The sequence below is a fragment of the Pituophis catenifer genome, unplaced genomic scaffold, assembly GCF_029215685.1.
Source record: "Pituophis catenifer annectens isolate HBS135680 unplaced genomic scaffold, rPitCat1.0.hap2 SCAF_18, whole genome shotgun sequence".
Lineage (NCBI taxonomy): Eukaryota > Metazoa > Chordata > Lepidosauria > Squamata > Colubridae > Pituophis > Pituophis catenifer.
Window position 1 is genome coordinate 3,997,376 of NW_027256898.1, and position 143,299 is coordinate 4,140,674.

The window sequence follows — 143,299 nt, forward strand, 5'->3', positions numbered from 1 at the left end:
TGCCCGTTTTCCTTTCCCAGCATGCTTCAGGATGACGCTTGAAGCCATGCCCTCACTCCAATTTTGTGCCAATGATAGAGCCAACTCAGAATCAGGGTCACTCTCTCTCCATTCACGGAAGCTTTCTGGGAAGCAATTGGTACCGCCGGTCTAAAAGGGGACATAATTACAACCACAGGAAACACACATTGAGAAAAATCTCTCCACATCTCCTGAAATCACATTTTTAAATAAAAGACACGGTAAAAAGCACCTCCAATTGCACTCTCAAACGAAGAATGGCAGAGGAATTGACTTACCGCAAGCCAAAACCAGCACGGAGATGACAAGAGGCATCATTTCTGCGATGGAGCGATGTAAAACGAACCTGGTTCGGCTGCAGGAGGGCTGGTTTTGTGCAATTTTTCTGGAACCACCTAATCGCCCTTTTATAAGCATCCAAGCAATCAAATCCTTGGACGAAATGACCTGTCCCTCCAGCCACGGTTTGTAATAATTATACCCAAAGACCAAAACAAAACAAAGCTATGGACCATAATTACCAAGCAGGTCTGAAAACACTGGGATAATTTTGTTGGATGGAACCCAAAGGATGAGGGCAGAGTCTTTGTCCAAACATTATTATTATTATTGGCCACTGCTTTTTATTTATTTAAAACCTCAAGGAAAACAACAACTTGAGACAAGGGCTATCTTGGTTTAGTGCAGGGGTCGGCAACCTTAAAGACTCAAAGAGCCACAAAGGTCCTAATCGGAAGCCCCCCGTCAATTCTGGAACTGACTGGAAGTCCGGTTCTCCCACCATAGAATCTCCTCCTAGCGCAGCGTCCTTTTTCCTCTACTTGTTCTAACCGAAAGCCCTGTCAATTGTGGAGCTGACTGGCGACAGGGAGCCGCAGCAGAGGGATGAAAGAGCCACACATAGCTCCAGAGCCACGGGTTGCCTACCCCTGGTTTAGTGAGAGGCAAATCAATATATATTTTTGGTCAATATCATTGGTCAAGCACAGTGATAGTTTGGTATAACTACAAGCCTTTTTTTTTTTTATTTTTAGCTTACGCACATCCTCCATTTATACATCCGTGACCCATATGGAGAACCAATAAGACAGTCTTTCCTTCTCTGGAGTTGAGATCTGCTTTACTAGGCCTTTTGTGAATACCACCTGCCATCTGCCACCATGAAGGGGTTGAGATAATGAATGATTGGGAAAAAATCATTCCCATAAGGTAGAGTGGCCTGGATGAAAAAGACACATCAGGACCCTTTGAGTACGGATTTTGTGTGTGTGTGTGCACTGAGCTATGATTTATCTCTATCTCTATCTATTACTAACATTTTTCATTCATTTCATTTCATTTTCATTTATTGGATTTGTATACCGCCCTACTCCCGAAGGACTCAGGGCAGTGAACAGCCACAGAATAAAACACATAAATACAAAATTTAAAAACAGAATAAAACCGAATTAAACAATTTGGCCGAGACAAATTTAAAACACCCAATAATTTTAAAAACAAATTAAAATTTACATTTTAAAGGGGAAAGATTTAGGCCAGGCCGGCTTGATGGAATAAAAAAGTCTTGAGAGCACGACGGAAGGTGCGCAGATCCGGGATCCTCCGTATCTCTGGGGGGAGCTCATTCCAGGTAGTAGGTGCCCCCACAGAGAAGGCTCTCCCCCTGGGGGCCACCAGTCGACATTGTTTGGCCAATGGCACCCGGAGGAGCCCCTCTCTGTGGGAGCGTACTGGTCGGTGGGAGGCTATTGGTGGTAGCAGGCGGTCCCGTAAATAACCAGGCCCTAAGCCATGGAGCGCTCTAAAGGTGATAACCAAAACCTTGAAGCGCACTCAGAAGACCACCGGGAGCCAGTGCAGCTCGCGCAGGAGAGGTGTTACATGGGAACGCCACGTCGCTCCCATAACCACCCGCGCGGCCGCACTCTGCGCCAGTTGGAGCCTCCGAGTGCTCCTCAAGGGGAGCCCCATGTAGAGAGCGTTGCAATAGTCCAATTTTCCTTGAGTTCTTGCTCCACTTTTAACTGATTTCTGGCTGTTCCATATTATTGAAAGGCCTTCGATAATGGAGGGAACGACTTGCCACCAGAAGTTGCGGGTGCTCTAACACTGAAGCTTCTAAGAAGAGATTGGACAACCATTGGTCTGAAATGGTATAGGGTTTTCTTGGGCAGGGGTTGGACTAAAAGACCTCCAAGGTCCCTTCCTACTCTATTATTCTATTCTAACATGGTTTTCTCCAGTGAAGGTCTACAAGTTAATTCCGGAGTTCAAAAGCAAAGAGGCAACGACATAGAGGGAAGAAAAATAAAGAACAAAATATTATTATCTAGAATAAACGGATGGTTCTTTTATTTATCTATACTTGATGACATGTTCATTACATCGGAAGGATGAACCGGGGAGGTTCATCATGACAGTTTCTTTGTTTTCTCTTCTTGTCCGCTGATTGTCCCCTGGCTCAAGCGTAAACACTGATGGAGAATGAGGTGATCTTAGGGCGTTTATCAGCTGAGATCATGGGCCATTTCTAGTCTCGAGGAACAGAAAACCACCCGCAAAGGCGGCAATTTGGCAATCAGAAGGAAGAGTTTAGTCAGAGGGGAGAAACTGTGGAGGGGACCCAGATGTGAAACAGGCACTTAACATTTTGTCAGGCTAGTTAAGCCACAATGACATGAGAAAGAGTCAGCTTGCCTACTGACATGGGCTGATGTCCCGGAGATGAGGAAATAGTTCTCAAGAACTTCTGTTGGAGAACTGGTTTGATCAAAAGTGGACTTCTTTACAGTACAGACTCCTGTAATCAAAAGCTGTTGGGTTTGACGACATCTTCCATATGAAAGGGGGGGAAATCTGAAATTATTCGTCGTCTTCAGGTGGCAATTTTTAGTAGCCCGGGCAAGTAGGTCATGATCAAGTCATTCCATTAGCAAACCAGGAAAAGAAAAATATGATAGCTTGACCCCAGGTCAAATGCTCAAGGAGGCTGAGCCTTCCAGAGCAGCCAATGGAGTGACTCACCCCGTGGAGTGTTATTGCCCCATTTTTCTTTCGCAGAATGCGCACACGGAAAATTAAAGAAGGTGGGGGAAAAAAGTATAGATATATATATAAAAAAGCATGCCCAGATTTTTCAATGACCTTAGGAGATGACCCCCTTCTCTTCCCATGCAAGTTAAATGATTTGTTTCAGAAGGAACAACGCCTTTTGGAATAAGATGTCCTGGATCAGGAAGTGGGACCAAGTAAATACAATATCTGTGCTCCAGCTAGGAGTTTCAGCCAGGTGGCCTTCTCTGGGACACAGCGTTCCCACTCGTTTTCATGTTCCTTTTCTGCTTTTCTTTTCTTATAGGGACGATGCTGGGATGATGTTTCTCAACCTTAATTTATTGGGAATTCAGTCACTTCCAGGCATGCCTGCTTGCGTTTTAAGTCATCCAGAACGAACCAGTTAAGAGGCTTAAAGCTAAACCCGTTTTCCTATTTCTGTTCTGTCTTTTGGGGAATTCACCGAAGACAGAATGAAGGGCAGAAACCGTGATGTTCAGATGTGCCATCCCCACCCCACCTCGGCAAGCTCTCGAGCGAGATTGGCGAGATTGGCAACATGCGCTGAGTAAGATTCCCATTGACACAAAGGATGAACATGACGATGGAGAAAGGATCATATTCCAGAAATGGGTAGCCATGTTTGATAGCTGGCAGTTCTTGAATGAGTGAGGATGGCGGTGTGGAATTTAAACCTGGCCACCTCTTAATCATTTCACACTGTTTTTTGGGTGATGGCACCTCAAAATCGGAGACTTCGCTCTCCTGTAATCTCCAGGTCTTGTGGTGACTGTTCGCGATAGATGCTTGCTTACATTCTCTGCATTACACTTCTTCCATTCCATCCAGTTAGGAATAAACTCCTCCTCCTCCTCCTCCTCCTCCTCCTCCTTCTCCTCCTCCTCCTCCTCCTCCTCCTCCTCCTCCTCCTCCTCCTCCTCTTCTTCTTCTTCTTCTTCTTCTTCTTCTTCTTCTTCTTCTTCTTCTTCTTCTTCTTCTTCTTCTTCTTCCATATCCGTCATTGGACATTGGCGATCCTGTTGGCGATCCCATTTTTATCAACAGCCGCACAAAAAACTGCTGTTGAGTTTTATCCAAACTGGTCCCTTAGATTTTGGTTGCTAAAATAGAATAGAATAACAGAGTTGGAAGGGACCTTGGAGATCTTCAACCCCCTGCTTAGGCAGGAAACCCTATACCCATTTCAGACAAAGGGTTATCCAACCTCTTCTTAAAAACTTCCAGTGTTGGAGCATTCACAACTTCTGGAGGCAAGTTGTTCCATGGATTAATTGTTCTCACTGTCAGGAAATTTCTCCTTAGTTCTAAGTTGCTTCTCTCCTCGATTAGTTTCCACCCGTTGCTTCTTGTCCTGCCCTCAGGTGCTGTGGAGAATAGCTTGACTCCCTCTTCTTTGGGGCAGCCCCTGAGATATTGGAAGACTGCTATCATGTCTCCCCTAGTCCTTCTCTTCATTAAATTAGACATACCCAGTTCCCGCAACCGTTCTTCATATGTTTTAGCCTCCAGTCCCCTCATCCTCTTTGTTGCTCTTCTCTGCACTCTTTCTAGAGTCTCCACATTTTTTTTTTACAGTTAGTTTGTTAGCAGGCAGGAATATTCCAGTTGTTACTAATACTCCAGTTGCATGAGACTGACAAAAATCTGGTACTATTAATTTTCTTCTATTTTTCCTTCCGTCCTTTTGCCTGCTTTACAAGGCACGTTAGACTGAAAGTGAGTGTTATGGGATCGGGTGGGATTCTAGGGCCAGAACGATCATCGATGGCTCTCAAAAGAGGGGGGATTTAGATTCGCTCTTTCTGAAGTGACAACCATTCCTGGAAGTTAAGGTGTAATAGGTTAAATAACAGGTGAAGCCAAGGGGCATTTGAGCAAAACAGCAGATATGTCACTTTAAACATTTCTCATTGCTTCACCTTTTCCTTGTCTTGGCCAACTCGTCGTTTTACCCATGCACCACGTTCCTCTTTCAACCCCGTTGACCTGAAACTGAAACTCCCCTCACAAACCCAGTTTCAGTTCTGTAACCCCATCCCAAATGCAGCCAAGACTACACCATGCGTACCCTTCTGCTGAAACCGAGAAGTTCTGTAACATTGGGAAGCTTCCGTATTGCTTTGCTGACTTTGATTGAAACTGACTTGTCTCTCTGGCCAGTTTTAGTCCTGGAACAGGGAGCAGTAAATTACAACCTTGGGTAATAAGCGGCTACGTAAGGCTTTCATAAGCATACGCAGACCAACAACAAAACAAAAGTATGTGTTATTTATAACAAAAATAAATAAATAAATAGATTAAGACCTCACCGAAGATGCTTGCAAGGACAAATCTCTCGATTGTGGCATGTGAAGGACCTTCGTATTATTCTATCCAGACCATAATGATTTAGTCTTGGTTTGCCTCCAGATAAAGCTGGATGGATTTTGATACTGCTGGAATCAATAAAATAAATTGGTCACAGAGAGTTTAGCTGAATTAAGCACAACTGAGTTTACTGGGGAGCTAACTTATTGGATGGGTTCTTGGATGAAGAGGTGAAGCTCAAACAAATGAAGCATATTATGGGTTATTGTCACGGTTCATACAATGGCATACAATCCACAATACATTCGATTGAATCTACCCCACCCAAACAAGTTAGGAAAACTCAACCTATAGGTTTCTGGCAAACTTACAGTGGTTGTAAGGGGCTGAGCTGGGGAGATCTTATTTCAGTCATGGGAACTGCTACCCCATGCTGTCTTTAGCTTCTTAAAGAGATGGAGAAAATGAATTGAAAACAGTGGCCATCCAGATAATTTTCTGGCAATGCCTTCCCCCTCGACATTTTTTCATTCTAACTTTTTGATGCCATTTGTGTAAATTGGTCAATGATATGTGAACCTCTCCATGAATTTTCATAGGGTTTAGGGGCTGAACAAGAATTTAGTTTAGTCGTTTTAATTTTTATTTGTTTCTATAATAATTATTTATATATATGAATATATATATATATATATATATATATATATATATATATATATGTAGGTCTTTGGTTATTCGGGTCTTCTCCCACGTAAAATTGGAAGTGTCTTGGCGACGTTTCGACGAAGTCTCATTCGTCATCTTCAGGCTGGTGTTCTCGGCTTCGTGCTTCCAGGAGCAATATGTGGAATATATATGCAATATGCTCCTGGAAGCACGAAGCCGAGAACACCAGCCTGAAGATGACGAATGAGACTTTGTCGAAACATCGCCAAGACACTTCCAATTTTACGTGGGAGAAGACCCGAATAACCGAAGACCTATATATATATATATATATATATATATATATATATATATATATATATATATATATATATATAATGCAGTGGCTCAGTGGCTAAGACACTGAGTTTATCAATTGAAAGGTTGGCAATTCAGTAATATTCACCAACAAAACCATAAAATCCACGCACACCCATGCCCTTGAGGGATGGATACTTTAGCGCAACCATAAAAAGTCCCTGCAAAATCTACGTACAAAATAACTTAATCTCTCTCCCCAATCTGATATCGGCTTACTTTGTAGAGTAGAAGTAAGGGCTGTCGTGGTGTGATAAAGTTCTTCTTTCTTCGGTTGAAGCCCCACGCTAGAAGAACAGAAAAGGAAAAAGAAAGTTGTTGTATTTGATGAAACTCTCCGTTCAAGATCCTGTAGGCTCAACATTTTACCCGCATCCTATGCATCAGTATGGGGACGCTGTGGCTCAGTGGCTAAGACGCTGAGCTTCTCGATCGACAGCTCAGCCGTTCGAATCCCTAGTGCCGCGTAACGGGGTGAGCTCCGGTTACTTGTCCCAGTTTCTGCCAACCTAGCAGTTCGAAAGCATGTAAAAAATGCAAGTAGGGACCACCTTTAGTGGGAAGGGAACAGCGTTCCGTGAGCCTTTGGCATTGAGTCATGCCGGCCACATGACCACGGAGACGTCTTCGGACAGCGCTGGCTCTTTGGCTTTGAAACGGAGATGAGCACTGCCCCCTAGAGTCGGGAACGACTAGCACATATATGTTACCTGATTCCCAGTGACTCTGGGCTTGTCGAGATCAAAGAATGATTTCATTTTGCCTGGGCAAGCCCGATCAGAGATTTTTAAAAATGACACACACCTATATACACCTTTCTAAGATGTTTGCAATTTCCAGAGAGTCCCAGGCCAGCCCACACTTTGAAGCCCTGAGGGTTATGGTATTACAGAGGGATCATAGATCATTTATGGGATGCGCCAAAGCTGAGCGCAGGGATGAAGTCAGCATTTGACTCAAGGGCTCATGGTAAGCGGATAGGGTGGGGGGGGGTGAGTCAGAATTTTCCCTGCGGAGTTTAGAGGCCTGTCTTTGAATCCAAAGAGAAAAACTGGATGATCTGAGTTCAGAGGTTTGGATCTTCTGTTTATTGTTCATGCTTGATGTTTTTATGTTGGGGATCCATTGCTTACATTTTTTCCACTCGTCCATTAAGTTGGTTCTCTGTGGGGTCCCTTGATGCTCTCTGAGCTCGGCTGAACGTAATTCACACCTGTTGCAATAAAGGAGGTTTCGGGGACTACTCCTGTGTTTTAATGACTCTGGAAGTCTAGGTCAGAACAACATGGTCTGGAGAAAACCTGCCTTTCTACCGTTGTCCTTTCCTTTCCATGCCAGTTGGTCTTGGAGAATACTCCTTCCCTTCTTCTTTGTCTTCAGTCAGACCGATTCTTTCTGGTGGGGTTGAATGGGCTGCCAGTCGATTGTTACGACTGGCGCCGCTTTCTGGAACTTAAAGCATTAGCCACTGCAACAACAGCCAAACCAAAAGCTCAACCAAGATAAAGAGGCTTAAGCTGCCGTCTGCCGTCCTAATTTGGAAAGCCGGTAGCAGACGGTTGCTTTGCCGCTGTGAAAAAGTTGTCCAAGGTTGCCCAAGAAACGAAGTGCGCTAACGCCCACGCTAGCTTAGCTAACCTCGTGGTCCATCGGAGGGGGGGGGGGCAAGGAAGCCAGCGGAATTGGGAGAGAGATGTGGGTGAGCCCTTCTTCAGGACAGAAATGCATCCCTGACTTTATTTATTATATTTATCTGCTGCCCATCTCACAGAAATGGGATTTTAATAATAACGTGCTTAATAAAAACCATTTTAAAAGCCAGTAAAAGCAGGGACGCGGTGGCTCAGTGGCTAAGACGCTGAGCTAGTCAATCAAAAGGTCGGCAGTTCGGCGGTTCGAATCCCTAGTGCTGCATAACGGGGTGAGCTCCCGTGACTTGTCCCAGCTTCTGCCAACCTAGCAGTTCGAAAGCCCGTAAAAAAAATGCAAGTAGAAAAATAGGGACCACCTTTGGTGGGAAGGGAACAGCGATCCGTGCGCCTTTGGCATTGAGTCATGCCAGCCACATGACCACGGAGGCGTCTTCGGACAGCGCTGGATCTTCGGCTTTGAAACGGAGATGAGCAACCGCCCCCTAGAGTCAGGAACGACTAGCGCGTATCTGCGAGGGGAACCTTTAGCTTTACCTAATTACAAAAGCACTTTAGAATTAAAACATGAAATCTATTTATCCTGTCTGCCTGTCTGTCTGATCAATCATCTATCTATCATCTATCCAGAGGCGGGCTTCACATTAATTTAACAACTGGTTCGCCTAGTGCAGAACCGGAAATGTGAACGCGCGAGCACGCGGCTTCAAACACACAGCAATTTCCTGCACGCGGCTTCCAGCACACCTTCTCGGGCAGCTGCAGCGAGTAAAGCGGGCAAAGTGCGGAAATCAGCAGGGCTGCGTGGCCGGGGAGAGCGAGCCAGAGAGTCAGATATATAGGACGGGATAGCGCCAAGGCGGGCCCAGCCGGTGATCGGAACTACCGGTTCGCCTGAAGCGGTCTGAACCGGCAGCAGCCCACCTCTGCATCTATCTCTACTTTATCTCTCTCTGTGTTTCTATCTAATCTATCTATCGTCTATCATTTATCTATATCTATCCATCATCTATCTCTTATGATCTATCTCAGTCTCTCTATCATCTATCTATCCACCTACCTATTTACCTACCTCCTAAAGGGCTGGGGAGAGTACTAATAAAGGAGAATATCGGTAGCTCAGGGTTGAAATGAGGGGGCCCTTGGTGCTTCCTGAGCTTGTTTGTTTTCTTGCAGACGTTTCATTACCCAACTAGGTAATGTCATCAGTGCTCTTTTCCCAGTTCCCAGTTACCTAGTTTGGGTAATGAAACATCTGCAAGAAAACAAATAAGCTCAGAGGTCCAGATAGAGTGTTATATGTCACACACAATGTAGGCAATTCATTTAAAACCCCGTGTCCTTGAGATGACCCGTTCCCCCCAAGCCTACTGACACTACCAGGTTTTAAGGAACTTCTGGAAGGACATCAAAGACGGGACCAGTCACATGTTAGGGGGTGATGCTCCATAAGATGGGACCCATGGCAGAAAAGGTCTGTCTCCTGAGTCCAGATGTACTGTATTTTTCGGAGTATAAGTGCATCTTATACACCAAATGTAGCCCCGCCCACCCACGGGCCCCCACCCTTTGGCCTCTGCCTCCCAGCAGTTTATCTCCTTGCAGCAAGCAGCAAGAAGAAACAGCTCGTTTCAGCTTCAGCACAGCCTAATTAGCACAAATTGATTGTCGGTTGGCTCGGCCTCCCGACTCTCGGCTGTTTTGCGCGGGCCTCTGCGGCTTGCTGCAAGGAGGTAAATTTCTGGGAGCAGATTTTTTTCTTTTTCTTGTGCTAATCAAGCTATGCTGAAAATGAAAATGAAAGTAAAGCAGGCTGTTTGCTGCAACGAGGCAGAGGCAGATTTCTTTTTCTTGTTTTCCTCACCAAAAAAGGTAGGTGCATCTTATACTCTGAAAAATACAGTCATTCCTTAGTAGATGGGATTTGAAGCGTACCCCTTCTGCTGGACTTGATGGGATGGGCAGAGGTAATCAGAAAGTGACGGTCCTGCAAATCACCTGGCCCCATACCATAAATAGCTTTCGAGGCCAAAACCCCGACTCAAGTGATTAGTGTTCATGTGTATATGTATGTGAGTGGATGGTTGGATAGATGGATGATCTGATGATACTGAAGGACAATGAAGTAATCTGAACAAATTCCTTAGCTGCCGTTTCAACTTTCCAAAATCAAAAGAACGAGCGAACAACATACAAGGAAAAGCAGCTAGGTTATTGATTGGTCAATATTGGAAAAGGGATGTTATGCCTACAATTCAAGAATGGACTTTAAAGGTGGCCAGTTTTGCAGAAATGGCGAAGATGTCAGCATATTTAAAAGACCGGACTCAAGAGACTTATGCATGGGAGTGGAAGAAATGGATAGATTATGTGCAGAATAAATATCAAACTAGGAAGTACCAGATAGCTTTTAGCTGAATGTTGTGAAGAAATGTATAGTATATAGGGGGTAAGATAGTTTAATGTTATGTGGAAATGTATAGTACACAGGGGGGAGAATGGAAGGGTGGTAAAGTATGATATTATTATTTATTTATTATTATATTTCTATACCGCCCTTCTTCTAAAGTGGATGGATTTCACCTTGGGGAAGTCATGGGAGCAGGGGAGGGTTAGGGAGGGTTAGGGAGGGAAGCGGGGGGAATGGGAAAATTTGTATTTGTAAAACTTTTTCAATTAAAAAAAAACCATACAAGGAAAATCAGTTATTAAACCACACACAGGTAAGCAAAAAAAAAAAAAGTTTCAGTTTTGTTTTTTTTTAATCTTCCCACTCATACGTACACACATCCCAAATAATTTACAGCCAGGTATTCATGTTTACAATTACATCCAGGTCTCAATAGCAGCACAACCGTTAAGAGAAACAAAATCAAAATGAAAGGGGAGAGAGGGAAAAGGGAACAGCGACCGCGACAGGTGTCTGATGACATAATTCTACCTAGGCTGATTCAGAGAAGTCTGTTCAGTCCCCTGATGGCAAACAGAGTTTTCATACCTGAGGTTAACACACCTTTGTCTGCCAGAGATCTAATTTTTTTTTTTTTAATTTGAATTATATGCCGCCCTTCTCCGGAGACTCAGGGCGGCTTACAATGTGCTAAGCAATAGCCTTCATACTTTTGTATATTTATACAAAGTCAGCTTATTGCCCCCACAAACTGGGTCCTCAATTTACCCACCTTAGAAAGGATGGAAGGCTGAGTCGACCTTGAGCCTGGTAAGATTCGAACCTGCAGAAATTGCAGGCAGCTGTGTTAATAACAGGGTGCATTAAACCACTGTACTACCAAGGCTCTTGGTGGGGGGGGGAGTTGAAAATATTGGCTTTCTAGAACCGCTGAGTTATTTGCAGTTGGAAGAGGAGATTGGCTTGATCTAGAACAGGAGTCAGCAACCTCCGGCTCTGGAGCCGCATGTGGCTCTTTTAGCCCTCTGTTGCGGCTCCCTGTCGCTGGTTGGCTCCACAATTGATAGGGCTTTCGGTAAGGGCAGGTAGAGGAAAAAGGACGCCCCGCTAGGAGGAGACTCTATGGTGGGGGAACTGGGCTTCCAGTCAGCAGAGGAAAAAGGATGCCACACTAGGAGGAGACTCTATGGTGGGGGAACTGGACTTCCGATTGGGTCCAGAATTGAATGGAGGGCTTCCAGGCAGGACCTTTTGAGTGTTTAAGGTTGCCGACCCCTGATCTAGAACAAGGTGTCTCCATGTTCCTTGATACCTTTCTAGAAGGAGTGTTGGTTTCAATTGCCATTAGTCCCTGCAAATGAGACCAAGGCTGGGTGTTTCTGTTCAGGCTATCAGCTATGCTACCTTTCAAACTGTCCCTTTGCATTCTTCTTCTACTCCATTTTCTGTCTCCCTTTTCCCATCATTAGTCATTCCTTGTCCTTTGGCTCCTTGGTAGTGTCCCTTCCTCAACTGTTTTAATTCTTTTTTCTTTCTTTTTTTTTCTTGAACTCTTTTTCTTAAGAGATTCCCCCAGCCTCCTGGAGATTCCCTCTTGTCCATGAATGGTGCCATTTTGGCTCTGTTCAGAATCAGAAGTTAAGAGAATATGAATTTCACAGAACGCCTCCACATACGTGTCAGTTGGGTATTTGACATGGGTCGTTGAGCTAACGTATGTACTTGCTTTGTCTGGCACAGAGGTCAGCAACCTGCGACTCTGGAGCCGCATGTGGCTCTTTCGCCCCTCTGCTGTGGCTCCCTGTCACTCAAAATATGCGTCACAACCACCAATGTGCGACACCCACCGTCATGCAATTTATTGAGCTTTTCAACCTCCAGTAGGCCAACCATGGATAAATCCAAGAAAAGAAAAGTTTCAGAAGAAAACAGAACATTTAATTCAACTACATAGGCTAGCTCAAGAAATAGTCAGGCACGGGAAGGGTTTTGTGGCTCCTGGTTTTTTCTTTTCTGTGGGAAATGGGTCCAAATGGCTCTTTGAGTGTTTAAGGTTGCAGACACCTGGTCTAGCAATATGTGAACAGGACTGACAAAACGGATCCACCCAATATAATTTGCTTTTTAGCCTCCAGCAGTGGAGTTGATTCTTAAAAAAATGTAATGGCATATCCCCAATTCTCTGTTTTATGTCTACGGCAAAAGCTTCCTTAGTTCCCGATGCCAAAGCTATCTCTGCTGAGAACTGGCAAACATTCTACCACTGAGGTTTTGCTTGCGGAAATTCTTATTTTCTTTCTAGTCTGATCTAAAAATTATCATGCTGATGTTTGGCGTAATTGACAAAAGCGGTGACTGAAACGTGTTCCAGGCAGGGGGGATCACATTCGACCAATCCAAAGGCTTGTTATTGCCAGCGAATCACAGAAATGTAGTTGCACACAGCTATTTTTCTTTCTCGCCTGAAGGTTCGACTATATTCAGTTTCAGAAAAAAGGCTAGACTTAATTTTCAGACACCGGCCGACTTGCATTGTGATAACTATTGCTTTGTGCCTCTGCCTGTTTGTCTTAGGGAAAAACAGGACTTGACATTTTCAAAGAGGAACAGAACATCAGAAACGCCCAACATAGATTTTTATAGGTCAACTCAAGCACAAAAAGTCCTTTTGCTCAAATGAAGAGCGCAGATGACTGTTATCCGCATCCTCCCAAGATTCCCGGCGGTCCCGTTAATGCAGACGATACAAAACATTTCCTCGTAAATGTCCACTTAAGAGGTATTTTTAGAAAAAAAAATATATATATATGAGTGGTTTAACATTTAACCTGAGTAAATCTGTGAAATGTCGAGGATCCAATTTATCCTAGTCGAGGGTGCCCAGCTGAATCTAATAACAGAAGGAAGAAGAAACAATTTTCAAGTCAATCCAGGAATTCATTAGCACGCAGTGTGTCAACTGCCTAGTCCGGGGGAAAAAAAGGGGTGGGAGGGTTGCTGACTGCGTGACCTCCATGAGCTCATTGAGGAAGTCCTGTCTTCCCCTTACAGGCATAGTCATTGATCTGCCTTAGGAAAACCTAAAAGAGAACAATCACCCATTCCACCATCTGTCGAATGCCCAATCCCGTGGGTCCTATCCTTTGGGCTTTGACATTTCCAAGGGTGGGGAAATCACCACTCCCTTCGCAGGGCTCCACTTCCCCCGGAGAGAAACTGTCCTTTGAAAATGGCCTTGTGGCCGTTAACTCTTGGGATCTTGGTGCGTCCCTTGGTCTTCTTGGTGCTTAAACCGGTGAAGAACCACCGGTGGATATAATTCCGGCATCTGATACTTGTTATATTTGGAATACGGAGGGAGTCCCTCGTCGTGAACAAAGGATGGATTCTCGTAGCTGGCCTGAGACTTCTCTGCATCTTGGTCCGTGGCCAAGCCTTCTTCGATGTAGCGGTATTTCTCCAAAGTCAAACTCACGCTTGGCATCTTGGGGGGGCTCGACACCTTGTGCCTTCTCTTGGCTGTAAGCCGCCGATAGAAGAAGATGAGAGATAAGATGATGACGTCCACGAGGAACTCAAACATCTCGACCACCGAGAGGACAGAGGAGCCAAACCAAAGACTCCATTGGCTTCCCATGTTGGACATCACCAGGGTCACCTAAACCCCAAATAAAAACATGAACCGTACGGTTAGTGGCTTCCAACGTTGTTGTCTTCCTGGCATAAAGTGCAGGCATGAAAGAGGAATTCCTCCCCAACTTACGTTATATTCCGGAGACTCATCCCAAGAGTAGTAATCTAATTGCTCATAGAAAATATTCACCTTGGCAATATCCTTGCTGAAATGGAGGGAAAGAAAAGGTGAGCGAACTACAGAATTTTTCTACAGTAGAAAGTTTGTCCTTGAATCTGAGAGCCCTGATTTCAAACAGAAAAATTTTCGTTAAGTCCCCCGAAGGAAACTATCGTTGTTCCTATCAGGGAAGCAAGCCAAGTCACACACCGCCTGCAAATCACGGGTAGGATTTCTCCAGCCAAAGAACAAGAAAATCCTCTAACTAACCTCTTCATTGTGGTGATGTTGTACCTGTGGTCTGTCTGCAGCGCTCTATGAATCCATTTCTGAAATAGAAACGTGGGAACCGAAATTAAAATCTGAAAGGGAAGACATAAGAAGACCAAAAAAAGGCTGCACGCTAGACGGGGAGAACTGGTAGGAATACGGAGTTCAGCCAAGAATTCTGACTGGTCTCAGAGCGATGATGTAGGAAAGGATGTAGGAAAAATTATTATTTTTAAAAAATTGTGCTCAAAGGAAGGAGCATGTGGTACTTCCTCCCGTTTTCCCCAAAAGAAAGTTGGATGAAGTGTGACTGGCTCAAATTTTTGAAGCCCATCCCTGTGTATACCCATGTGTCTCTGTGAATTGTTATCTCTGAAAGATATCCCATGAAATATGACATTTATCCTATCGGGAGCTATTTAGCTCAAGGTCTGCCCTGTCTGTTCTCAGCCTTCCAAGATCAAGAGAAGCAGGGACAGCTTCCAAATCCTTTCAAGAACGGTGGGATGGAAGCAACTCTATGGGAGGTACTTTTAATTGTTATGCTGTCCACTATAAATCGTTACTACGTTCTTTCCCGTTCCCAGTCTGTGCAAAAAGAAAAAAGAAAAAGAAAAGAAAAATTATTGCTTTACCTCGGATTTAGTTGACGGCCAGTTAGCGTATCCAGCGGAGAGCTTATACCAAGTTTCCCTGCCAATGACATCAGAGTCTGCTGTTAATTCCATACTGATCCAGCAAGTTTGCATTCATATTTACCTCAAATATTTTTGCAATATTGTCAAGCCCTCCCCAAAGATTTGGGAATCGCTGTAGTTCTATAAGATGATGAAAAATGAACTGGCGATCGCGCGCGAAACACGTGCGCGAAGAGAACTGGTAGTAAAACCGGTTAGAACCCACCACTGGTGTAGGGTCTCCTGCTTGGAAGAGGGGGTGGTGTTGGAGTAGATGACCTACAAATTCCCTTCCAACTCTGTTCATCTGTAATGTCCCTGAGGTGTGGAAACCTGGCCCAGAGAAGATTCAAGCCTGCAACAGCTTACGTGTCTGCGTGTACGCTTGGAGGATTTGAAGCAAGGGAGGAGATGAGATTTCACGGGACAAGACAGGGAACAGCAGAAAACGAGGGGAGGTAAACCTGCTATCCTTCCATCCTGGTCTGATGGGGGGTTTTAAGGGTTAAATTTTAAATTTTTTAGATTTTATTTTGTATTGTGGCTTGTGTTTTTATTATTGTGAGCCGCCTTGAGTCCATTGGGAGATAGGGTGGCATATAAGCCGAATAAAATAAAAATAAATAAATCCACATGAACATTCCTCGGCTACTCACTTGCACAGCTTGGGGCACTGGCTAAAGCAGATTAACTGGTGGTCGGTGAGCTCTTTGTACAGCAGATAGAAGCAATGACCTGGGGAAGAGAGGAATGAGGTCAATAGAGAGAAGGCAATCACCACAGGTAAAATAGTCACTGAAGATTCAGAGCTGGAGGATCCCAAAGGAGAAGCTGAGCTTGGGCTTCGAGAAAACCCACGTTTCCTGTTTCCAGGGGAATACAGCTGGACTGTCATTTCCTATTTACAGCTGTGCAATATCTGGCTTTCCCTTCCTGTTTCCAACTGAATAGCCTTGGGTCAGGCTGCTGTCCAAAAGCTAAACACGAGAGTGGGCGTTTAGGCTGCCTTATCCTCACCGAGACTTTGAAAGGACGAATTACGAAACTGTCCCGTAGCGGCTCTAAGAACAAAGCAAAGATTAGCTCCCCCCTCTTTTTTTTTTCCCTCAAGTATTAAGCCCACGTCAATTTCACAGTAAATGCATCAGCCCTTTGAGAAAGTCCAGATGAGGAACCAAAACTACGAGGGCTAAACGCTACTATTGTTGTAAGGTTACAACAATAGGATCTTGCAGGAGGCCTTCCCTTTACGGTTCATAGAACTAGGGAACTAGTTCCTTCTGAGATGTTTCCTCCACCCCATTCTGTCTGTGGGCTGAGATATCTCTTGTCAGACAGTTGCTGCTGCTTTTCCTCCTGTCTCCCCCAAGGTTATTCTCACAGCCCATTACAGAACGGGACCACCATGGCAAAATAAACAGGAATTGAAAAATGAAGAATGGAAAAAAAAAGGAACTGTTCTCCCTTGTCAAATTGTACTGGATACCCTTGCAAAACAAAGGATGGTATTGAAGCTCTTAAAAGGTATAAATTGAGAGGGCACAAAGAAAAAGGCAGTTCCAAAACGGCGGCAGAGGCAATAACGTACTGTAGCAGAGGTGGGTTTCAGCAGGTTCTGACCAGTTCCGGTAGCGGAAATTTTGAGTAGTTCGGAGAACCGGTAGTAAAAATTCTGACTGGCCCCGCCCCCATCTATTCTCTGCCTCCCGAGTCCCATCTGATCGGGAGGAAATGTGGATTTTGCAGTATCCTTCCCCTGGATTGGGGAGGGAATGGAGATTTTACAGTATCCTTTCCCTGCCACGCCCACCAAGCCATGCCACGCCCACCAAGCCACACCCACAGAACCGGTAGTAAAAAAATTTGAAACCCACCACCGTACTGTAGCCTAGAGTAGGAGGTTTGGCCCGTCTGCCCACCCCGAAATCTGACTAAAAGACAGTGAAGCAAGACATCCAACAAGCTTAGGGAGATAGATGTGGAGGACACCAACCAGATCAATGCCCTTGTCCGTCTTGATTCCTTACCCCAGGCAGGATGTTTATTGTAGTTGCAATACTCGGCCCCAGGAGGTAATGGGTAAAAATAATACCCACAGCCACACTTCTGGACCATATGATGCTGGAAGCAGGAATGCAAACAGGCCTGCAAGAAGATGTGAAATGGCAACGTTGGTTGGGAGAGCAGAGCAAAACAGGGGGTGGTTTCCCCTTATTGCGCTGAACCTGGAACCTCAGATTCACTAGATTGCACGAGGAACATGGGTTAAGAGGAGCAGGGAGGGCTCTACCCAACCGAGGAACACGAAAATGGTACTGCTCTGGGAGTGAGCAGGGAAAAAGATCTGTTGACAAGAGGATAAAATGCTGAATTTTAGACTGGGATTGCAATTAGGTTCATAGCCAGGCTGTTGTGGCCCGCCAGCGGCCAGTGGATCTGGCAGCAGATTCAGACAATGAGGAGGTTGGGGAGGAACATGGGCCAGTCCTGCAGTCTGGGGAAGGCTCTGATGAGGGCTCTGCGTCGGAGGCGGAGAGGGGGTCAGGGCCGTCTGACAGTTGTCAGCTGCCTTCGGAGTCGGACATTGGTGAGGCAGACGAACAGCTGGAGCCTGTTCCCAGTGTGAGCTGCCAGGAGAAGGGAACAGCTAAGGAACAAGGGTCAACTCAGGAGTAAAGCCACAGGTGGACGGTGAATGGCCCCTCCCAGAGGGACTAAAAGAGGAGTGAAAGGGGAGGGGAGTTTGCAGGAGACAATTAGTTCATTTGGGTGAAGATATGTTCCTGCATTCTTGCCAAGTATTGTTACAGTGTGGAGTCTGAAAGATATCGGCCTGGCCACTCTCCAAACCTTATAAAGGTCGGTCATTGTGAACTACCTTGAAAGACTGTGGGAGAGGAAAGACTTTGCCGGAGAGGAATTAGCTGTAAATTAAATAAAAGGAGTTTATCGGGATGAGGACTCAGCTTCGTGCTGCTGGGGAAGCCTAAGTCAGAACACAGTAATTGGGAGGGGTTGGGCCAGGATATTGTTTGAATGGGGCACATGTTAAATATATGCTGTATATTTATACAGTGTAGTGATGGCTGCCAACTGGGAAGGCTTGAAAAAGAGGGACTAGACAAATGAATGGACAAGATCGTAACGACTGTATATTGTCTCCAGCATTGGAAACTGTAAGCTGATCAATATCGTTTCCTAAGGAGTTCAGTGACTAAAAGGATGCAGCCATCTCTGGACTTTCCAAGAGAAAGTCTAGGAATCTTGAACTTCTTTTCTCGGTCGTAACCTTGGCCCCAGGATCAACGGAAATGGGCCGGGATTCAAAGATGAGACATGAACAAATAAATGGGAACCGCGCCCTCTTCGCTTTCTCCATACCTGCAGTGTATACGTGCCGTTGTAGAGTAATTTGATGTTGACATCTTCCCCATTATTGGTACATTGGCTGTATTTCCCACCCAAGCGTGACACCTCGTCCTAGTCCGTTGGGAGAGAAAAACAGCATTTTATGGCAAAATTCAGTGTCTCCAAACCCAGCTGCTGATGCTTGGTACTCTCTGGATTAAGTCGAAATGCTTTCCCTATACCTGTCTTTTTGGGAATATGCTTTGTTCGCTTGCCTTGGCTGGTTGTTTGGGAGAGTATATACATATAGAGGACAGTCTACTGCTCTTGTGGCTAATGGGAGTTCCTCATTTGTCAACACTGAACTGTAGAGGTAGTCCTCGATTTACAGCCATTTATTTAGTGACCATTCGAAGTTACAACAGCATTTTTCACTCTTACAACAGTTGCAGAATCTCCATGCTCGTAGGATCAAAATTCGGACGTTTGACAATTGGCAGGTCATTATGACGTTTGCAGTATCCCCGGGTTATAGGGTCACATGTTGAGACCTTCTGACAAGCAAAGTCAATGGGGAAGCCAGATTCCCTTAACGACCATGTTACTCACTTAACAACTGGAGTGATTCACTTAAACAACTGTGGCCAGAAAGGTCATAAAATGGGGCAAAACTCACTTAACAGCTGTTTTGTTTAGCAACGAAAGCTTGGGGCTCCATTGCAGCCCTAGGTAGAGGACTACCTGTCAATCACCTGCTGGGTATCTTATAGACCAGGGGTCGGCAACCTTAAAACACTCAAAGAGCCACAAAAGTCCTAACTGGAAGCCCCCCGTTCAATTTTGGAGCCAACCGGAAGTCCGGTTCCCCCCACCATGGAGTCTCCTCCTAGCACGGCATCCTTTTTCCTCTGCCGACTGGAATTCCGGTTCCGCCCACCATAGAGTCTCCTCCTAGCACGGAGTCGTTTTTCCTCTACCTGTCCTAACCGAAAGCCCTATCAATTGTGGAGCTGACCGGCGACAGGGAGCCGCAGCAGAGGGATGAAAGAGCCACATGCGGCTCCAGAGCCGCAGGTTGCCGACCTCTCCTATAGACCTAACAATCTCCCCGCCAGCATTTCCAGTTCTTGAAAGTCGCCTTCGAGAGACCAGCAATCCCACCTGTTTGATGCCGATGATACTTTTGGTCCCGGGTCTGATGTCAAAACCTTCGTGCTCCAAAAAGGGGGTTTGGTTGTGCCGGTGAATCATGACTCTCACGCCCGCCGTGGTGGACAGCAGAGGGATGTGGTCTTTTTGCTCCACTTTGAGAATGAGGGATAGGCCTGTATCGGGAAGCAGGAGGTAGGGGAAGGAGAACCGGGAGGACATTTTAAAATCAGGATTCAGCAGAAGAGGGCAGGGTTCGTTTCTATTGTGCTCGGATTGTACTGCAGGTGAGGAGGTTGATAGAAACCGAATCTGCCATGCACATGGCTTGCCTCGGATGTTGTGATTAGCAAGTATGGGAGCAACACTGACTGTGTGGGTTGTGTTTCACTTGTGAATTATTCACTGTGACTCTGCAGCCTCCCATGTAAATAGAGAAGGGAGTTATCTGCCTTGAGGAATATGCAGTGGTGGAGAATGCATGTGCTTCCATGTTCTCCTGTACACATCGAGGAAATTCACAGATTTCAAATAGGTTAGGGGAAATGTGGGGAAATGCCTGTTCACATTTAGTGTAATTTTTAGATCATTTGTACCATCCACACATTTACATGGACTGAAATGTTATTATTTTTTCAGATATTTTTTTCTGACCGGATCTCTTCACTTGATGTTTTGGCCACCCTAAATTCTGAGTTTTTATTTTCAGCTACGCGTAGAACCCTTCGGTGGTGAACATTAGACTCGGCAAATGGACCCTGTTCCTCCTTTTGCTTTTAACGTTTCCATTTTAGTTTCCCTGAAGCTGCCTCTCTTATTAATATCGCTGGTGTTGTATATAACAAGTACCGCTTATATTGTTTTAAGCTGATTTAGCATGATTTGCTCTACTTTATTGTTTTTACTGCCTTTTTTAAAAAAAACAAAACAACGATATTCTCACGAGTTCTACCGGGCATCTTCGGTCAATCTGCAAAAATAATACAGCGATGGTTTTTTTTTCTAGGACTTGTAAAAACAACAAAAGCTCTGAAAGGCTCAGGGAGATTTAAGGCCCGATTTGCACCGAGATGGAAAAATCTCTGTGACTCATCCTATCCTCTTTCCTTGGCTCTCCCTAGAGTAACACGTTCTAAAAACAGTGTTAGCCTCTCATAAACTTGCCGTCTGCCTGTTTAAACACATCCTGTATTTTATGTCTGCTATGCTCGGAGCAACCTGTATCTGGAATTGTGATTCCCCAAATGGCTGCCCAGGTCTGTAGCGCTGTTTTCGTTCTCTCCGCCCTGCCCTCCAGATTTTTTCTCATTGCCTCTCACTTTCTCTGTTCTTTATCAGTAAGGTGACATGAGGTCATGGGATCCTGCTTTTTCCACAGTTATTCTGATTAAAACCAGTCTTCGGTTTTTATATATATATACACAGGTTTCCTCCAAAATAAGACCGGGATTTATATTAATGTTTGTTCCAAAAGACGCATTAGGATATAGAAGTTGGAGCTACTTTTGGAAGCTGGAGAAACATTTCAGAGAAGGTGATGGTAAACCAGTAACGCTGCCAAGAAAACTGCATCAACCTGTTTGTTAAGCTTATCTTGATTCGAAGGAAACACTTTTTGATTGTTTTGGGGGGGAAAACAGCAGTTGAGAGATCACCTTGCATTTAAAAGTTTAAGAACCTAAAGATAGCATCTTGTTTCCCCCCCAATGGCCAATCAAATCCTGAAAAAAAGGGAAAACAGAAGGCACAGCGCAGCAACCCCCAACTACTGGCATTTCAATCTAATTTTGCAAGATTTGGATTAATTGGCTTATTTTTTGGGGGGATCTGTACATACCGTAAACAATTCCTGGCTTGAAAGCTTTCCAGAACTTATCCGTTCCATTCTTGTTAAGGGTGAAGCAGCTTCCGTAGACCGGGTGGTGAAAATGTTCGTGATCGCTGTTGTGAAAAGACATCACAGAAAGAAAAAAAGAATGAAAATAGGCCCAGAAAAAAAAAAAAATTGAAATGATAAAATGCATTTTCTGGGCATGGTGATTGTTAATAGTGGACTGGTTTTCTCCAAATTGGGAAGGGTTTTATGTTTCATTTGTTCTGGTTGCGATAAACGGTATAAACCAGAGGTCCCCAGCTTTTCCAGCTTCGTGGACCAGCAAGGTGGGTTCCACACAAGTGGCGGTACACTTGAAAGTACACACAAAGTAAGTACACACACACACACACAGTTCCATTTGCACAAGTACTCAAGGAAATGGAGCTATGCCTGCACGCTCGGGCTTCTGCGGCCCCATTCTGAACGGGCCGGGGCCAGGTACTGGTCTCACCCCATATATGCCCTGCAGCAATCCATAGGCTGGGCTAGGAAAGCCACTGGCCTCGAGTCACCCAGGAAGCTCCATAATCAAATGGTCAGTTAAATTGGGCCCTCATGTCCCCATCCAGCACTTTAACTGATATATTACAGTGGTTTTTCTAGGATGGCTTCTAAGAGATTTTTAAAAATATATATCTTTACGGCAGTATCAGTGATGAAATCCAATTTTTTTTTTACTACCGGTTCGGTGGGCGTGGCTTGGTGGGCATGGTGTGGCTTGGTGGGTGTGGCAGGGGAAGGAGACTGCAAAATCCCCATTCCCTCCCCACTCCAGGGGAAGGATACTACAAAATCCCCATTCCCTCCCCACTCCAGGGGAAGGATACTGCAAAATCTCCATTCCCACTCCACTCCAGGGGAAAGTTACTGCAAAATCCCCATTCTCACCCCACTCCAGGGGAAGGATACTGCAAAATTCCCATTCCCTCCCCACTCTGGGGCCAACCAGAGGCGGTATTTGCCGGTTCTCTGAACTACTCAAAATTTCCGCTACCAGTTCTCCAGAAACTGTCAGAACCTGCTGGATTTCACCCCTGAGCAGTATGATCCAATTTAATCTAAATCTTGTGGAGACATTGTGTAATCCGTTATATTTACAGCTGCTCGGTGGATTGAGTAAAGTTCATGTCTGGCAATTCCTTAGCATATCCAAGAGCTTGTGAATTTCTTAAGTTTTGTCTGGATAAGCCTAAAACAAATGTTTGCTTAGCGGATATGGTGATAGCGTGATGATTTTGCTTCTTGCAGTCTGTTCCCTTGTATCTAATTTCAAAACAGACTGGGCAGAGGTTGACATTTCCTGCTCGGGCTCCACCAAAAAGAGAGAGAGAAAAAAAACCCAACAACCTAGGAAAGGTGATACTGTGTACATACAGACATGATGATGAGGCAAGATAAAAAAAAAAAAATAGTGAAGAATCACATGTCAGTTCTAAGGTCAAAAGTCACCCCCTACAGGGTATTCAAGCCAAGTGTAATCAGAGAGCTGGCACAAAGTAAAAGATTTACTGAAAATTCAAATGTTGATAGGCAAAATGTCTTAGGTTGATAATAGGCCAATTAGGATCGTTTGCTTCATCAAATCACACCTTCTGAAGTTGAAAGGGATTAGATGTCCTTAATCTGGAAGAATGAGAAGGAAGGTCACACTGGAGAAGAGCCTAATGCTGGGAACGATTAAGGGCGAAAGAAGAAAGGGACGGCAGAGAACGAGGTGGCTGGATGGAGTCACTGAAGCAGTTGGTGTGAGCTTAAATGGACTCTGGGGGATGGTAGAGGACAGGAAGGCCTGGAGGAACGTGGTCCATGGGGTCGTGATATGTCGGACACAACTTCGCAACTAACAACAACAACAAACAAACAAATCTGGAAGACCTAGAGCTAGCTAGAGGTTTGGTTAGCCCAGAGATATAGCCTATATTTCAAGATTTGTGGATGGAATGGAAAAATCTTGGGTGCAATCTCCGGGGAGACTTTAATAAAAAAAAAAAGTGATTAGCAAACTTTCGTTATTTTATTCGCCACACTCCACGTGCAAATCTATCTAAATCGAGATCTCCAAACTTGGCAACTTTAAGCCGCGCGGACTTCCAACTCCCAGAATTCCTCAGCCAGCGCCATCTGAGGAACGGGCTAGAAGATCAGAAGGGCTGCAGTTTTTCTGGGTCGAAGGCCACAGGTGGGCCTTCCGAGGGACATGATTGCGTTTGGCTACATTGCCAGAAGGATCAGGGTGGAGCCAGGAGAAAGATAAAAACCTGGATTGCCTCAATGCTTCTTTCTGAATTACAACAGACATTGCTGTTCACCTGATTACTCTCCAAGCGTGCAGTTGAGCATTTCCCCTTTCTGGCGGGTTAAATATTAAAATTGGGTATCTTATAGATATCGCAAATAAATATAGAGAAGGCCGAGAAGAAAGAGGCATGGGAGGGAAGAAAACCCCAAACGGACCCATTTGTCCAGCCCAACGTGAGTTGTTCCAGTGACACAAAGTGAAACCTATCACTTATTTGTGCAATCCGACTAGCTTTGGGCTGGGTGACTCTGCAATACGGCAAAAAAAGGGACCTTTTGTCCTTTCTTTCATGTCCAGGTGAGTTGCAAAGCCTCTGCAATGTCCCCAGGACAATGCTCGGGGCAAGTGTCAGGAGAAGTTATTTAACCAGGCGTGGGTAGGTTTGCAATGGTTTTATCAGATTGTTCTCAACACGACGGCGGTTGTGTCGGAATGGAAAAAGCGAATTGTGAGCATTGGGTGGCGCTCGGGGTAGCTTCGGCCTCCCCTTCACCTCGAGAGATATAGGAAGCAGGAGGGAGTTTGGAGCAACGGCAAGGACGTCTCCCCTTCAATGCCCTGGATTTCCCTCCCCACCCCCACCCCAAGGAGAAAGCTGTCGATGCCCCGTTGTGAAACTTCGGAAACAACTTGGTGAAATTGGTGATTTAAATAGGTGTGGGGGGGGTTGCTTGACAAGTGGGGTTAGAAGCAGTGGTGGAATTAATTTTTTTTTTTTACTACCGGTTCTGTGGGCGTGGCTTGGCGGGCATGGTGTGGCTTGGTGGGCGGGGCAGGGGAAGGATACTGCAAAGTCTCCATTCCCACCCCACTCCGGGGGACGGTTACTGCAAAATCTCCATTCCCTCCCCACTCGAGGGGAAGGTTACTGCAAAATCTCCATTCCCTCCCCACTCCTGGGGGAAGGATATTGCAAAATCTCCATTTCCACCCCACTCCAGGGGAAGGTTACTGCAAAATCCCCATTCCCTCCCCACTCCTGGGGGAAGGTTACCGCAAAATCTCCATTCCCTCCCCATTCCAGGGGAAGGTTACTGCAAAATCTCCATTCCCTGCCCACTCCAGGGGAAGGTTACTGCAAAATCTCCATTCCCTCCCCACTCCAGGGGAAGGATACTACAAAATCTCCATTCCCTCCCCACTCCAGGGGAAGGATACTACAAAATCTCCATTCCCTCCCCACTCCAGGGGAAGGTTACTGCAAAATCTCCGTTCCCTCCCCACTCCAGGGGAAGGTTACTGCAAAATCCCCATTCCCTCCCCACTCCTGGGGGAAGGATATTGTAAAATCTCCATTCCCTCCCCACTCGAGGGGAAGGTTACTGCAAAATCTCCATTCCCTCCCCACTCCAGGGGAAGGATACTACAAAATCTCCATTCCCTCCCCACTCCAGGGGAAGGTTACTGCAAAATCTCCATTCCCTCCCCACTCCAGGGGAAGGTTACTGCAAAATCCCCATTCCCTCCCCACTCCTGGGGGAAGGATATTGTAAAATCTCCATTCCCTCCCCACTCGAGGGGAAGGTTACTGCAAAATCTCCATTCCCTCCCCACTCCTGGGGGAAGGATATTGTAAAATCTCAATTCCCTCCCCACTCCAGGGGAAGGTTACTGCAAAATCTCCATTCCCTCCCCACTCCAGGGGAAGGTTACTGCAAAATCTCCGTTCCCTTCCCTACTCTGGGGCCCGTCAGAGATGGTATTTGCCGGGTCTCCGAACTGCTCAAACTTTCCGCTACCAGTTCTCCAGAACCTGTCAGAACCCGCTGAATAGCATCCCTGGTTTTATGATGTCAGTCAAAAGGTTGGACAAGGGAAGCATTTCCATACTGGGGAGGTGATAATCCGGAGCAAAACAGAACACCTTCCCCAATAGCAGATGCAGATGTTAATTACCTTGTTCGGCACGGCTCCCCATCGTATTGGCAAGAATAGATCAGGTTCTTGAAGCGATCATCATTCTGGGACATTTTGATAATGGACGGGATCTGTGACATGATATTCATGTAGTGGAAACGGTACCACTCTTGGACAGCATCCACTCCAGAAATGTAGACCTTGTTGTAACAATTTCCACCTGTTGTGTTGCACTTGGGAACAAAAAAAGAAAAGAAAAGAAAAGAAAAGAAAAGAAAAGAAAAGAAAAGAAAAGAAAAGAAAAGAAAAGAAAAGAAAAGAAAAGAAAAGGAGGAGGATAAATATGCTGAGATTCTAAGAAACTGTAATACAGGTAATAACAGATTAACAGAGTTGGAAGGGACCTTGGAGGTCATCTAGTCCTACCCTCCCCGCCCAAGGAGGAGACCCTACACCGTTTCTGACAAATGGCAGTCCGGTCTCTTCTTGAAAGCCTCCAGTGATGAAGCTCCCACAACTTCCCAAGGCAACTTCTGTTGCATCGGTTGATTGTTCTTATGACCGCAACTGAACCCCGACTTCCTGTTGCTAAGCGAGAGCGTTGTTCAGTGAGTTTTGCCCCATTTTACAACCTTTCTTAACACGGCTGTTCGGTGAAAGACTGCCGTTGTTAAGTTAGTAACACGGTTGTTAAATAAATCCGGCTTCCCATTGGACTTTTGTTTGTCAGAAGGTCGAGAACAGGGATCTCGTGACCCTGGGACACCGCAACCGTCGTAAATATAAGTCAGTCACCAAAGTGTCTGAATTTTAATCACGTGACCACGCGGATGATGCAAGATAGGTCATCATTTGTAAGTCACTTTATACAGCGCTGTCGTAACTAAACAAACTGTCGTAAATCGAGGACTACCTGGACAAGGTTTGGATAGATGCTACTGCTTTCGTGGACACTGCTTCCTACAATAAGGTAAAGGTAAAGGTTCCCCTCGCACATATGCGCTAGTTGTTCCCGACTCTAGGGGGCGGTGCTCATCTCCGTTTCAAAGCCGAAGAGCCAGCGCTGTCCGAAGACGTCTCCATGGTCATGTGGCCGGCATGACTCAATGCCAAAGGCGCACGGAACGCTGTTACCTTCCCACCAAAGACGGTCCCTATTTTTCTACTTGCATTTTTTTTACGGGCTTTCGAACTGCTCGGTTGGCAGAAGCTGGGACAAGTCATGGGAGCTCACCCCGTTCCGTGGCACTAGGGATTCAAACCGCTGAGCCACCACATCCCCTTACAACAGAAACCCACAAATAAGACACAAGGGACAATTTGCCCTGTGAGTAGTGGATTATCTGTCCCTTTCAACTTTGATCATTCTGGTCTAGCTTTTCTCCCTTCCAGCAGACATTACTTCCTATGCCCGAGAGAGAAGAGAGAAGCAAGATTCAATCTTTAAAGGGGGGGAAATCTCTCTATCCCCCCCCCCACTTTTAAATGACTTCTTTCCGCAAGCACAAGGCCGTGACGTTAACACTGCTGCCACTAATGCGACATTGAAATTAAGACATATATGGACCACATCGCCACCCAGTGGTGGGTTGCCCACGGTTCGGACCGGTTCGCAAGAACCGGTAGTAAAACCGGCGAGAGGCTCCGCCTACTGACCCGGACATCATAGGCGATCTGCGCATGCACAGAAGCTTCTGCGCATGTGCAGACTAGCGTGGGCGCGATGCGAACCGGTAGTAAAGGTAAGTAGAACCCAAGATTTATCGCCACCCATAAATCTTGAATCCGGATGTCAAGATACTACGGGAGCCTTCTCACTAAGCCGGTATCTCATGAGTTGTCCCATGGAAGCTCTGAGCAATACACTTCTTGCCTTCCTTAAGCTATGCTTAATTGCCAGGTTTGTTGCTGGCGTTTAACAATAACACATGCCTTAAGCCCATGATTATTATTTATTTTACAGGTAGAAAAGGAGCGGAGGCTATTGTGGGAGAGAGACAAGAACTGAGCTGGGGGAAGCGCCTTGCGCTGGACTGAGTCACGGTTTTTTTTTTTTTTTTTAAAAAAGCTCCCTCTTTCATCATGATGATTCTACACTAGTAAAAAGCTTGCCTCACTTCCTCCAGATTGGATGGCCTGGGCTTTTTTATCCCTCCCAACCGACTGATTGACAGTAGAAACTCTGCTCTCACCCAAGGCGGGGGGGGGGGGTTATCTCCTGGTGATTAAGGAGTTATCTAATCAGGGAATTAAGAAACTTAAGGAAGATAGCAAGGTTACTGGGCAAAAGTTCTTTCTCTTTTTCCAGATCAATGCACTGGGAATGCTCGAGGTAGTCCTTAACTTACGACGGTTTGTTTAGAGAACGTTCGAAGTGAAAAATGCGACATGTGACCATTTTTCACGGTTACGACCTTGGCGGCATCTCCGTGATCAAAATTCAGACGCAGATGCCTCGTATATATGTCCCGGGGTGTGTGTGTGTGTGTCACATGATCCCCTTTTGCGAACTTCTGGCAAGCAAAGTCGACAGGGAAGCCGGATTCGCTTAACAACCGGGTGACTAACTTACCAACTGCAGTGATTCAGTTAACGACGGAGGCAAGAACGGTGGTAAAATGGGGCAAAACTCGGTTAACCAACGTCTCACTCAACGAAGGAAATTTTGGCCTCAGTTGTGGTCATAAGCCGAGGACCGCCTGTACTAAATACGTTAAGTCCTCATTGATCTTTTGTTCAGAGAATAGAATAACAGAGTTGGAAGGAACCTTGGAGATCTTCTAGTCCAACCTCCTGCCCAGGCAGGAAACCCCATACCACTTCAGACAAATGGTTATCCAACATCTTCTTAAAAACTTCCAGTGTTGGAGCATTCACAACTTCAGGAGGCAAGTTGTTCCAATTATTAATTGTTCTAACTGTCAGGAAATTTCTCCTTAGTTCTAAATTGCTTCTCTCCTTGATGAGTGTCCATCCGTTGCTTCTTTTCTGCCTTCAGGTGCTTTGGAGAATAGCTTGGCTCCCTCTTCTTTGGGGCAGCCCCTGAGATATTGGAAGACAGCTATCATGTCTCCCCTAGTCCTCCTTTTCATTAAACTAGACATACCCAGTCCCTTCCTTCAAAAAGTAAGGCTACATTGAGAATCCTTCAAATTCTAAATTTGATGCAAGTGATCAATAAAAGAAGGAATTACAATTGGGGGATGGGGGTGGGGGGAAGGCATTCCACTTACCAGCCGAAAACCCACTTTTCCACCCATCTTCACTAGGGCGATGTTACGATCCAGATGAAATCTGGTGCTGTTGACCTGGCCAGGATTTTCTCCTGAAATGTCAATGCTGACGTCTTCTGGGGTGCTCTTAGGAATGTGGAAGCCATATAAATTGTATAAAGTTTCCCTCGCCAGATTATCCAGTTCAGCTATATCTTGATTGACTGGGCTGATCCTGGGGAAGATGGCAGACATGACAAAGGATTTATAAAACCCAGGGAAAAAAACTTCCGAGATCTTGTTTGGGAGGAAATACTATCCTATTCCCTAAACACTAGAGTATGCTGGGTTATGCTAATTATCCCATTAATTATGTTTGATTAATCTCCAGGAACCTTTGCGCTCACAGTCAACAGTCGTCAAGGCCATCAGCAAGAGCTAAAATCAGTTCAGCTGTCTAGAGCCATAACATTGGCCTAATTACTCTCTGATCCCTGATTGGCTACGACACCCATATAAATCATTTGATTCGTTTATTCATCCAATTTGTAACCTGCTTTGGTTCTCCCAGGGATGATAAGAGGCGAATAATACCCTGTTTCCCCCAAAATAAGACCCTTTCTTATTTTGTTTTGCCACCAAAAAACCCCACCAGGTCTTATTTTCGGAGGGAGATGTCGTCCACTGATTCACCTCACTTGCACGGATCGCGAGAGCTGTTGTGGAGCAGGGGAAACGTTTGGGAAATTGAATCGAAATTGAATTTCTGTTCAACTTCCCAAAATTCAGCAGGGGTGGGGAGTGGGGGTGGGGTGGGGGAAACTTACCTAGAAGGATTCAAATTGCAAAGAGTGATGGCAGGGAACATCTTTGGTTCCGAATGCACCGACATCGACATGACTACAGGGTAGGCCCAGTACTGGTTGAAGATCAGTGCAAACTGCCAGTAGAGCATAGCGAAGCTGGATAAGAAGAGCAGAGCCCAGAAGGCTGTTTTCATCCGATTGCTGTTCGAGCAGACCAAGCGAATGGTGCCGTGGATCGTGGTATTTAGACAGAAGAACTCAAAGAGGTCCTTGAAAGAGCTGTAGAATTCAATCAGGGCTGCGTCATCCTCCTTTGTTTCGTCCTTCGTTTCTTTCGGCAAAACTTCCCCCATTCTGTAAATCTGAAAACAGAAGGTTGGAATTCTGAATTAGGACAACCCAGAGGTAAATACCAGAGTCAGGCCCTTTTCAGGGCTTTATAATCCATCACTCCTCCTCTTTTCCTCTCCCCCCCTCTCTCCAAGTTTGAGAATTTCCAAGCAGCGTGATTAATCCAGTGCCTGGATTCTAAACTTTGATGTCTGTAATAATTCCTCATTCTTACAAACCTTAAATAGGTCTCCAGGTCCAATAATTGTCCAGAAGAAGGAGTGAGGAATTTAAATCACAGGATACAACTTTCAGGAGTATCGCTCTATTTTCCCAGATTTCAACACTGACTGGTTTACACGTGTCAGTACCAGTTACCAATTGCAGTGTTCCATGGGTGGGCTGGGTAGATGATTTCTAATTTTTTATTTTTTATTTTGAAAGACTTGTCAAATCAACAAAGAGAATACAGCAGCAGTCTTAGGAGAACAGCTGTTTCTTCACTGGAGAACCTATGCTAAAATCTTGATTAGGCAAGATTGTTTTTTTTTAAATTATCATTTTAATAAAACTTTTTTTTTTTTTAGCTACAACAAAGACTAGTCACCTATTTCCGAGAAGTCCTTACAACAATTTAAGAAACAGAGCAAAGTCTTTATAAGATGCTGCTCTCTGCTGGTTGAGATCAAAGACAGCCGAATGCGTACTGGATGTTACGCTGGGCAGAATGAGTAATAATATTCATGTACATAGTTTCAAGGCTTTCCACCAAAAAATGTTCCACGTCAGGCCAAATTTGGAAGTTTCAGACTCGTATGACAAAAGCTTTTCAGGGAATTGTTCTAAAAAGCCGACAAACAGGAATTTCATGGCTTGAAGAAAAGGAAAGGACAGAAGCCAGAGAAGCTATAAGGCAGGGACTGGCAACTGTAAACACTCAAAGAGCCACAAAACCGGAAGCCCCCTGCTCAATTCTGGAGCTGACCGGAAGTCCGGTTCTCCCACTATAATCTCCTAGCGTGGCATCCCTTTTCCTTTGCCGACCGGAAGTCCAGTTCCCCCACCATAGAGTCTCCTCCTAGCGCGGCATCCTTTTTCCTCTACCTGTCTTAACCAAAAGCCCTATCAATTGTGGAGCCGACTGGCGACAAGGAGCTGCAGCAGAGGGATGAAAGAGCCACATGCGGCTCCAGAGCCGCAGGTTGCCGACCCCTGCTATAAGGAAATGAACAGGAGAAGCATTTGCCTTTACAGATGTCTCTGTAAGGAACTGTATTTTTGGATGTGTTTTGCAGAAAACATCTATAACTGGATGGCGGTTACTAAATTCATCTCATTTCCATTTGCAGTTATCATTCTTTTCTATGCTGACAGCCGGCAAAGCAAAACTGGTGGAAAAAACCCCCAAACGTGTTTCTTGGATTTGTGAGTGAGCAGAATTACAATGAATTTCTTGCAGAGAAGATCACTGAAGTAAAATAACCAGTCGATATATTTGTCTTGGAGGTGGGTGGGTGAGCAATATAGCCAAGAATTGAGTGTGTGTCTTTATAAGAGTCCTTCTGCCTGGGAAATATTTTGAACAGCAAGAGAAGTTACTTGAATTTGCACAAAATCAGCCATCCTAATTCCAAACTCAGATTTCACTATGGTTCTGCTTTCAATATGCTTTCAGGCAGTGGTGGGATCCTACTGGTTTAACAACCCCGGTTCGCTGAGCTCGTGCTTCGTGCGCTCTCATCTCGCTCGTGCGCCAGATGCATGCGCAAAAAATTGAACTTCTGCACCACTGAGAGCAAGGAAAACAGCTGAGGAGCGACAATCCACTCTGCCGACTCGATCAGCCGGGCTTCGGAAGCAGAAATATCAGTGAGTATAACGCAAGGGTGGGCAGGCCCATTTCAAAGAAAGAGAGAACCGGTTCGCTCACGGCTGAAAGTCGGAGTTAACGATTTGCCCGAACCGGTAGAATTCCACCACTGCTTTCAGGCTTCTGCTTTATTTACCTCTTTTCAGAAATGTTCACCTTTTTCACTCTTCAAAGGTTAATTATAAAAATATTCAAAATTCTACTGCCTGTAACACACATACAAAAATCCCCGTCGCTGCCTTAAACGTCGAAACACTCGGTTTGAGTTCTACCTCTTCCCGATCCATTGATTATCTGACTTCCGAAGCCATTTTGCATTTCTGTTTTTCCTCAGTAGGAAAGTTAAACCGAATTCCAGGCAGAAAAGGAGTTGCATAACAGTTATATGATGCAAGCAATTGAGTTATATACCAATGTCATCATTAGGTTAAAAAAAAAGCTAAACACTTGTTATTATCTGTACTGATGATAACATTAGGCCCAGGACAAGTAGCTACTGAATCATCTTTGCATTTCCAACACCGTGTTGCACAGAAAATACAGTGATTCAAAGCCAGATTCTGCACTCATTATCCAACACTGTGACTTCTAATGTAATGAAATCCTGTTGGAGGATGCGTGCCACCGTCTGATCCACCCACCAAAATTCACTAGCTAACAGGAAAAGCCCTTGATGCCATTTGGGGAGATCATAAAAGTCCCATCTACTCAGTCAGGTGGAATTAGAAGCATCACTAACCCATGATTTGATGCACAGGAAGTCCTCGAATTAACAAAAGTTCATTTAGTGACCGTTCGGAAGTTACCACGGCACTGAAAAAAACCCGCGACTTATGACCGGTTTTTCAGACTTGCAACCGTTGTGGCATCCCTAATGGGAACGTGATCAAAATTCGGCCGCTTGGCAACTGGGGTTCATATTTATGACGGTCGCGGTGTCCCGAGGTCATGTGAACCCCATTTGCGACCTTCAAGCAATGGGGAAGCCAGATAACATTGTGACGTTATACCCAAATAATATTAAAGCTTAATACAAAATAAAAATGCTTAAAAATTAAATATTAAAAATATTTGAAGATTCAAGCATGCAGGAGAGGGATTTGCCATTCTAGGAACAGAGGTTCTGTAACTGATGCTTATTTCTTTTTTTTTTAAAGTTCTGTCTGATCTCAGTTAAGTTTAAAAGGATCAGGTGTGATTGATCTTTGCATGGGAAAGCATGAGAGACTGAGAGCTGGAAGTAGAAAAAACTCCAGAAAGTGGCAATGGGAAACTTTATCTACTGTTGCCAAGAAAACTCATGAATGAGTATGCAAAATTGCTAGAAGTCACAAAGTTGCCAAAAAAAAAAAAAAGTGTTTGGTGCGTATGGGGAGATTGAATTTTGGAACTACCTCTTTGGTAATCATTCCCTTATGAGAAGTTGTGTTAAGAGTCCCCGTTCTGGAGATAGGGATTTAAAATAGCAGCAATTGTAAAACATGGTCTTCTTTTGGACTAATCTTGTGGTTGTTGAATGCAGGCAGAGAACAAAGTGCATCTTCAGAAGGTACATTAGAATAGAATAGAATAGAATAGAATAGAATAGAATAGAATAGAATAGAATAGAATAGAATAGAATAGAATAGTTGGAAGGGACCTTGGAGGTCTTCTAGTCCAACCCCCTGCCCAGGCAGGAAACCTACACCACTTCAGACAAATGGTTATCCAACCTCTTCTTAAAAACTTCCGGTGTTGGAGCATTTACAACTTCTGGTGGTAATTGTCCACTTATTAATTGTTCTAACTGTCAGGAAATTTCTCCTTAGTTCTAAGTTGCTTCTCTCCTTGATCAGTTTCCACCCGTTGCTTCTTGTCCTGCCCTCAGGTCCTTTGGAGAATAGCTTGGCTCCCTCTTCTTTGGGGCAGCCCTTGAGATATTGGAAGACTGCTATCATGTCTCCCCTAGTCCTTCTTTCCATTAAACTAGACATACCCAGTTCCTGCAACCGTTCTTCATATGTTTTAGCCTCCAGTCCCCTAATCCTCTTTGTTGCTCTTCTCTGCACTCTTTCTAGAGTCCCAACATCTTTTTTACATAACTTATTTACTCATTCCAAGCCTCTTGATTCATTTCGCTCATTCAGCTTCCGCTGGATCGATCCTTAATTGTAGTCAACAGTACAATATATATATATATATATCACCTGTATCCTGAAGCCACACACTCTACACTACAATTAAGACACGTTTCACTTCAGTATGTAGCAATTATAAACTTGTTTCGGGCACCAACAGCAGGGCCACGCAATAAATGCCCAGGAAAGAGAGGAGAACAAAATACCTCTAGTCTTGTGCCCGCTGTATTTGTCCCTAGGATTCTGTTGAGTGGAGTTTGGCAGAGCTGTGAGAAGGCGTCTCCGGGTTTGGCATGAAGCAGCCGGCAAAAGATCCCGAAAGCGTTCCTTTATAACCACAGATAAGGCCTAGGAGCTGTCCAGCCTCAGTATGCAAATTGAGAGAGTTGAGTCATCTTCCCAAGGGGCTGGAGTTTTCTCGGCCTCCGGTCCATCAGCTGGGCTTCCTTGCCTTTTCAAGGGAATCAGAAGTGATTGGACCAGAAAATCCAGTTAGGAAGGGGGGGGAGGGGGGGGGAAATGACAAATTTCACTTCGCTGGAATGCTGATGAGGTTCTACTTGGTTTGGAATGGAAGGGCTCTTTGGAGGGATTTTAGAGGTGATTTTGGGCCGTCTTTTCAGAACCGCTTGCTCCTGGGTTCCAAGTTCAAAGATGCTCTTTGAAAGTCCAGGTTCCCATCTCTTTTCATCGCGCTAAAATAATTTGGATGTTTCTTAGAAGCTTTAGGACTTCAGGTTGATGTCAAGTCACTTCCTGTATCCCCTGCGATCCCAAAGTGGTTTCGTGGAAGAGCTACTCTAGTATGAGAGAGAATATAATCAGAAATAAAGGGGATTCACACTGTTAACAAAACCTGAATCAGTGGTGGGATTCAAATTTTTTGACTACCAGTTCTGTGGGCGTGGCTTGGTGGGCATGGCAGGGGAAGGATACTGTAAAATCTCCATTCCCATCCCACTCCAGGGGAAGGTTACAGCAAAATCCCCATTTCTTCCCAATCAACCGGGACTCTGGAGGCAGAAAATAGATGTGGGCGGGGCCAGCCAGAGGTGGTATTTACCGGTTCTCCGAACTACTCAAAAGTTCCGCTACCGGTTCTCCAGAACTGGTCAGAACCTCTGACCTGAATGTCTGACAGATTTCCAATTTAAACAACTTTTAGTCCTTTTATCTTATTTCCTCCCCCCTCCCCCGTGTGTATATACCAATGTCTAAGTACGTAATAAAAGCCCATATCCATATTCTATCAATTGTATTTCTTGTCTGAGAATCTAATCCACACACCCGGAATGTTTTTACTTCTTGGATTTTCATCTTGCCTTTATTATTTTTATAAATAACTCAAGATGGCCGAATATACCTAACACACCTCCCTTCCTCCTATTTTCCCCATAACAACAATCACCTGTGATGGTGACTGGCCCAAAGTCACCCAGCCAGCTTTCATGCCTAAGGTGGGACTAGAACTCAATGTCTCCTGGTTTCTTAGTCTTAATCGCTGTACCAAAGTGGCTCTCAGATTTACATGCAGATGTAAATACAGAAAACCCTTTAAAACAATGAGTAAAAACCTTGCAATGAGTCTTCTAAAAGAACATGGGAGATTCTTATGCACAATCATGCACACTTTATTTTCTTGAGATCAGGGGAGCCAGAAACAGATGAAACTTAAAATGTCTCAGACTCTGGATGTAAACATTGCTGATCAGGGAACAGAACTGAACCCAAAGATGTAATCTTAAATATTTTACAGCACCTATCTTAGAAGGAACCCGCTGCTCCTGAAGAACCATTCTTCCCCTATCTGCCCAACCTCTTCTGCCTTTTTGTTATAAACTGCTTTTGCAGATAAGAAAGCATCATTGTTATACACTTTCGATTTTACCTGAATTCTCAGGTAAGGATTAGGAAAGCCAGACAGCAACGCTGTGTGCTTAAACAACTTAGATTTACTAAACAGTCCAATTGAAGAGAGTTGCCTTAAAAAATATTAAAAATATCGGAGTCTAGCTTTGTTGCCGTTGAGAAAGTTGGTTGCAACATTCTCTTGAACCTGTTGTAACGCTTAGAACCTATTTCAATCTCAGTTCCACTCGGAGAGCACCATCTTAACCTGAAATGTGACTAAAGCTGTACTAAGCCATTCCTCATCACGCGAAATTACAGCAAGTTTTGGAATGCGTGAGAAACGTCTTCCTTGTAAAATCTTATACCCGTTGATCTGATTCAATGGGTATAAGGAAATGGTAGGTTAAGCCAAAAGGGTGCAGGTGTCACATTTTGAAACAGAGTGAGACAGATTTACAGCTTGTTGAATTAATGAGCAATGCAAGCCTTTACTACAGTCCAGGAGTCAGCAACCTGCGGCTCTGGAGCCGCATGTGGCTCTTTCACCCCTCTGCTGCGGCTCCATGTCGCTCAAAATATGTGTCACAACCGCCAATGTGCAACACCCGCTGGCCTGCAATTTATTGAGCTTTTCAACCCCCGGTAGGCCAACCATGGATAAATCCAAGAAAAGTAAAGTTTCAGAAGAAAAGAGAACGTTTAATTCAACTACATATGCTAATTTTGTGGCTGCTCAAGAAATAGTCAGGCACGGGAAGGGTTTTGTGGCTCCCGGTGTTTTCTTTTCTGTGGGAAACGGGTCCAAATGGCTCTTTCAGTGTTTAAGGTTGTAGACACCTGCAATAGGATATAAATATGGCAAGGCACGCACATGATACATCAAAATATATAGCCTGGAGGGTGAGGGTAGGGAAGTGCTTGTCCAAAAGTACAAATACTAGAAAAATGTCGATGAGATGTAGAAGCAGTTTTTAGTGTGCATCTGAAGAATTCATAAACTGATGTAGAAACGGAACTGAACTGGTTTTGGCACAGGACAGCTGAGAAACGAGTGAAATTTAGAGATAGAGATGTTGCTGGGAGGCAACTAAATTGTTCGCGCAAGAGTGTGACTGTATATTTTAATGTAAACCGAGCATCTGTGATGAAAGGGGGTGCACAATATGTTGCAGGGTGCAATGCTGCTGTTCAGGATTCCATCCATCTTTTTTCTTTCCGAACTGCTTGGAGAGTTCCTTCCACCCAGCCAAAGGTTTTGGTGCTTTTGCTACATTTGGGGATACAAACACTTCCCTCTTGTGCACAGGAGTTTTTTGTCTACAAAAGGAACAGCACACACACACTGCCTGACCATTGGAAATAGAAAGAACGAGGCTCTTAAAGCTGCCATTTTCACCTAAATCTTGTGACAACAATGTTCATAAAGTTAAAGGTAAAGGTTGCCCTCGCACATATGTGCTAGTTGTTCCCGACTCTAGGAGGTGGTGCTCATCTCCATTTCAAAGCCGAAGAGCCAGCGCTGTCTGAAGATGTCTCCGTGGTCCTCTGTCCAACATGATTCAATGCCAAAGGCGCACAGAACGCTGTTCCCTTCCCAACAAAGGTGGTCCCTATTTTTTTACTTGCCTTTTTTTTTACGTGCTTTCGAACTGCTAGGTTGGCAGAAGCTGGGACAAGTCATGGGAGCTCACCCCGTTACGCGGCCCCAGGGATTCGAACCTTTTTTTTTACGTGTTTTCGAATTGCTAGGTTGGCAGAAGCTGGGACAAGTCATGGGAGCTCACCCGGTTACGTGGCACTAGGTATTCAAACCACTGAACTGCCGATCTTTCGATCGACAAGCTCAGTGTCTTAGCCACTGAGCCACCATGTCCCACACAATATCTGTACCACGCTACTATTTAGACGATACCCTGGGATTACTTTCAGGCACAGGAAGTGGCCTTGTGACATGAATTCTGTGTGCTTACTACCTTTTGCGTCATAGGAGAGATCCAGCTTGTATGTCATCTTAGAGTTCAGAGCTGGTTATACGAAGCGTGCAAGAGATAGATCAGTTACTTCAAACACGTTATCTCCCACTTCTACACTGACTAATTTTTCCTTTGATGTGGCAAGTGCTGTTTACCCCTTGAGCAATACTAATTTTCCCCTTTGTGTACAGTAACCTTTTATTGCTACTCATCCCTTGTGCAAGGCTAAGACTAATTCTACTTTTTTGAAAAAAAAAATAAATAAAGCAACAACTCAACCTTCTCTAACCTGTTGGTATCTCTGTTCCAATCATCTGCGGGCCAAACAAAATATTCCAGCCCAAAACGTAATTAAAGAAAACTTAGCAAACAAATTGGGGGAAGTGACTCTGGAATTCACACATGCTATCCCCAGGAAAAAGAAAACTTTCAGGGTAATGTTTTGATGCCAAGATTTTCTCCTTACAGAGACCAGAAGGCAAGGGGAATCATTCAATTTTGGGTGAATATTTAAAGATGAATTGATTTGGGCACTTTGAATCAAATCCTGTTGGATCTTCAGCTGTCCACTAGTTTTTTTCAACTCAGTACTGAATCCAAAAGTATTTCAAGATTGTTTAATTATTGTAAAGAAATGCACTTAGTCGAGTCCATCGTTCAAAAACGCTCATTTGGACATCTCCTCCTATGCAAACTTTTACATGGGTATTTCAAAGCTAAATTCACAAGTTTATGCTTATCATCAGTCAGGTGATATTTCTTACTGAAGAGATTCACCTCCTTAAGAAGTTCGTAGAAAGTTTTCACATTTATCTCCCCCTGGATAAACGTACATCTATAAAGGAGGATGTTTGTAGCTCAGGGTTGACATCAGGGGCCCTTGGTGCTCTCTGAGCTGGGTTGTTTTCTTCCAAATGTTTCATTACCCAACTAGGTAACATCCTCAGTGCTGGTAAGGAATGGGGTTTGTTCTCAATTTATATTCTGGTCCAACTTTCACAGCCATACAGGGCTCGTGTTGGTGTTGTCTAATTTTGGCATCACATTGTCAGCAGTAAAGACAGCTCCCAAAACAATCCTGTGTTTGGATTCACACAATCCTCTAAAGAAGAAACTTTACCAGATGACCTCACAAGACACAAACAAAGCTCCGAAGTCCAGCAGCCAAGTTCATGCAAGTTTTTTTTTTTTAAGAAATTCATATTCAGGTAGGTTTTACATATAGATTTAAAACATCTCTCTGGCATTTTTCATTTTTAAAATATCAGAAGCAGAATAAGAATACAACTTCCATGTATAGGAGTAGTCTGCCTTCTAGAATATCAGTCATTGGGCCAGAAACATACAATTATTGGCTTTCTGATGCAGCTATTATTGCAGGCTGATAATTCAGCACAGCCATTCGTGGTAGTAAATGAAGAAAGCAGTCTTTCTTTCTTTCTTTTTTTCCCCCCTTTTAAATCCTTTTAAGATGCCTTGTGCTTAGAGGGGAATGCCTTTGTCAAGAAGACACTCCTTTCCTGCGGGCAAAGAAAAATTTCAGATGGCTCGGGGAAGCATACAAGTGTGCTCGTCTGTGGAGTCATTAAACGATTAACCAAAAAAAAAAAGCCCCTTAAAATGTGATCACAATCAATTCGTATTTGCTATCTATCAAAAGGATATTGTTTTCTTTATTGGCCAAGAGACAATCTCCTGGACTTAAGAAGAGAAAAAGGGCTAAACTTTTGAGCAAAGAGGAAAAAATGATTCATAAGTTCTGATCTGTTTGATGCTAGCTTTGGCCTTAGATGCAGAAGGGTGGAGAATTTATTTTCAACTGCCAATCCCAAAAGTTCCAGGCTTGACCATATAATATATCAATAGGTGAAAATGTCAAACACTGGAGAAGGGGGTGGAATTCCATGTACTGAAAACTGCTTGCAAGAATGAATATCGATAAAAGAGAATATTTGTAGCTCAGGGTTGGGCTGCAGAGTGCTCTCTGAGCTTGGCTGCTTTCCTTGCAAACATTTCATTACCAAACCAGGTAACATCATCAGTGCTAGTAGAGTATCAAATAAAGAGCAAACCCCTTTCCCTACCTACCTAGCACCAAGAAGCCCCAATGAATGAATTGTGCTGGGGGAAAAGATGGTTGAAGGAGTTGGTTGAAGGAGAAGACACATTTTCACATGCTTGGGGTTGGGGCAAAAAAAAAAAAAAAAACCTCCTTGCAGATTGATCGTCAAAGTTTGGAAGATGAGTGAAGAAATGGAACTGAATTTGGCAGATTCAGCCAGGGAGTATTTGTGTGTGTTTTTGTGGGGGTGCATCTTTCAGCCAATATGTTGCACTGTCAAATCTCCCGCGCTTTTTCCAGCCGAGGAGACAATGAGCTCCTTGTGGCTTGGATGAAGCAGTCGTTCTCAAACAAACAATCAACACGAGACTGGAAGTGACACATCGCACCTGCCATCTCAGGTGGCAGGAAAATGCAAGCAACAGACCATGTGAATTGTTCTCCGACCGGGCATTTAAAGTGCCACTGCAGACACGCTTATGTGTCATGTTCAGGTTGATGATACCCCTGAAGAGCTTTTGTCTGGAGGAATGAAAGCATCCTAGGAATGAGGCAAAAAAAAAACACGAGCTTTTTTAGCTGGGGGTGTGGGGGGGGAACAACAGGTTAGGTCTCCGTGCAGAGACAGCTCCAAGGAAGCTGGTGATTTGCTTCTGAGAATTCGATAAATGGAGATGAAAACAAAGCCCGCCCGCCCCCCCCCAGACTTTCCTCTAGGGAAGATGATTTTGGCTCAACCCAACTCCATCATGTTGCAGCACAAATGATTTGCCTCAAGCTGATGATGATAAGTGATTAAAAGGTAAAGGTTCCCCTCGCACATAAGTGCTAGTTGTTCCTCACTCTAGGGGGGCAGTGCTCATCTCCGTTTCTAAGCCGAAGAGCCAGCGCTGTCCGAAGATGTCTCCGTGGTCATGTGGCCGACATGACAACGCCAAAGGCGCATGGAACGCTGTTACTTTCCCCACCAAAGGTGGTCCCTGTTTTTCTACTTGCATTTTTATATGCTTTCAAACTGCTAGGTTGGCAGAAGCCGGGACAAGGAATGGGAGCTCACCCCGTTACGCGGCACTCGGGATTCGAACTTAGGGATTCGAATCTCTAGGGCAGGGGTCAACAACCTGCGGCTCTGGAGCCGCATGTGGCTCTTTCACCCCTCTGCTGTGGCTCCGTCACTCAAAATATGCGTCACAACCACCAATGTGCGACACCCGCCGGCATGTGATTTATTGAGTTTTTCAACCCCTGGTAGGCCAACCATGGATAAATCCAAGAAAAGAAAAGTTTCAGAAGAAAACAGAACATTTAATTCAACAACATAGGCTAGCTCAAGAAATAGTCAGGCACGGGAAGGGTTTTGTGGCTCCCGGTGTTTTCTTTTCTGTGGGAAATGGGTCCAAATGGCTCTTTGAGTGGTAAAGGTTGCAGATCTCTGCACTAGAGATAAGTGATTACTGCAGGTCAAAGATGTACAGTATATATAACTGGCTTCAGCCTTTTTTTCTCTCCCTGCAGGTTCGCAGAGAAATCCAGGAAGAAATCTTGCTTTTTAAAAAGAAGTATATCCCCCTTTGTTTTCAGACTGCCTCCAAGAGATCCTTCAGGGCTGAATTACACCCTCAGCCAAGTGCTGGTGAGGGAGGGGCTACAAAGCGTGATTCCTTGTGTCTTTCAGAAGAATCGCCTAAGGACTGGAGAGAGTGTTAATCCTGTGTTCCACAAAGATGATTTAAACCAGGAAGGACAGCCAGGTTTAGCCAAGTGCGTGTTGCAGGTCCTGGCATCAGTGTATGTTTTTCATTGCTTCTTCCGTCAAGGTCATATACTCTGTTCATTACACTTTGTTTGATGAGATGGAGAAGCCGTGCCACTTACTCCGTCCTGGCTGCATGGCCACCCACAGACATGAAGCTGACCAGAAGCGGTTTGGATGTTGCTGGCCAGAATAACGCTGGACCAATCAAAGATCATTCTGTTTTAACATGTGCTCCTCTGTGTCTGCAATCAGCCGGCTGGACTATTTTGGGACATGCAATTCTTCTTCTTCCAGAAGAGCCCCAGAGCCATGTCGAGAAATAGCCCACCCGACAGGCCCAAACATGTTTGCAACTCTCAGACCGCTTGACAGGTAACGAAAGATGCCGTTCCATCAGAATAGAGCCGGAAGGGACCTTGGAGGTCTTCTAGTCCAACCCCCGGGTCAAGCAGGAGACCCTATACCAGTGATGGCTAACCTTTTTGCCATCACGTGCCAGGAACGGGGGGGAGGGGGTTTGTGAGCGTGCATGCCCACATCCATAATTCTATGCATCCCACCCCTGGAAGTTAGCAAATGGGCCATTTCCTGCCTCCGGAGGGTCTCCGGGGGTGGGGGTGAGGAAGGCCGTTTTCGCCCTCCCCAGACTCCTAGAAAGGCTCTGGAGGCTGGGAAGAGCAAAAAACGGGCCTTCTGGTCCCACCAGAAGTTGGCAAACAGGCCATTTCCAGTCTCCAGAGGGGCTCTGGGGGAGTGGGGACCAGTAGGCTGTTTTTGCCCTCCCCAGACTCCTAAAAAGGCTCTGGAGGCTAGGGAGAGCAAAAAATGGGCCTTCCCCACCACCATCCGAGGCCCTCCGGAGGCAGGAAACAGCCTACTTCTGGTGGGCCCAGAAGAGCTGAAAATCAGTTGGCCGGCGCGCACATGCATGCTAGAGCTGAGCTCGCGTGCCCACCAATATGGCTATGCATGGTATAGGTTCGTCATCATGGCCCTATACTATTCCTTACAAGTGACTGTCCAGTCTCTTTTTAAAAACCTCCAGTGATGAAGCACCCACAACGTCCGAGTTGTTCTGATGACCACTTCATTCCAAACACCCCGCTAACCTTGTCCTAAAGCAACCTCATCTTTTGTGCGGAGCGTTGTTTTTCCATCAGCAGGTAATCCTCATTGGGGGATTAAGTTGGGGGGGAACCTATCAATTACTTTCCTTAGCTTGCCCAACATTAAAAACAAACGAAGACAGCTGCAATCATGGGTTCTCCTTTCTGTGGCAGAATAGAGCTGGGAAACCAGAGCAGAATATTTTTTGTGTTTCAAGAACTGGGGATAAGTCCTTTAACACTGCTATCAGGATGCAGCCTAAGTGAATGCCCAGAGTTAGCTTGAGATAACATGGGCAGCCTATAAATTTTATAAACAAGTTTTTTTAAAAAAATAATGTCTTTTGTTACTTATTAAAATGCTTACAGCAGCCCTCTTCAAAACACTGCCTTGCGGACTGGGGAACTATAACTCCTACTGGTGGGAATTTAATCCTACGGGAGGCTGTTCTATAGGAAGGATTGTTTTCCGTGATGGAAAAGCACCCACAGGAACTAATCTTAGAAGGAATAGCAATGGTTCTCAAATTAAATATTTATCACGGTCACTAGACTAACCTAAGAAATGGCCTATTTTTTTGGCAAGAGTCAACTTTGCAAACGTCTCTTTTAAAGCCTTGGGAGAGATTTCACCCTGGGCAATATGTTGTTTGTTTTATTTCATTTCGCTTGTGTTTCACAGGGTCCCAACCGATAAATCAGCCAATGGTTAATTAGGAATGAATGTTGTTTTCAGCTTTCTTTGAGGAGAAAACCTACGTAGGAGCAAAGCCAACAGTCTATTGTGAAAAAAAATATGGAAAAGACTGGCTTGGCCTCTACTGGAGATGTTAATCGTCTTTCAGAATAGGTAGGATTATCTTCCTAAGCAGGGACAAATGTCAAGGACAAAAGTAAGGGCTCTTGCCATCTGCACCCTGAAAGCCTTCCAAATTTTCCTTAAAAAGCATTTCAGTGGGAATCGCAAAAAGAATGTTGTTCAGCCTACCTGTTGGCCACTTTAAAGCATCTGGCTGGCATTTGACTCACCTTAAAAAAGGGTGCCAGACAAAATGACCTTTGCTCTGATGCCATCTGATGTTTTGTTTTTTTTTGTTTTTAAACCCAGGTTCATTCCCTTGCATATTCTTAGATCTATTCCTTACCTAGTAGTTTTTGCAAACCTGATTTCAGCAAACCTGGAAAGCTCTCGATGACTCCAGCCGGTCTTCAGAATTATGAAATGTTTTGATGAATGACGTAACACCGTTCTGATTAACTCATTTACGTTTGGACGTTTGCCTGATTTAAATATCTTGTGAAGTTTGGCTTCACTGTCACTTTCATCTCCTGGCCCTATTCCTATCTGTGTTACATAAGCTGGGCGCTCAGAAACGAAACGAAACAAAACAAAACCAGGTGAAGGTTCTCCCACCAAATTTAATTATCTGTTCCAGTGAATTCAAAACAGTGTCTGTACATCGATCACTGTCACTGCCTCTAGATGTTATGCACACAAAAAGACACTGAGACTCAGAGAAACCAGTTCAATATCATCCTGAGATCTTTTGTGACTGGGTGAGCTTTTTAACATATTATCCCAAACTGCCGTGATCTCCCCAGCAAGAAAAAAAATACACATTTGGTCATGGTGTATTTTAATACCCAAGAGCGTATACCTGGTAGAACTGCCAGCCTAGAAATGCAGATCCTGAATACATTAGATATAGAAATACAGTCATCAATAGATACAGGTAGTCCTCAACTTATGACTGGTTGCTTAGTGACCTTCTGAAGTTATGATGGACCTCCCCCAAAAGTACTTATGACATAATTTCGAAATTCCAATGGACACACACACCAGAGGTGGGATTCAGCAGGTTCTGACCAGTTCTGGAGAACTGGTAGCAGAAATTTTGAGTAGTTCGGAGAACCGGTAAATACCACCTCTGACTGGCCCCGCCCCCATCTATTCTCTGCCTCCCGAGTCCCAGCTGATCGAGAGGAAATGGGGATTTTGCAGCAACCTTCCCCTGGATTGGGGAGGGAATGGAGATTTTACAGTATCTTTCCCCTGGAGTGGGGTAGAAATGGGGCTTTTACAGTATACTTCCCCTGCCATGCCCACCATGCCATGCCACGCCCACCAAGCCACACCCACAGAAAATTTTTTTGAAACCCACCACTGACACACACACACACACACACACACACACACACACACACACACCACAGTCATGTGATCGCATTTTGGGCGCTTGGCAATCAGCTCACCTTTATAGCCATTTGCAGCATCATATAACTGCCTTTTTCAATTATGGTTGTTAAGTCCAGGAATACTTGTGAAATAAATCGGCACTGCCAACAGCAGTGGAACCGAATTTCCCCTCCTTCATGACCTCAGAGAGTAATGGCTACAAATAATACAAGGTTGTTGTTTTTTTTCTGCTTTGAATTTTATAATTAATTATTTGAGTTCTGCGAAACTGTTCGGCCACTTTGGGATTAAACCAAAATACTCTTGTCTGTCATTAGAACGCGTTTGTTTTTAAGCTGAAAATCAACACTTAAAATTAAAATTCCTAATTGTGCATTTAGCAAAAACAAAAAAAGAAAAGAAAAACGCGTTGCAAGATTCCTATGCCCATTACGGACTGAGAATTTAGGATATAACCAGGGGTGGACGTGGTCTATTCTGCCTCCTGCACCACCGGGGGCAGGGTTTACCCTCCCCAGACTCCAGAGGTTTTCCTTGAGCCTCCAGGAGGGTGAAAACGGTCTCCCCTGGACTCCAGAGGCCTTCGGAGGCCTTTTTCCGGACTTCTGGAACTTCCAGTAGGCCCGTTTTTTTCGCCCTCCCAGAGCCTCCGCATCGGCCCTGCACTTACCTGGCATCCAAAACAGGTTGCGTGGAGACTCCTGGGAGGGGCAGGGCAGGGTGGGCGGGATCAGCCAGTCATTGCAACAACCGGTTCGGCGAATCAGATTAAAATTAACATCCGGTTTGTCCGAACCGGTCCGAACCGGTTGAATCCCACCCCTGGATATAACGATATCTTTGGAGGATTAGAACCGTTTTTGAAAGTTAAATTGACCTTTTTAATTCATGAGAACTTCAAAATAAACCTGGTATTCTCTCTAAAAGAACAAAGATACCGGCAGCCCTCAACTTAACGACCATAATTGAGCCCGAAATTCCTGTTGCTAAGCAAGACATTTGTTAAGTGAATTTCGTCCCATTTTATGACCTTCCTTGCCACAGTTGTTAAGTGAATCACTGCAGCTATTAAATTAGAAACAGGGTTGTTAAGTGAATCTAGCTTTTACGTGGACTTTTGCTAGTCAGATAGCTGCAAAAGGGGATCACTTGATCCCAGGACACTGAAATCGTCATAAATATGGACCATTTGCTAAGTGTCTGAATACTGAATACGAGCATGGGGATTTTTCAATGGTCGTAAGTGTGAAAAACAGCCATAAGTCATATTTTTCAGTGCTGTTGTTAACTTCGGTCACTAAGTGAATGGTTCTAAGTCGAGGATTACCTGTATTGTTTGATACTTTGGAGCTAATCTCCACACCATGACTTGTGTGCATGCTAGACCTAAGCACCTTTCCCCTTTCTTTCAAGCAATTAAACAACTTAAATTCAGGATTGGCAGTTTCAGGATTTATACTAAGGCCCTACCCAAAAATTACCTTGAAAAGGGCCTGTTGAGGCAACTACCAGAAAATCAAGAATGGAGAGCTCTCCAGCTCGCTCGATGAGGGAAGTTTCCAAAGGACCATTGGCACATGCAATTCCCATTTTGTGCAACAGGACACAAAAGCCCATAGCTCAAATGATCCACAGGGATTATTCTCCTTGCCTGTGGAGATTCTCAGTCATCCAGGTCATGGGTTGTCCCAGAGGTGCTTCTTCAAAAGACAACTGAACTTTGTTTTTGCTTGAAAATGTTTCACTTCTTATCCAAGAAGCTTCTTGGATGAGAAGCGAAACATCTTCAAGGAAAGACAAAGTTCAGTTGGTCTTTTGAAAAAGCACCTTTGGGACATTATTCTCCTGCTTTTTTCCACCATGCCTAGGAATACACTAAGGTTGAAACGATAAGCAGAAAACGAAACCACAGAACTGCACTACATCCTTCAGCAACCCAAGATGGTGGGGTGAGGAATTGTGGCACCTCACATCGGTTCTCTTAGTTTTGCTCCCCATTTCTTTCAGTGGAACGAAAGCTAATGACCTCTTAGTTCCACTTGTTTGACTGGAAAAGATTTGGGATGTGGCGACTGGAAATATCTGTCACCCAGTCGATAAATATTAGAAGAGAATAAAATAGATTTTTTTATTGGCCAAGTGTGATTGGACACACAAGGAATTTGTCTTTGGTGCATCTGCTCTCATGTACATAAAATAAAAGATACGTTCATCAAGAATCATAAGGTACAACACTTAATGATAGTCATAGGGTACAAATAAGCAATCAGGAAACAATATCAATATAAATCGTAAGGATCCCAGCAACAAGGTTACAGTCATACAGTCGTAAGTGGGAGGAGATGGGTGGTGGGAACGATGAGAAGATGAGAAGATTAATAGTAGTGCAGACTTAGTAAATAGTTTGACAGTATTGAGGGAATTATTTGTTTAGCGGATTAAATTTATTTAGTTTATATTTAATTTAGTGAAATGTTTTGATTAAAATTTTATTTGGATCAAAATCTGAAAGGCTGTTTTTGCTGCGGGCCGATTCTTTTCAGCAGAAAGAACCAGCAGACCAATGTTTAAAAAAAGTCACAATTGTAATCCATGAATTCCTCAGGAGTTGAGCTCAAACTGAAGGAGAATTTACCTCGGCTTAACTATAGCGATATTTTGCTTACCTTCAGCTTTGACTCCATGCCGGTCGAGTGGAGAAAACGCTACACCTGGAATGGATCCCTGAAGAAGGAAAGGACAAAATCCCAGGTTCTTTTCTGCCTTGGCGAAGCGTATCCATCCTCAAAGTGGCTCAGCAGATCTGGAGAGTTTCGGCCTTCCTATGGGAAGAGGAGTGATCCCTGATCCTATAGTTTGATTAATCTGCATGCAGGAGAAAACAAGACGTGTTGAAATCTTTTTTTAAAATGAGCCCTGGCTGGCCTGGTAATGCACGTGGGATCACTTAATAGCAGTATTAAAATACCAGAGAAATGAGTGTAACCTGTCAAGCAGCATTAGCTATCCCAAGGGGTGAGCTGGATAGTGGTGAGAAATAAGGCGTGTCCGGTAAGCTACCCTGAGTTTAATGGATGCCCTTTTTATCCTGACAGGTGATTGTCATATTAGGCCAGTGCAACTAAATGGGCCTTTTGTAGTAGAAAGGAAAGTAGGTAGGGAAGTAGGGAGGTTGGCAGAAAAGTGGGAAGAGAGGGAGGGGCTTACTGCCCAAGCTAATTGCTACCCATAGGGGTGCAGACTAGGTTACTTACTTACAGTCCTCTCAATTCCTAGCAAATAGATGGGGAAGAAATGGAGGCAATGACAGATTTTATTTTCCTGGGCTCCAAGATCATCGCACATAGGGACTACAGCCAAGAAATTAAGATACGTGCTCCTAGGGAGGAAAGCTATGGCAAATCTAGACAGCATATTAAAGAGCAGAGACATCACCCTGCCAATAAAAGTGCGTATAGTCAAGGCTATGGTTTTCCCAGTTGCAATGGATGGCTGTGGAAGTTGGACCATAAGGAAGGCTGAGCGCCAAAGAATTGAGGCCTTTGAACGATGGTGCTGGAGAAGACTCCTGCGAGTCCCTTGGATTGCAAGGCGATCTAACCGGTCAGTTCTAGAGGAGATCAACCCTGACTGCTCTTTAGAAGGCCAGATCCTGAAGATAAAACTCAAATCCTTTGGCCACCTAATGAGAAGGAAGGACTCCCTGGAGAAGAACCTAATGCTGGGAACGATGGAGGGCAAAAGAAGAAGGGGACGGCAGAGAAGGAGGTGGCTGGATGGAGTCACCGAAGCAGTCGGTGTGAGCTTAAATGGATTCCAGGAGATGGTAGAGGACAGGAAGGCCTGGAAGAACGTTGTCCATCAGGTCACGATGGGTCGGACACGACTTCACAACTAACAACAACAACAATGGTCTGTATAGAAATTTAGAAATAACCTTGGGGAAAGAGAAGGTATGAGTGAACTACTAAGAAGGGAAGGAAGGAAGGAAGGAAAGAAAGAAGGAGGGAGGGAGGGAGGAAGGAAGGAAAGAAGGAAGGAAGGAAGGAAGGAAGGAAGGATGGAAGGAAGGTTAAAGAAGGATATTCTTAAAAGAGGGGGGACCATGAAAAATTAAAATTACCTCACCTTGATTTTGTGTAATACAAGTAGTCCTTATGACTTATGATCACAATTGAGCTCAACACATCTGCTGCTGAGTAAAGCACTTCTTAAGTGAGTCACAGCATTTTATGAACTTTTCTGCCACAGTTGTTAAGTGAATCATGTGGCCATTAAGCGAATCCGGCTTTCCCCCTTGACTCTGCTCATCCGAAGCCTTCTGGGAGGGTCATAAATAGTGACCGCATGACCTTGGGATAGTGCAACTGCCTTAAATACATGCCAGTTGACAAATGTCCAAATTTTAATCACGTAACCCTGGGGATGCTGCAACGGACCGAAGTGTGAAAAACCGTCATAAGTCACTTTTTTCAGTGCCATTGTAACTTTGAACAGTCACTAAATGAATGGTTGTAAGTTGAGGACTACTTATATAAAATGGAATAGAAAGAAAGATGGATAGATTTTAAAGAATCTTTATGCCAACTTACTATTTAAAAAAGAGCATTCCTGCAATGCCTGCTCTGCCTGTTTCTTGTCTTGGTCTTCCTTGAAAGGCTGAAATTGTCAGAAGAAATCATAATGCAGAGTTCCTTCCTTCTTTCCAAAAATAATAAAAACTCTTTTAATAATCGGTTTTCAACATTCCTTTTCATGCCCAAAATATACCACCTATTAATTTGCTCTTTAGAATATTTTTTTCTTGTTAACACAAGTACTAACAGCAGCCAAAATTGTGTTTGCACAACTTTGGAAGGGCGAGGAGAGCCCCACAGGAGAAAAGATAATAACCAAAATGTTAGAATGTGCAGAAATGAATGAACTAACATTCAGAATGAAAGAAGACGCTGAATATTTTGAGGTATGGGATCTGTTTTATCGAAGCATTTAGTATTATGCTTCCTCTTCTTTTGAAGGCAGTATTCACAGAATCTATATATTTTCTTTATCTTTTGTTTCCAATTTTTTTAAAGGAGTTACAACTAAGTGATATTTGCTTTTGCTTAGCTAAAGTCATATTTATTTATTTATTTATTGGTTCAATTTATATGCCGCCCTTCTCCGGAGACTCAGGGCGGCTTACAATGCGTTAAGCATTGTATATATATTGTATATATACATTGTATATATGTTCACCTCACACCAAGCAACATATCTTGTGATTTTTTTCCCTTCCTTTTTAGCAGGTTTCCTCTCAGAAGTAAGCAAACAATATGCTCTTATTTTGTTCTCACCTCCTTATCTGTTTGAGCTGCCTACCTGTGTGAGCAGGGGGTTGGACTAGATGACCTCCAAGGTCCGTTCCAACTCTGTTACTGTTACAATTCCTACCTATATCACATAATAATTTTTATAATTATTTATAAATAATTGTGATAATTATAATATTGTGATAATTAATATATTATGTGATAATTATATTATGTGATAATTATTATAATAATAATAATTATCACATAATAATTTTCCAGCTCTCTATTTTTTTCTATGCATCACGGAGTTACATTATTCAGTTAACTTGTAAACCACTAACTATCCAATTTCAAAAAAAAAAGTTTGAAAAAGATGCTCTGAGGCGGCACAGGCACCTTCAAAGTCAAATAGGTCTGCAATATTTTCCGTGTGTGTGTGTGGGCGTCTTAAATATATTTAATTAAATATTAATTAATTAAATATAGTTTGTTCTATCTATATAGTTCTATATAGAGAGTTTGTTAAATAGAACAGAATTAGAAGAATAGAAAATATGAATAGAATAGAAAATATGAATAGAATAGAAAATATGAAGTAGAATAGAATAGAAAATATGAATAGAATAGAAAATATGAATAGAATAGAAAATATGAATAGAATAGAATAGAATTTTTTTTATCGGCCAAGTGTGATTGGACACACAAGGAATTTGTCTTTGGTGCATACGCTCTTAATGTACATAAAAGAAAAGATATATAGTTTGTATTAAATATAGTTTGTTCTCGACCTCTGAGGTTGAGAGAGACTGAGGTAAAATTTGTGCGTTCCCCCACTGAGCATATTTTGGACGCTTCATCCCGAGCGCATCCCCGTGCGGTTTCCACGGCAACGGGCCAGCAACGCGCCCCCGCGCACGCGCACAACACGAACGAGCTACTCCGCCCTGGGAGGGTAAAAAAAAAAAAAAAAGGCCGAGCCATCCCCGACTAACGATGACGAAACACGGCGCCGCTCTACCCCCGCACTCCGCCGGAGCTCTATGGCAACCCACCCCCATCACCACCACCACACTTTAAACCTTTCTTCCCATCCCATCCCTTGGCCGTCGAGGGAAGGCCTAACCGGAAGTGATCCCTCCCCCTCCTTTTTTTTTCTTTCGCCGGAAACGGAAGTGGCGATTTAAAAAAAAAAAAAAACCCCGAGGAAGCCGGCCTTTTAGTTGGGCCTGCCCTGGGCAGCCATCTTGGAGGGTCGCGGTGGCCGGAGCTGGGGCAGCCGCGTCTGAAGGGAGACAAGGCGCCCGCCGGGTTGTTGAAGCGGACTCCGGCGCCCAGCTTTTCCCCCTCCGCCCCGAGCAAAGAGGATCGAAGAGCGAGCGAGCGGTAAGGCCCCCTTTGTTATTGAGTGGGTTTCTTCCCCCCCCCACCCCACAACCCATGGTGCTGATGCGGCTGACTCCCATCGGGCGCAGCCTGGCAATGGAGGGCATCGTTTATTCCCCTTTGGCTCCCTCTCCTCCTCCTCCGGCGGGGGGGGGGAAAGGGGAAGGATGCGCGCGCAGGAGGTCGGTTTTAGAAAAGGGGCTGAATCCAGGAACAAGCAGGTCGTGTGGATGCAGCTTCCTGAGACTGGAAGCCGGACACGTGTAAACTCCAGACGGGTAGTTTTGGCCAAGGTCAACACACACACACACACACACAGCCCGGGTTGATTGCTTTGGGAACCGCAGCTTGGGCTTTCAAGGATGCTAATTGCCCCCCCTCCACACAACCCCGGATACATCCAAGTTTAGTTTAGTTTATTGTCATTGCAGGTGGTACAATGAAATTAAATGCCGTCTTCAGTGTATATATTATATTATATTTATTATATTATATTATATTATATTTTTATTATTATTATTACTTTGATTTGATTTAGGGCGGCTTACAAATGCGTTAAGCAATAGCCTTCATACTTTTGTATATTTTATACAAAGTCAGCTTATTGCCCCCACAAACTGGGTCCTCATTTTACCTACCTTATCTTATTTTATCTTATCTTATATTTATCTTATCTTATCTTATCTTATTATATTTATTATATTTATATTATATTATAATGTATTATAATATATTATATATTATATTATATTATATTATATTATAATTATTATAATTATTATTTTGATTTGATTTAGGGCCGCTTACAAATGCGTTAAGCAATAGCCTTCATACTTTTGTATATTTTATACAAAGTCAGTTTATTGCCCCCACAATCTGGGTCCTCATTTTACCTACATTCTATTCTATTCTATTCTATTCTATTCTATTCTATTCTATTCTATTCTATTCTATTATAAGATATTATAAGATATTATAAGATATTCTATTAAGATATTCTAAGATATAATATATAATATATTATAAGAGCCTTGGTGGCGCAGCAGACTAAAGTGCTGTTAAAGTAGCACTTAGCTGCCAGTTGCCTGCAATTAGTGCGAGTTCGAATCTCACCAGGCTCAAGGTTGACTCAGCCTTCCATCCTTCCGAGGTAGGTAAAATGAGGACCCGGATTGTGGGGGGCAATAAGCTGATTTTGTATAAAAAAAAGAACACCGCTTAGGGAGGGCCCGAAAGCCCTACTAAGCAGGTCTATACAAAAGTATGAAGGCTATTGCTTAACGCATTGTAAGCCGCCCTGAGTCTCCGGAGAAGGGCGGCATATAAATCGAACCAATAAATAAATAAATCCCGGATACATCTAAGTTTAGTTTAGTTTATTGTCATTGCATGTGGTATAATGAAATTAAATGCCGTCTTCAATGTATATATTATATATTATAATATAATATATACTTATAATATAATATATACACTGAAGACGGCATTTAATTTCGTTGTACCATGTGCAATGACAATAAAGTTAAATAAACTAAACTTAGATGTATCCGGGGTTGTGGGGGGGGGGGGAGGGGGGGAGTTAGCATCCTGAAAGCCCAAGCTGCGGTTCCCAAAGCAATCAGCTTGGCTATATATTATATATACAGTGTACCAAATTTATATTTGCTGATAAATAAAGGGAGACTAGTGTAGATCTATTTCAGCTCTCATCAGCTAGCCATTGGATTGGAGCTGAAAGGCAAAAGGGAAGTAGTTATGCTCCCTCTTTTCCATATTGGGGCAAACCAGGTGCTTCGACAGAAAAAAAAAACACTTTATTTATATACATACATACATACATACATACATATATGCATATATACATATATACATATATACATATATATCAAATTTATGTTTTGCTGATAAAGAAATTTGGTATGTCGGTTTGTCGAAATTTGGTTTGTCGTGAATGCGACTGAGGGCTCCTGGATTGGAGCGGAAAGGCGAAAGGGAGCAGAATGCCCCCTCCCACATGTTGAGGTAGACCAGGTGTCTTGATAGAAAAACACAATACACACACACACACACACACACACACACACACACAGAGAGAGAGAATTGAATTGAATTGAATTCTTTTTTATTGGCCAAGTGTGATTGGACACACAAGGAATTTGTCTTTGGTGCATACGCTCTCGGTATACATAAAAGATACGTTCCTCAAGAATCATAAGGTACAACACTTAATGATAGTCATAGGGAAACAGTCAATATAAATCGTAAGGATACCAGCAACAAGGTTACAGTCATGCAGTCATAAGTGGAAGGAGGTGGGTGATGAGAACGATGAGAAGATTAATAGTAATAGTAATGCAGCCTTAGTGAATAGTTTGTCAGTGTTGAGGGAATAATTTGTTGAGCAGAGTGATGGCGTTTGGGAAAAAACTGTCCTTGTGTCTAGTTATACTGGTGTGCAGTGCTCTATAGCGTCGTTTTGAGGGTAGGAGTTGAAACAATTTATGTCCAGGATGCGAGGGGTCTGTAGATATTTTCCCAGCCCTCTTTTTGACTCGTGCAGTAGACAGGTCCTCCTTTACATTCTATATAACTGAAACTGAAAACCCGATATTGCACTATATACCGTAGAATTCAGTATGGTTATTGCCCTGGGATATAGAAGCTTGAGATACAGGCTGATGAGAAACTCCCCTACCCATCATTCCCGGCAGCTAGGGCTTCTGAGAGTTGTGTTCTATCTAGGGTTAATTCACGAGCAGGTCTCTGGCTGTTATAAAGCTATTTGCTGTAACTGTGGGGTAGCAGGGATGGTGGTGGGGGGAGGCACTTAGCAAAAGGAGGCAGAAAGAAGCTGGTTTTAGCTTTTATAGTGGCTTAGCTTGGCTATTGTGGCTTGTTCGCTGAACTATCCCTTAAATTGATTTATTCGACTTCCCGACTCGCACAATATAACTTTTGACGGCTTACGGTTACGTGGAAGCCTTTAAAAAAAACCCCCAAATTATATTGATTGTTTCCTAGTATCATTCGTTTGCTTATTTATACCCTATGACTATCATTAAGTGTTGTACCTTATGATTCTTGACGAGTGTATCTTGTCTTTTTATGTACACTGACAGCATATGCACCCAAGACAAATTCCTTCACATTTGGTCAATAATTCTATTCTATTCTATTCTATTCTATTCTATTCTATTCTATTCTATTCTATTCTATTCTATTCTATTCTATTCTATTCTATTCTACTCTACTCTACTCTACTCTACTCTACTCTACTCTACTCTACTCTACTCTACTCTACTCTTCTAAAGAATTCAAAACAAAATGCAGCAAGCATCTGGAACCACAAGAACAGAATAGCAGAGGAACAACATAAAGGAGGAAAAAACCAAATGGCTGAGGCCACCTATTGTACAGTCCATTCACAAAAGCCTTTCATTCTGGAGAGAGAGGTTCACTCTGTCCAGGTGATCAGGGAAGAATGATGCTTTTTTGGGTCCTGGCAGGTGACATGGTTTCAACCCAAAGCTGGAGCTCCACAGGATGAACGGAGAGAGGTGGAGACGGGCGGTAACCTGGTCTTGTGCCATGAAAGGCTTTATTCACTTACTAATCTCAATCTTGGATTAAACTTGGAAATAGTTAGGGAGCCCTGTGGAGCTCACGGTGCGTAGGTGTTAATGTGAGTGCCTCAAGGTGCAGCTATAATTAGTTGCATTGCTGCATTCTGGATCCTCGATTTCGAGGGCCTTCCCACGCAACGCACATTGCGGTGGTTCAAATGACAAGTGACCAGGGGCATGAGCGATCAGAAAAGCAGGCCCTAGAAGACGGCTCAGCAACCCGTGGCTCTGGAGCCGCATGTGGCTCTTTCATCCCTCTGCTGCGGCTCCCTGTTGCTGGTCGGCTCCACAATTGATAGGGCTTTCGGTTAGGGCAGGTAGAGGAAAAAGGACGCCGCGCTAGGAGGAGACTCTATAGCGGGGGAACTGACTTCCAGTCGGCAGACGAAAAAGGACGCCGTGCTCGGAGGAGACTCTCTGGTGGGGGAACTGGACTTCCGGTCAGCTCCAGAATTGAACGGGGGCTTCCGGTTAGGACCCCTGCCCTAGGATCAGGCCACCACTGACAACACACGATAGACCAATGCAACGGCCCTCTAGGCACGGCTGCCCTGTGGTTTTTTCAGCAGAAGCCCCAAATTGAAGATCCCTCAATTGGCATCTCGATTCTTGATCGTGGGGATTCTGCCCCATCCAGAAAGAAAATAAGAGAACCCCCCACCCCCACCCCCAAAACGCAGCAAACTCAAAACCTGCAGGTTGTTTGGGTTGAGCCAAAGCTTACTTCTCACTATCCAGATCCCCACAGCTTTCAGCCACCGGGAAACGATCTTCGTTTGCTTAGGGTGTAACAGCATACCTGATTTTTTTCAGGCAACCTTGACTTGGTGTAAAGCTTCAACAGAGTCTAAGGCAGTTTCTGAAATGTGTGGATTATCCCAGTTAATAGCTTGCACATAAATTTTGTCTGGTGTATCCTTGTTTAACCTTTGGTAAACAAAGGAAATGCTTTTCTCCTTCATCTGGGTCACCATTCCAGCCTGGCTGCCACATAGGGCATGGCGTGGTCTTGTTTGTCCCCAACATCTGTCCTTTGAGCTTTTGTTCGCTGGAAGAGACCGGTTCTGTTTCTGGGAAAGCGATCAAAACTTAGAATTGAGGAGAAATTTCTTGACAGAACAATTAATCACGACGTGCCTCCAGAAGTTGTAGAGTTTTTTTTTAAAGACGAGATTGGACAACAATTTGTCTGAAATGGTATAGGGTCTCCTGCTTGAGTCGGAGGTTGGACTAGAAGACCTTCAAGGTCCCTTCCATCTCTGGTATTCTGTGAGAAGACTGTTATGACTTCCTTGTTTAGAGCAGATGAGAAGCAGGGAGGAAGATAACTTCTTCTATTGGGTGCCTCAGATTAACTAGGCCTAGCCAACAGGATGGGGTAATCCCACATTATTTCCTTGCAAAATACAATGTAGGCCCTCTTCTAAGGAATTCTCCCATTTCTCACAAGGAAAACGATCTTGTGGAATTAAGCCAGGGGTCAGCAACCTGCGGCTCTGGAGCCGCATGTGGCTCTTGCACCCCTCTGCTGCGGCTCCCTGTCACTCAAAATATGCGTCACAACCGCCAACGTGCGACACCCGCCGGCACGCGATTTATTGAGCTTTTCAACCCGGTAGGCCAACCATAGATAAATCCAAGAAAAGAAAAAAGTTTCAGAAGAAAACAAAACGTTTAATATAACTATGTAGGCTAGTTTTGTGGCCGTGCAAGAAATAGTCAGGGACGGGAAGGGTTTTGTGGCTCCCGGTGTTTTCTTTTCTGTGGGAAACAGGTCCAAACACTTGCAATACATTGCAAGTGTTTTAGATTGCAGACCCTTGAATTAAGCCAAGGAATTCTATGTAACAAGGAAGCCTTTTTCTTTTGAGGAAAGCTTCCCCACCACTAATATTCCAAAAATCTTGTTATTGGGAATTAAACTGGTAGGCTTTTTGTGCCATGGAAGAGAATTAATACATTTTTTTTTAAATTTAGGGTGTGCTTGTATCTAAGCACAATAAGAGTGTTTCTTTTTTCCCCCCACAATAGTCCTTTGGGATTGTTTTGATTTGTGCCTCTGCTTCCTAGAGTCTAGCCCCACTCCCTGGCGACCTCCTCCCGATTCAGTATTTGTATTTATGATTCAGCTATACCCGAGCAAGGAACTGGTGAGATGAACTGGATTTATGTTGCCTTCCGTCATCCTTAGTCAACAAGGTTATGACGTTTCCTCGCCTGGTAATTCTGGAAGGTACCTGGATGAGATAGGCAGGCTGTGGTATTTGGGTGCTATCTTGTTTCCCCGAAAATAGGACCCAACTGGAAAATAAGCCCTAGCATGATTTTTCTGGATACTCGTAAATATAAGATCTACCTCCAAAATAAGCCCCAGTTAAGATCATCAGCCAGATGGATGCATTTAGTACCGTATTTTCCCCCAAAATAAGACCTAACCAGAAAATAAGCCCTAATGCGTCTTTTGGAGCAAAAATTAATATAAGACCCGGTCTTATTTTGGGGGAGGGTACTTTTTGAGGAGAGGGGTACTTTTTGAGGGCGGGGTACTTTTTGAGGAGAGGAGTTGATCAAGGCAAAAGTGGGAGATGAAGAAATTTGGGGCAAGTTGAAATGATATTTGGATCCAGTTTGCAAGCCACAGAACAAGTGATGGAGAGGGAAATCGTGTTAAGGGATGTGGGTTTAAACAGGAAGGGGATTGGAGATTTTATCCAAATGAGGATGGTGGGATGCTCTCATGTTGCCTTTAGGGGGCTCCTGGATAAGGGGAGGAAATTATTTTTATGGCTATTACCCTGGTTAGAAGGAAATGATTTTATTTATTTATTTATTTTGGCCCAAGAATCTTTATTTATTCACTCATTCATTACATTTATATAGCAGCCCATTTACTAACCAACTCTGGACAGTTGGTTTTATATTATGAAGCATCCGTACTTTGAACGGATGCTTCATAATATAAATCTTTTAAGAATCTCACTATTAATATAATTGTTAACCGGATTATTATTATTCTTTTTTTAAAAAAAAATGGCAAAGATCTTTCTTTGATTTAGCATTTATTTTTATTTTTTTGCTTTTCTGCTTTAAAACCATCTGCAATCTTATGAGATGAGTAAGTCAGCTCTTGTGAAATTTTGACTGTCTTTTTTTTAAAAAAATAATTTTTATTAAACAGTTTTTAAAAAAACAACACATATACATAAAAAAACCCATATCAAAACAACAATGTCATTCTGAGGCCGTGGGAAATGCTAAAATCCTACGTAATTTGGTGGTTTCATAGGATTTCTGGTCTACGTTTACTATATTTAATAACATTTTAAATAAAATGTAGTAATTGATGTATTTATGGCTTTTTATCATTATTTTTTATTATACAATTTTCTTGGGTTGTATATAAAATTTCTATATTCCCAATAACAGTGTCCCGTCTGGGTGCAATCTCTTTTTAAGTACAGATAGTAAATCTTATACACGCAATAATTATGACTATTGTTCTCAGATCCTATTCGCCCTCGTCTTCGCTTATCCGTGTTTTTAAAAAAAAATTGCGTTACTTAGTTAAACCCTCTGTTCGGTCTTCTCTATAATCAATTGATAATATCAAAGAAGGAAATGATTCTTTAATGACTGTTATCCGATTAGAAGGAAATGATTCTTACGACCAATTAAGTCAGCACTGTCAAACTCTCACATGAGGCTGTTTTTAAGAGCTTCCCAACAGTTATTCCAACAGAACGTTTAGAACGGGGAATTTCCCTTTGCATTATTTAAATCCTAAAATTGCTTGGATTAGACTTTGGACTCTTTAATTCTGCAGGTTTTTACCGGAACATGTGAATCCTGTTCCCCATCTCTCTGGAAAGGTTAAAAGAAATGGACTTGATTTGGCTTAGAGACGATCTCACTGCTGGCTCATTTGCCAACAAAAGGCAACTGCATTGCAGTTCTAGATTGCTTCTGGTGGCTGCCTAACATAAAACTTTCAGTGTTGGAGCATTCACAACTTCTGGTGGCAAGTTGTTCCACGGGTTCATTGTTCTCACTGTCAGGAAATTTCTCCTTAGTTCTAAGTTGCTTCTCTCCTTGATGAGTTTCCACCCATTGCTTCTCGTCCTGCCTTCAGGTGCTTTGGAGAATAGCTTGACTCCCTCTTCTTTGGGGCAGCCCCTGAGATATTGGAACATTGCTATCATGTCTCCCCTAGTCCTTCTTTCCATTAAACTAGACATACCCAGTTCCTGCAACCGTTCTTCATATGTTTTAGCCTCCAGTCCCCTAATCGTCTTGGTTGCTCTTCTCTGCACTCTTTCTAGAGCAGTGATGGCTAACCTTTTTGCCATCGTGTGCCAAAAGTGGGGGGAGGGGGTTCGCTCGCGTGTGTGGCCACACCCATAATTCTATGCGCCCCGCCCCCAACGCATGCGTGTGCCACACACACACACACACACACACTCCCCCCACTTTTGGCATGCGATGGCAAGGTAGGCCTGTTTTTTGCTCTCCTAAGGCTCCAGAGCCTTTCTAGGAGACTGGGGAGGGCAAAAATGGTCTTCCCCACTCCTCCGGAGGCCGGAAACAGCCTTTTTCCTGACTTCTGGTGGGGCCCAAAAGGCCCGAAAATTTTATTTATTTTTTATTGATTTTGATTTTGATTTATATGCCGCCCTTCTCCGGAGACTCAGGGCGGCTTACAATGCGTTAAGCAATAGCCTTCATACTATTGTATATTTTATACAAAGTCATCTTATTGCCCCCACAAACCGGGTCCTCATTTAACCTATCTTAGAAAGGACGGAAGGCTGAGTCAACCTTGAACCTGGTGAGAATTGAACTTGCAGTAATTGCAGGCAGCTGGAAGCTAAATACTACCTTTAACAGTAGCATTAGTCTGCTGCGCCACTCAGGCTCATGCTGCACGCCGGAGCTGAGCTCGTGTGCCCACCGATATGGCTCCGCGTGCCACCTGTGGCACGTATGCCATTGGTTCGCCATCACGGTTCTAGAGTCTCCACATCTTTTTGACATCGTGGCAACCAAAATTGGATGCAGTATTCCAAGCAATTATAACTTTTTATTTTTCCCCCGCTAACCACTTCGAGGCTTCTCTTTCAGCTTGTGGAGAGCTTAAATTCCTTCGGCTCGGTTCCTTATGCGTTTTCCCCTCTCTGCCTTCAGATGAGCAACTCCAGCCACAAGCGCGCCCCCACCACGGCCACCCAGCGACTCAAACAGGACTACCTGCGCATCAAAAAAGATCCAGTGCCTTATATTTGTGCTGAGCCTTTGCCATCCAATATCCTTGAGTGGTAAGAATGGGAGGAGGCGAGCGGGGGGGGGCGGGTGCTGACCCCGAAAGGCGTCAAGAGATTGAACCTCCTTAAAACACGAATAAAGAATAAATAAATAAAGAATAAAGGGATGCGGTGGCTCAGTGGCTAGGATGCTGAACTTGTTGATCGGAAGGTCAGCAGTTCGAGTGCCGCAGAACGGGGTGAGCTCCCGTGACTTGTCCCAGCTTCTGCCAACCTAGCAGTTCGAAAGCCCGTAAAAAATGCAAGTAGAAAAAATAGGTGGGAAGGGAACAGCATTCCGTGTGCCTTTGGCGTTGAGTCATGCCAGTCACATGACCACGGAGACGTCTTCGGACAGCGCTGGCTCTTCGGCTTTGAAACGGAGATGAGCACCGCCCCCCTAGAGTCGGGAACGACTAGCACATATATGCAAGGGGAACCTTTACCTATAACACAATCTTATTAGCGGGCCCTGGGCACAACAGAGCAGATTTCCATCCGGGAATCTTTTGAAAGGGCAGGACACCCTCGTTCCTCACTTCTGATTCGAAATGTGACTTGTGTAATTGTACTTATTGTTTTGTTTCTTGCAGGCATTATGTTGTACGAGGACCTGAAATGACACCCTATGAAGGTAAATCGTAGCTTGGCATCAGAGTAAACTCACCCTAAAGACCAGCCTCCCTCATGGAGAAGTTGGGAACGTGTTGTTTTAGTCTTGCTTGAGAACAGAATTCCAGGGGTTTTTTTTCCTCCCTGTGCTCTTTGTTTTAATATTTTTATAATCACGTACATGTATATATTATAGAATCCTACGTAGTTGGTCAAGAAGCATCAACTTCCAAAATTTATTGCCAGGAATGTTTGTAGTTGCCAGGTGAGATTCAGGTGCTTCAGAGCCTCAGTGGCGCAGTGGTTAGAGTGCAGTACTGCATCTGCTGGCTGCCTGCAATTTGGCAGTTCGAACCTCACCAGGCTCAAGGTTGACTTAGCCTTCCATCCTTCTGAGGTGGGTAAAATGAGGACCCAGATTGTTGGGGTCCATAGGCTGACTCTGTAAGTGAGTAAAATGAATCCTCCCTCCCCTCCCTCCCTCCCAGTGGTTAGAATGCAATATTGCAGGCTAACTCTGTCCACTGCCAGCAGTTCGATCCTGACCGACTGGCTCAAGGTTGACTCAGCCTTCCATCCTTCCGAGGTGGGTAAAATGAGGACCCAGATTGTTGGGGTCCATAGGCTGACTCTGTAAGTGGGTAAAATGAATCCTTCCTCCCTCCCTCCCTCCCTCCCTCGTCAGTGGTTAGAAACTTAGAATGCAGTATTGCAGGCTAACTGCCCACTGCCAGCAGTTCGATCCTGACCGACTGGCTCAAGGTTGACTCAGCCTCCCGTCCTTCCGAGGTGGGTAAAATGAGGACCCTGATTGTTGGAGGCAATAGGCTGACTCTGTAAAACCGCTTAGAGAGGGCTGTGAAGCCCTGTGAAGCGGTATATAAATCTAAGTGCTATTGCTATTCTTGAGAAAGAGTGAAGGGCTTGTATCTAGAAGCGCTAGCATCGTAGGAGGATAAAGGAGATGGCCAGAGTAACTCATCAGGCAGGACCTGTTTTTAATCTCTCATCTGCCTATTTCAGAGAACTTTCTCCTTTTCGTCGAGTCGCTTGTAACCAAAAGGGGCCCCATGGTTAAATCCAGAAGTTTTCTTCTCAAACTCTGTGCATCAAACTCCTTTGCATAACATGCTTTGCTGTGAAATTTAAAAACGGTTCTCTTTTCCCACTATTCCTCTTTCAGGTGGCTACTACCATGGGAAGTTAATTTTCCCCAGAGAATTTCCTTTCAAACCTCCTAGTATTTATATGATCACACCAAATGGAAGATTTAAATGCAATACAAGGTAAGATCATTTGCTTAATGATTTCCTGGTTTGTTTGTTTTTTCTCAGCCCGTGATTTGAAAGCATCTCTTTCACCTCTTGCACTTATTAATATTGAGAAATATTTCACTAGGGACGACTTGACCTTGTGGTACCACGTTTGGAAGTAAATCCGCATCTTCACTTCGAAAGAAAGTGAAGAAGCAAATATGCGATTATTAATGTTATGATGATGATGATGATGATGATGATGATGATGATTATTATTATTATTATTATTATTATTATTATTATTACCATTCCTTAAAAATCACTGTACTCAGACAGCACACTGTTTATATAGACATTGAATTTTTATGGTATATATATATATATGTGTGTGCATATTCTTTCTAGCCAGGTTTTACCTACGTAAACTATGATGTTATACAGCCCTGGTTCTGTGAAATCTCATTCACACGTTTCTGGGCTTTTTGTTTCTTGCTGTTTCTTGCTGACAGACAGCAGACTCTGTGCTGCCCTTTGGGTAGGTACAACGTAAACATTGTACCTTTACAGGGAGGATACCTGAGAAAAGGGTGTGGCTCACTGACGAAGCCTTATAAGGCAGAAATAGCTATCTGAGTCTCCCAAAGGGCAGCACAGAGTCTGCTGTCTGTCAGCAAGAAACAAAAAGCCCAGAAACGTGTGAATGAGATTTCACAGAACCAGGGCTGTATAACATCATAGCTTACGTAGGTAAAACCTGGCTAGAAAGAATATGCACATAAAAGCTTACGAAAAAGAAAGAAAAAGATCTATCTATCTATCTGTCTGTCTGTCTGTCTGTCTATCTATCTATAATTTATATTTCTCTGATAAAGAAATAAAGGGAGACTAGTATAGATCTATTTCAAGCTATTTAGCTCTCATCAGCTAGCCAGACCCTTACTCGGATTCGAATTGGGGCTGCCTGCATGTTAGGCAGTTGTATTAACCTCTGAGCCACAAGTTCTCCTCCCTTCATATCATATTATATAATATATAAATATATAAAGGAATCTTGTCCTGGTGAACATTTTCTGTATTTCTGCTGTGATGGAGTTCCGATGTTTCTGCTTTTTTCCCCCCCTGTAGATTGTGTCTTTCCATTACTGATTTCCACCCCGACACGTGGAACCCAGCTTGGTCCGTCTCCACAATCTTGACAGGCCTTCTTAGTTTTATGGTTGAAAAAGGGCCCACTCTGGGCAGTATAGAAACAACAGAATTTACGGTGAGTGAGCCTTCGTTACCGACTGCCATTTGTTCGCTTGCTGATTAAAATATTGGCCACAAAGGAATCTAGAGACAGATGTGGGGACTCTTGATTTCTTTTCCATTCAGATGATAGTTCCAAGACTGACTTTTTTCCCCCCCTCTTCTCTTCTTGCTCCCTCAGAAGAGGCAGCTGGCTTCGCAGAGTTTAGAATTTAACGTAAAAGACAAAGTTTTTTGTGAATTGTTTCCCGACATGGTGGAGGTGAGTGAGTGACAAGCTAGTCTTTTCCTTGGGTGATATTTCCAGGTTTTTATTATTATTATTATTATACTCGGTCGGGTTTTTTTAATTGGAGACGTCCACAATCCAGGGCAACATTTGCTTCACTTAGAAATCCACCCATCCTTGTGAAAAGAGTCTTAAAGGCTCTTGATTGTGTCACCACCTGAGCCCATTCCAGCCTCATCTTAGTGTCTGCGGCTTGCTTGTGAGCAATAATCTCATTAGATCAGAGGTGTCAAATTCAATTTCATTGAGGGCCACATCAGGGTTGTGTTTGACCTTGGTGTTGTGGCCCGCCAGCGGCCAGCACAGCTGGCAGCAGATTCGGACAGTGGGGTTGTTGGGGAGGAACATGGGCCAGTCCTGGAGTCTCGGGGAGGCTCGGATGAGGGCCCTGAGTTTAAGTCAGAGAGGGGGCCAAGGTAGTTCTTTGCTGCCTCCAGAGTCTCCAGAGTCTGATATCAGTGTGGCAGAAGAACAGCGTGAGCCTGTTCCCAGTGTGCGAATGCGCAGAGCTGCCAGAAGACAGGAACAATTTAAGAAAACGGTCGACTTGGGAGTAAGGCTTGGAGATGATTGTCCCCTCCCATAAGACATAAAAGAGAAGCGAACGGGACGTGAGCTTTTGCAGGAAGCAATTAGTTCATCTGTTCGGTAAAAGCTCTGGAAAAGTTCTGTTTGACTCTGTGCTAAGTTTGGCCTTGCCCTGTGTGTGGCAATTAGTTCTCTGGCAGCATTCCAAGGGAGATAAGGTGGGTGTTTGTAAACATTCCCCTGCAAGACTGTTTGAGAAGCCTTTCGAACTGGGAATGAAAATAATTCACAGCCATTTGAATTAAAGAGGTTTGCCGGGACTGTTTGTGCTGTTTACTTTCTAAGGAAGCCGTGGCGTAGAGGCATGGACAGGATGGGCATGGGCAGCTCAAAGTCACTTGTTGAGGCTCTTTTCCCTGGCAGAGGGCTGCAGGAGGCAGTCGCGGCCAAAAACGGAGCCTGGGAGGGCCACGCATGGTCCTACCGTGCTCCATTTTTGCTGGCAGATGTACTGCGGGCCAGTCCTTCTCTGTTTCCAGAACAGCCCTGCAGGCCAGATCTAAGCACGGCTCTTCAATTTGACACCCCTGCATTAGAGGATGTCCATGGACATCTGAAAACCAGACCAGAAAGTTTCTGCTCTGCGGGCTTTTAACCATAAGCATTATTCTGACAATCTGGGTTTTCAGACTATAGCGGGAGGCTCATTGGATCCTTCCATCTGCACAAAAAAGATCGAGGGGGAAAAAATCTAGGATTGTGCGGTTTTTTTTGCCAGAAACAAATAAGAGCCTGCCATCTGAAAGCTCTGAAAAGGTTTTAGTTCAAAGCCAGAACTACCGTATTTTTTGGACTATAAGACGCACCTAAATTTAGAAGAAATCAACAACAACAACAAAAGTTTTTGGCCTCCGCACATCCCATTTTTGGGGCTTTTCCAGGCCCATTTTCCAGCCTTTTTTCTGCCCTTTTTCAAGGCTTTTTCCGGCCTGTTTTGGAGGCTTTTTTGGCCTGTTTTGGAGGCTTTTTTCAGGCCATTTTACCCTTTAAAAATGACCAAAAAAGCCTTGAAAATAGGCTGAAAAAAAGCCTCCAAAACGGGCTGAAAAAATCCCTGAAAATGGGCTGATAAAAGGCCCGAAAATGGGGCATACGGAGGCAAAAATCCGGTCGGTGAGTGGGTGGAGTTTCAGCAATATTTGGTCTATAAGACACAGACATTTTCACCCCCTTTTGGGAGACAAAAAAAGTGTGTCTTATAGTCTGAAAAATACGGTAAGTTCCATCTTTTAACTGAACTTTGTTTTGCTTAGCTGAGAGAATTTCCAACCTGGCGCATTTAATCTTTGATCTCTTCCTGCTAATCTATCTCTCCTTGCCCTTCTCTGCTGTCCAGGAAATCAAGCAGAAACAGAAGGCCCGAGACGATCTCCACAGCCGGCCAACGACTCTCCCGCTTCCGGATGTCATCCCTGACGGAGAAGCTCATCACGGTCAGAACGGCCTGCCAATCCTTAACGGGCACCCGCCTTTGGCTGCGGCTAACAATCCCCTTGGCCTCCAGCAAGCTAACCGCCACCATGGACTCCTGGGTGGAGCTTTGGCGAACTTGTTCGTTATCGTGGGCTTCGCGGCCTTCGCCTACACAGTGAAGTACGTCTTGAGGAGCATCGCGCAGGAGTGAGAGATGCTCTGGAGTTTCTCCTCCTCCTCCTCCTCCTTCCAAGTCTGGATTCTGAGACCAAAATAACAGTAGTGGCAGGAAGGAAACGAAAACGAAACATTTGGGACTCTGTGGGGTCTCGTACTCCCGACTGTGGGCTAACTGCTGTGATGTGTACAGGGTTTTTTTTTTTTTTGTTTTTTTGTTTTAATTACTGGTTTTGGCCCATGGAATTATTTTCTTCGGCGGGGAGGGGAAACCCTGCTTGGGATTGAAAAGGATGGGATGGGAATGGAGCAAGGAAGAGGACAAACACACTGTCTCCCAAGAAAAGAAGAAGGAAAAAAAAAACAGCCTTTGAAACTGTAGGATCTAAATTTACCGGCCTACAAAATCCCCTTGTTTCTTTTTCTTTCTTTCTTTTTTCTTTTTTTTTCAGTGCACTCTGAATTCGTTCTAACAACCTTTGAGCATTTGGAGAACGCGGGCTGGAAGCATCCACTTTTAAGGCAACGTGGGGTTTTTGGGCGGTAGAGAAGACAAGGTTGGGAGAGCATAGGCAGCCCTTGCCTGTTTTAATACGGGTGGGTAGCTGAGAAGGGGAGGCGGTGTAGAGGAATAAGGGGAGCGCTCGTTGCTTCCTTAAGATCCCTTCGATCGCCTCGCTTGACGTGTTGGTGTCTGCTGCTGAACAGGTATCCCAAACCGAGCAGACGTTTGCGTGAACACTAGATCCTCGAGGAAGCATTTCGCATAATAAGTTGGCGATGGCGGGAGAGTGAACGTAAAATTTTTTTTTTTACAAGTGGAGCGTGGAGCTGAAGGCGAGCGTAAAGCATTTTGCTTTTGGAATCGACGTTGAGCCGTCCCCACAAAGGTTAGAGGAGTTTTGGTGCTAACGGAGACAGCCTGTGGTTTTTGCAAAAAAGGATGCCGTTTTCCCGCTCTCCCAGACCATTGGGTCAGCGGTTACTTTTCGGAGTAACGTGGTGTGTGTTTTTTTTTTTTAAAAGCAGGCACGTCCTTTGCCCAAACCTCATCACAAAAGTAACAGTTTTTCTTTTTTTTTTTTTAAAAAAAAGAAAAATCTGGCCCAATAAAAACTTGCCCAATTGCTCTTTAAAGAGAGAGAGAGAGAAAGAGAGAGACATGACAATGAATCGCCAGGCTCTCCTTGGTCTTTTGATGAGCATTTAAAAAAAAAAAAAGTTTAAAAGTTTGGTGTTCTGTGTTTCTTTTCTTTTTTTTTCTTTTTCTTTTCCAAAAAGACCCCGTTTGATGACTTTTGGGGTTGCAATCATGTCGCGTTTTGTAGTTCATCTCCAGGTTTTTTGCTGCTATAAAGAGAAGGGGAATGAAAAGAGTTGAGCCCAGATGGGTGGGCGTGGGAAGGAATTTTTCAATCAACCCCTCCTGGGTTTGACACTTCCCCCACCCCACCCCCAAAAGCTTTGGGCTGTTGTCTGCATTAGTCCTAGGCAGTGGTGGGTTTCACTTAAACTTTGCTACCGGTTCGCCCACGCATGCGCAGAGCGTATTTGATGACATCCAGGCGGGTGGGGGGAGCCTCCCCCCCGCCGTTACTACCGGTTCACCCCGGTTCAACCCATCGCTGGTCCTAGGCTTTCTCTTGCTCCAGTTGAAGGTATCCCTTCTAAAGCTGGAGTCACTCAAAAGCTACGATTTTATATGCTTTACACGGGAGAAGTTAAACGGATAATATTTTTTTTTGGGGGGGGGACCCTATTTATTCTCAACCAGAACAACTGGACCTTTAACATTCCCCATTCTGGGACAGGGGAAGGATCCCCACAGTTAACGCTTCTGGAATTGGTAGGATGGTCCTGTCCATCCAGCTTAACACCGGTGTGAAGAAAACGAGAAAAGCTTAAGTCCAACCCATTTAGTGTGGTTATATCAGCTTCCCCTCTCCAAGGTCGAAAAAGCCCTGTACCGCTAAATACGTCTTTTTTTTTTTTTTTTAAGCTTTCCCTTTGTTCCAAGGTATTTTAAAGATGAAGATTTCTGGCTTTTCGTTCAGTTTTGAGTTATTGGTTTTATTCCAATTTTTGTGTAGCTTCCCCCCCTCCCCTCTGGAACCCGTACACGAAACAAAATTGGAAAAGTTTGACTTTACGGAAATGCTATTGGAGTATTGACTGGGGAAAGGCAATCGGGAAAGATGAATTAAATCCATAAGCTGTTTAACTTAGAGACGTGACTTAGAGTGAATTATCTGCTTTTGACCAATTTCTAAGCCAGTAGGTGCGGTTCAGTTGTTAATTATCCCAGTAGCTCTATCCGTGAAAAACAGATGTTTGTTAAAATAAAATCTTTATTGTCCGCGTATGAATGGGAGAGACAGCGAGGGATGACTACGATTGAACAATAATTTTTAAGAAAGCCTTCTCAACATGCCAGGCGCTATTGTGGGATTACATCTCCCGTCATCCCTGGGCCACAGGGATCGAGGACAAACTGGAGAAGGGTACTCAGTTGGTTGGGGAGACTTGATTTAAAATATGTATTTCCGTTTTTTAGAAATACTTCAGGGATTGTGTGATGGTCTCCCATCTCTCTGGCTGTTGATGAAACTGTGATTATTATTATTTTTCTTCTTCTTCTAAAGCTTGGCCTTCTGTCCATGTTTTTGCACCCATGGCTGTCACATGATCTTAAATGTACATATTCATACCAAGGCATTTCTTTCTACTTGAAAAAAAAAAAAAGCAGCGTAGGTTGCGTTCTTTAGGTACCTGAAAGGGGTCGGCAAAGAGGCCAGTTCAGTGCACATGACTGAAGCTAAGCTTGGGTTTGTTTAAACCATAGTTTGTTGAATAAATCACTGTCTGAGTTCACGCTTGTGCTGGATTGCGTGGGGCGGCTCCTTAAGCTGCATTGATGGGAGTTCTCACAATCGATGGGTCTTGACTTCCATATGAAGGTGCTAAGCTTAAATTGGTTCAACGAACAACTTGGCCTGCTGGCCAAAATGGAGTTTTTAAGAGGTATGTTTTCCGTAGCATCTTCAAAAGGGCAGAATTTTTTTTTATGTGTTGTGTGTGTGTGAAGGGGAAGCGAATGTTGTATGGGTTCTAAGCCAGGTGAGAAATCTTAATTTTTTTTTAAAACCCAACAATATTTGGTTGGTCAATTGCAAAAGAATCCTCTAGTGCAGGTGATGTCCAACCTTGGCAACTTTTTAAGACCTGCCTGACTTCAACTCCCAGAATTCCCCAGCAGTCCTTGGCGTGAGGATTTCTGGGAGTTGGCAGTCCGCAGGTCTTAAAATTTAAGAGCCTTGATAGTACAGTGGTCTATGCACTCTGTTATTAACACAGCTGCCTGCAATTTACTGCTGGTTCGAATCTCTCCAAGGCTCAAGGTTGACTCAGCCTTCCATCCTTTCTAAGGTAGGTAAATTGAGGACCCAGTTTGTGGGGGGAATAAGCTGACTTTGTATAAATATACAAAAGTATGAAGGCTAAAGGCTATTGCTTAACGCATTGTAAGCCGCCCTGAGTCTCCGGAGAAAGAAGGAAGGAAAGAAAGAAAGAAAGAGAAGCTGACTTTGTATAAAATATACAAAAAGTATGAAGGCTATTGTTTAATGCATTGTAAGCCGCCCTGAGTCTCCGGAGAAGGGCGGCATATAAATCAAATTTTAAAAAAAATTAAAAAAAAATCGGACATACCTTGCTCTAAATTGGACATACCTGCTCTAGAGTCTTAGAATCTCGGCCAGCAGTCAAGAGAACCATTTGGGCCTATTGGAGGTGGAGTAAATATTTATTTAGGCAACAGTTATAGAGATTGTAAAGGGGGAAATTGTGACCAAACAGAACTTCTACTATTTGCAAGACGTTGCAAGCAAACTAATGGGATTCGTTTAGGTGGAATGGGTATTATTTAGCAGGGGCATGATAAATGTAGATGGAAAGTTTATGTCCAGAAGCTTCCAAGTATTGGATTCTGGGGACAAGTAATAGCAGAGTTCCTCTACTTTAAGGCAGGTTCGAATATCTGAAGCCAAGCATGCTTGAAGCAGCTCAGTGCTTGTGCGGGAAGAACCTTTTAGACTCCTAGAAGTATAATGGACCACACTGAGAAGTTGACACAGATGCCAGGAGAAAGCAGGGGACAATTCACATTCTATTTCTGCCAAGAAGTTACACTGGGTGAATAAAGTACCTTTTTCATGAAGGACCTCTACCTGAGAAGGTCCTTTGAAATGGAGCTGCTTTGGACCACGTACTCATTGATACAACAACAGATGCCTCTGCTTTCGATTTTTTTTGTTTTTAATAGGCTTAGATTCTTAGGCCTGATTGCAACTTGATTGAGATAAGAGGGGGGAAAAAGATGAACAAATGACCCTGAGATATAGAGAAGCCAGTGGCTTCTTTCCCTATTTGTGTTACCTTCACCTGGCTAATACACATTAAAAGGTAAAGGTTCCCCTCGTGCATATGTGCTAGTCGTTCCCGACTCTAGGGGGCGGTGCTCATCTCCGTTTCAAAGCCGAAGAGCCAGCGCTGTCCGAAGACGTCTCCGTGGTCATGTGGCCGGCATGACTCGATGTCAAAGGCGCACAGAACACTTCGCACTAAAGGTGGTCCCTATTTTTCTACTTGCATTTTTTTGACGTGCTTTCGAACTGCTAGGTAGGCAGAAGCTGGGACAAGGAACGGAGCTCACCCCGTTACGCGGCACTAGGGATTCGAACCGCTGAACTGCCGACCTTTCGATTGACAAGCTCAGCGTCTTAGCCACTGAGCCACCGCATCCCTATTTTAAATTCCCTTTTATATAATTTTAATTATTTAGTAATTTAATAATTTAAATTTATTTTAAATTATTTTAAAATTATTAAATTACTATTTGAAATTACCTGGATCCAATCCACATTGGATCCAGGTAATTTCAACTGTAATGTAATAATTTAACCAGCAGGTGTCGCTACCACATCAACATTAGACAAATGGCACCTAAGCCATGGTTTCCTCTAACTTGTTTTATTGGGGATGAATTGAGTTGAATGTTGCTCACGTTGTCTCTTGTTTTTGGGGTGTAAAATAAGGGAGGCCCACCTTGAGAGAAACCCTAATCCTGCAGGCCCAGAATTTGAAAGCTGCCACAAGAACGAGGAGGAACACAAACATGGGAAACCAGTGTTTACAATCACGGTTTCAGGAAAAGTAAAAACTTCGGTCTGATTATAACATGGCCCCATCGGTGACTGTGTGGATGCAACCTGGGGATTTCCTGGTGGTTTCCTATCCAATTACTAACCAGACCTTGCTCTATTTCTGTCAAGATTTGGAAGACAGGGTGGGTGAGAGGCAGGGGTGGGCTGCTCGGGGTTTGCTAATATTCTCTAGCTAATATTCTGTGCAGTTCGCAGAACCTCCAAATCCCACTCCTGGCTGGCCCCGCCCACCTAGCCCCTCCCAGGAGTCCCCATACGTCCCATTTTGGATGCAGGTAAGTGCAGGGGGATTTGGGGAGGGTGAAAAACGGGCCTACCAGAAGTTCGGGAAGAGGGCCTCCGGAGCCTGGGGAGGCTGTTTTCACCCTCCCGGAGGTTCAAGAAAAACCTCCGGAGCCCGGGGAGGCCGTTTTCACCCTCCCGGAGGTTCAGGAAAAACCTCCAGAGCCTGGGGAGGCCGTTTTCACCCTCCCGGAGGTTCAAAAAAAACCACAGGAGCCCGGGGAGGCCATTTTCACCCTCCCGGAGGTCCAAGAAAAGCCTCCGGAGCCCGGGGAGGGCAACCCCCCCCCCCCGTGGTGCAGGAGGCCGACTAGGCCACGCTCACCCAGCAACTGGGCAGAGAACCCCTTGCTAAAATGTTTGAAGCCCACCCCTGCCCTTAAGGATTAGCAGGTGCCCTCTCCCTACTCAGAAACAATTCTGAGAGAAGAGACAGACCAAGACATCTCTGACTTATCGGCCGATCCAAATGGGCTGGGCTAAAATCCAGCTGCCGATTGCGTTGACCGAAAACCGTAGTCATCCCTTAAGAACCCGAACCTTCCTAGAAGTACGAAATAGTTAAAATGGCCCATCTCTCTTCACACCGTATCTTTTTCCTTCTCACCCCCCCACCCCCCATCCATAAAAACTATCTTTGCATTCCTTGCAAAACGATGCTGGCAACCGTTTCTTTGTTAATAATATTTAACTTGCTTTGGCGTCGCCTTGCGCTTCGAGCCCTGTTTGGGGGAGTTAGCTGCAGACAGGCTTGAGAATCCGTACGGGGGGGAAGACGATGACTTGATGACATGTTAATAGGACAATCTGTCATACGGCAGCTCAGCGGCCCAGACGGTTCCACAGACCGTGGCGGAAGGCGAGCTTTTCTTGGGGTTGTGTTATACTCCCGTCTTGTTTTCTCACGCGCTTTTCCCTTCGGCTTCCTAGACTAACTGATCCCCCTTCAAATGGGAGCGCATGGCATCGCAAACACAGAGATGGTGCTGAGCAGAACCTCCTCTTCAATTGGAAAACTTTATTTTTTTAAAAAAAAAAAAATTAAAAGATGTCATATTTTGCAAATTTTTTCTCCCCCGCCTAGCTTCGGATAGCTCTATTCTGCACGCAGGTGTGGGTTTACGAACCCACAAATCAAAACCTTTCACCAGGGATGGGCTTCAAAAATTTTAGCAAGGGGTTCGCTGCCCGGTTGCTGGGTGGGCGTGGCCATGGTGGGTGTGGCTTAGTCGGCCTCCTGCACCGCAGCGAGGGGGGGTATTTTTGCCCTCCCCGGGCTCCGGAGGCTTTCCTCGAGTCTCTGGGAAAGTGAAAACGGCCTCTCCAGGCTCTGGAAGCCCTCTTCCCGAATTTCCAATAGGTCTGTTTTTGCCCTCCCCGAGCTTCCGCGCACGCTTGGCACTTACCTGCATCCAAAACGGGCTGCGTGGGGACTCCTGGGAGGGGAGGGGTGGGCGGGGTGGGGCCAGGAGTTGGGATTTGAGGGTTCTCCAAACTGCACAGAATCTTAGCTAGAGGTTCTCCCGAACCCCCAGCGGCCTACCCCTGCCTCTCACCCACCCTATCTTCCAAATGGCCTTGACAGAATGGAAGATGACATCCTATGAATCTGGACCTCATGGGGGAGACGCTTGAAAAGGATTTCATCATTGGGGTTTACAGGGATCTGGGCATATCATTGGGAAGGAAGAAACGGGTCGATCGACTTGTCGAACTGATCTACTTTCGACTCGGGTGTCGCAAGCGACCGATTCCAAGGCAATGAAATCCCATCGAAGGCCAGCAGTAAACACAAACCTTTTACAATTGTAAAAAAAAAGAAATGCAACATGCTAATTAAAGCCAACCCACTTACAGCAAAAACGCAATTAACTGTAATCCCAGGTGTTTTTTAAAATAAAATTGTTGATAAAAGCAGCCAATTAACTAAAGACTCAATAAACAATTAAAACGTAACAAGTCAGCACGCTAAGGATGAAAATTTGCAGTGTTTTGCCTAGGTGATAAATTGCTAGGTAATTGGAAGCAGGAAAGCAAAAGCGGATTTCTCGGTACGTTTTTACACCGATATCCTCTTTCCTCTGGCCCCTTTAGCAAATTTAAGTCTACGAATCTCTGGCTTGTTCTTGAATTGCAGCGGAGGAACTTGTAGGATTAGGCCTGGCTTTCTAAATAAGAGCAAACACAACGGACTTCCGAAGTTTGGTTCAATTTGGGGAGAATAAATTAGGGTAGGTCCCTTATTGTGGATGTCGCACGAATGGAATCCTCAACCTTAAGCAGAACGGAGAACTCAATCTGAGTGCCTAAATAGGACAGCATAGAGCCGGGGCAGTTGGATAGGCCCACTCGCGATTTCCGCTACCAATTCACCCGAACCGGCTGAATACCACTTCTGGGTTTTTTTTGGTTTTTTTTTTAATTTGATTTATATGCCGCCCTTCTCCGGAGACTCAGGGCGGCTTACAATATGCTAAGCAATAGCCTTCATCCTTTTGTATATTTATACAAAGTCAGCTTATTGCCCCCACAAATTGGGTCCTCAATTTGCCTACCTTAGAAAGGATGGAAGGCTGAGTCAACCTTGAGCCTGGCAAGATTCGAACCTGCAGTAATTGCAGGCAGCTGGTCTTAATAACAGGGTGCTTTAGACCACTGTACTACCAAGGCTCCTTTATAAAAATGGTTTTGCCCCATTTTACGACCTTTCTTCATCATTATCATCATCATTATTACCTATGTGCTTTAAGTTGAAGGACACTGGATTGCCATTGTGAATCAGGGCAAAGGGCTAAGATTGCAGACATCCAAGTTCAAGTGCTTCCTTGGCTGGGAAACCCACTTTGGGGCTTTTTGCCAGCCTAGGCTACTTTGCTGGTGAGGCTTTCCAATCATTGACTAGCTTCACCACAAAATAAATTGTTGGCTTCATTATTATTACCTACATGCTGTAAGCTGAAGGACAACAGCACTGGATTGCCGGCGTGAATCAGGGCTGAGGGCAAAAGGCTAAGATTGCAGACATCCCAAGTTCAAGTGCTTCCTTGGCTGGGAAACCCACTGCAGGGCTTTTTGCCAGCCTAGCCTACCTTGCCGGTGAGGGGGCCTTTTTTAGGATTAAAACCGTAGGGCTGCCTTGCATTTCCCGATCCTTTCAAAAGTGACCTGTAAATGCCAACAGGAACACCTGTAGAAAGTGAGAAGTCCAACAGGCACACAGAAGAGAGAGGATTTGCGAGATGGAAAGAAAGAGGATCTGCAAAGGGCTAAACAAGTCACAGACAGGGGAAAGAAGTTTTATTTTCTGATTTAAACGTCTTTGGCACGGGGGGGGGGGAGGAAGAGTCTGCTTTCTCCCGACAGTCTCCCCTTAATAGGAATGTGAAAAGACCAGCCTGAACAGCTCTTTAGAATGTGGTCCCTCCCTCTCCATACAAATTACCCTCCCTTTCTCTCCCCCCCACTCCCTCCTTCTCCTCTTTTTCACTCCCCCTTCCTTTCAAGTTGATGCAAAACTCTCCCACAAAAATTGTATTTATTCACGGCGGCGGTACAACTCCAAGGAAGTTTTCTGCCAGCCTGCAGCTGCCAGGCAAGGAAGCAAGAAGCAAGGAGCTGGCGATTTGGAGAACCTGCCCTTGCCAAAGTCTCCGCTCAGAGACAGGGGTTAGTGGGACATTCCTTTTGGGAATGTGCTCTGGGGTGGAGGGGAAAGAGAGAAGATTCAGGAGAAAAGCTGGTTTGGAGGAGAAAGCGATGATTGTCAGATCGTTTCTTAAGCGGCCGAAAAATTCAGGAAGGATTTGAGTGGAGTTTTTTTTTTCCTTGCTTTATTTTATTTTTCCTTGCCTTATTTTTTTTTTTTTCTGATAAGTGGGAAATTGTGGACTTTTAAGATCTGGGACATGGCACATCCAGATATGTGATTTTTTTTTTTTTTTTAATCATCGGTAAAGTAAGCAACTCTGCCAAATTTCCGATATATGGGTAGATTTGAGCAGACAAGCTTTGGACATCTGCAAGCGTGACATCGGGGGAAAAAAAAGACCAGCCGTAGCCTAGATTCCCCCTCTTCCCTTCTCCTGCACCTGATTCTCCAGTCCTTCACCCCTTGGGTCTGCCCCTGTTTCGAAGAGGCCTCCAACGGGTTCTGCAATTTTTGACGTTTTTTGGCCAAAAGGAGGAGGAGAAGAAGAAGATGAAACGGGGAATGCCAATTGACCTTCTGCTCTGAGCTCAAGTTTTTTTTTTTTTTTTTCGTTTTGAGAAGCTGCTGGCAGAGGGGAGCTTTGGCGTGGCTGACGTCGAAGCAGGCCATCCAAAGACGAAAACGGCATCACCACTGGCGATGGTTACAGGTTGCTTGCGAGTGGGATTCGCTTGGTGTGACTAGGAGCTAGCAAAAGCCAGTTTACGGGAGAGACCCAGGAAAGACGATCCACAGTCGGATCCATTTCCGATTTCCATCTCGAGAAGGTCGCTTCTCTCTTGGCTCGAAGATGAGGTCCTCAAAAGAGAGGAGGCAACGATGCTGGAGTTGGTTTGTTCTGGCGATGCTGATCTGCCAAGAATTCCCGAATTTCCCGCTGGTGCTGGCCAAGAAAGAGCGGAAGAAACCGAAGGAGCCTAACCAATACACGGAGGCTCTCTCCAACACCACTCTTTCCAACAGTGAAGAATTGAACGGACACTCCAAGGTAAGGGAGGGAGGGGGGAGGAATCCAGCAAATTGGGGTAATTTGCTTTTCCCAAATGGTGGGCGCCCATCCCCCCATTTGATTGGGGTTTCCCCAGATGAGACAAGTTGAAGGTCGACGGGTTGGGATTCCCAAGACTTTCCTAATCCCCCTAAAAGATGGAAATGGAGCCATTGTGGTTTCCGCGGAGGCCTTTTTCAGCAGAAAAAAAGGTGGGTTTGGTGACAGTAACAGAGTTGGAAGGGTCCTTGGAGGTCATCTAGTCCAACCCCCTGCTCTTGCAGGGGACCTGTACGAGGGATTCGAACCACCAAACTGCTGACCTTTTCTGATCGACAAGCTCAGTATCTTAAGCCACCTAGTTTGGGGATGACGGTTGGATGTCTGGTTTGATGACATTCACTCTGGCGATAAGGGGTTTCAGCTGGGGTGGAAGGGCCGAGGGGGACCGTTAGGTCTGAGATCGGGAAAGCCAGCTTCTGTTATCAAAGACAGTTTATCTGACAAGACCCCTCCCCCCATCGTACCCTGCTTGTAGGATTCCTTCCCCACCCCCCAATAATCTGTTGGGTTGGAAATGGGGGCAAGGGAAATTGCTGCGATCAATCCAAGCAATCTCGTCATAACTTTTGGAGAGATCTCATGATCCAGAAACCAAAGCAAAAGGAGGAAGGGGGGCAATTCTAATTTCTATGACTCTCTCCTTTCGCCTGCATTGTTGGTGATGATGGGCAAGAAAGCTGTTCTGTTCTGTTCTACTCTACTCTACTCTACACCACTCTATTCCTATTCTATTCTATTCTTTTCTGTTCCATTCCGTTCCATTCCGCTCTACTCTACTCTACTCTACTCTACTCTACTCTACTCTACTCTATTCCTATTCCTATTCTATTCTTTTCTGTTCTGTTCTGTTCCGTTCCGTTCCATTCTATTCTATTCTATGCCAATCCAATCCAATCCTATCCTATCCTATCCTATCCTATCCTATCCTATCCTATCCTATCCTATCCTATCCTATCCTATCCTATCCTATTCAACAGAGGGATAGAATCAAGATCACGTGAAGTATTATTACCACTTTATAATGCCTTGGTAAGGCTATGCTTGGAGTACTGCATTCAGTTTTGGTTGCTGCGATGTACTGTAAAAAAGATGTGGAGACTCTAGAAAGAGTGCAGAGAAGAGCAAGAAAGAGGATTATAGGGGACTGGAGGCTAAAGCATATGAAGAACGGTTGCAGGAACTGGGTATGTCTAGTTTAATGAAAAGAAGGACTAGGGGAGACATGATAGCAGTCTTCCAATATCTCAGGGGCTGCCCCAAAGAAGAGGGAGTCAAGCTATTCTCCAAAGCACCTGAAGGCAGGACGAGAAGGAATGGGTGGAAACTCATCAAGGAGAGAAGCAACCTAGAACTAAGGAGAAATTTCCTGACAAAACAATTAATCCGTGGAACAACTTGCCTCCAGAAGTTGTAAATGCTCCAACACTGAAAGTTTTTAAGATGATATTGGATAACCCTTTGTCTGAAGTGGTGTAGGGTTTCCTGACTGAGCAGGGGGTTGGACTAGAAGACCTCCAAGGTCCCTTCCAACTCTGCTATTCTATTCTATTCTATTCTATTCTATTCTATTCTATTCTATTCTATTCTATTCTATTCTATTCTATTCTATTCCATTCCATTCCACTCCACTCCACTCCACTCTACTCCCTATTCTATTCTATTCTATTCTATTCTATTCTATTCTATTCTATTCTATTCTAAAATTCTATTCTATTTTATTCTACTCTACTCTATTTATTGCATTCTCTATTCTATTCTATTCTATTCTATTCTATTCTATTCTATTCTATTCTATTCTATTCTATTCTATTCTATTCCATTCCATTCCATTCCATTCCATTCCATTCCTCTCCTCCCTATTCTACTCTACTCTACTCTACTCTACTCTACTCTACTCTACTCTACTCTACTCTACTCTACTCTACTCTACTCTACTCTATCCTTATCCTTATCTATCCTTATCCTATCCCTATCCTATTGGCATATCCACAGGGGCAGGTCTCTGGATAAGGGGGGGATTCGACCACCACCAAGCCCCATCCCACGTAGACCAGGCTGTAATTCCAGGCTGCTGGACTACAAACTCCATACTTCCGGGGAGTTTGATGGGAGAGGGAATCCAAGCCATCTGAAAAGGCAGGTTGAGAAGGGAAGGGGGGATGGAGGTTTAGAAGAAGTGGGGATTAACTCAGGGTGGGAGAGGTGAAGGGGGAGATTTATCACATTACAAGCAGCCCTCAAGGTTTGTGTAAGCGTGCCAAGGGCAGAGGTAACTTCCACCATCTCTTTCTGGCAGCTCCTCCCAAATGCTAAGCTGGCAAAATAAATAAATAAATAAATAAATAAATAAATCAAAAAATCAAGAGCAGACAGAAGTGCTTATACCCATCCAATGTCATTAGGGGCTCCCTTCAGTTTACGTGAACTATTTTTCCTTCATTCCACTCGTTTTTTTTTTGTTGTTTTTTTTTTAATTTGATTTATATGCCGCCCTTCTCCGGAGACTCAGGGCGGCTTACAATGTGCTCAGCAATAGCCTTCATACTTTTGTATATTTATACAAAGTCAGCTTATTGCCCCCACAAACTGGGTCCTCATTTAACCTACCTTAGAAAGGATGGAAGGCTGAGTCAACCTTGAGCCTTGGAGAGATTCGAACCAGCAGTAAATTGCAGGCAGCTGTGTTAATAACAGGGTGCTTTAAACCACTGTAGTACCAAGGCTCTTTTGCTTGCCTCTTGCTTGCCTAATCTAGTCGGCCGTTTCCCCTGAATTCTACGGAAGTCGCGGCGAAAGGAAGTTAAGAGAAACTTAGCATCAATCAGCAAAGTCAAAAATAATTAGCCAGCATGTCAGGGAGCTAAGCCTGGGCTGGGATGAGAGTCCTCCAATTTATTTATTTATTCATTTTATTAGTTCGATTTATATGCCGCCCTTCTCCGGAGACTCAGGGCGGCTTACAATGCGTTAAGCAATAGCCTTCATACTTTTTGTATATACCTGCTTTGTAGGGCTTTCGCCCCCCCCAAGCGGTGTTCTTTTTTATACAAAGTCAGCTTATTGCCCCCACAATCCGGGTCCTCGTTTTACCTACCTCGGAAGGATGGAAGGCCGAGTCAACCTTGAGCCTGGTGAGATTCGAACTCGCAGTAATTGCAGGCAGCTGGTGTTATTTAACAGTGCTTTAATCTGCTGCGCCACCAAGGCTCATCCAGGAGGGAAATTATCCCCTTAATTGCAGAGAAGAAACCACCTATAAGACCAAAATGAAGTGGAAGCAGGAGGGAAAAAAAAATCAATCTATCAAAAAGAACTCGCAGGATTCAATCGTGCCTCTCACAAGTTCCAATCCTTCCTAAAAAGGAAAGTTTTCACGGAGCAGCTGGAGTCCCTCAAAGGAAGATTCCTATTATTTGATTTCCATTCCTTTATTATTTCCAACTTTCCGAGGCGACTGATGTGTTTAAATAGGAGAACAAAATTTACATTAAACCGAGACGACGTTTAAATAGAGTGAAATAAGAGTTGGATCTGTCGGGCGATGGATTGCTAAATGCGACGTGCGTCCATGATCAGACGCAGCCTATCTCCGAAATGCCAAGGAGGGAGGACAAAACCATCCTAACGGTAACAGTGACAAAGTTGGAAGGGACCTTGGAGGTCATCTAGTCCAACCCCCCTCCCTCACACGGGAGACCTAAACTAGGGATTCGAACTGCCGAACTTTCTGAATGACAAGCTCGGCGTCTTAGCCACTGAGCCACCTAGCTCCTTGGGAGCAGGAGGTAAGATTCGAAAGGATTTCCCGCTCCCTCCCACTTGTGAAATAGTTTTTCCATTCCTGAAGTTGGTAGTAGTAATGAGCGTTTTATAAAAGCATTTTTTTATATTTATAAAAGAGGATCTAACAAGAAGAGAAAAGTTATCCCACCCTCGTCTGGGATCTCCAGGCTTCTCTTGCCGTTGTGAATGATGAATTGCAAACACTAATCCTGCAGTTAAGTCCATAAAAGGCAAATGGATTTCTGAACGATTTACATAAATCATTGAGGCTTTTTGATTTATCATCCCACTGCAAGAACCCAGTGCAAACCCCATCCACATTCATGTATACCGTGTTTCCCCAAAAATAAGACCCGGTCTTATATTAATTTTTGCTCCAAAAAGACGCATTAGGGCTTATTTTCTGGTTAGGTCTTATTTTGGAGGGGAAATACGGCACTAAATGCACCCATCTGGCTGACGATCTTAACTGGGGCTTATTTTGGGGGTAGGGCTTATATTACGAGCATCCTGAAAAATGCTAGGGCTTATTTTCCGGTTGGGTCTTATTTTGGGGGAAATATGGTACTAAATGCATCCATCTGGCTGACGATCTTAACTGGGGCTTATTTTGGGGGTAGGGCTTATATTACGAGCATCTTGAAAAATCATGCTAGGGCTTATTTTCCAATTGGGTCCTATTTTGGGGGAAATATGGTACTAAATGCACCCATCTGTCTGACAATCTTAACTGGGGCTTATTTTGGGGGTAGGGCTTATATTACGAGCATCCTGAAAAATCATGCTAGGGCTTATTTTCCGGTTGGGTCCTATTTTTGGGGAAACAGGATACACCAAATAGGTCTTTCACTGATTTGATTCTTCTTCTGAGCCTAACTGACTGACTGTTGGCAGAAAGGGGACAGGTGGGGCCAAGATTGGTGGGGCCTTTTATCTCCAGAGCTTCGCAGAGCTTCGCTAGTAGTGGTGGCTCTTCTGTCCCAAGGACCGGCCCATAGATTTCCACTGCTCTCCTCTCCTCTGCTTCTGCACATCTGCACATCAGGCAGTGGACCCAGCTGTTCCTTCTCTTCGTCATCAGCCACCTCCAGACCTGGGGGCTGTTGACTCTTCATCTGAGGGCTGACAGACGGCCCAGACTCCGCCTCTGTCTCTCTCTCTCTCTCTGACAGCTCCATTCCCTGTTCCCCCTCGGAGCTCTCAGGTTGCCCTGATGCCGATCCTGACTCCCACGCCTCCTCCTCCTCCTCTGATTTGGTTGCTGAAGGGGCCGGCGGCCGACAAGCCACAACACCCTCAAAGACAGGGACTGTTACTCCAACAATTTCCTAGCACTTAATTGGACACTCGATAACCAGGGGGGAAGGTGGGAACAAGGGAAAAGTTAACCGTATGCTTTGGGCGCGAAAATCCCAGATCCAGCCTTGCTTCTTCTGTAACCACTTGGCTTTAGTCAAGTGTACTTTCGCTAACAATGGATCTTCCGTTTCTAACTGATCAAGTTGGGACATGGTAGGACAGGAAGAAGGGCTGACAATGGTCAGATAATTCAGCTGATTGACCTCACTTGTGATTTGCTATCCTGGTTATGACATGGGTGGGGGGAAAAAGCAAACTCAAAAAAAAAAAAAAACAACAACCACCCCACACAGTTCCAGATTCCCAGCCCACAAAAGATTCCCCCCCCCATTTGTTTTTTTGGGAGTTTGCAATCTGAATCTCTTTAACTGGAGATGTGGGGGGAGGCTCTGCTGACCAGGTGCTCTTGTCAGAGAACCAGAATGATCAGGAAGGTTTTTCGTCCTCCGCTTGAATCGCCACTTCCCTTTTCTTGAACGGCCACCCGACGTTTGCAAAGTTGCAGAGGATGTGGTGTCCCGCTTAACTTGCCGTCGCTGTGTCTCTTGGCCGGCGTGGAACCGAAACAGATAATTCCCCAGCTCCGAGAGGTAGCGATCACAATAGTCTTTAAAAACCCCTAATAGGTCCTTTGTTCTGACAAGAGCTTCAAAATACTTAAAAATGCCATTTATTGCTAAGCTGTGGTTGTCTGCAGCAGAACAAGGTAATTATCCTCGGTTGGTTAATTAACTAACTGGGGTAGGATTGGGAAGTAATTAACCTCCCGGAGGGGAAGGCGGGACGGGTTCCCCTGTAGACAGCCATGAAAGGCAATTCTGTCTACTGTACTTAAGAGTTGTGGGTCAATTGATTGGGAAGAGTATAAGTTTTATGACGACAACATGATTTTCCAAGCTCAGAGACCGAATTTTACCTAAGAGGTTGCTTCTCAGGAAGGAGCTGAAAAGGCGCCGGGAGCCAATGATTGGAGAGGAAAGCTTAGCAGTACAAAAGGGCCTGGATTACATTTATTTGGCATTTGGGGATGGTATCCTCCGTTGCAGGGGAAGCAAGGTTTTTTTGGCTTGCGGCCCTCCACATGAGGGCGAATTCCAGCTTCCGCAAGCTTTAACCAGCATGTCAACATTGAAGGATGATGGGATGGGAGTCCAGGGACAACAGTTCTTGGGAGGCTAATCTAAGAAGAGACGAGGTTTTTTTTTTTTTTTTTTTGAGAGGCACGAATATTAAAAATAAAAGTTTTCTTCCCTACCCCTCAATCCAAAGAAGAAAAACACACTGGCAGACTATAACTATTGGCTAAAAGAGCGTCCATCTCGGGCTTATCTCAATTGACTAGAGTGGGTTTTTTCCCTTCTCTCCCTCCCTCCCTCTCTCTGTGTCTCTGTGTCACTCTCTCTCATCTCTGTCTCTGTCTCTCTCTCTGTCTCTCTGTCACTCTCTCTCGTCTCTCTCTCTGTCTGTCTCTGTCTCTGTCTCTGTCACTCTCTCTCTCTCTGTGTCTCTCTGTCTCTGTCTCTCTGTCTCTGTCACTCTCTCGTCTCTCTCTCTGTCTCTCTCTCTCATCTCTGTCTCTCTCTGTCTCTCTCTGTGTCTCTCTGTCTCTGTCTCTCTGTCTCTCTCTGTGTCTCTCGTCTCTCTGTGTCTGTCTGTCTGTCTGTCTCTCTGTGTGTCTTTGTCTCTGCCTCTGTCTGCTTTCTATATCTGTGTCTCTGTGTCACTCTTGCCTTTCTGTCTCTCTGTCTCTGTCTCTCTCTGTCTCTGTCTCTCTCTGGCTGCTGAAGCCAACGGTTGCCAAGATAAAGAGAGTCTGGCACATTTATTCACTGGATTGTTCATGCTGGGCCAAGAGGATTAAATAATACTACCACTACCACAAAGGCAGAACGATCATTTTAACCATCAATCATGTAGCTGGTGGGGCAGTTGGGCAGCGGGCTGGCAAAGGAAGGTAGCAACACCAAGAGGGACAGGCAGTCGCCAGCCGTCCAGAGTTCCCGAGGGCACTGCCAGCCCTTGGCAGGCAGACCCCTTCGGGGTGGCTCAGGAGCCCTATTTTCTTTCCTTAAGCAGAAGAGCAGCTGTTTTGCTCATTTTTGCTTGTTTTCCCATGCCGTAACCACCTTCTCGTTTTAAGGGAGAAGTTGTTTGTTGGGTTCTTCCAACAATTTTAAAAAGAAAAAATAAGAGTTGAGGGCAGTGGTGAAATCCAATTTTTTTTTTTACTGCCGGTTCTCTGGCGTGGTGTGACTTGGTGGGTGTGGCTTGGTGGGCGTGGCAGGGGAAGGATACTGCAAAATCTCCATTCCCACTCCACTCCAGGGGAAGGATACTGCAAAATCCCCATTCCCACCCCACTCCAGGGGAAGGATATTGCAAAATCCCCATTCCCACCCTACTCTGGGGCCAGCCAGAGGTGGTATTGGCTGGTTCTCTGAACTACTCAAAATTTCCGATACCGGTTCTCCAGAACCTGTCAGAGCCTGCTGGATTTCACCCTTGCTGCTGGGGGTTCGCAGCGGTTCAGGAGAACCTCTAGCTAAGATTCTATGCAGTTCAGAGAACCCCCAAATCCCACTCCTGGCTGGCTCCGCCTACCCGTCCCCTCCCAGGAGTCCCCACATAGCCCATTTTGGATGCAGGTAAGTGCAGGGCACATGCGGAGGCTCCGGGAGGGTGTAAAACAGGCTTACCAGAACTTCAGGAAGGCCGGAAACGGGCTCGTATCCGGCCTCCTGAGGGCCTCCGGAGCCTGGGGAGGCCGTTTTCGCCCTCCCGGAGGCTCGAAAAAAGCCTCCAGAGCCTGGGGAGGACAAAAACCCACCCAGCAACCAGGCAGAGAACCCCTTGCTAAAATTTTTGAAGCCCACCCCTGGCTGTTACTATACATCTCGGTGGGGGAATGGCCCCCCAAATTTATCAGGGTGGTTGCAGGAAGCTTTGCCAGAGAAAATGGCAAAAGAGAGCCCAGATTGGGATGGAGTATGTGGGTGGAAATTGGCTCCCTTATTAAGCCAAAGACCGCTCCCACCCAATTCAACTTCATGTTTTAACTTTTCAATGCCCTCTTGAAATTTATGTTCCGGTCTCTGAAAGCTTCTGGGAAGGCAACTCTGTAAGCTCTTAAAGCAGGAGAAACCCGAGTAGGTTTTATTTAATGGGAACCCTGGAGTTATTTGCATATCGTGAGTGAACCAGAAAAATGACGCTTGAGAATCGGTCCTCTCGTTTCACGGATAGCAATTTGGGGTCCCGGGGAAAACGGTAGAGTCTTGATCCGGTGCCAGCAAAATCTGCTTGGCTGCAGGGTGTGCCTGACGGATCTAAACATTGACACTAATTATTCAATTACCGTGGAATGCGCTTAACCCTCCGCTAGGAGTGACTCGGGTTCCCCTCTTGGCTCACCGTGCAGACAGCTGTGGTTCCGCAAACATCTGCCTAGGGCAACAGAGACTAGAGGAACCCGGGAATCTCTTACAATTGGCCCCCAGTGGCCCTTTCATAAAAAAAAAAAAGGGTGGGGGGAAGGTATCCGAAGAGCCTATCAGAATCCAGAATCCAGGAGTATGAAGGAGGACTGTATCCTTAACACCTTCTCAAGTGAGAAAGATGTAGTTTCAGGAACTACACTGAAAATGTAAAGAAGGAACAGGGTTTTTTATTATGTCTCTTAGTGGACACGAAACTGCCTGGCTAATTAAATGTAGGTTTTAAGATGACACTGGGCACTCAAGATAGCGATAGCACTTAAGACTTATATACCGCTTCACGGTGCTTTGTAGCCTTCTCTAAACAGTTTACAGAGTCAGCCTATTGCCCCCAACAATCTGGGTCCTCATTTTACCCATCTCGGAAAGATGGAAGGCTGAGTCAACCTTCCGGTCAGGATTGAACTCCTGGCTGTGGGCAGAGTTGGCTTGCAATACCCACTGGGCCACCAGGAAGCAGAATGGGGAAGGAAGGAAGGAAGGAAGGAAGGAAGGAAGGAAGGAAGGAAGGAAGGAAGGAAGGAAGGAAGGAAGGAAAATAGCAATAGCACTTATATACCGCTTCACAATGCTTTGCAGCCCTCTCTAAACGGTTTACAGAGTCAGCCTATTTCCCCCAACAATCTGGGTCCTCATTTTACCCACCTCGGAAGGACAGAAGGCTGAGTCAACCATGAGCTGGTCAGGATCGAACTCCTAGCTGTGGGCAGAGTCAGCCTGAAATACACACTGGGCCACTAAGAAGGAAGGAAGGAAGGAAGGAAGGAAGGAAGGAAGGAAGGAGGGAGGGAGGGAGGGAGGGAGGGAGGAAGGAAGGAAGGAAGGAAGGAAGGAAGGAAGGAAGGAGCAGGAATAAGACTTCTATACTGCTCCACAATGCTTTACAGCCCTCTCTAAACTGTTTACAGAGTCAGCTTCTTGCCCCTCCAACAATTTGGGTCTTCATTTTACCCGCCTCGGAAGGATGGAAGGCTGAGTCAACCTTCAGCCTTGGTGAGATATTTTTATTAAAGAAAAAATAAATCTCATTTTAAGTTTTCGAGACAGTCCAGTGATTCTCATTAGGGAGCTTCTTCCTTCTGGTGTCAATTCATTTGTCTCCAACCTCCCACGAGAACAACATATTAACAGAATAACAGAGATTATTAGAAGGGATCTTGGAGATCTTCTAGTCCAGCCTCCCTGCTAGGGTAGGAAACCTTATACCATTTCAGACAGAAAGAGCTGTCCAATCTCTTCTTGAAAAGTTCCAGTGTTGTAGCATTCACAACTTCTGGAGGCAGGAAATTCCTCCTTAGTTCTAAGTTGCTTCTCTCCTTGATTAGTTTCCACCCACTGCTTCTTCTCCTGCCTTCAGGTGCTTTGGAGAATACCTTGAGTGGGGATTTTGCAGTATCCTTCCCCTAGGAGTAGGGAGGGAATGGAGATTTTGCAGTATCCTTCCCCTGGAGTGGGGAGGGAATGGAGATTTTGCAGTATCCTTCCCCTGGAGTGGGGAGGGAATGGGGATTTTGCAGTGTCCTTCCCTTGGAGTGGGGAGGGAATGGAGATTGTGCAGTATCCTTCCCCTGCCACGCCCATCAAGCCACGCCCATCACAGAACGGGTAGTAAAAAAATTTTGCATCCCACCACTGGTGGAATTGCAGTGGCACAGTTCTTCACGAGATAAATTATCCTTCCGTCCCCTTGGATAGGAAGCCAGCAGACCCGGCCTGGATAATGATCTTTTAAGATGGATGGGTAAGCAATTTCCTCGATCTTGGGGGATCCTGTCTAGCAAGGCCAATGAAAGAGCCAGAGAACTTAGCGAATGCAAGAGACCTTATGTTGCATTTTCAGAGTTCCCGCAAATTGATTGGAAGCCAAATAAGGTAGATGTTGAGAAAAATATTTGGATGTGGCTGGCTAATATATTTAGCTGCGCAGAGATATAGCATCCTTTTCATGGAGTGATGTGGTGGCCTAGAGGTGGACCTCTTGCCTCACCATCAGGAGGCTGTGAGTTTCAACCTACAGAGAGGCGGATAATTTCTCTCTCTGGGCACTCTGAGAATGTATCTGCTGAACAAAACTCCATATTGGTGACAGGAAGGGCATCCGGCCAGTAAAACACTCTGCTAGCTCCATTCAGTTGCCCCGACTCCATTCTGCAAGGGATTATGGGGTTGTTTAAATGAAGATGAGGATAGCATCCTTTTCATCTATGTTTAGAGACTCGTGGTTGAATCTTATCTTTTCATTGGTTGGGTTCTTCAGTGCACTGTATCTTTTGACGGCTTAATCAGAAATGGCATTACGTCCTAGCAAAGCACATACAGTTTGCTCGTTTCTTTTCCCGGTCTGTGGGCCAGTTGTCTATGTTAAGTCCGGACACGAAAAGAGAGGCAGGATGATCGTAGTGAAGTAGAACAACCGTTTATGGCAGGCAACAGGGAACAACAACAAACTAACTACGAATTGAGAACTGCCCAAGGCTGCAGCTCCTTTTAACCGGGAGCTGTCCAGCATGTCAGCCACTTGATGCTTGTTTATTTTCCCGCCAACGGGAAAATGAACCAATGAGCGAAGGCCTGATGTAAGACTCACTCCTACTTGCATATTCAACAGTCTATAGTCTTGGTGTTCCCCAGCTGTATTTTATTTTTAAGAGCACTGGTATTAATTGCTGTTTTGTAAATCGATACAGCCACTTCGATACCTCATTGCTGGCTTTTGACTCCCATTCTTCTTTCGGTGGAGTGATTGCCATCTTACTTTTTCTCTTTCATCTTGGATCCTTTTTAATTCCCACGGAGATGCAAATCTTTTTTTTTTTTTTTAAAAAAGGACGGGGGAGGGAATCTGCAGGCTATAAATTTAATAACCCCTCCTTCCTCTATGGAAATTTTGCTTCTTGGATTTCAGATCCAGAATTGGGAACTGGAAGGTTCATAAGGCAATGAATACGGGGATGAAAAATCTCTCCGCCAGCTTGCCTGCTTGCCGGTCACCCGTGTTGAAGAATCTCAGTGTCACCTGTTTTACTCTTCCTTCCTTTAGATGCTAGAATCCCCAGACCCGCGCATCACTGATCCACGCCGGACATGGATTTCATTTGTACAGCGTCCGGGTGAAGACAGCAACTCCAAAAAGAAATGCAAAGGGAAAGATAAAAAAGTAGGTTATTTCCGGAAGCTTTTGCTAGCTGGTAATGATAATGCTGACAAAGATTTTTTATTTTTAACGACCTCATAATCCCTCTTCCAAATCACTCTCCCCATATCTACTATTTCAGCTCCCAGGAATGTCCCCCCTCCCATCTAATCTCCTAGGGGATATTATCTTCAGGGAAAATAAGTAGGTGAGAAGTCAAGCGTCCTCTTGCCAGCTGCCCCCCTTCTCCTTCTTATGTCAGCACTAGAGTAAATGCAGGTTGAAGTCCTGACAGCGGGATGAAGTTGGGGCAACTGAATGGAGCTGAGTGTTTACTGGCCGGTTGCCCTTCCTGTCGCCAATGTGGAGTTTTATTCAGCAGATACATTCTCATTGTGCCTGGAAATATCTGCCTCTACCTAGGATCGAACTCACAGCCTCCTGATTGTGAGGCAAGAGCTCCACCTCTAAGCCACCGCACCATTCTAATGCTGACAAAGATGATGATGATGCATTAAAATGATGCAGACTGACTGATTGACTGACTGATTTTTGATGTTGCCATGCTGTTCCATGATGCTATCCATCCTAGCTGAGTCTTTGGCCAACTCTGTTGGCCAAACAATCCCTGGCATTGTGTCATTTCCCCGGTCGGATATCCTGTATGCCCTGGGGAAAAAAAGACTGCAGGGAATCAAGCAATATGGAACAATTCCCTGGAGAATTGTTCAGAAGCAGTGGGGGGAATGATCTTCAAAGTTTTTGGCCCAGCTTAACAGCATCCCTTGATTTTCTTAGACCAGGTCCAAATCAAACCATGAATTTGGGACTCGGCTAAACAAAACGGCAACTTCTCCTACGGCGTAAGAAAGTTTCTGAACATCTTCTCTTTCTCCATCTTTTATTTTCTCCCTAGCGCGGTCTTGCTGGACCTCCGGGTCCTCCAGGTCCTCCAGGGCCCCCTGGTCATCCTGGGGCTGAAGTCACCCATGAAGTCTTAATGCAAGAATTTAAAGACATGTTAAAAGGTAAAGCAGTTCTTTTCCAGCTCTTCGACTTTACTAGAAAGTGAAAGATCGGTATGGAGTAATCGCATTTGCCATCCTTTCCCCCCACCCCCAGAAGCCACTGAACGGCGGGCATCTCCAGTTCTCCCATCCCATCCCAGTGAGATGCCGGTGATATTACCGCCTCTGGAGGAGATCTCCTTCTACCGGCGAGTGGAGGAAGCCTTCCATTGCAAACTCAAGGGGCAAATCATCGTGGACAAGAAAACTTTGATGGAACTCCAGAACTTTCAGATGGTGAGGCCAAGCAGGAAACTTTATGAGGTTCTTGGAGAACGTCTTTAACACCACACCACAGAGTTTGATTACAATGCAAATAGCAATAGCATTTAGACTTATATACCGCTTTACAGTGCTTTTACAGCCCTCTCTAAGCGGTTTACAGAGTCAGCCTATGGCCCCCCCAACAATCTGGGTCCTCATTTGACCCACCTCGGAAGGATGGAAGGCTGAGTCAACCTTGAGCCAGTCGGTCAGGATCGAACTGCTGGCAATGGGCAGAGTTAGCCTGCAATATTGCATTCTAACCACTGGGAAGGAAGGAAGGAAGGAAGGAAGATAGTAATAGTACTTAAGACCTATATACCGCTTCACAGTGCTTCACAGCCCTCTCTAAGCGGTTTACAGACTCAGCCTATTGCCCTCAACAATCTGGGTCCTCATTTTACCGATCTCGGAAGGATGGAAGGCTAAGTCAACCTTGAGAGGGTGAGATTCGAACTCCCAAATTGCAGGCAGCCGGCAGTCAGCAGAAATAGCCTGCAGTACTGCACTCTAACCACTGCGCCACCATATAGATTTAGAGTGGATTAGTAAGACTAGGGTATGAAGCCACTGGAACGGAGCTTGATCTGAGCGAGACTTCTTAGTCCTGATAGTACAGGTAGTCCTCAAATTACGACCGCAATCGAGCCTGACGTGTACGTTGCTGAGGGAACCACCCCACTCCAGGGGAAGCATACTGCAAAATCCCCATTCCCTCCCTCCTCCTGGGAGAAGGATACTGCAAAATCTCCATTCCCACCCCACTCTGGGGCCAGCCAGAGGTGGTCCTCGCTGGTTCTCCGAACTACTCAAAATTTCCGCTACCGGTTCTCCAGAACCTGCTGAATTTCACCCCTGCAAAAAAAAAAACCTACTCCGTCTGTGTATCCATGTGATCCTCAGCAGTTGAGGTTGCTCAGAGGAGATTTGCGGTAGGATCTGTAGGAAAGCCATGGAACTGTATTGAATGTGTGTTTGGCTTGTTCCAACATTTGTTCTCTTTTGCGCTGGGGTTACATTTCTCCCCCCCCCTCTTTGTATGAGTTCTTATGAAAGACAGCGCCTCTGTTCCAGTGCTTGTAGCAGTTTAGCCTTTAAGAAAAAAAGAAATGTATAGGGGAGCAGAGATTAGGTGGGGGGGAGGGAAAGTGTCTCTTGGAGTCCAGGCAGGGTCAAAGTTCCCGGCAAGGATAACGTTGGTGCCACTGTAATTGGCGTGAAGAAGACATCTTAATAGCCATCAGTGCACAGGCGAAGGCTGAATTGAGCCAGGCTGCAGCTTTTTCTAATTGGGCTTGGCAGATTCTCTACACGCCTGCCCTGCCAGCCAGCACAATTCGTGCCGTCTTCAGCAGGGGGCCGAGCCAGGTGGGTTTAGAGAGCATTCCTACGATGATGTATCCGAGGCAGCGGCTGGCTGCCTGTGGGCCCAGCCGGCTCCCCCGATGACAGAGTCCTCGGCTGGTGGCGATGAAAAGAAAACGAGGCCTAATGTCACGAAGGTTTCAACACTTTTCATCGATGGGCGCGTCCGCAGCCATCTCTGCACAGGTCTCTTTAATGGGCATTTGATCCTCCGTCAGCGAACTGCGTTTAACAAACTGCAATTATGGTGGTTTTAAAGTATGTTTTCTTCGAAGCCGCTTGGACAACAGCCCTGCAAGGAATGGCACGTGACCGCCCAAACTTAAGAGAGGGATGAACAATCTTAATTCAGGAATGTTGAGCTTTTAAGTCGTCAAAAAGGAGCCGTCTGAAGCAGGGGTGAAATCCAGCAGGTTCTAACAGGTTCTGGAGAACCGGTGGCGGAAATTTTGAGTAGTTCAGAGAACTGGCAAATACCAACTCTGGCTGGCCCCCGAGTGGGGGTGGGAATGGAGATTTTGCAGTATCCTTCCCCTGGAGTGGGGAGGGAATGGAGATTTTGCAATATCCTTCCCCCAGGAGGGGAGGGAATGGAGATTTTGCAGTATTCTTCTCCTGGAGTAGGGAGGGAATTGAGATTTTGCAATATCCTTCCCCCAGGAGGGGAGGGAATGGAGATTTTGCAATATCCTTCCCCCAGGAGGGGAGGGAATGGAGATTTTGCAGTATTCTTCTCCTGGAGTGGGGAGGGAATTGAGATTTTGCAATATCCTTCCCCCAGGAGGGGAGGGAATGGAGATTTTGCAATATCCTTCCCCTGCCATGCCCACCAAGCCACGCCCACAGAACCGGTAGAGAAAAATTTTGGATTTCACCCCTGGTCTGACATACGTGGAGAGGAATATCGGGAACTCAGCTGGCACCCCTACATCCGTCGAAAGAGTGTTTAAAAAACAAAATTAAGACGGAGGGATTTTATACCTGATGCAGAGCAAGGAGTTGGACTAGATAATCTTCCGTAACGCTTCAGATTCTAGCATAGAGTAAACTGCGGCCAGCCTACCATACTGATTTGATACCGCTTTATAATGCCTTGGTAAAATCACATTTGGAATATTGCATGCAGCTTTGGTCGCCTTGATAAAAAAAAAAGATGTGGAGACTCTAAAAAGAGTGCAGAGAAGAGCAATAAGGATGATTAGAGGACTGGAGGGTAAAACATATGAAGAACGGTTGCAGGAACTGGGTTATGTCTAGTTTAATGAAAAGAAGGACTAGGGGAGACATGATAGCAGTCTTCCAATATCTCAGGGGCTGCCCCAAAGAAGAGGGAGTCAAGCTATTCTCCAAAGCACCTGAGGGCAGGACAAGAAGCAATGGGTGATAACTGATCAAGGAGAGAAGCAACCTAGAACTAAGGAGAAATTTCCTGACAGTCAGAACAATTAATCAGTGGAACAACTTGCCTCCAGAAGTTGTGAAGGCTCCAACACTGGAAGTTTTTAAGATGATGTTGGATAATCATTTATCTGGAATGATATAAAGTTTCCTGCTTTAGCAGAGGGTTGGATTAGAAAACCTCCAAGGTCATTTCCAACTCGGTTATTCTGGTTTTTTTTTTTTTTTTTTTCTGATTGTGCTCCGCTGTGAAATATTCAGGTGTAGGAGGATGGGAAAATTGAGGTTGGTATGCAATGCTTTGAGAAAGTGTAAGATAGCTGGCAAGAATTCTAAACAGCGACCAGCTTCGCATTCCTTCGAAGCAGCCCTGAGAGAAGGAATCTTAGCTGACTTGGAAGTGAAATGCCTTCGAATTCAACAAGGGAGGCTTAATACAACCTCCGTGGGACTTTTTCACCCAGTCTTACAATTGAAGGGAAATGAATTATTTTATTCCGGCATCATCATCATCATATTTTCCTCTAGATAGACCACTGATTCCAAACACCGACCAGTCTTTGGTTTTCGACGTGAGATCAGAAGATAGCTGGGGGTTTGAACCTGGGATCAGATTAAGAGCCAAAGTGGGGATTTTACTGCTTAGCGACGCCACGGAAAGAATAGCAAAGCATTGTGGGACAGTGGAATCGGTGGTGAAATGTAAAATTTGTTACTACCGGTTCTGTGGGCGTGCCTCTGACGATCCCAGCTGACTTGCCTGATCGGCAGAAGCTTTTTTTTTTTAAAAGCCTCTGACGATCCTAGCGGACTTGCCTGATTGGCAGAGGCTTTCTTTTTTTTTTTTTTTTAAAGCCTCTGACGATCCCAGCTGACTTGCCTGATCGGCAGAGGCTTTCTTTTTTTTTTTTAAAGCCTCTGACGATCCCAGCTGACTTGCCTGATCGGCAGAGGCTTTCTTTTTTTTTAAAAGCCTCTGACGATCCTAGCGGACTTGCCTGATTGGCAGAGGCTTTCTTTTTTTTTTTTTTTTAAAGCCTCTGATGATCCCAGCTGACTTGCCTGATCGGCAGAGGCTTTCTTTTTTTTTAAAAGCCTCTGACGATCCTAGCGGACTTGCCTGATCGGCAAAGGCTTTTTTTCCTTTTAAAAGCATTTTTTCTATAACCTCTTCGGCCGAAGAGGTTGTAGAAAAAATGCTTTTTAAAAGCCTCTGATGATCCCAGCTGAGCCGCGCGATCATCAGAGGCTTTTTTTTTTTTTACTTTTAAAAGCATTTTTGCAGTCAAAGAGGTTGTAGAAAAAATGCTTTTAAAAATAAAAAAAAGCCTCTGATGATTGTGCAGCTCAGCTGGGCAATGGGGGGGGGCAGGGATTTTTGCTACCGGTTCTCGGAACCACCCGCCGCCATCGCTACCGGATCGGGCGATCCGGTCTGAACCGGGAGCATTTCATCCCCGTGTGGAATCAGAAGCTTAGGATGGCTCCAGGCTGAGATGTGATTCGTGTCTGACTTAGCGCTTGGGAGTTTTTAAAAGAGAAATCAGCAAGGAGGTGGAAATTTTAAAAAAGGAATTTGTCTTGTCCCATTCCCCAGAATGAAACGAAGGACGGTGACTCTGTATGTTTGTAGTGTTTGAATCCAAAAGGATTCAAACAAGTTGATAATATGTGCGCTTGGAAGTGGGGAGGGGGAGATGTTTGGGGCGGCGCACCTAAGCATCTCATGGCTGCATTCCCCCTTCCTCAGCTGTAATTAAACCAATTTTGCAATTTTTGAGGCTTAAGGGCTGTGTCAGGGAAAACTGGCAGATTGTTCTAACTGGCGAGCAGTTTAACCTATTAGCAGCATCACGATTAATTCCATTCCTTCCCAGAGCATCGCATTAATTCGTTCCCTTTTGTGAGTGTGTTGAGAGAGTGGGAGGGAAGGCGACGTGAAGAAACAGGAATGTTTTTTCAAGCAGCAATTTACTGGTGCCGGGGAAAACTGCTTTCTATTTTCAAGTCAGCGGTTTTGAGGGGAATTAAGTCACTGGCTCTTAAGATATATATATATATATTTGGGGGGGTTTAATTGGTTTTAATGAAACAAGGCAAGAAATTGGAGCTGTCAGAAAGCGCTGCCATCTCCAGAGAAGAGGGGAGTAAAACTTAGCAGGGGATCAAAGAACTGTGAGGAATACCGAGACGAGACAACCCCGCGTCTAATTTCTTCCTCGTCCGCTGTCTAAACCGGTATTTTTTTCCCCCCCAAAAAAACCTTGGTGACTTTTGAGATAGGTGGACTTCAACCCCCCACCCAGAATTCTCCGTAATGGTTGGGAAATTCTGGGAGATGAAGTCCGCTCGTCGTAAAGTTGCCAAGTTTGAAAAAAGAAAAAATTGTTCTAAGATTATAAATAAGATTATACATTCGACGCAGGAGCCGTTCATGGACACAGCGCACATCCCGTCGTAACCTTTTGGCAAACGGGCAATATAGATTGTTTGCTTCATACAGGGGGGAGGTTTAAGGATTGCAATCAGCAGTGGGTTTCGTATTTCGTTCCTACTGGTTTGCCCTGCGCACACATGGTCATTTTTGCATGCCTTCCAGACATGCGCCCAGCTTTTCACGCATGTGCTTTGCTCGCGTGTGCGCCTTTCGCGCATGTACCGGGCCTGAAAAACTTGCCTAAATAGGACGGCATAGAGCCCTACTCTCTTGGCCTTACTCCTGAGTCGTCCTCTTTGCTTTAGCTGCTCCTGCCTTCTGGCAGCTCTTCTCATGCGTGCATTAGGAACAGGCTCCTCCTGTTCCTCTGCCTCTCTACTGTCAGCCTCTGGAGGCTCCGGAGTCCGCACCTCACTCCCCGATGGCCCTGGCCCCATCTCTGCCTCCGACGCAGAGCCCTCATCCGGGCCTTCCCCAGCCTCCAGGACTGGCCCCTGTTCTTCCTCAGCCTCATCGTTTTCCGACTCCACTGCCAGCTCCGGCTGGCTGCTGATGGACCACAACAGAGCCAAAACTAACAATAAACACGCCACGCTGGGTTTATTTTAACTTAAGTCCGATAATCTTCCCTGCACGCAGCTCGTCTAGAACAAGTCGCTTGTCGGGGAGTTGCTAAACCGGCCGGCTTCAGGCCTGCTCAATTGCCCCGACACGCTTTATAAAATAACAAGGAAAAGAAAGACCCCGAGAGTTAACCTCTGCAGAAGAAAGTAATTTAGGTTGCTTTGAGGGAGGTGTGAAATTGCCTGGAGCGCTTTTGAGCTAGTCATCTTTTCTTTCTTATTTTTTTTTTTTTAAAAAAAGACTTTTTTGGCTTCTTTTGAAATCCCACAGATGTTTTGCAGGACTTAAAAACAACAACAGATCTCTAAGTATTTGTCCATTTGGCTCTGCTGTTTTTCTTTCAAAGGTTTTCCCACCCCCGCCTTCTCTTTATCCTTCTTAAATTTGAAATGTTGGGGAATTGAACCTGCAAACCGTTGAACATTAGGATGTTCAAATCAGTGATGGAATTCAAATTTTTTTTTTACGACCGGTTCTGTGGGCATGGCTTCGTGGGCATGGCAGGGGAAGGATACTGCGAAATCCCCATTCCCTCCCCACTCCAGGAGAAAGATACTGCAAAATCCCCATTCCCTCCCCACTCCAGGGGAAGGATATTGCAAAATCCCCATTCCCTCCCCACTCCTGGGGGAAGAATATTGCAAAATCTCCCTTCCCACCCCACTCTGGGGCCAGCCAGAGGTGGTATTTGCCAGTTCTCCGAACTACTCGAAATTTCTGCTACCGGTTCTCCAGAACCTGTCAGAACCTGCTGGATTTCACCCCTGGTTCAAATCACTGAGGTCAAAATCCTCTCCGCCTTAGCGGAGAGAGCCCAAAGACAGACTAAAGGTACTGACCCTTTTGTAACTCACAATAAAGATCTTTCCAAAGTTCTGCAAATAAAAAATATATTAAAAAAAAAATTCACCTAAGGTTGTGCAAAATCTTGTTTTCGCTGACATGTTATTGTCCCGGATTGCTTGACAGCGAGGATTTGACAGCTTCCGAAACAATTTTTTAGAAAACTCAGTAGATACGTTGCTCTTAAATGTCAACGCAAAGAGTCAGGGATGGATTGTGGATAGGAGACCACCAGGAAATCATCACGGAACAAAACAATAGGAAATCCCTTCAGTTTTGCTGCTAAGAAATAGCTCAGCACCATCATCAGAAGTTGAGTTTTAGGGTCTTACCTCTTCACGCGACGTCAGTCGTTCTTTCCCAAACTAGGCAACAGAAAGCTGAGAGGAAGCACGACCTGGTTTTCCAAAATCCATATAAATTCTGGGTGGGAATTTGTGACCTGCTGCCAATTCTGTCAAACCTGATTGGACGATAGAAGAACAAACGGCACAATAAACGACGACAGTTCTGCTAAAAAATATCTCCAGTCTTTTTTCATTCAGCTTTACCGAACATAAATTGTTTTGCATTTTTTCCAGAGGAAAAAAATAAATGAAGGACTTATGTAGTTATGAAAGTGACTGGGAGGGGCAGAGAATCACATGACCCTCTCCTGAATTTTTTGCAGCCTACCAGTTTCCCAAGGGAAATACATCTGTGGACTGGTTTTTTTTTTTAAGATCAGGAAGCATAGAGACTATACAGGAGTCAGCAACCTTAAACATTCAAAGAGCCACAAAGGTCCTAACCAGGAGCCCCCGTTCAATTCTGGAGCCGACCGGAAGTCCAGTTCCCCCACCATAGAGTCTCCTCCTAGCACGGCATCCTTTTTCCTCTGCTGGCCGGAAGTCCGGTTCCCCCACCATAGAGTCTTCTCCTAGCACGGCGTCTTTTTTCCTCTACCTGTCCTAACCGAAAGCCCTATCAATTGTGGAGCCAACCAGCAACAGGGAGCCTCAGCAGAAAGAGCCACATTTGGCTCCAGAGCCACGGGTGGCCGACTCCTGGACTAATAGAAAGTAGCTGTTAGCATTCCAGATGTTGACAATAAAATAAACAGAAACACTTTCAAGAAAATTTGAAAGAAATTTCAAAACGCTCTGAAAGTTTGGTTTAAACCCCTCCACCCCACCCCAAAAGTTCCTTTTGTACAGGAATACAATTTTCAGGAAGTTTAAAGGCCAATTTTTGGGGAGAAAAAGAAAATCGGAAAGCCTGAGGACAGACGTAATGTATATAAACCTAGCTGATTACACCTCTTGCATATTATGGAATGGGAATAAAGAATGGTTGAACTGGTAGGAATAATATTTCAATTCTATTTCCCCCCCCCGCCCCTTTCTCACGCAGCCTTTAGCCAAAGGAGCTTTTCTCCGAGGATCCGGATTAAATTTAACAACTGGGAGGTTTACAGCTTCGGTATCTGGCATTTATCAGTTTTCAGCCAACGTCCACGTAGGTAAGTGATAGAATTAATTTATGGTATGGGTTCAAAAACTATTTTTTTTCCTTTCCATGGGCGATTTTCTGGTTTAAGAGAATGGATATTACCCCCACTCCAAATCTATCCCACCAAAGATCAATGACCAGAAAACACGAGATGGCTTTTGCTCAAAGAATGGACAGAATAAAATCAATGAAAGAGTTCGATATACATTTTACACTCATATTCAAAACTCTTCTGGTTGATTTTATACTGCACCGTTATTTTCAAATGCTTATAATTATTGGGTTGCTGCTTGGATAACCATGGGCATAAAAATCCCTGCTAGCTACAGATCCTAATACATTTAAAGCTTAGGTTTTTACTCCCAGTAACTTCTATATTTATCATGTCGCATAAAGAAACATTTCGTGGACAAAGAAAAGGAAGAGTGGCTAAATTTGTCGACTGTTTTTTCCTCTCGAGAGAACAGTGAGGAAAATGTATGAGATTCACAGTGTGTGTGAGGAAGTCAAAGCAGTGGCACCTACTGTATTTTTCGGACTATAAGATGCATTGGAGTATAAGACGCACCTTACTTTTTGGGGAGGAAAATAAGAAAAAAGCTGATTGGCGGGTGGATCGAATACCCCCAATCAGCTGTTCCCAGAAGTGAATTTTAACAATAGGTTTATTGGTTGTGAGCGTTGCGCCTTGCTTTTTTTTTTTTTCAGCCTCTGAAACCTCTGTTTCAGAGGCTTTTTTCCCTGCCATTTCAGAGGCTTTTTTTCCGAAGCTCTGTTTTGGAGGCTTTTTTTCTGAAGCTCCATTTCAAAGGCTTTTTTTCCTAAAACTCCGTTTCAGTTTCAGAGGCTTTTTTCAGCCTCTGAAACCTCCGTTTGAGAGGCTGGGCGGGGCAACATTCAGAATATAAGACGCACCCAAATTTTCACCCTCTCTTTGAGGGGGAAAAGATGCATTTTATACTCCAAAAAATACGGTAATTGATGCCAGAGATGGCCAAGGACACAGCATTCATGCACTAGCTTAGTTACACAATGCTTTGTGGTGCTGAATCTACAGGACCTTGGACAGCTCCAAGCATCCAAATTACTTTAGCCAAGGCTATTTTATCCTTCTTGGGGAGTTTCCTCTTTCTCGTTCGTATCCCTGTCACCTATATTCTATAACAAAATGGTTAACATGAAACAACAATAACAATAAACACATAAAAGTATAAAAGTAATAAGAATTATTATTAGTAATAAAAGACAAGATTGAAATTCCAAACCCCTCCGGTTTGCAAACTGTTACTGTAATCAACTCATAGAACATTTACCATGGCTTCAATCCCAAATCATTCCAAATATGAACCCTAATTGGTTCCCGGATGAAAAGATCCATGTTTATTTCTTAATAACCACTTCTTATCGATGGCTGATTAATTCAATACAATAAGACCAATCTCCAAAGTCAATCTATCGATTGGCTGTCGTCCATCCTCAGCCTTCCAGCCTTCCGAGGTGGGTAAAATGAGGACCCAGATTGTTGGGGGCAATAGGCTGATTTTTGTAAACCGCTTAGAGAGGGCTGTTAAGCAGTGTGAAGCGGTATATAAGTCTAAGAGCTATTGCTATCTTCAAATATTCCTTTGTATCCCAAATGATTGTGTTTTCATTGTGGCTGGCCTTGGGAAGTGAAAGGAAGATTTGGGTTAGAGTTTTTTGGGGGATAGGTCTTAATTTAAGGGAGGGCCTCTCCTGGTTGTGCCTATAGGCTCAGAACTTAGTTTCACTGCTTTTATTCAATTGCTGCATACTGTAAGGCCAATAGCAATAGCACGCAGGTTTATATACCACTTCACAGAGCTTTTACAGCCCTCTCTAAGCGGTTTACAGAGTCAGCCTCTTGCCCCCAACAATTTGAGTCCTCATTTGACCCACCTCGGAAGGACAGAAGGCTGAGTCGACCTTGAGCCTGGTGGGATTTGAACTGCCAAACTGCAGGCAGCCAGCAGTCAGCAGAAGTAGCCTGCAGTACCGCGCTGTAAACACTGCGCCGCCGAGGCTCAGTCCAATCCAGTTATTTCCTTTCCTTCTGTGTCTTGATTTCTGCTCCCAACCATATTTATAATTCCTGAAGGTGGGGACAGAGAAGAATGATAATCACCCTTCATCCAATGATGAAGTAACATTTATTATAACCGGGCCCAGGGATCGTGGTCAGGATGTAAAAACTAATTGGAAGGCCAGTGCTGGAAAATTCATTCCTTTTGCACTGAACATTCTTGAATGCTTAAAACAGAAATGATTTCTTTTCAACATCTTTCTTTTTCTTTCTTTCTTTCTTTCTTTCTTTCTTTCTTTCTTTCTTTCTTTCTTTCTTTCTTTCTTTCTTTCTTTCTTTCCTTCCTTCCTTCCTTCCTTCCTTCCTTCCTTCCTTTCCTTCCTTTCCTTTCTCTCCAAGACCACAGTGAGTTGAAAAGTAAACTGCAGCTTCGAGCAAGAGACAATGTCCGAGTTTTGATCTGCATTGAATCCCTCTGCCACCGATATACGTAAGTGCATCGAATTGCTGGAATTGTGGGTTTGTTTTTATCCTGGATCACCGGAGATCTACCACAAATTATCTTTTGGCATTTTAATTCGGTTCCTCCTGCCTCTTCTTTCTGCAGGAACTGTCCTTCCCAGGTGCTATGAGCTCTTTCTTTATATATTTTTCTATTTTGATAAGCGTCCTCTTCCTTATCCCATCATTCCAGTTTATTCCTTCCTCCAATCAGCTTTTTCCAATCTCGGTAGCCTCTTAGCAGAATTCATTGGGCCTCTTTTGGCTCCATGGCCCATACATGCATAAATACAGCACAAACTTAAAGTAGTTTTATATTTCTGGGTTAATAGCCTCTTTTGGACACTGTATTTTAGTAAATACTATAGCAGCCATTCTCGGGATGCGGTGGCTCAGTGGCTAAGATGCTGAGTTTGTCGATCGAAAGGTCGGCAGTTCAGTGGTTCGAATCCCTAGTGCCACAGAACAGGGTGAGTTCCCGTTACTTTTCCCAGCATCTGCCAACCTAGCAGTTCGAAAGCACGTAAAAAAAAAATGCAAGTAGAAAAAATAAGGACCGTTGGTGGGAAGGGAACAGCGTTTTGTGCACCTTTGGCGTTGAGTCATGCCGGCCACATGACCACGGAGAGGTCTTCGGACAGCGCTGGCTCTTCGGCTTTGAAACGGAGATGAGCACCGCCCCCTAGAGTCGGGAACGACCAGCACATATGTGCAAGGAGAACCTTTACCTTTATAGCTTGATGTCATCTCGGTAGTTACATCCTGGCCAGCAAATGACTGTCTCCTTCTTTTTTTGCATCTACCTAGATCTTTGGAGGTGATTGCTGGGCTGGAAAGCAACAGTAAAGTTTTTACGGTTTACGTTCATGGATTGCTCCAACTCCAGGTAAGGATTATGCAACAGATGGTTTCGGATGAATTCTGAGTTCCAAGAATTTTGCTCACAATCTCTTTTCTGCGTCCAAATGTTGCCAGCCACACACTCTCTCCAGATGTGTCCAGTTGTCCTGTCTAGTGAGTCCAGTGAGTTCCAACCAGGGCACTCTAGGAATTTGCACTAACTAAAGGCTGGGTGTCAGAGGGACACCAGGTAGATGGTTAATGTCAGAAATCTTTTGTGACCAACTGAGTGAGAATAACAGAGTTGGAAGGGACCTTGGAGGTCTTCTAGTCCAACCCTCTTCTAGTTTGGCATCCGTGTGTAATGTCGCATTCATTTTTCCTTTTCTTTTCTCCCATATTCCTTCCGTGGCACAGGCTGGACAATACACCTCGATCTTTGTGGACAACAGCGCCGGGGCCCCCGTTACCATTCAGAACGGATCTGACTTCATGGGCATGTTTGTGGGAGTCTAACTCCCAAGACCATCTGCCACCGAGAATGGAGGGTGGGGTGGGGTGGGGAGAAAACGCCTCTGGCCATCGGATGGAGAAGCTTGAACTCTGAACCCTGCCTGCTCAAAGGACCCATCTTCTCTTCGCCATTAGCCGAATTCTGCAGCCGAATGAAGCAAATGTCTTTCCCCACCCACCCACCCAAGGAGGCCTAGCAACAATCCAAGAGAGAGAGGATAGACTTCAACGTGGAATCCAAAACCCAGATATAATTTTCCTTCTTTTGGCAGATTCAGATTTTTCCATCTGAGATCCAAGGAAATCTCTGATCCCAATAAAGGGGGGGGGGGGCTGAGAATATGCTGGGCATCAGAGCTTATTGGTAGAACCAATGTTTCTCCCATATATTCAGGAAGGCAAAACACTAGGAAATCAAGTGCCCCCTGTGCTTTTAGTATTATTTTGGTCTCAAAGTACCTGCAATGAGGGTTCATCTAGAAAGGTATTCATTCCCCCTGTCTACAGAAGAAGATAAAGTACATTGAAAAAACCGTAGGACGTGTCTGGAGTCTGGACCCTTTCTGGATTTGAAAGCTAAATCCTGCCGACCCGATGTGGGAGACCTCTAGGAATCTGGTTGTCCAAAAAAAGAATCTCAGAAGGCGACAATGGCAAACCATTCTAGTGTTGGTCTTGGGAAATGCTGATGGCCACAAGTCATGGTTTGGGGCACTACTACCCCAGCTCAAAATAGTTTTGGTTTTTAATAGATTGGTTTATCTCCCAGATCAGTGGGATCAGAAAAGATCTGCCTGGTCTTTGGAAAGCTGCTGCCAGTTCACGTGGACAAGCTGATGGGCTAACACGCAACTAACACGTTTCTTACGTTCTCCGTCTTGTGTTTTGAAGTAGCCAACCCAGATGATTGCGGGAAATGCATCAGTAGGGCAGTCCAAACTCACTCCCTTTTCCGATCCTGAGTATCGTGCGATAAGCTGAGAATGGCCCCAGAGTTCTTTCTCTGTCCCAATTCAAAGCAGGACATTTTTTAGATCCTCTTCTCGTTAGTTTGAAGATTTGGGACCCTTTTTAGATTTATTGTAATATTTAAAAAGTGCTTGCAACCTAGAGCCAATTTATGCCTAGGCGAAAAATTCTTCTTGTAAGTCATTTTATTTCGGAGTGGCTGATTTGACCTTGAGTCTGCAGGGCCCTCCATAAACATCTTGGAAAGGAAGTGGGTGCACTTCGATTGCAGAAAGACCCAGTTTTAATTCTCAGGTCCCTGGAAAGGGCTGGTGGGGCTTCCTACCAGGGGTGAAATGCTACCGTTTCGCACCGGTTCGGGGGGACCGTTTGTAATAAAAGCTACCGGTTCGGGGTGAACTGGCAGTAAAAAAATGCTACCAATTTGTCCGAACTGCTATTTCCAACAATTAGCTGTGCTGCGCAATTTATAATCGCTAGAAAGCGGGAAATTCTGCTTTCTAGCAAATCTAAATCGCGCGGCACAGTCGTTCCCTTTCCTCGCTGTTCTACTTACCTTCTTAAGCCTCTTTTTTCCGTATGAAAGGTGGAAACCTCAGAGGATTTCACCGCTGCTTCCTACCTGAAATTCTGGGAGAGCAATTGAAGTGGCTCAGGAAAATACAGCATCCTACGTTTCTCCTCAAAGGAAGCCCTGGGATATAACGATTGAAATAATTATACTGACCAAATCTAACCTGAAAATTTGGATTCTGAGTTAGGGCTAGGAGACAAGGCCGTGTTAATTGAAAAGGACATGTCCACGCTGGCATCGTTTAAGTTTCTCTCTTCTCACATGTCATTTGTGTCACACTCTTGATATCCGCTTCCGAGCTCAGTTTCAAGAAACGATGCCGGCGGTTTTTCAGAGTTTTCTACCCATGTCTGGGTATCTGCTTTTAAACGGGTCCTCCTTAATTGTTATTAGAATGGAAAGAAGTGTATATTATTTAAACTCTTTATGCTTGACCCTAAGATCCCAGCCCTTAATGTCGGAAGGTCGTGCAAAGCCAGACCGGAGCGAAGCTTCGACATGAACTGAACTGATTTCTGTTGAGACAGAACTGCTGGCTTTGTTGAGATCATTGCAAGTGAAGTGGGAGGATAAGCGTGATTCTCTGCCTCGCACATACACCAAGAGATGGTCACACATATGTACGTGAGAACTGCAGGAGCGAATAATCCAGTCCCATCTTTGGAGACGGCTGAAATCAAGTATACAACCTTGGATTGTTGGAAAGTGACAATAATCCGACTTGGGACGGTGCTGAAGAAGGCGGAAGCAACCCCATTCAGACTTTCGTGGGATTTCAATGGGAAAGAAACAAAAACGCTGTGTGAAATAAGGGGCTGCCCCTTTCCCTGTCCGTGACGCCTTCATTTATCCGTCGCAGTTTGTGACTTTGCCTTGTTGTGTCCACCTGTGACGGCCCCCAACAGCAGGTCAAGGGTGAAATGGTGGGATTGACTTCTGCTCACTCTGAAGAGCTGAATATCGGCAGTCAGTGAATTCCCACTGTCAGCTGAAGAGTTGTGGCGAGCCTGGTTTCTCTCTTTCTAAAACTTCAGAAAGGCCCAGATCTAGAGAAACTCCCCTTTTGCAGGTGTGAATAATAATTGCCCAATTTGGAACCAATTTGATAGTATGGCTACTTTCTGGGAGAAATTATATACCGATGGGAAGTCCTTCAAGCCTCCAATCTGAGTTAGGGAGCTTGGTATATGTTCCTTTTCCTGTTCTTTGGGGCTGGACATCTTGAGAAACACACAACGATGTCAGGCTACAGACGAAATTGTAGAAAGAATTGCTATAAGGACAGTAGTGAGTTTCACTTACTTCCGCTACCGTTTGGAACTATGAGTGCACGCCCGTGCTCGCTTCATTCACGCGTGACGCTTCTGCACATGCACAGAACCTTCTCTGTATGCGCAGAGCGTCCGTGATGACGTCCCATCGCCGCCGCTACTGGTAGTAATACACCACTACATATAGTGTTTTCCCGAAAATAAGACCCTGTCTTATATTTTTTGAACCCTGAAATAAGCGCTCGGCCTTATTGCCATGAGCTCAAAAGCCCGATGGAACTTATTATCAGGGGATGTCTTATTTTGGGGGAAACAGGGTAAGGATAAATGTGACAGAAGACTGCCATTAGGGGCAGTAGTCCCAATTCTTTTCCTATGTTTAGTTCTTCCCTAGATGATTAGAAAAAATTGACCTTTTCCTGCTGGCTGGGTGACACTTTTTATTTTATTTTATTTTATTTCGAGACTGAAGAAGATGTCAAAAAATTGGAGGGGGGGGAAACCATTTCAAAGCAAGTGCAACCATTATAGCAAAATGTCTTGGCTTTTCTTTTACTGTCTTATGTTTTAATAAGATACATAAATAAATCTGTATATTTAGCCGCATTGTATACACTGTAGTCTCTCCCTTCCCCTCTCTCCCAGCCAGGGTGAGTCTAGAAAGTTGTAAACAGATCACAGCACACCGGATTGGTTGCCAAGTGGTCTGGCATGATGCAAGCTGGCTGGCAAAGTACATGTTGACTTTAACGTAAGGATGAAAGGCTGCAAGGAATAGCATTGTGCTGCTTTAAGGGAAGCTGGAAGCTCTGCTTAGGAGACAGGATCCTGGCTAGCTTTCCACGTCACTTCTGAACCCTAGAGATCATTTTTGAGATTCAAACTGTGTCCACCCTAAACTGACTCTTGCGTGTGGCTCTTCCATCATTTGAATTGACACGGTAGCAGTGTTCCAGTATCTAAGGGGCCGGAATGGGACTTTTCGTCTCTGACCCTTGGCCGTGCCTCCTTCTCCGCCAGCATTCCTTCTCCGCTGATTCTCCTCTGACTTTTCTCCTCGGCTGACACGCCCCCAAACATTCACCCTGGGCATTGGGCCACGGTCCCTCTGTCCCACGCACTTCGGCACGGCCGATTCGCAGAAGGAGGGTTCGTCCTGGGTTTTTCGCCACCAATCGCCTGAGGAGGAACGCTGGCAGAGAAGGAGGCGAGGTCAAGGGTAGGAGATGAAAAGTCCTAGACCAGTGATGATCAACCTTTTTGCCATCGCGTGCCAAAAGCAGGGGGAGCGTGGGGGGGTCGCACACGCATGTGCCCACACCCATAATTCTATGCCACCCATCCCCGTGCATGCGTGTGCGACCCCCCCTCGCTCCCCCTGCTTTTGGCACATGGTGGGCCAGTAGGCCCGTTTTTTCGCTCTTCCCAGGCTCCAGAGCCTTTCTAGGAGTCTGGGGAGGGCAAAAAAGGCCTTCCCCACCCCCATGGATGCCCTCCGGAGGCCAGAAACAGCCTGTTTCCCAACTTCCGGTGGGCCCAGAAGACCCGAAAATTAGCTGTCCAGCGTGGACATGTGCACTGGAGTTGAGCTCACGTGCCCACCGATATGGCTCCGGGTGCCACCTGTGGCACGCGTGCCATAGGTTTGCCATCACGGTCCTAGACCCTAAGGGGCTGCCACAAAGAAGAGGGGGTCAGCCTATTCTCCAAAGCAGGAAAAGAAGCAATGGGTGGAAACTAATCAAGGAGAGAAGCAACCTAGAACTAAGGAGGAATTTTCCTGACAGTGAGAACAATTAATCCATGGAAGGAACAACTTGCCTCCAGAAGTTGTGAATGCTCCAACACTGGAGGTTTTTAAGAAGAGGTTGGATAACCATTTGTCTGAAGCGGTGTAGGGTTTCCTGCCTAAGCTGGGGGTTGGACTAGAAGACCTCCAAGCTCCCTTCCAACTCTGTTATTCTATATATTCTATATAAATAAAGAAGCACTAATACTGTACAGCTGACCTATTTAAAAAGTTCTGAAAGAAAATCGAGGCAGCCTGTTCTCCGTCTCAAAGAGGAAGCCTGGCTCCAAAATTGCCCCGTGCCCTTTCCATCGCCTGACTGCCCCTTTTCCCCCTTCATCGTTTGCTAATGCCACCAACCCATTTGGTACTCCGACAGCTCAGCGGCTCCGCTCTCGTGTTTTCCCTGGCAGAGTTTTCGACAGGTTACGTCGGTTTTTTTTAAAGCCCTCTTCAGATTTCAGGGGGGGCTGGTTTGTAAATGATTTTGATGCCACGTTCCAGACTGACTCCATGGGTATTTATGTTGGATTAGCGGCAGCTTTCTGCCTTCCAACACCAGAGCAAAAAAAAAAGAGAGATGAAAATCAGTGGGTATATAAACTTCTTCTGAGTGGCAGGGAGTTTAACCCTTCCTACAAAACCCTTCCCCAGTCTTATTAATAGTTTGCAGGGAGCAAGTTAGAAGTACTGATCCAAGATAAAACCAGGTATCCCTTTGAAGAATTGAGCAACCCCTAATTTAAGGGCACACAGCTCACACATTTGTGTGCTGGGTGTTGCAGAAACTGGAGTCGCGATCTTCACAATCAAGGAAACACTCCAGATTTGTGGGATCCTTTAAGCCAGATGCTTGCAGTGGCTCTCCTCACCAACTGTTTCTGTTTAGCTCAGTTCCCTGGACAATTTCCTCCCAAAGAAATTAATCTCCCCTAATTGCCAATATCCCCCCCCGTCCCCCCAGCAGTGATGAAATCCAATTTTTTTTTCTACCGGTTGTGTGGGGGTGGCTTGGTGGGCGTGGCAGGATACTGCAAAATCTCCATTTCTACCCCTCTCCACTGGCTTGCAGTGCCTTTTCTGTGGGCACATGAGCCGTCACTCCAGTTCAGCTCTACCGCACATGCGTGCGCACCTCCCGCCAGCCAGCTAGTAAATTGTTTTACTATCGGTTCTGTGGGCATGGCTTCCAGATGTGACGAGATTATATATATCCCAAATTTTCAGCCAGCACTGGGCACACAGGCTAAGTTGCATCTGGTTATAGGATCCTGGTTTGACATTATACTCCAAATGGATTACTTTTTTCCCCCCCAACGAGTGTAGTCTTTTTCTCTGCTTTCACACAGCAGTCTTCCCTTCTTTCACACCTGCTCATCCTTTCAGCCCACCTCCTTATCTGAACTTCCGCTTGTTTTAGTTGGCTGTTTTGTTGGTTAGCTTCTGCTAAATTGGGGATGACGCTGGATCGAAGTGACTTGAGTTGGGTGAGAAACAAGCGTGAGATGGAAGAACCTCTTCCATATACAAAAAATATACAAAAGTATGAAGGCTATTGCTTAATGCACTGTAGGCCGCCCTGAGTCTCCGGAGAAGGGCGGCATATAAATCAAATAAAAAAAAAAAACCTTCAGGGTTTCAAAATATCCACATTCTAGGTTGAAATCTAAGGAGGTATTTATATTGTGGGTGAACAGAATTGGTGCTGGGTATCATTCGTATTAACCCAATTCACAATAACCATATTGGTAATCTCTATCACATTTCTCAAATTTAAGTGAGCCTCGTTATATTGTTCAAACATACATATTCCAAAAAAAAAATGGCTTACCCCTCATCTTTATCTCTACCTTCATCTATATCTTTCTTGCTCTATCTAAATATTTCTCTATTGTATACGAACAAATTTAACTAAGTTTCATTTATATCGATCCAATTCACGCTAACGTTTATCCAGTTTATATGATCCTCATGATATTATTTATACCTCTCCTCTTTAGTACTTCAGTTCTGATCCATTTTTTTCATATTAATCCAATTCACAATAACAGCATGAACAAATTTAACTAGATAGCATCCATGTTGATCCAATTCACATTCACATTATTAATTATCTCTACCCCATTAATCAGATTTATATAATTCCGCTATGTTGTTTAAATATACATTTAAAAAAATACCTAACATCTGTAAACTTCTAATCTATTGTTTTTATTCATTCGATAAGCAATTTGTTTTAATATTTCCCCTATCTAATTTTCTTTCTGCCTCTCTAGCTTATAATAGGCTATTTTAATATTTAAAGGGCAATTTTTTTTTTACCCATCATCTCTTCTCTTTTTTAGCGCTTCAATTCTTATCCATTTTTTCAGTTCGGAGAATCTACTGCAGCTCAATTCCAACCACCTTTGTTTTGATTGTGAGGATGTAGCCTTCCGCTTACAATTGAGTCATTCCTGGGGACCATGTGTTCTGACAAGTCACTGGAAGGAAGGAATGCCTTTAAAAAAAAAAAAAACACAGTTTTTTGGGAGGAACAAGAAATAAGGCCATGTATGTGTGTGTAAGTAGAGTGTAAGCAAGAACACACCAAATGCCTCGAAGCGATAGCGTGTCATAAATGTTATGTAGGGAGGCAAAGACAGATCCTTTTAACAACATGTCAGCAGTGTTGCTAATTTAGAAGGCAAATAATTCACTCAAGGCCTATTCCTCCTCTTCCCCCCCCCATTCCCGCCACCCCCCCCAATATTTTTCTATCTTTCCTCTCCTCCTCCTTCTTCACCTCCTGGTTCTCCTTCCAGGCAGATTAAAAATTCTGTTTGGAACTTGTCAAAAAAAAAAAAAAAAAAAAAACAGGACAGAAAAATAAATGCAGCCGAGTCCCAAATGGAAATTTGAGCTTTATGATCGCTCTTCTCTGCCATTTTTCTAGAGTCTCAACACCTTTTTTTATAGCGTGGTGATTAAACAGTGGCTAGAGAGACAAAATCTGACTCTCGGTCTAGAGAGGTTAAGAGCTAGAAGAGAATTCATCACAGCTGCATTGCAAGAGGATCAAAAGACCGAGGAGCACGGGATATGTAGTGGTCTTTCCACGCCTCCGAGAACAGAGAAAAACAAATGGGATCCAGATCATAGCTGCCCCGTAACCATACGGTTCTTGCATTCTCTTTGACTCTCGTGGTCTTCGCGCGTAACAAACGTACCAAGATCCGCCAGTGTTGGGCTTGAGCCCTTGCGGCATTGTATTGCAGAAGGACTCCCTGCAAAGGAAGTCACCGGAGGTGGAAAGCAAACAAAGATGCAGTTATAAGATTGCGTTGAAAAATGATATACCAGCTGAGTGGTGTTGCTCAACTTTTCCCGTAGGGCTGGTTCATCTCAGTTCACCCTTCCCAAAACGATCCCGCCTTGCCAGCAGTATACTCTACTTGCGGTGATAGAGACCACGTTTGACACCGTCAGAAAGAGAGTCACATCCAAGAAACAGACATAGATAGATACAAAGATTTAAGAGAGGAATTTGGGAGGCAAGTCAAAAAAAAAAAAAAAAGCGTAGCAATTAAAATATCGAAGCGGGCAAGAGACGATGGATAGATGATTTTCTTTTTTTATTGTTGTTTTGCTTTGCTTTTCCTTTTTCCTCTCTTTCTTTTAAAGCACAGCAATTAAAGTATTGAAGCGGGCAAGTGATGATGGATGGATGATTTCTCGTTTTTGTTGTTGTTCTGAATTGTTTTTCCTTTTTTCTCTCTCTCTTTTCCTTTTTTTTTTTTTTTTGATAGGTGACACGATTAGAAATTAGATAGGAAAGAAAGAAAAAATCTTTTAATAAAAGGTGAAAGGGTTAAAAGCTAGAATAAGTGATAGAAATAAGAGAACGGGGAATATCAGTGTATATATTTTTAGATCATAAAATGAAAGTAATAACGAGAACACGCAGGATAATCAAACCATGCTAGACTGTAACCTAATATAAATATGTATTATTATTAGCAATACATAGGCTGATTGAATATAATAATTATGATTAACCTGATTAGTTTTATTTGTATTTACCAGACTGGATCTAATTATCTAAAAGTCATTACTTCTGAAGAAAAAACAAATTATTGGGGGGGGGAGGGAATTTAGGGGATCGCTTGAGGCAGGCTTGTACTTTTGAAAAGAGGGGAAATCGGAAAACGAGAGGGGAAGAAGAGGAGGAAACTAATCTAAATTCATATCGTCGGTTCCAAATTTGGAGCGGGAGGGTGAAAAATCTACTAAGGCCAGCGTAATTGGGTCCAAGCCCTTGGCTGGAAATCCAGAAGCTGGATGGATTTATGGCTTTGTGGGTGAAATTAATGAGCTCCCAATAGCCCAGCTCCTAAGTGCGTTCTCTAACCAATTTTGCTTCGCTCGGAGTCACACGATGGAGACCGACATCTTAGGTTTCACGAGACTCCCCTGTGTCCTACTGGCTTGGCAAAAGGATGTATTTTTTTTGTGTGTGTGTGTTAGAGAATGTGGCTAAAAGCTCCATTCTTTCGCAGGGCAGTGTCTGACTTCGCGGTCATTTCCACTGCCCTGCATTGCAACCGCTTAGCGTGACGCGGTGCTCAAGGGCAGGATCCCAACTATGGGGCTGCCAAAACACCTGGCCATGTGGCGAGAGAGACCGTCTCTAACGTGCCCATCCCGGTGCAAGTTAAATCGGGGTCAAAGCTGAGGGGTCTGCGGACTTAACGGTTAGCCTCTGAGCCAGAAGTGGTATTCAGCCGGTTCGGATCGGTTCGCCTGAACCGATAGCGGGAATCGTGGGTGGCCCTGCCCACCTACGCCAGCTCTATGCCATCTTATTTAGGCATGTTTTTGAGGCCGGGTGCGTGCAAAGCACATGCGTGGAAGGCCGGGCACATGCATTGATGGGCACTCACATTTGCGAACCGGTAGGGAAAATCAGTGAATACTACCCCTGCTTTGAGCCATTACCAGTGGCGGCAGGGATCTTTCCAGAATGAAGCTTGCTTGGGAAAAGCGTCCGATGAATTCCTAAAGAAGAAGATAAATGGTTTTTGGATCAGATGAGCTTCTTCGGCTTTCGTAACAAAAAAACAAAACAAAACAGTGAGGTTTAGAGTCATTTGGAAAGGGGGACATTTTGTCGAGTTGTTTAGGATTCTGTACTCCAAAAGCAGCTTTGAACCATAATTCATTGCTTTGATTTTTTTTTTTTTTTAGGAGACTCCCATTGGCGGACATGTCCAGTGGGTTAGACTTTTGTTGAGGAGCAGGATTTATCTTTTTTTGCTCTTTTTATCTTTTTCCTCTGCTGTTCCCAAGAGCCGTTATGGTATCCTTACATCTCCCTGTTCCAGCTTCTACTACTCCATAATTAAATGACAGAACATGGGCTCGCACACAGGGGTGAAATCCAGCAGGTTCTGACAGGTTCTGGAGAACCGGTAGTGCAAATTTTGAGAGTTCGGAGTACCGGCAAATACCACCTTTGGCTGGCTCCAGAGGGCGGTGGGAATGGGGATTTTGCAAGATCCTTCCCCCAGGAGTGGGGAGGGAATGGGGATTTTGCAGTATCCTTCCCCCAGGAGTGGAGTGGGAATGGGGATTTTGCAAGACCCTTCCCCTGGAGTGGGGAGGGAATGGGGATTTTGTAGTATCCTTCCTCTGGAGTGGGGAGGGAATGGGGATTTTGCAGTACCCTTCCCCTGGAGTGGGGAGGGAATGGGGATTTGGCAGTATCCTTCCCCCAGGAGTGGGGAGGGAATGGGGATTTGGCAGTATCCTTCCCCTGCCACGCCCAACAAGCCACGGCCAACAAGCCACACCACGCCCAACAAGCCACGCCCACAGAACCGGTAGTAAAAAAAATTGGATTTCACCACTGGCTTGGCCATATGCTGCACGGACACAGATCTGGGTGTGCAGGTGTCTCCAGAGCAAACTGGGATCGATCGGTAAGTCTCTACTCCAGATGCAGGCCAACACTCAACAGCAGACTCTGCTCGAGTAAGAATCGTATTTGGATGCCATTCTTTGTAACTTTTGGAATGAAATTGTCGGCCTTGTAAGGTAGGCCTGAGCAGGAGCACCCCCAGAGGAAGTTGCTCTATTCTATTCCACCCTCAATGGGGTTGCCTGGCCAGTCCATTGAAATAATTGGGGGTGGGCAGATGCCTTAAGGCAGGGGTCCCCAACCCCCAGTTTGTAGACTGACACCTGTCTGTGGCATGCCAGCAACTGGGCCACGCAAACAAGTGAAATCCTATCCGGGGGGGATGCAGGCAGCAGACAAAACCACGTCCACCAGTCTGTGGAAAAACCACAACAGAACCAGTCCCTGGTTTTGGGACCATCCTTGTCTCGTAAGGAATCAAGAGGCGAGATCTTTTCTGCCTCGCACTTTTCCCAATTTCTGTCCCCTCCCTCGCAAAGCCCGTCTTTGCTTCAGGTTTCCAAGACCCAACGAGACCCCTCCACGCCGCGGTGGCGAGCGACTCCCCAGCTCAGACTGCAAATCTTTCAAAAGGATTAGGGTTTAAACTTCAAATAGAAGAATGTAAATGTGTCTGGCTCCACGGTGGCTGGAAACTTCTCGCCGGAGCCAAAGTTGGTCCATACTTGGCGAAGACGAGCCGCTCGTCTGCCTACCCCAATTGCATTCCAGTTCCCGGGGCTGGAAAATGTTGAAGATGGGGCTGTGCTTCGCCCACGGATGTCGTACAACAGATCCACGGGCGGGTTGCAGAAAAACAGGGAGCGAATTGGGGGGTTCGGGAGATCAGGCCCGAAGCAGATTGATGGCTGTGTTAACAAGCTAACACTGCAAGTCAGGCCACTGGGGATTTAGAAGATGGGGACAGGGCCAGAGTGATAGCGTGGCTCCCTAGAGATGAGGATTTAAAAGGCCTTTCGCTAACTTTCCCCAAGTGTCGAAAGCTTCACTTCCTCGGGGCCTTTCCTGACTGCCCTTGTCAGCCTTCCGGCTCAATAGGGACCCTGTTGTATCTCTCCAAATCAGTGGTGGCATTCAGCCGGTTCGATCCGGTTTGGATGAAACGGCTCCACCCACCCGCCCGGATGTAATCACGTTCCATTTAACCACATTTTTGATACTTTGTGCATATGCACAAAGATGTGGAGACTCTAGAAAGAGTGCAGAGAAGAGCAACTAAGATGATTAGGGGTCTGGAGGCTAAAACATATAAAGAATGGTTGCAGGAATTGGGTATGTCTAGTTTAATGAAAAGAAGGACTAGGAGAAAGATAGCAGTGTTCCAATATCTTGGGGGCTGCCCCAAAGAAGAGGGAGCCAAGCTATTCTCCAAAGCACTTGAGGGCAGAACAAGAAGCAATGGGTGGAAACTAATCAAGGAGAGAATCAATTTTGAACTAAGGAGAAATTTCCTGACAGTCAGGACAATTAATCGGTGGAACAACTTGCCTCCAGAAGTTGTGAATGCTCCAACACTGGAAGTTTTTAAGAAGATGTGGGAAAACCCTTTGTCTGTAGTGGTGTAAGGTTTCCTGCCTAAGCAGGGGGTTGGACTAAAAGACCTCCAAGGTCCCTTCCAGCTATTCTATTCTATTCTATTCTATTCTATTCTATTCTATTCTATTCTATTCTATTCTATTCTATTCTATTCTATTCTATTCTATTCTATTCTATTCTATTTTATTTCCGATTCCAATTATTGTATTGTATTGTATTGTATTGTATTGTATTGTATTGTATTGTATTGTATTGTATTGTATTGTATTGTATTGTATTGTATTCTATTCTATTCTATTCTATTCTATTCGATGCTGGGGGAAAGATCTCGTTACATACGCTTTTCAGAAGAGGGAACACCAATGTGTTTGTCCCCGGCCGTTCACATGGGATCACGCTCACCCTTCTGTTTGAATTGATGGATGAGTCTGTAAAATTTGGGGCCGCTGTGAAGAACTCTCAACTCTCCCGTAACTGCAAACCCTCCTGGACAGGATTCTAGCTGGAGCTGTGTACCCAGAACAAGCATCTTGAAATTGTCTGCTTCTCAAGTTTTTGAAGGGGTCCACACTTGCCAGCATGGAAGGGGTGAAGCTCCATACAGCTTTCCCCCATCCCCGCCACACACCTACACCTACACCCACACCCATGCCTGCATGAATCCAACGTCTGCATGCAAGCCAGCTCCAAATTCTAGACGTTTAGGTCAGGCTGGACAGCTTTACGAGAGGCTGTACAGAAACCGACGGAGACAGAGGCTTTGCAAAAGTAACCAGCTAGGCTCTCTGCCAACCTCCGCTTTTGGGAGATTCTGGCTGGACGACGCTACCTGGACCGTTCCAGCTAAACGCAATTTCTCTCTCTCTCTCTCTCTCTCTTTTAAATGAATCAATTACAAATAATACCGTGTGTGTCCTTGTGGCAAACCGAGTTTCGGGGTCACTGTGATTTTGAAATCGAGGCAAGAAAAAAAAAAGAGAGATCCATCTCATCCAGCTTCCTGTTTCCCACCAGAGCCAGCCAGTTTCTTTTAGAAAGCTGGCAAGCTGGGTTTTCTTCTCCCCACCCTAAAGCTTTTCCCTTGACGTCTGAGAGAGATTTACAGAGGAACAGAGTTGGAAGGGACCTTGGAGGTCATCTAGTCCAACCCCCCCACCCTACACCATTTCTGACAGATGGCAGTCCAGTCTCTTCTTGAAAGCTTCCAATGATGAAGGCTCCCACAGCTTCCGGAGGCAACTTCTGTTCCATCGGTTGATTGTTCTCACTGTCAGGAAATTTCTTCTTATTTCCAGGTCGAATCTCTCCTTGATCAGTTTCCATCCGTTATTCCTTGTCTGGCCTTCAGGTGCCTTGGAAAATAGCTTGACCCCCTCCTCTCTGTGGCAACCCCTCACATACTGGAAGACTGCTATCTTGTCTCCCCTAGTCCTTCTCCTCATTAAACTAGACATACCCAGTTCCTGCAACAGTGGCTAAGATGATGAGCTTGTTGATCGAAAGGTCAGCAGTTCAGCGGTTCGAATCCCTAGTGCCGCGTAATGGGGCGAGCTCCCGTGACTTGTCCCAGCTTCTGCCAACTTAGCAGTTCGAAAGCACGTAAAAAAATGCAAGTAGAAAAAATAGGGACCACCTTTGGTGGGAAAGTAACGGCGTTCCGTGCACCTTTGGCGTTGAGTCATGCCGACCACATGACCATGGAGATGTTTTCGGACAGCGCTGGCTCTTCGGCTTTGAAACGGAGATGAGCACCGCCCCCTAGAGTTGGGAACAACTAGCACATACATGCAAGGGAAACCTTTACCTTTACCTTTATATTATGTTTGTGTGTGTGTGTGTGTGTGTGTGTGTGTGTGTGTGTGTGTATTGCTCCTAGAAGCACGAAGCCGAAAACACCAGCCTAAAGATGACAAATGAGACTTTGTCGAAACGTTGCCAAGACACCTCCAATTTTACACGGGAGAAAACCCGAATAACCAAAGACCTACATATATTATATATATGTATATATAATCTAAATCAAATTTCTTCAGTGTTGTTTTTTCTTCTACCTTTAAGTCCGATTCTCTCAAATCTTTTAGGAAGAAAATGAACCCTACCAAAACATACTTGCAGCTGAAAACGCGAGGATGGCTCAATTAGCATTGGCAGACTTCCCTGCTGCCCAAGGCTTCCCCGTTCTTCAGCCATTCAGTCTCCTTTTCAATGAGAGAAAGGGATTGGCAACATCAGCTTCCCAGCTCCCGAGGAGAAGCTGCCCACGGTGTGATTAGGCTGATAAAACTCGGGGAACCTCAAAGAGAGAGGCATTGTAATTGCAGAGGTGCCAAGCCTCAGTAGCATCTCCCAACCTTGGATAGTCGACAATTGACCTTCTTTGCATCTCCAAGGATCTTTTGCCAAGCCATCTTGTTCACAGTAACCTCTGATATCACTAATTTCCCAGGAAAGCCAAGAGCAGAATGTTTTTTTGTGTTTCTTCAACCTGGCGCCCATGTTGTGGCTTTGAAACTGATTCAGTTCCTGGGTTGGACCAAAAAAAAAAAAAAAAACAGGCAATGTGGGCAGCGGTGGGTTTCACATTTTGTTGCTACCAGTTCGTCGCGCGCACCTTCCACACACGTGCCCGGCCTTCCATGCATGTGCTTTGCTGTCACGCGCGTGTCTTCTGTGCATGCGCCCAGCCTCAAAACCGTGCCTAAATAGGACGGAATAGAGCCGGGGCAGGCCCACCCACGATCTCTGCTACCGGTTCACTTGAATCGGTACGAACCGGCTGAATACCACCTCTGAATGTGGGACATCACTCAGAGGTGGGATTCACAAATTTTTACTACTGGTTCTGTGGGTGTGGCTTGGTGGGCGTGGCAGTGGAAGGATACTGCAAAATCTCCATTCCCACCCTACTCCAGGGGAAGGATATTGTAAAATCCCCATTCCCTCCCCACTCCAGGGGAAGGATATTGCAAAATCTCCATTCCCACCCCACTCCAGGGGAAGGTTACTGCCAAATTCTCATTTCCTCCCGATCAGCTGGGACTCGGGAGGCAGAGAATAGATGGGGGCACGGCCAGTCAGAGGAGGTGGTGTTTACCGGTTCTCCCAACCACTCAAAATTTCCGCTACTGGTTCTCCAGAACCGGTCAGAAACCCACCTCTGATTCCATTGCTTGAACAGTTGCAACTCCCTAAGAAGAACATAGCAAAGGATGTTGGGAAAGGTACTTTGGCAACATCTGGAATATCGTCTGGTTTGGGATGAAGCTTAGAGGAATGGAGGGTGCCAGGGATAGCTGGTGAAGGTGTTCAAAGGAAGGAGAAGCGTGCGTGATTCGAAGAGTTTCTCTCATTAATGGAGTCTGCAAAGACTGCCTTTCTAGGTCAAATAGTCAATTTGCTCTCCAGCGCAGACTTTTTCTTGCTCCGTAGCTCAGTCTGGGTTTCTACAGGCCCCCCTGATTTTCCCCCATCCCTCTCCTTTTACCGCCATGTGTCTGAGATCAACAGCGAAAGGAGAACCAAGCCTTTAAAACGGAGCAGCCCCCCCTTCCTCGAAGCCGACAGCAAATCCACATTAAACAGGATTAAGAGTGTGTTGAGAATGGTGTCATACTTGGCTCCCTCCCAAGAATCTTGGCTCCCCGAGTGTTGAAGTCAAGCTGCCCGTTTTTTGGGTTTTTTTTAAATGATAGCCTGGAATTTTGATATATTTTCTTTGTAAAATAAACACATCGTCTTGCGCATGGCCTTCGTTTCATCTAGGCCAAGATCATCACGTCGAGCATTTTGGGGGAAGAGAGTGAGTTACAACGCCGGAGGAATATCCTTGGGCTTGGATTACAGAAATGGCAGCCTGGTCTGAGTTTCCTAATTTTTAAATCCAGGGCCTTCATAAAGGCGGCATTACGGACTTACCTTGGATCAGATCAAAGGCCGCTGTAAGTCCATGCCGTTTCTCATAATTGCCAACCAACGGCTTCCATTGACTAAGTCCTAAATTGCTCTTACAGCTGTTATAAATGACGAGTCTATTGAGCTGCAAATAAAAACTGCCAAACTGCCAGGATCCTATATCCAAGAAGCACCTGACGCTCTTAGGAACGTCTGATCCCTGCTACCTGGTGTGTCTATGGAGATTCTCAGTCATCCAGGTCATAATTGTCCCAAAGGTGCTTTTTTTGAAGAGGCAACTGGACTTTCTGGATTTTTTCTTTTTCTTTTGAAGAATGTTTCTTCAAAAGTGGTACCTATTAATCTACTCACATTTGCATGCTTTCAAACTGATGGGTGGGCAGGAACTGGGGTGAAGACATCGTGTGGCGCATGGACAGCTCTCGAACCTGGGCTGCCGGCTTTTCAGCTGACAAGCCCAGCGTCTTAACCACTGAGCCACTGTGCTGCCCTTTAGTGGTTTGGGGAGAGGGCCTGAATTCTGAAGCCATCGTGACATGTTGGAAGGAAAAGTAATTGACGACTAGCATGTATGTGTGAGGGGAACCTTTACCTTTTACTTATAAACAAGACTGTGATGTTGGATCTAGGACAGCTAAACATTCCAAAGTCCAACTGTGTGCAGGTTTCTTTTCTGAATCCAGATGAAGATTTAAATTAACCGAGTTCTATTTATTTATTTATTTATTCACTAGGCATCTGAAGGTTATGCAAAAGTGCATGGATAAATATTAAGTGTCCCGGTCTAGATCCCACTGCTGACACTATGCTTTCTTGCTGCCATCAATCAAATCATCCCACGGTGTTTTTTGAAAGAAGCCATTCTAGAAGACTCTTCGTTCCAGAAAGGAAAAGCATCTTTTTTTTAAGAGTGTCATCTTCGGGGGAAGAGAGGCTGACATGAAAAATTTGCTGGGGGAAATCAACACCTCCCATGCGTTATATACCCCATGGGAAGACCCTTCTCCACCATCACTGCGCCCCAAACAGTAGCTTGCTACATGGAAAGCTGGCATCGGAAACACAGTACAGAGTGTGAAGACGAGGAGGGAGATACAGATGGGCAAACTCTCATCAAGGCCTTCACTATTCGGTTGCCAAGAACAGCGGCAGCGTCTGACAATCTGAGAGTGGTGTCTCTTGGCAAATGAGGTCTCCATTGGGGTGCTGTTTGGAAACTGTCTTGGACATCTTGGCAAGAAAGAACGTAGACCGGTCCCCCTGCTTCTGCTTCTTAACCTTGCTGCCAAGGCCCCCCTCGGGAACACAAGTGTGGCTGGCATTAGTAGTAGGTGGACATTTCCAAATGGGGAGCATTTTCGACCCAGAGAAGAGGACAAAATGCTGGCATTGCAAGTCTTCACTTCTTGTTTTTTTTCCCCCTCTGCATTAACAGTCCATTTCTAACCACACAAAATCCGCCCTAGCTAGCACAGATACTCTGGCAAAGATCTACTGGCTACGTTTGTCCCTCAAATACTAGGTTCATCCTGGTTTGCATTTTTGTGGCTCCCGGTTCTGTGCTGAACCCAGAATGACAGAATTGGGAAAGGCCTCGGAGGTTTTCTAGTTCAATCTTTTGCTCAAGCAAAGGACTCTATACCAAGGGTGTGAAACTCAAGGCCCAGAGGCCGGATCACTGCGGGGCAGTGGTGGGTTTCAAAAATCTTTACTACTGGTTCTGTGGGTGTGGCTTGGTGGGCGTGGCAGGGGAAGGTTACTGCAAAGTCCCCATTTCCTCCTGATCAGCTGGGACTTGGGAGGCAGAGAATAAATGGGGGCGGGGCCAGTCAGAATGTTTACTATCGGTTCTCCGAACGACTCAAAATTTCCGCTACCGGTTCTCCAGAACCAGTCAGAACCTGCTGAAATCCACCTCTGCTGCGTGCCTCTGCCGATGAAAATGGAGCTCACGAGGGTCGCACACGGCCTCCCCCAACCCGGGAACCACAAAATCCCTTTGACATCTCTCTCCCCCCCCTCCCCCCTCTCTCTCCCCCTCTCTCTGTATCTCTCTATGTCTCTCTCTCTCTCCCCCTCTCTATCTCTCTGTCTCTGCTCCGGCTGCTTCTCTATCCCCCGCTGTTGCCCTTACCTTCTCAGGCAAGGCGAGGAATGACTGAGAGGAGAGGGTGAGGGGTGGGATCACCTGACAGGGAGCCACTGCAGAGGGCCTAAAGAGCCACATGTGGCTCTGGAGCCACAGGTTGCTGACACTTGCACTAGACAAATCCAGTTTCTGCAACTGTTCATCGTGTGTGTTTAACCTCCAGCCCTCTCTAATCGTCTTTGTTGCTCTTCTCTGCACACTTTCCAGAATTGCAATGTCTTTTTTTTTTTTTTTTTTGTATCATGGTGACCAAAACTGGACGCGGAATTCCAAGTGTGGTCTCACCAAAGTAGCATTGTTTGTTTGGGATTCAACGCGTTGTACAGAATCCGAAAAAATGGGTCCGTTTTGGGAATCACTTTCCGCGTGTGGAATTTTTTCCCAACTCTACTCAAGAAATGAGTGCTTTCTTCCGGCATGGAAAGTCGGCGCTGAAACTCTATCTCTTTTGCTTCCACAGAAGCCTTTCAGACGGAGAGGTTTGGGCTCTCAAGACAGTTTCTTATTTATGAGAACTCGGATTGCACGGTTCTCGGTCCAGGCTGGGCTACAGTTGGCGACTGTTTTGCTTCGTTTACATTAAGATCACTTGAAAGTCTATAATAATACCGTGAGTTTATGTTGCGTTTTTCAATCACAACAATGCCTAGAGACTCGGTGGAGCCACGCTGCTCTTTGTAGACGAAGGGCGAAAGGCGAGAGATATTGCTGGGAGCCCACCAACTTCTCGGTTGATAACTCATCTGTTCATGCTTGAGAGGAAATTTGGATGGGTGACTTGCAAACCGGAGGGCTCATTAATCAGGCCTGTCAAGGAGAGCCGGCAGAGCAGTGCTCTGTCCCCATCTAAACCAAGTCTAGGCAGCCTTTCAGAGTTTTCTTTACGGACTGTACAGCCTTTGCCTAACTAACTCGATTCTCACATTGCTGGGGCTCAACCTGTGGGTTTACATAGTAACGTCAATGAGAAACAGGCTGGGTTTGTGTGAATGCAGCTGTAGGCTTCTTTTGTCAAATCAGAATTTCTTAGACGCCTGTGCGCAAAAGCTTGGTCTGTAGTCGTGTGACATAGCTAACCGAGTTATCCTCTCTTCCCATCAGCAGACTTCCATCTGTACACATATACATGATCCTTTCAGTTAAGCATCCCAGAAATATTGAACAGAATAGAATAACAGAGTTGGAAGGACCTTAGAGGTCTTCTAGTCCAACCCCGTTCAAGCAGGAGACCCCATACCAGTGACGGCGAATCTTTTCGGCACCAAGTGCTAAAAAGGAACCACTTCGCTCATGTGCTTCTGGTGGGACCGGAGGTTGGCAAATGGGTCGTTTTTGGCCTCCGGAGGGCCTTCGAGGGGGTGGGGAAGGCTGTTTTTGCCCTCCCCAGACTCCTAGAAAGGCTCTAGAGGCTGGGGAGAGCGAAAAAGAGGCCTACCATGCTATTGCATGCCAGGAGCGTGGGGCCTGTGCATGCGTTTAAATATTTTCAGGGAGGGCTTATTTTCGGGGGGGGGCTTATTTTATTGCATGTGCTCAAAAGCCCGATTGGGCTTATTATCAGGGGATGTCTTATTTTAGGGGAAACAGGGTAGAACCCGGAAGTTCAGCTTTTCCAGACCGCAGCCCTGATGAGCGCGCAACGTTGTATTATATTATATCGCACCAGTGTGAACATGTTGCACACTGTGCTGGCCTTGCAAGTCTGTCGTACTAAATAGTTCTGGTGTTATGTTGCATTCAGGAGTCTGACAGCCCATGGATAGATGCTATTTTTCAGCCTGTTCGTCCGACTGGCTATGCTTCTGTATCTCCTGCCTGATGGTAGGAGAGTGAAGAAATGCTGACCCGGGTGTGAATCATCCCTGTCCAGCGATGGGCAGCTTACAGCCATGTTTGTCTGCTCATCACAGGGGGAAGGGGGGAATGCAGAGAAACTACAATTGCTTTGTGTGCCACGATTGGTCAGAGGCGTTGAAGGCAGGGGTGAAATGCTCCTGGATCGGACCGGATTGCCCGATCCGGTAGCGATGTTGGCCGGTGGTTCGTAATGTGTTTTTTACCTTCTGTGCATGCACAGAATGTATTGCACATGTGCAGAAGGTCTGTGCACGGACGTGACGAACGAGACGTATGCGCTTCTGAACCGTAAGGAAGGTAAGTAGATTTCACCCCTGGTTGAAGGCTGCAATCAAACTTTGGACAAGGCAAAAAATTATTTGCTGTTGAGATGGGTATGTTACGAACCCTGCCAGCCTGGACCTCCTGAACTAGCAGATGTGGGGAAATATTCCAGCGGAAATGTTAGGAAACACTTTGGAAAGGAAGAATGCAGTTTGACAAGGGAATGGATGACTGAAGAAGGCAGTGAGTTCCCCTTTATTGGGGTTCGTGGTTTTTTTTTTTTTTAAAAATGAATCTCTATCCTTGAACGGGAGGTTGGGCCTGATGGCTTCAACAGCCGCTCTTGATGCCGTGAAAAAAACTTATCCCACCAACTCTGGCCAAGCAAGACTGGTGTCAATATTCAGACGGCTTCAAAAAAAATGGACTTTTTTTGGGTGGGGGAGAGATTGAGTTGAAGTCTTGCCACTTCCTTCCAATAACGCGCAGTTTGGCGCCAACCCTGTTCCCGCAGAGGAAGAAAACCCGCTAATTCCAGACATTGTTAAACTACACTTCCCAGCATCCCTGGGAAGAGGGATTTTTTTTTTATAAACTGAAGCAAGTACCAGCTCTTAAAGTTATGATCAGAAAGGTGAGGGGGGAAAAAAAATAGGAATTTGAAAAGAAGGCTACTAGTTATCAGTTGAGCGAAGAGGAGGAAAATCTAAATGCTTTCATTCCTTCTACCCCAGCCTGATGGAACAATGGCAGCTTGAGGGGGTCCCCACGAATCTGCTGCCTAGAGATATTCATCTTGACACGTCTTTGCTCTGCTTAATGTCTCTTCTTTGACATTTGGCGAAGAGAGACAAGGGTGGGAATGGGGGAGGACGGGGGGACGAGGAGGAGGAGATGGAGACGACGATTCTGGGGCAGACATTTGGTGTCACAACAGATATCCATCCTTGAGTTGAGCCAGAAGGTATCTCGCTTCATTGCTCTTTCGGCTCCAATCATCAAGGTGTCCCATCTCTCTGTCTGCTGGGGAGGGAGGGGGGGGGGTTAGGATGAGTAATGTTTACACAAATTAATTTAATCCCCTGCTGCTTCTGGAGATGTCATCGGGGGCCAAGTGGAATGCAAGATGCCGCAGTGAATAAATGAGGGTCTTGAAAAGTTTGTGAAAAGAAGACGACAAGAGGGAAAAGCTTCTCTTGCTCCCAACGAAGGTTTACGTATGATTTCTTCTATCAGAAGATGCCTTTCCAACACAACAATATGTCGGTTCTCCCCATTTCTTTCTTTCTCTCTTTTATTTTTTTTACAAATGTATATAAATACAAAACAAATCTTTGGGGGGGTGTTTTGAATTAAAATCAGCCCTTGTGGCAAGTGAGAAATCTGATCTGCCTCAGTTTTTAAATGGGTCTGGATCAAGGGTGGGATTCTACTGGTTCAGACCGGTTCAGGCGAACCGGTAGCGCCGATGAACAGCTGGGAGCGAACCGGTTAGCTCCAATGATCAGCTGGGCCTGCCCACCCCTGCGCTTTACTTACCTTTATCTTCGCAGCTGATTAGCGTGGCATTAGCTGTTTTAATTCCCTAGCACTAACGTGGAAGGTGATTTTTCATTGAACTGCACACACACGTGCAGCACTGCTGCTGCACACGCGTGCAAAACGCGCGATCACCCAACTGGGTGATCTGTTAACGTCCGATGACAGATATGGCACAAAAAGAAGAAGAAGATGATGGCTGTCTTGTCCAACAACTCATCTGATGACCAGAGGGGTGTCGTTCAGTTCAAAGACAGCATCAATTCACACCAGAGGCACCTGCGTGGAGGCCCACACGTCCATTTAGAAGGATTCTGGCCAACTAGAAGTGTGATGCGAGGGATCGCACCTGGTGGCCACATGTTGATCCAACCAACGTTGGTGGTTGCAACTGGGGAGGTCTTTATTTGGGATGATAACACCTCCAGAGGACTACGGAGGTGGACATAGGGGGTAACTGAAGTCTCCTTGTTGGTCTTCCTCAACAGAGAACCTTTGAATAGCCTCCCGGGGGGGTAGACCTCTTCCCCTCCCCCTTGAACCCAAACAAGTGACATCGGCCCCTCTGCAAGCAGGCTTGTGCTTTCCTGTTATTCAATTATTCTTGGCAGCTCAAATGTTTCTCCTCATTAATCGTCTCAAGTCAGCTAAGAGAGATCAACACTCGACATGCTGACATTTTCACCCCAGCATGGAGGGATTTGAGCAAGTTACGGGGAAAAGGAGAAGATCACGCTTACTATCGGCTGGAAACTTAAAAACTGAAGAGTTCGGTTTTCTGGTTTTTGGGGCATCTCAGCCATCTCCCCAGCCTCAAATATCACTGATCACTGAGAGCAAAACACCAGCTTCTACCAAGACACAAATATAGACCGTGGCCTTAATGACTTGGTGTATATTTAGTGTGGTGAAGATCTTCTGCAGAAAACGCCACCTGCTTACTTGCATTCTTTTTAGCTGAAAATGATGGGGATACCCTAACATTCCCTCCATGTAGTCTATCACTTAATTACGACCTGTCCCACAGGTGAATCAGTCCCTCTGCTAGAGCCGACGGTGTCGGGGTTCCAAGTAATACAGCTCATGGAGTACAAAGATGTACTCCATGACCCCGAAAGAGATGAAAGAGCTAAGAAAGGACAGATGGTTCTCTAGATATTGTTGACCTGTAACTCTACCTTCCTTGACGTTGGCCATGTCCAATGGGTTTACTATTCAATGTCACCTGGACAGCTGAGTCCTTGGTTTGAGTTGTTCAGTAGGCATGGAAGATGATCTAAACCTTGGATTCTACCCAAGGGATTCATGACCCACTCTAGATTATGAAGGCCACTTAAAGATTTCCTGGGTGACAATGCTGTTACGTGCGGCCCTAGGCTGCGACCACTGATTCTCACCTCACTCACTGGAAGGACCAAGGCAACATCTGGTATTGTCATTGTCCCATCATTCTCATGCTGCACTATTTAAAAGGTCATTAAAAGATGATGATGATGATTCCAAGAAATTAAAAAGGAAGCTAAACTCAGCTGTCCAAACTATTTGGGTCTCCTTTGTTTCTCCTTTGTTTTAGGCAAGCGAGACCGCTAATTTGTGGAAAGGCTATTACTATTGCTATTGCTATTAGACAGGAAACCCTACACCCCTTCAGACAAAGGGTTATTCAACATCTTCTTAAAAACTTCCAGTGTTGGAGCATTCACAACTTCTGGAGGCAAGTCCTTCCACTGATTCATTGTTCTCACTGTCAGGAAATTTCTTCATTGTTCTAAGTTGCTTCTCTCCTTGGTTAGTTTCCACCCGTTGCTTCTTGTCCTGCCCTCAGGTGCTTTGGAGAACAGCTTGACTCCCTCTTCTTTGGGGCGGCCCCTGAGATATCGGAAGACTGCTATCATGTCTCCCCTAGTCCTTCTTTTCATTAAACTAGACATACCCAGTTCCTGCAATCGTTCTTCATAGGGCCTGGTGGCTCAGCAGACTGATAGCATTGTGATTAATACCAGCTGTCTGCAATTACTGTAAGTTCGAATCTCGCCAGGCTCAAGGTTGACTCAGCCTTCCGTCCTTTCTAAGGTAGGTAAATTGAGGACCCAGTTTGTGGGGGCAATAAGCTGACTTTGTATAAATATACAAAAGGATGAAGGCTATTGCTTAACGCATTGTAAGCCGCCCTGTGTCTCCGGAGAAGGGCGGCATATAAATCATTTAAAAAAAAAAAATGTTTTAGCCTCCAGTCCCCTAATCCTCTTCGTTGTTCTTCTCTGCACTCTTTCTAGAGTCTCCACGTCTTTTTTTTTTACATCGTGGCGACCAAAAGTGAATTTTGCTCAAGGAGACCAGAAATGCACAGAAAGATCAGGCGAGGTACCCCATGCCACGCGGAGCCAAGCGTCTTATCTCATTCCTGCCTTTCATCGCCGACTCCGCGTGAGCAAACTCTCTGGCAACGCTTGGCATCGTGTGAAGTCAACGGTTTACTCTGCAAATCTGCCTACGTTTTCAGCACTACAAATGCTGTCCTTTCCACCCACTCCCACCCACCTCACACTGAGAATTCCCCAATTACTCAGCAAACAAGGGTAAATTCAGCAGCCCTGCCTTGCTAGGGGTGAGATCACACCTCTTCACAGTCCTTCTGTTCTGTGACCGACTTCAGCCGCGGTGGGTTTGCAGTCAGACACCTACTCGTCTTACGCGTTTTCTGGTCGGTCAGCCAGAAATGGCTCTGCCAAGATTTTTTTTTTAAATATATAAATCTATCTCCTCTATGAGCTTTTGAAAAAAGCTGCTCTGTGAATGTGAATGTGTTGGTTTGTGACAACGGCACACGTAAGGCCATACAGCTCCAATACCAGCAGGGACCTTGGCCACAACACTTCGCGCACCCCCCACCCCCACGGATGTTTGCCTTGCCCTGCCCCACTTGAAATATTATTTTCCAGTTCTGGTGCTCCTAATATGGATCTCAGGGTGGGAATGATTTAAGTGCAGTTGGACCAGAGATGGGATTCAGCCGGTTCGGACCAGTTTTAGCAAAACAGATGTTAATTTTAATCTAGTTCGCCAAACTGGTTGTTCCAAGGAATGGCTGCTCCTGCCCATCCCTCCCCTCCCGGGAGGCTCCACACAGCCCGTTTTGGGTTAGTGCAGGGCGCGCACAGAGGTTCTGGGGTTTAAAAGAGGCCTATCGGAAGTCCAGAAACAGGCCTGTTTCTGGCCTCCGGAGGGCCTCCAGTGCCTGGGGGAGGCTGTTTTCATCTTCCTGGAAGCTCCAGGAAAGCCTCCAGAGCCTGGGGAGGGCAAAAAACAGGCCTACCGGAAGTACTGGAAGTCCAGAAATGGGGCCATTTCCGGTCTCCGGAGGGCCTCCGGTGCCCAGGGGAGGCTGTTTTCACCCTCCTGGAGGCTCGGGGAAAGCCTCCAGAAATGAAAATGTCCCCCACTGTGGTGCAGGAGGCCGAGTAGGCCACGCCCCCATGGCCATGCCCACCCAGCAACTGGGCAGTGAACCAGTTGCTGAAATTTTTGAATTCTACCCCTGAGTTTGACCCCAGACTCCCAGGGTCATCCAGACCACTGTTTGGAACAGTGGAGAAAATGGACAAGGAAAGGGCATCTGAGCCAGAGATCTGTTTAAGAGGGAGTAACCCCAGGGGTGGGTTCTACTTACCTTTACTACAGGTTCGCAACAGGGCCGCTCGCACGTGTACTCTTCTGCACATGCGCAGAAGCATTTTGATGATGTCGGGGTCGGTGGACGGAGCCTCCCGCCGGTTTTACTACCAGTTCTATAGAACCGGTGCGAACCGGGGGCAACCCACCACTGAGTGACCCACATAGAACCCTGATGCAGTGACGCGATGGGGCTTGCTCATTTTAAGCCACAGATTGGATGGGTTGGATTCTCACTGAAGCGCAGTAGCCATAATTTACAAATTCTGTTACAACAAGGAGTGGATTATTTGTTGCACTGAACCAACAGCAAACAAACCATCTTATGGTTTAACTCTTAACAAAGTTTACATCTTTCCATCATTTTGCTTTCCAGGTGTGCATAAATGCATATGCTCATTCAGATAAATGATATGTGAGGCAGTTTGGTATTGTGGTTAAGGCAGCAGGCTAGAAACCAGGAGAGTGCGAGTTCTTGTCCCACCTTAGGCACAAAGCCAACTGGGTGACCTTGACCTAGGTACTGTCTCTTGGCCCAAGGAAGGAGGCATTTCTGAAAAACTTGGCCAAGAAAACTGCAGGGACTTGCAGAATCAGCACGATTGAATGGAAGGGGGGGAAATTATTTGGATAGGAATGCACACATAAGCATTCCTACTCTACTCTATTCTATTCTATTCTCTATTCCTATTCTATTCTATTGTCTATATTATATTCCTATTTTCTATTCTATTCTATTCTATTCTATTCTATTCTATTCTATTCTATTCTATTCTATTCTATTCTATTCTATTCTATTCTCTATTCCTATTTCCTATTCTCTATTCTCTATTCTTTTCTTTTCTTTTCTTTTCTATCCTATCCTATCCTATCCTATCCTATCCTATCCTATCCTATCCTACTCTATTCTCTATTCTATTCCTATTTTCTATTCTATTCTATTCTATTCTATTCTACTCTACTCTACTCTACTCTACTCTATTCTATTCTCTATTCCTATTCTATTGTCTATACTATATTCCTATTTTCTCTTCTCTTCTCTATTCCTATTTTCTATCCTATCCTATCCTATCCTATCCTATCCTATCCTATCCTATCCTATCCTATCCTATCCTATCCTATCCTATCCTATTCTCTATTCTATTCCTATTTTCTATTGTATTATATTATATTATATTATATTCTGTTCTATTCTATTCTATTCTCTATTCTATTGTCTATATTATATTCCTATTTTCTATTCTATTCTATTCTATTCTATTCTATTCTATTCTATTCTATTCTATTCTATTCTATTCTATTCTATTCTATTCTCTATTCTTATTTCCTATTCTATTCTCGTCTATTCTACTCTACTCTACTCTTCTATTCTCTATTCCTATTCCTATTTTCTATTTCCGTTCTGTAGTCTAATCTAGCCTAGTCTAGTCTAGTCTAGTCTCTATTCTATTCCTATTTTCTATTTTCTACTCTACTCTACTCTTCTCTATTCCTGTTCCGTTCCATTCCATTCCGTTCTGTCTATTCTATTTTCCTTTCTATTCTGCTCTGCTCTGCTGCTCTCCAATGCTATTGGGTTTGCCCTGTGGAAATGTCTCAGCCCCTATGTGTTTGGCAGCAACTTTAAGAAACGTATTGTCATTGAACATCCCCCACCCCCGGCCCCTTTTCCTCTGGAAGAATCGGGGTAAGAAAATCCTTGTGAAAGGCAGCCAGATCCCTGAGGGAAAAGCACCGAGAGATGCACAAAAGGAGCCCTTCCATTTGCTTCCCAAACCCTAAATCAGCCGACAATCATTCCAGGAAATTTTGTTTGTGTTGACCGGATAACTTAATTAGCCATGGAAGAATTACCTCCCCTCTTAAAAAAATAAAATAAAAGGCTCAAGAAACGTCACCGAGAGCCAAATTCTTGTCCTGTTGTTTCTAAAATCAACGGGGAGGATAGATGGATGTGCGTTTGCCTTTTTGTGCGTGTGTGTGTGTTTGTGTAAAATGTTACAAAATATAGATGAAAGAGTCTCAAATGTTTCTGTTCTTTCTTCCCCCGCCATAATATATTGACAAAACATTCCCCAGGAGGGCTAATGCTCCAGATTAGAACAAGGATAAATTTACAGGCCAGTTTTAGAAAAAAAGTTACAAGGGAGCATTTTAATCGTGGAGCGGAAACGACAGTGAAGTTCTTCCAGAAGTCTTTTAGAATTTAATTAAGATAGAATGCCGTAGAACTGTTCGTGCCCTCCGATTTTAAGACGATTTAAAAAATTTGTTAGAAATGGTTGTTATTTTTGTGCCACAGGTTGAAAATTTCTCGGTTGCTGGAGGATCTCGATGTTAGCGCCTCAACGCTGGCATAGAGAGCAGAGGAGAGAGATAAGCTCTGAACTTTTGCCTGCTAAATCCCTTTGAAGTCGGGTTGTCGTGGAAATGAGGAGGGGAGACATTCCTGGGAAATGAGGAGACAAGAAGGCTGGAGAATGTCTTGGAAGATAGCCAATGAGAAGCAGAGATTTGGGGATCGGAAAGGGAGGGATTGGGGGGCAAAAGGTCAGTCTTGACCGCATCGAGTCATGATCCGGTTGCTGTGCTCAATTAAAGAAAATATTTCCTTAAAGATTGGCAGTTTGGAAATTCATTTACTTTGAGATAGCATCGAAGTCTGACAGACGGACAAGACTGACCTTGTCCGATATCCTGCAAGATATCCGTGGAGATTCCCCAAGTCGTCCAAATCATGGTTATTCCCAAAGGGGCTTTTTCAAAGAAACGAGTGGATTTCTTTTTCTTTTTCCTTGAAGGCATTTTTCCCTTTCTCATCCAAGAAGCTTCTTCCGTTTTGACGGGACTTTGGTTAGAACGGAAGAAGCTTCTTGGATGAGAAAGTGAAATGTCTTCAAGGAAAAAACAAAACAAAAGAAAGTTCAGTTGCCTCTTTGGAAAAAAAAAAAACACGTTTTCAGGCTTTTTCTTTGCAAGCATCTGGCCAGGCTAGGTCATTCATAAGCTGTGGCTTTTCGTGACAACGGCTAAAACAAACCCTATGTGTGGGGTCAAACGAGAGGTTAATTTCTCGTCCAGCCGTCCATTCCCAAGTCTCTAAAAATGCCCCCAAGTTGAGAACAGCAGAGTTTCTGGTTGCCGTTTCTATAAATTGCCTCTTAGAGTGGAGCTAACACACCGTCAAGCAGAACTAGTAGTAGTCTGAATGGAATTCTGTATCCCATCATTTGTTGCTAATCGGTGATGGTGTGTGTGTGTGTGTGTGTGTGTGTGTGTGTGTGTGTGTGTGTGAACTGGGCCTCAGTTTTGCCCGTTGTCAAAGATGCACGACACAGTCCTAACCGTGCTCCATGAGCTCCCTCTCTTGTTCAGAGCGAGTCTGATGCGCAAAGCCCTGTTTTTAATCTTACGAGGTTTTGAAAATGGAAAGTGATATGTTCCGATGACGGTTTAGTAGACGTGGAGCTTGAATTAGGGGTCAGGCTCAATTTGATGGGGAAGAGGTGGGATTTAATAAACTATGCCTGGGGACTATGCCTATTTCCTGCAGAATGTCTTTAGGCTGCTGCCCTCCACCCTTATGGAAACATCGGTATCCTAGGAGAGAGGGCCCACCTTGTGAAGCCATATGGCCAGCGGTGGGATCCTGCTGGTTTAACAACTGGTTTGGTGATCGCACGCTTCGCGCATGCCTGATGCGTGCTGTGCACGCATGTGCAGTTTTACGAAAACTTAACACTTTACCGCTGTGGAGGAACACAGCTGAAGCACAGCAATCTGCTCTGCCGCGTGAATCAGCCGAGAAGATATAGGTCAATAAAGCACAGGGAAGGTGGGTGGGCCCACCTGATCGTCGGAGCTACCGGTTCGCTCGAACTGGTCCAAACCGGTAGAATCCCACCCCTGCATATGGCACCCTATTACAGGGGTCTGCAACCTTAAATACTCAAAGAGCCATTTGGAAGAGGCCCGGAAGCTGAATCGTATAACAGTAACGTCCGTCATAATAGGGCAGGGGTCAGCAACCTGTGGCTCCGGAGCCACATGTGGCTCTTTGGGCCCTCGGCTGTGGCTCCCTGTCAGATGATCCCACCACTGGCTGGCCCTCCCCTCCCAGGGGAGGGGAGGGCTTGGCCTGAGAAGGTAAGGGCGACGGCGGGGGATGGAGAAGTGGCCAGGGCCACAGAGAGATACAGAGAGAGGGGGGAGAGAGGGAGGGAGGGGAGAGAGAGAGATATGTCAAAAGGATTTTATGGTTCCCGGTGTTTTTTAACAACTGGTTCTCTGCCCTAATGACCAGCTGGGTAGGCGTGGCTAGGGGGGGTCATGTTACCGGTGGAAGTGAGTGACATCGAGTTGGCCACGCCCACCCAGGTTTTGTGGCTCCCGGTGTTTTCTTTTCTGTGGGAAACGGGTCCAAATGGCTCTTTGAGTATTTAAGGTTGGAGACCCCTGTTCTAGACTGAGGGTCATTTTCTTATTGTTGCCCTGTGCGTTTCCTCCCAGTCGGTCCTAGAAGAAATCACCCTGACTGCTCTTTAGAAGGCCAGATCCTGAAAATGAAACTCAAATCCTTTGGCCACCTAATGAGAAGGAAGGACTCATTGGAGAAGAGCCTAATGCTGGGAACGATTGAGGGCAAAAGAAGAAGGGGACGGCAGAGAACGAGGTGGCTGGATGGAGTCACTGAAGCAGTCAGAGGAGCTTCAATGGACTCCAGAGGACGGTAGAGGACAGGAAGGCCTGGAGGAACTTTCTCCATGGGGTCACAATGCGTCGGACACGACTTTGCAACTATCAACAACAAAACTTTGCCCTAATTTTTTTTTTTTCGTTTTCTTCCTCGCATCATCACCCCTCAAAACTTTTTTTTCATTTTTTTTTTAAAAAGCAGATAGCACCTGGTAGTCACTACTCCCATCACCAGCCCCAGAACCTCCCAAGGACCCAACATCCAGGTATTTTGGAGGAAAAAAGTAAAAATAGCTGTCAAGTTATCTGCCACCAAGGAAACTGCTAAAAATGGAAAAGTTCTCGCTCGCCTGCTGCCTCCACCCTTTAAAAAAAGAAAAAACCGAAAAAAAGGTTTCCGTGTTGTTCTTTTCCCAGAAATAGATCAACAAGAGGGGAGAGGTTAGAACTACCTGATACTCAGAGCTAGTAAATAGATTCGTAATCCAAAATCCCAGCATAGGTGAAACCAGAGCCAACTCAAATGCTGGAAACATTCCACAATAAGCTGTTTGTGGTCTAGGGAACATTTTGTTTTACAGTCTCCGTTGCTAACTATGCAAGGCCATGAATCCAAAAAAGATTCATAGATGCTCTAGTACAGTGGTCTCCAACCTTAAACACACAAAGAGCCATTTTGGACCCGTTTCCCGCAGAAAAGAAAACATCGGGAGCCACAAAACCCTTCCCATTTCTTGAGCGGCCACAAAACTAGCATATGTAGTTGAATTAAACGTTCTGTTTTCTTCTGAAACTTTTCTTTTCTTGCATTTATCCATGGCTGGCCTACCGGGGGTCGAAAAGCTCAATAAATCGCATTCTGGTAGGTGTCACACATTGGCGGTTCTGACGCATATTTTGAGTGACAGGGAGCCGCAGCAGAGGGGTGAAAGAGCCACATGTGGCTCCAGAGCCGCAGGTTGCTGACCCCTGCTCTAGTACAATACCTCTTTGGTGGACTGGAAGGCAAAATAAAGGCAGCCATAAAATCAACTGGGAACTTAATCTTGGGCAAACTGACAATATTCATGTTTTATTTACGTACTCTCCAGGTTTTGCATTTTTGGAGCAATTAAGCTACTTGGATGAAGCCATCTTTCAAATTTGGTTTGCCCAAGGATTTTTAAATTGCATAAAATATCTTCTCCTGGAAGGTGTATTTTATGCACACTTTTCTCCATCTAATTCCCGAAAGTTTTGCAAGCGTGTATTTTGTGTATGTAGGAAGTTAGCACCCACCCGTCTCCTAGGAAAATGAGATATTTTAGGAAATATTAAAAGGGCAGAATATTTTCCCTAAAAGGGAGGCAGAAATTCAACCTTTGTCAATGGGCCATTAAGGCCTGGGCCTGTCTATTCTACATTACAAAGATCTACCTCCTTCAGGTAGAGCCATAGTAGGAATCCCAAAGCCCTTTCATTACATCATCACCCAGCAAGGCTCAACCAAGCCTGGAACACAGACAACCTACAAAGTTACCCCTGCATGGCCCCACGGGAGTCTGACAACCAATCAGAATACAAGCTCAAATTCAAAAGCCCAGAGAGGGCAGAAAACTCAGGCACTCTCAGTGTCTCTTCCCTTTTTTTCTCTTCATCCAAGATCTTCAAGGCATGTGATCCCGTCCACCGTTAAAAACCATCTTTCCAAGTAGCCACCATGTTTCCAGAGTCTTTCTCCCCGCTTGGAACTGAACCCAGATGGACATTTCTTCCAATATGTATCTGTTATTGCATTCAGTTTTTTGAACTCACTAACCCAGTGAGTTGCAAACTGCACAGCCAGACGTCGATAAAATTGGTTTTTGCTATTTACAAGTGATGGTTTTCCAGAACGTTTTGGATGGAATAATGTTTTTCAAAGATCGCTCTGTTTGGTTAGTTAACTGTCTGGTTAAACAAATGGGGAAGATTGCAACTTTCCCTGTGAAATGGCAGAGCATAAGAAGCCAACCATCTATAAATCACATTTCCACACTGATAAATTTTGTGGAGAGCAGTCGGAGGTGACGGGGGGAGCATATCTCGTGGATGCCCGAAAAACAACCCGGATGTCACTGATTTCCTTTGTTTTCAAGTCTCTGTTACAGCCCATTTAGCTGACAAAAGAGAAGAAAATTGCTCTTTGATGGCTATAAGGAAATTAAAAAAAAAAAAAAGCCAGAGGCCCAAAGATGAAAGAGAAGGCATAAACAAAACTCTGGTTACATGGAAGTGGGAGACGATAATGTATTTGCTTAAGAGAGAAAGGTCAACGAATCACGCATTGGCTTCAATCAGCAGGGAATGAACGTGTCCAGAAGCCGCTCCACGAAGTTGATCCACTCAAAAGTTCGCCCAAGGATGAATGACTAAATATAAGATTTGGACTGGGATAAATGAAGACCTTTCTCGTTAAAGAGACCGTGCCCAGTTTCGATATTCTTTGAGGGCGTTCTTGTTTTCCACAAAGTGGGGCATGCGCCAAACGTACATTTGGTGGAATCGCAACAGCGATCTTGAAGGACCCAGTTTTTTTGGAAACAGACTGTGTATAGGTAGTCCTCGACTTAGGGGCACGAGGAGCCATATTGGTGGGCGCGCGAGGGTTGCCCTAGCTCAGCTCCAGCATGCATGTGCGTGCTGGCCAGCTGATTTTTGGGCCCAACAAAAGTTGGCAAATGGGCAGTTTCCGGCCTCCGGAGGGCCTCCGGGGAAGTGGGGAAGGTTGTTTTTGCCCTCCCCAGGTTCCTAGAAAGACTCTGGAGCCTGGGGAGGGCAAAAAATGGGCCTACCGGGCCATCACATGCCAAAAGTGGGGGGAGCATGGGGGGGTCATGCATGCATGCATGGGGGGCAGGGCGCATAGAATTATGGGTGTGGGCACACACGCGTGAGACCACCCCGCACTCCTCCAGCTTTTGGCATGCAATGGAAAAAAGGTTAGCCATCACTGGTATAGGGTCTACTTGGGTGGAGTGAGGGGATTGTGGGTAGATGACCTACAAGGTCCCTTCCAACTCTGTTAATCTGTATCTGTATCATTTAGTGACCGAGGCCACAATGGCACTGGAAAAAAGCGACTTATGACCATTTTTCACACTTCTGACCGTTGCAGCATCCCCCACGGTCACTTGGTTTACATTCAGATGCTTGACAACCGTTTCATATTTATGACCGCGGCAGTGTCCCAGGGTCATTTTTTGCGACCTTCTGACACTCAAGGCCAATGGGGAAAGCCAGATTCATTAAAAAAAACCCGTGTGACTCATTTAATAACTGCAGTGATTCACTTAACAAATGTGGCAAGAAAAGTCGTAAAATGGGGCGAAACTCACTTTACAAATTTCTCACTTAGCAACATAAATTTTGGGCTCAGTTGTGGTTATAAATCGAGGACTATCTGTATCCACTACACCAGGGTTTGTACCATGTAATGCCTCAAACCATAGTTCACCAGTCATACAGTACATGCATTTGCAAGCCAGACTAAGAGCAAAGCATCCATTTACAGTGGAACATCTGGTACCAACTCATGCAAGTCAAATTTTGGGAGTAAATGGGAAAATATACATAAAATAATGATATTCCCTTCCTTCTTTCTTGGAATTGCACCTGGCTTACCTGGACATCTCAGTTGCTTTCCCAACTCGTGCAATGGCCATGTTGAGAACTGTGAAAAAGAAAAATAGAAATGTGCATTTGGTGGGACATCTTTGGCAAGAAATAAAATCAATCTGGAGGCAAAGCAAGAATTAAGCTGTCTTTCTAAGGTTTCTACTGTACCTCACATGGCGATGTCCGTCTTCTTTGCTGCTCGTACCGTGTTTCCATGAAAATAAGACTGGGTTTTATATTAATTTTTGCTCCAAAAGATGCATTAGGGCTTATTTTCCAGTTAGGTCTTATTTTCGGGGAAACAGGGTACCTAGGACAAACACTGGCTGTTCTCCCAGGAGGATAAATTCAGAATAAAAAAAGAGACGAACCGCCCATGGTGACATCTCTGAGTTTTTCCTTTCTACACAATTTAAAATTCGGAAGCTAGCTAGAACTAATGAGGATTCAAAACCAAGAATGTGCTTTTTTTTTTTGAGGTCTATCTGAACCTCTAGGACTAGAAGGGCCCTTTTGACTGAATTTTCATGGATTTTCAATTTTCAAGTGAGGCCTAGTAGACAGAATGTGGACAATAACCAAGCCTAGGAATTGGGATGCAAGAGGGATACTGACCTGAGCCTTTTCATCTCTAATTGAGACCTTAAGGTGGCAGCTTGGAAGAGATGAATGAGACCTTGCGATTCTTTACAGCCTATTATTAAGCAACATAGAGCAGCTGTAGCCTGGGATCTAGCTGGAAGTAGGAAAGGAGGCTGAGGACTAGATGGCAGGCCAAGCAGGCTGGAAGTCATGATTGAGGCCTAGTCTGCAGGCCTGAAGCCTGGAGGGCTGAGGAACACGACTGAGGCCTAGTCAGAAGGCTTGAAGCCTGATGAGCTGAGAGATATGACTGAGCCCTAGTCTGCAGGCCTGAAGTCTGATGGACTGAGAGACACGATTGAGACCTAGTCAGAGGGCTTAAAGCCTGATGGGCTGAGGGACATAACTGAGGCCTAGTCAGAAGGCCTGAAGCCTGGAGGGCTGAGGAACACGACTGAGGCCTAGTCAAAAGGCTTGAAGCCTGATGAGCTGAGAGATATGACTGAGGCCTAGTCTGCAGGCCTGAAGCCTGATGGACTGAGAGACATGATTGAGGCCTAATCAGAAGGCTTGAAGCCTGATGGGTTCAGGGACATGATTGAGACCTAGTCAGAAGGCCTCAATCTTTAAAGCCTGGAGGACTGAGGAACACAACTGAGGCCTAGTCAGGAGGCTTGAAGCCTGATGGGTTTGAGGGACATGACTGAGGCCTAGTCAGCAGGCCTGAAGCCGGGTGGGCAGAGGGAGATAATTGAAGCCTAGTTGGTAGGCCTGAAACCTAGTGGGCTGAGGGAGACAACTGAGGCCTAGTTCTCAGTTCTGAAACCATGTAGGGTTTGAGGCCTAGTCATGACCTGAGAGACTGAACGATATCCAGCAGAGGCATCCTTAGAAAAGGAATACCCTGACTGAACAGAACCAAACAGAACAAGAGGAAGCCATTTCAAGCAGCTTCTCCTCCTGTTACTTGAGCCAACGGAGTCCCAGATTTTCTGAAGGATTTTGGTCCGAGGGCCTTCAAATGGCCGCCGGCCACTGAGGCCTTGTAGGCTAAAAGGCCCCCTGGGGCCTAGAGATGATTTCCCCTCCTTTCAAGCGACTCGGCCAGCCCTTGTGCCCTCCACGACTTATGGATCAATGGAAGAAGACCCGACATCCTCCCATTGGACTTGAACCTTCCTTTATTTCAGTCCCAGGATCTCAAGAAAAAGCCTTTTTTTTTCCTTCTCCTAAACCTGCTGCTTATTTCCCAGGAACGCAAATGGCTCTGAAAGGATTAGAGCATGTACAGAGTGTGACTAACTTGACCTTTGATTCCCTGCTGAGCTGAGCTCCATTGTAACCTAATGTGCCAACTGCAAAGACAAAAGCCCCTAGGCCAGGGGTCAGCAACCTGCGGCTCTGAAGCCGCATGTGGCTCTTTCACCCCTCTGCTGCCGCTCCCTTCACTCAAAATATGCGTCACAACCGCCAATGTGCGACACTCGCCGGCCCGCAATTTATTGAGCTTTTCAACCCCTGGTAGGCCAACCATGGATAAATGCAAGAAAAGAAAAGTTTCAGAAGAAAACAGAACGTTTAATTCAACTACATAGGCTAGTTTTGTGGCCGCTCAAGAAATAATCAGGCACGGGAAGCGTTTTGTGACTCCCGGTGTTTTCTTTTCTGTGGGAAATGGGTCCAAATGGCTCTTTGTGTCTTTTAATGTTGCAGACCCCTGCCCTAGGCAAATTGCCAAGTAGCTACTAAAGTAACTTGTGAAATCGAAAATGTGAATGCTGCCAGTTTGCTGCAACTTAAAATGTGTATTCTCGGCAACCTAATGAGAGATAATAATGCTAACAAAGCTCTGAGTTATATGCCAGAAAAATGTACTTCTTTCCCCTTCTAAGGTCCGTTGTTCGCAGAAGCGCTGAGAAAATCATGAGGTTTGCGTGATATGAAATAATGTTTCTAACACTAGGACGATTGGTGCAAGCTGTGTCAACTATAAGAAGTTTGAGAAAAAGGTTTTTTTTTTTTGCACGCTCCTGCTTTTCTCTCTGACTGCTGTTTAAGGTGGGAGAATAAAAAGAGTCACCCAGTTTTGCTTTCTAGCTAGAAATAAAAGCTGATTATCAGTTGCCTCGTGTTGTTTCACTGGATTTATCAGATTCTGAGCTGCATTCAAAAACCTTAAAAGGTAAAAGGTAAAAGGTAAAGGTTCTCCTCGCACATATGTGCTAGTCGTTCCTGACTCTAGGGGGCTATGCTCATCTCCGTTTCAAAGCCGAAGAGCTAGCGCTGACCAAAGACATCTCCGTGGTCATGTGGCCGGCATGACTCAATGCCAAAGACGCACGGAACACTGTTACCTTTCCACCAAAGATGGTCCCTCTTTTTCTACTTGCATTTTTTACGTGCTTTCGAACTGCTAGGTTGGCAGAAGCTGGGACAAGGAAGAGGAGCTCAACCCGCTACACGGCACTAGGGATTCGAACCGTTGAACTGTCGACCTTTCAATCGACATGCTTAGCGCCTTAACCACTGAGCCATCACGTCCCTTACAGCTCACTTAACATTTTTTCATGCAGCAAGAACCCAAAAGGTTTTCCACCCCATTGAGCCTCATCCCAGCTTCCATCTCCTCCGACCTCTTGGAAAAAGGGCTGCCCCACCTGGCAAGGCAAGATTTTCCCCCTGGGGTTCCTTGCCTTAGTGTTGCGGAGCAGACATCCCCCCCCCAGCTTTTGCCAACCGCTGCCCTTAATTGGTCTCAACTTTTAAAGAATTTATTTTCAGTGCCATTGGCCTCGGCGTCTGCCCCCCCCCCCCGCGTTGATCTTATCGGGGGGGAAAATTACAAAGACGAGGCCAGTCTGTTATTTCTACGAAATCAGATCCAGGTTGTTAAGACTTTTCTTCACCCAGCTCCTCTTCACATCACATAAACTTCATCTTCGGCCTGGGAAACCCACCTTTGGTGAAGCTTTACGGGAGCTCACTCGGATTCTTATTCTAATAAGGCCATAAGTGGACTTTTGGCTTAGGGGAGGCTTCCACAGTGAATTATCCCAGGCCCTCCACCACCCCTCCTGGCAAATGGCCGCCCTCCAGAATCCGTGGGAGTTTTTGCAAAAAGCTTTTAAAAAGCCAACGATGGAAATTTGATGCACCGGCTAAGGTTGAAAAAATCCAGAGAGGTACTTCCTGCAAGCCTTCTGCATGGAGATAAGCAATAGCTGTAGCACTTAGGTTTATGTACCACTTTACAGCCCTCTCTAAGCGGTTTACAAAGTCAGCCTATGGCCCCCAACAATCTGGGTCCTCATTTTATCCACCTCAGAAGGATGGGAGGCTGAGTCAACTTTGAGTCAGTCGGTCATGATCGAACTGTTGGCAGTGGGCAGAGTTAGCCTACAATACTGCATTCTAACCACTGGGAGGAAGGAAGGAAGGAAGGAAAGGAAAGGAAAGGAAAGGAAAGGAAAGGAAAGGAAAGGAAAGGAAAGGAAAGGAAAGGAAAGGAAAGGAAAGGAAAGGAAAGGAAGGTAGCAATAGCGTTTAGACTTATATAGCGCTTCACAGTGCTTTACAGTCCTCTCTAAGCAGTTTACAGAGTCAGCCTATGGTCCCCAACAATCTGGGTCCTCATTTTACCCACCTCGGAAAGATGGAAGGCTGAGTCAACGTTGAGCCAGTGAGATTTGAACTTCTAAACTTCTGGCAGCCGGCAATCAGCCGAAGTAGCCTGCAGTACTGCATTCTAACCACTGCTCCACCACGGCTCTTTAAGCAGGCTTTTATGGACAGTCATGGATGGGCATGCACATATATGCATGCTAGGATAAAGTCCTGTATCGAGTTCTTAGCACAATTCACGAAAAGCAATCACCAGGAGCCCAAAGTGGGTTGCAATACTCTGGCGTGGCCTCTAGAGGGCTGCAGTGGGTCTCATAGGGTATCTTTGCCGCCATCTGGTGGTGATTTCGATTTCTGCAGATCGGGATAGCGTGAGTTCAAGAGAGGGAATGCTGGTTTGTCTTCTTTGCAATTGTAGGCGCTGAGCTAAGAAGTGGAGGAGACACGCACCAAATCAGATTGTCCTCATTTTCTCTACCCTGGTTCAGAGTCCTAGGTTTTGTTCTGGGCACCCCAGTTCAAAAAAGGTCAAACTGGAACAAATTTAAGGGAACCCCATCGAAACCAGGAGGAATGGTTGAAGGATCTGGGGTGGGTTAGTGTAGTGTTTTTCAGACAAGACAAACCTTAAGTTGTGTGGACTTTGACTCCCAGAATTCCCTATGCTGGCTGGGAAATTCTGAGAGTTAAAAAAATCCACGCATCTTAACAGTTGACTTAGTCTGAAAAACACTGCACTAGACAATGCTGAGCTATAAAATCCCACCAAATATGTTGTAGCGAAGCACCACAATCTCTCTTCGATTGCTCCCTGCATAAAACCCTCACATTTCTGGGCATAATTACTAAGGTTGCAATTAAGCTTCCACAAAAGTACAAATGTATTATTGCCAAAAGTTTGTGGCGCTCCAAGTCAGTGCCCACATCCGAGGCAAATAGTTGGGATACAGAAACATCCCTCATTATTGGGTACTCTTATTTTAATTTATTTTAATTGCTCCATTCATGTTGTCTATATGCTTTCCCCCGCTCCCATCTCAAAGTCAGCATGTGTGCAGAAAAAGAAGCAACAGCCACAAGAGGGAGACTGCTGTTTAAAATGAAACAGATCTATCAGTATCATAAAAATGGTAAATATATATATATTTCATGGCTGGGATTTAAACTCAGTCTCCTTGCTTTCTAGATTGATGCCTTAACCACTAGACCAAATTGGCAATATAACTGTGAAGTCTCTGTTAGAGTTTGAAACAAATGTATTCCTAGCCATAGAAATATATTATTATACAAAACACATTTCTGCTCCAAAAAAGTAGATCTTGCATTAAAATACTTTTTTGTTTCCCATGAAATCTAGGCCCGGATGTATTATTTTCTCATCCAAATCTCCACAGAATTTAACGTGAAATAAAATTTAACGTTAAAACAAATGAAGGAGGAAGTGAAATGGGTTGATTGATTTTTTTTAGGATCCCAGCAGTTCAGCCAATGACAGCAAACGTCTCCTTTGTGATTATTTTAAGAGGTCAACCAATCAGAACCAAAAGGTAAATTTCTTAACGGACTGCAATGTAAATCAAAGTACGTTCTGGAAAGATTTAATGTTTTGAGCCATGTAGATAGGTATGAATAGAATAGAAGAATAGAATAGAATAGAATAGAATAGAATAGAATAGAATAGAATAGAATAGAATAGAATAGAATAGAATAGAATAGAATAGAGTTGAAAGGGACTTTGGAGATCTTCTAGTCCAGTGATGGCTAACCTTTTTGCCGTCGCGTGCCAAAAGTGGGGGAGACCGCAGGAGGGTCACGTGCGTGTATGCCCACACCCATAATTCAATGCACCCCACCCCCGTGCATGCATGACCCCCCCCACTCCCCCTGCTTTTGGCACGTGATGGCACAGTGGGTCCGATAGGCCTGCTTTTTGCCCTCCCCAGGCTCCAGAGATTTTCTAGGAGCCTGGGGAGGGCTAAAACAGCCTTCCTCACACACACACCCTGGAGGCTCTCTGGAGGCCGGAAATGGTCCATTTCCCGACTTCCGGTGGGCCCAAAAATCAGCTGGCCGGCACACGCATGTTTGCTGGAGCTGAGCTGGGGCAATGCTCGCATGCCCACAGATATGGCTCCGCGTGCCACCTGTGGCACGCGTGCCATAGGTTCGCCATCCCGGTCCTAGTCCAACCCCCTGCTCAGGCAGGAAACCCTACACCACTTCAGACAAATGGTTATCCAATCTCTTTTTATAAACTTCCAGTGTTGTAGCATCCACAATTTCTGGAGGCAAGTTGTTCCCCTGCACTTACCTGCATCTAAAAGGGGCCGCGTGGGGACTCCTGGGGGAGAGGGGCAGGGGGGAGGGGCCAGCCAGGAGTGGGATTTGGGGGTTTTCCAAACTGCACAGAATCTTAGCTAGAGGTCCTCCCAAACCCCCAGCAGCCCATCCCTGCCACTATCGCTCAGAATCGCTTAATTCGTGAAAATGCAGCGGCACCGAGAAAGGGCCTTTCCCGCTCTCTGCAAAAATGAGATGGGAGGCGTGTTTAATTAAAAACCAATCGTAATTGTCAAAATTAATGAATAAATGGGACGCCCAGCTCTGCCAGCTGCCGCAGAGGATGGAATTAAAATTTAATCTCCCGCTGAATTATTGAAGCAAATGTAATGCTGATCTCATAACTGGTACAATTGTGAAGCTCAGCGGGCGATGGTCTGCAGACGTCGGGACAATGTTGCATTATTATAAAGTCCCAAGGCATTGTTCTTTATTCCTCCATTCTGGGGGGGTTTTGCTCTTCACGTATTTGGAGAGATTTCGAATTCGGGTATCCCAGGAGCGCCGCCGCTGCTGCTTAATGCAGATTAGTTTGTTTATGCTAAAATCCTCAAGGCGAGCTCCATTCAATCAGACAAGAGAAGGTAGACAACATAGACAATTTATTTAACCAATGCTTCAGACTGCCAAAGTTTTCACTTCTATCTAGCCTCCAAGGCCCTTGGAGAAGGGGAGAGAATTCACAAGTTGAGTTGTAAGAACCTAAAAACTATTATAAACTTTTTTTTTTGTTTAAAAAAATAACCATCAGTGGAACAACTTCCCTCCAAAAGTTGTGGGTGCTTCAATATTAGAGGTTTTTACGAGATTGGACTACTGAAATGGATGGTATAAGGTTTCTTGCTTGAGCAGGGGGTTGGACTAGACGACCTCCAAGGTCCCTTCCAAATCTGTTATAGCAATAGCAGTTAGGCTTATATACCGCTTCATAGCCCTCTCTAAGTGGTTTTACAGTGTCAACCTTGAGCCAGTTGGTCAGCATCGAACTGCTGGCAGTGGGCAGAATTAGCCTGCAATACTGCATACTAACCACTGAGAGGAAGGGAGGGAGGGAAGGAGGGAGGAAGGATTCATTTTACCCACTGTTTACTGAATCAGCCTCTTGCCCCTAACAATCTGGGTCCTCATTTTACTGACCTCAGAAGGATGGAAGGCCGAGTCAACCTTGAGCCTGGTGAGATTCGATCTGCCAAACTGCTGGCAGTCGGCGATCAGCAGAAGTATTTGCGTATTAAAATCAAGTGGGCAGAGCAAATGGTTCAAAACATTTAACCTTTCAAGGACTTACCTTGATTTACAATAT

The 143,299-nt window shown here is 45.0% G+C and overlaps 4 protein-coding genes across 4 annotated transcripts in view; 2 read left to right on the forward strand and 2 right to left on the reverse strand.

Moving 5' to 3' along the window:
• The window catches only part of LOC139326153 (phospholipase A2 homolog otoconin-22-like), a 5,233-nt gene extending 4,894 nt beyond the window's left edge, over window positions 1-339 (reverse strand). Inside the window, exon 1 of the mRNA XM_070956286.1 lies at window positions 300-339. Coding sequence (XP_070812387.1) covers window positions 300-339 — 40 coding nt within the window. The remainder of the gene's footprint in view (window positions 1-299) is intronic.
• A 13,390-nt stretch (window positions 340-13,729) lies between these two features.
• Window positions 13,730-47,718, reverse strand: SCNN1D (sodium channel epithelial 1 subunit delta). The gene is made up of 13 exons (XM_070956287.1): window positions 47,701-47,718; window positions 29,794-30,134; window positions 28,988-29,201; window positions 25,794-25,987; window positions 21,560-21,663; window positions 19,735-19,898; window positions 18,607-18,705; window positions 17,253-17,370; window positions 15,882-15,960; window positions 15,184-15,241; window positions 14,549-14,607; window positions 14,249-14,324; window positions 13,730-14,143 (listed from the first exon to the last, which is right to left on the reverse strand). Exons 1-13 carry the CDS (start codon window positions 47,716-47,718, stop codon window positions 13,730-13,732), a joined length of 1,938 nt encoding a protein of 645 aa, XP_070812388.1.
• A 3,839-nt stretch (window positions 47,719-51,557) lies between these two features.
• UBE2J2 (ubiquitin conjugating enzyme E2 J2) lies at window positions 51,558-69,085 on the forward strand. The gene is made up of 7 exons (XM_070956137.1): window positions 51,558-51,711; window positions 60,516-60,646; window positions 61,225-61,265; window positions 62,427-62,529; window positions 63,625-63,763; window positions 63,929-64,009; window positions 65,961-69,085. The coding sequence occupies exons 2-7, from the start codon at window positions 60,516-60,518 to the stop codon at window positions 66,246-66,248; spliced, it is 783 nt and encodes a 260-aa protein (XP_070812238.1). The 5' UTR covers window positions 51,558-51,711; the 3' UTR covers window positions 66,249-69,085.
• A 7,132-nt stretch (window positions 69,086-76,217) lies between these two features.
• On the forward strand, window positions 76,218-101,634 carry C1QTNF12 (C1q and TNF related 12). Its single transcript, XM_070956215.1, has 8 exons — window positions 76,218-76,415; window positions 88,155-88,271; window positions 89,164-89,275; window positions 89,370-89,551; window positions 97,638-97,746; window positions 100,177-100,267; window positions 101,086-101,164; window positions 101,536-101,634. The coding sequence occupies exons 1-8, from the start codon at window positions 76,218-76,220 to the stop codon at window positions 101,632-101,634; spliced, it is 987 nt and encodes a 328-aa protein (XP_070812316.1).
• Window positions 101,635-143,299: the final 41,665 nt, after the last annotated feature.

Bases quoted from the DNA above. Each gene is read 5' to 3' on its own strand.
- SCNN1D (XM_070956287.1), bottom strand. The intron at 25,988-28,987 runs GTAAGTGGAATG...TTTGTTCCCAAG, and splicing joins GAAAAGTGGGTTTTCGGCTG to TGCAACACAACAGGTGGAAA. The intron at 15,961-17,252 runs GTAAGGAATCAA...TCTCTTCCCCAG, and splicing joins CAATAAACATCCTGCCTGGG to GTCATTGCTTCTATCTGCTG.
- UBE2J2 (XM_070956137.1), top strand. From the start codon at position 60,516: ATGAGCAACTCCAGCCACAAGCGCGCCCCCACCACGGCCACCCAGCGA. The intron at 62,530-63,624 runs GTAAGATCATTT...CCCCCCCTGTAG, and splicing joins AGATTTAAATGCAATACAAG to ATTGTGTCTTTCCATTACTG. The intron at 63,764-63,928 runs GTGAGTGAGCCT...TTGCTCCCTCAG, and splicing joins TAGAAACAACAGAATTTACG to AAGAGGCAGCTGGCTTCGCA.
- C1QTNF12 (XM_070956215.1), top strand. From the start codon at position 76,218: ATGAGGTCCTCAAAAGAGAGGAGGCAACGATGCTGGAGTTGGTTTGTT. The intron at 89,552-97,637 runs GTGAGGCCAAGC...TTTCTCACGCAG, and splicing joins AACTCCAGAACTTTCAGATG to CCTTTAGCCAAAGGAGCTTT. The intron at 101,165-101,535 runs GTAAGGATTATG...TCCGTGGCACAG, and splicing joins ATGGATTGCTCCAACTCCAG to GCTGGACAATACACCTCGAT.